The 144,179-nt window shown below is 39.2% G+C and overlaps 1 protein-coding gene across 1 annotated transcript; it reads right to left on the reverse strand.

The window, feature by feature from the left end:
- Positions 1–29,647: 29,647 nt before the first annotated feature.
- SCN2A (sodium voltage-gated channel alpha subunit 2) lies at positions 29,648–94,465 on the reverse strand. The gene is given in 27 exon segments (XM_058191508.1): positions 29,648–30,843; positions 36,966–37,236; positions 38,233–38,337; positions 40,003–40,140; positions 42,023–42,076; positions 43,523–43,804; positions 45,949–46,071; positions 49,557–49,730; positions 50,906–51,060; positions 51,637–51,757; positions 65,252–65,731; positions 66,673–67,029; positions 67,492–67,665; positions 69,010–69,248; positions 70,726–70,858; positions 73,541–73,888; positions 74,599–74,892; positions 78,400–78,606; positions 80,918–81,059; positions 81,743–81,806; positions 84,421–84,693; positions 85,649–85,831; positions 85,834–85,931; positions 86,358–86,486; positions 87,120–87,209; positions 90,375–90,493; positions 94,196–94,465. Coding segments are annotated over 27 exon segments (6,219 nt in total).
- Between the last annotated feature and the right edge of the window lie 49,714 nt (positions 94,466–144,179).

Below are 144,179 nucleotides of genomic sequence, written 5' to 3' on the forward strand. Positions count from 1 at the left end.
TACTTCCTAAGCCACTGTGGTTCGGAAGTTTTCGACACCGCAGAGTCGCTTTCGGAGCCAACGCCGGTACAGTCGGTACCGTGGCAAACCCTGCAGACCGCCCTTCGGGCTCACTACGCACCGACGCCCTCAAAATTTGTTCAAAGGTTCGAATTGCGGCAACGGATGCAACGAGAGGGCGAATCGATTCGCGAATACATGGCAGCACTGAGAAAAGCCGCTAACCATTGCGAATATCGAGACTTGGAAGACGCATTACTCGACCAACTCATCTGCGGGGTCAGAGACATCCATTTGCGACGGCGGCTGCTGTCCAGAAGCAACCTAACACTGGCCGTCGCCTTGGACGAGGCCAGGGCTCACGAGATGTCCACCCAAGCGGCAGAAACCTTGCAAACACCGATCGCGATGGGGACTGGGGCGAAAACAACCCCGGTCCACAATGAGGAAGTCCAGGCCGAGGAGGACGGCGAGGAAGAGGAAGAAGTCTTCCACACCGGGAGGCCAGGGAAAGAAGACAGGGACGAATGCGCGAGTTGCGGGGGACAACACAAACGACAAGACTGCAAATTTAAGGATGCGACTTGTCGGCGGTGCGAAAGGAAGGGGCACATAGCACAGGCCTGTCGAGCGCCCCAACCTTCCCGCCAAAAATTCAAACCGACCAATCAGAGCGCGGGAACGACGAAGAGGCCCGTGATTGGTCGATTCAAAAAAGGCGCGAAACTTAATCAGACTGCCGTGAGAGTAGGCCAAGCAGCCACGCGCCTTGAAATTTTTTTTTTTACTAAAACGCACATTGAAGGGGTGCCGTGCCGAATGGAAGTGGACACCGGTTCATCGATCACGATCATGTCCTGGGACACTCTCATGAAACGTTTGCCAGCCGTCGCGAAGCGCAAGCTGCAACCACAGAAATTAAGGGTACAAGATTACCAAGGAAATCGCATCCCCGTCCGAGGGGTAACGTCCGTCCAAGTCAAGTATGGACAACACAACAAGACCCTGCCCATCACCGTGGTCGACGGAACCTTGCCGAGCTTGTTGGGACTGGACTGGTTCCGGGCATTGGGCATGGGAGTGACCGGAGTCTTCCGAAACGACGTCGACCTAAAAGACGCACTAATGAAGGAGTTCGGGGACGTCTTCAAAGACTGTTTGGGCAAATACGAGGGGACCCCGATCTCCTTTAACCTTGACCCACAGGTTGCCCCTATCCGGTTAAAGGCTAGGAGGGTCCCGTTCGCCCTGAAGCCCAAAATTGACCGGGAGCTGGACAAACTAGTAAGCCAGGGAATACTAGTGCCAGTTGACCATGCAAAGTGGGAGACACCCATAGTCACCCCGATCAAATCGGACGGGTCGGTCCGAATTTGTGCCGACTACAAGGCAACGCTTAATAAAGCGTTGCAGAAGAGTGCCTACCCCGTCCCAGTAGTACAACACTTACTGCACTCTCTGGGGCAAGGCCAGGTCTTCGCCAAGCTAGATTTGGCCCAAGCCTATCAGCAGTTACCCGTAGATAGCAACACGGCCGAAGCACAAACGATCGTAACGCACAGAGGTGCTTTTAAATGCACCCGGTTACAGTTTGGGGTTAGTGTGGCTCCAGGGTTATTTCAGAACCTAATGGAGCGGCTATTGCAGGGACTCCCCGGGGTGGTACCGTACTTTGATGACGTACTGGTATCCGCCGAAAATCTAGAAGAATTAGGGGTACGGTTGAGAAAAGTTCTGGGCATTTTCCGGTCCGCCGGTCTCAAAGTCAAACTGAATAAATGCCAGATAGGGGTAGGATCCGTGGAATTCCTGGGCTATCGGATAGACAAGGAAGGAATCCACCCCACTGAGAGCAAGGTTAGGGCAATCAGGAAGGCCCCAGCTCCCCAAAACAAAACGGAGTTACAGGCGTTCTTAGGTCTGGTCAATTTTTACGCGGTATTTTTAAAAAATAAGGCGACCATAGCCGAACCGCTCCACAAATTACTAACGAAGACAGCTGTGTGGTCTTGGGGAAAGGCGGAAGCTAGGGCATTCGAAGCAGTAAAAAACCTTCTGTCTAGCGATAGTTTACTGATTCAATACAATGGCACGCTGCCATTGGTGTTAGTTTGTGATGCGTCTCCCTACGGGGTGGGGGCTGTGCTCAGCCACAGGTTGCCAAATGGCACAGAAGCCCCTATAGCATTTTACTCCCGAACAATGTCATCGGCTGAAAGAAACTATAGTCAGCTAGATAGAGAAGCCTTGGCCATAGTTTCCGGGGTAAAGAAGTTCCATGAATATGTATTTGGCCGTGATTTCGAAATAGTCACAGATCATAGACCCCTACTCGGCCTGTTGGCAGGCGACCGCCCAACACCCGTGGCACTTTCGCCTAGACTGACCCGATGGACTATTTTTCTGGCTGCGTATTCGTACAAATTGTTGCACCGGCCAGGAAAGGAATTGGGGCATGCAGACGCTTTGAGCAGATGCCCACTACCAGAGACTATCGAAGACCCCACTCCGGGCACACCCGTCCTGCTAATTGACTCTTTGGACTCGGGTCCAGTCACTTCCAAGGAGGTGGCTCGGGCTTCTTACAAGGACATTACAATAAGAACTGTAATGGGTTGGGTGCAAAGAGGATGGCCGCTACCGGGTGAGCGGTTTAAGGAATATGTAAAGAAACGCGGGGAGTTGTCGGCTCAAGGAGGGTGTCTGCTCTGGGGGGATAGAGTGGTGATCCCGGAGAAATTGCGGAAAAAAGTTTTGGAACTCCTGCACGAGGGCCACCCTGGGATAGTGAGAATGAAGGGTTTAGCAAGGAGCTATGTGTGGTGGCCTTTGATGGACAAGGAGATTAGTGACAGGGTAGGAAAATGCCAAGCCTGCCAGGAGTCCAGACCACTACCACCAACGGCCCCAACTCGGGAGTGGGAGAGACCCCAGGGCCCATGGTCTAGGATCCACATCGATTTTGCCGGCCCCTTCCATGGGCAAACATTCCTAGTGGTAGTCGATGCCTATTCCAAATGGCTGGAAATCATTCTTATGAGATCCATGACAGCCGAGGCCGTAATCCCAGTCCTGCGGCGCCTATTTGTAACCCACGGGTTACCAGACACCCTAGTCTCCGACAACGGCCCTCAATTCACAGCGACCCTGTTTGAAGGGTACTTGGCAGAAGAGGGCATCCGGCATGTCCTCTCGGCGCCGTTCCACCCTGCGACGAACGGCCTTGCAGAACGTTTCGTACGGAGTGCAAAGGAAGCATTGTCCAGAATCAGGCCAGGCGATTGGCAATTAAAAATTGACACCTTCCTAGCAGTGCAACACAGAACCCCCTGTGTAGCAACTGGCCGCAGCCCAGCAGAACTACTGATGGGCAGGAAGCTGAGGTGCCCATTAGACCGGTTAAACCCAAACTACACCCCAGACGGGTACAAAGGGACAAACGGTAAAACAAGAGAAATGACAGTGGGAAGTCCAGTATGGGCACACAATTACGGAGAAGGCCCAAATTGGGTAAAGGGGACAATCCTTGAAACAACCGGACCCAAATCGTATCGGGTAGAGATAGAGGATGGCCGGGTTTGGAAGCGCCACATAGATCAATTAAGAAAAAGAACAACCAAAAGTCCAGAAACAGGCCCTGACTATCCAATGTTTGAATCCACAGCTGACTCAAACCCGGGGCAAACGCGGGACTTATCTGAGTTCGATGAGGTCCAGCGACACCAACCGGTCCCTCCTGAAGAGAGCAGGAACGATTCTGCAAATAATCCAGGGCCGGATGGCCTAGAGGAGGAGCTGAGAGGAACAAACAGTCCCTCCGGCCAGCTCGACTCACTCCCAGAGAATGAATTGCGCAGGTCCGAAAGAGTTAGGAGACGCCCAGTCTACTTGCGTGACTACGTAGAGAAATAAGATGCTAATTTCATGTAAATAGGGGTAAAATGTTTTCTGGGAGGGAAGGAGTGTAATGTATCTTTAAGAGTTTTGGAGGGAAAATAGAGCGGGAAATAGCACGTTGCTGATTGGCTGTTGCCTCCGACTGAACTGTATATAAGGAGGGGTTTTTCTGTTGTTCGCTGCTGGGTTCACTATAAACTAAAGAGCTGTTGTCACTCATCTGGTCTCCTGCCTCGTTATTGCCCGAATCCAACAACTTCTGTTGCTAGATGGATATGAGGCCATGTCTTAATCCCATCACTCTGGAGCTGAAGTGGGGGTGGGGGAGTTGCAGGGAGTTGCTTTGTCTTTAAAACATGTTTCTCCTTTTCTCATCCAGGGAAATATAATATTCTGCCTTTTTAATATTTCCTAAAATATTTCATTCTTCTAGGAGAGACGTGGGTGCTAATTTTCTACATTTCTATCTCTTCTTCTTCCTTTCCTCTTCCTCTTCCCATTCTCCTTCTCCTTCATCACCATCATCAAATTTTAGTCAGTGATCAACAAATTTTCCATTCAAGTCTAAAGTTAAAGCCATCCTATTGTGCCTATAATTTAATCTACAGGTATAATCCAATATGCACAGAACCTATCACCAGTTCAATCTATTGCCAAGCCAGGTTTAAGTTACTTATGGTGCAGTCGCAGCATGACACCTACTTTTGAGATTTTAATCGTCTTTCCCCATTTTCTTTGATGTACACTGAGAGCGTATGCACCAAGACAAATTCCTTGTGTGTGTCCAATCACATTTGGCCAATAAAAATTCTATTCTATTCCAAATTATAACTGCTAATGAAGGGTTCTGGTCCTGGAGAAGATGACAGTTTGCAATGCAATTATGGATTTTGGATAATTATTGGAAGTTGCTAATCAAAAACATCTCCATAAAACCAAACTATTGTCTTTGTTGGAGACACCGTCCCTTTCTTCCAAACGTCATTTCCTCCATGACGCTGATTAGAACAGGGCTGTCAAACTCCCGGCCCACAGGCCTGATGCATCACGCACTGGCCACACCCACATCCGGTTTAGCGAAGGGGAAAAAAAAATCCCGCTACATCACATGATGCCGCTGTGACATATGTTTGACACCCCTGAATTAGAAGAAGGATCACTTCGTGTCCTCTGTTCTGCTAATTACTGTATGTATATAAAGTTTAAAACTGGAACAACCAAAGACTACTCCTCTTGGAACTGTCTTTGCTAATTGTATTGTTTATGGTAGAGTATTGTACCTTAACAATACTGTACCATAAACAATAGTACAGTTTATTGGAAAATATTGTGTGCGTTTGATTTATAGATAGTATAAATTTTTACCTATTCATTTGTCTCTTTCTCTCCACTATATATAATTTTGATAGCTGACCTGAGTGGCATGCATGCTCATAGGGATTGACTGAGAGTGCGCATGGGACAAATTAAATTGGAAATAGCCCACAATAGTTTCCAAACATTTTCATTGAAGTCTTTATAAAAAAAGATTAAAGTGAGTGATATACAGATATGTAAACATCTGCCCAATAGCAAATCAAACTGATATAAAAATTAGAAAATTTGTGCATATTGATCACTAACACACAGTCCATCATGCCAAAGAGTGGTGGGTTTCAATTTTTTTAAATAACCATTTCTGTGGGTATGGCTTGGTGGGTGTGGCATGGCTTGATGGGCGTGGCAGGGGAAGGATACTGTAAAATCTCCATTCCCACCCTACTCCAGGGGAAGGTTACTGCAAAATCCCCATTTCCTCCCAATCAGCTGGGAATTGGGAGGCAGAGAATAGATGGGACCGGGGCCAGTCAGAATTTTTACTATCGGTTCTCCAGAACTGGTCAGAACCTGCTGAAACCCACCTCTGATGCCAAATAAATTAATTCCCTCTATGCAAAAACACCTACATTTTTTTTTAAAAAAAGCTCTTCACCTAGTATACATTTGAAAGTTATATCAGTCATTCTGAAATTAGCAGCAATTGTTATCTAATCTGAATTGGTACTGTGTTTTCAGTCTTCAGTCTTTTGGGGTAATGGTTCAAGATTCAATAGATTTTTCACAAGGGAAGACCACTGCTAGATCTTCTTTAATGGTGGAAGACTCAGTCAAACCAAGGGGCTTCCAGAGTTTCTACTATTATTTCTACTCAAATGTAGATCGAAGCAATAATCCTCTCTGCCCCTGACCTGAAAACATGCAGGTCAGCAAAGAAGATGTGATCTATCCACCCACTAACATTTTGCTTCTTTGTGCATGCATTTGTAGGGCGATCTGCAAAAGGACCAGAATAGTTACTCAGAGGCAAAACTGCACAGCTGCCAAGGCCTGTTTGTCTGCATCATTTAAAAGACCTACAAGAGGATCTTACGAAAACTGGATTTCTACAAAAAGGAAGAAAGGCTGTTTTTTGAACCGAGTAAGCCAGGAGTTCCTGCCAATGCACAAATATCTTGCTCACAAGCTCAATAGATCTTCAGTGTTTCAAACAGGAAGATCATCGTGGTGTGATTTCAAGCACACGGCTGCCAAACAAATGAGTTCAGCTGCCAAACACAGCTGACAACACAAAATCACACAGGTCTAGGGGTAATCCCAAACCAGAACAAAGGCTCCACTCAAGTATAAATTTCTTAAAACAGCAAACCAAAACCACTAGTAGATAAGATGAAAGGCTTGCTAAGAAAGCTTTCCAACTGAGAATAAGCAGAGCCCTATGTAGCAAATTGCAGCCGAAGATGACTTGCAGCCTCTGCATTGGACTAGCTGCATTCCGAATGGAAAGGGAACCTGCCAGAGATGCTGAAGTTAGAGAAATATTTTCTTCATCGCTGTCTCGCTTTCTATTGCTGTATAGTTGTAAAGCTGTGGTACTCCTGTTCAGATTGAGATTCAGGATTGGAGCTTTAGGGCCAGGGTAATCCAGATCCAGACTGAATATGAACTGTATGGCTCTTCCATCGTCAAAGTTCCCCAAAGATCTGTCCGAATACCCTTCTTCATTTATTTATTTATTTATTTATTTATTTATTTATTTATTTTTCATATTTATATACCGCCCTATCTCCCTAAGGACTCAGGGCGGTTCACAGGCAGTTAAAATACATATAAATACAGATTAAAACGACAATTAAAAAACTTATTCTATAGCCCAATCATTAAAACCAGTATAAATAGTAAAAACCCCTTAAAACCAGTTACTTTAAAATCTAATCCAGTCCCGCGCAGATGAATAAGTGTGTTTTAAGCTCGCGACGAAAGGTTCGGAGGTCCGGAAGTTGACGAAGTCCTGGAGGGAGTTCGTTCCAGAGGGTGGGAGCCCCCACAGAGAAGGCCCTTCCCCTGGGTGTCGCCAGACGGCACTGCCTAGCTGACGGCACCCTGAGGAGTCCCTCTCTGTGAGAGCGCACGGGTCGGTGAGAGGTATTTGGTAGCAGTAGGCGGTCCCGTAAATAGCCCGGCCCTATGCCATGGAGCGCTTTAAAGATTGTCACCAGCACCTTGAAGCGCACCCGGAAGGCCACAGGTAGCCAGTGCAGTCTGCGCAGGATAGGTGTCACACGGGAGCCACGAGGGGCTCCCTCTATCACCCGCGCAGCCGCATTCTGGACTAACTGAAGCCTCCGGATGCCCCTCAAGGGGAGCCCCATGTAGAGAGCATTGCAGTAATCCAGTAATCATTCCCTGATTCCCAGAATCCTCTATACATAATGCTCCCCCCAAGGACTGAGCTGTTCATTTTTCTTTATCCTTTATCCATCTTCCTAGCTGTATTAGAACAATCCAAGTGGCAGCTGGCAACCTGAAACTGTTAAAACACATGTTCCTTCCTCCTGCACTGCTTCTTGAGATTTTGGTCATGAAAACTTGATGATTTAAACATCATTAGTGTATCTTTTTTTCCCCTTCTCCCTCCCCTCATCTCCAGCAAGCTTTCTGTAGCTGCTATTTTGTACCTTTTGAGCTATTAGAGCCGGGCTGCAAAACCTGGATGCCCATTAGGTGACATCAAGGGTTGGGTTTCTGGCATCTCTTCAGTAGTGCACTAATGCAAAGTTTTGATCTTCTGGATAAAGCATGGTGAGATGCTTTTCATTTCTCTTAATTTTCAAGGACATTCAACAGGCTTTTCTGTGAGAAGTGCCCTAGACTTCTTAAAATACTTCTAAACTGAGAATACATTGGTTTCAGAGGTGGGTTTCAGCAGGTTCTGACCAGTTCTGGAGAACTGGTAGCGGAAATTTTGAATAATTCGGAGAACCAGTAGTAAAAATTCTGACTGGCCCCGCCCCCATCTATTCTCTGCCTCCCGAGTCCCAGCTGATCGGGAGGAAATGGGGATTTTGCAGTATCCTTCCCCTGGAGTGGGGACGGAATGGAGATTTTGCAGTATCCTTCCCCTGCCACACCCACCAAGTCACACCCACCAAGCCATGCCACGCCCACCAAGCCGGACCCACAGAACCGGTAGTAAAAAAATTTGAAACCCACCAGTGATTGGTTTTATAGCTCTTGTGGAATTGGGAAGCTTTGAAAGGTGCTTATGTGAGAGATTTTAGATTCCCTGCATTGCTGTGAACCTGCCCCTAAGCACATGTCTTTGTCCTCCATCTGTATCTCTCAGCCCACTGAACATGGCTTGTATTAGCTGTGGTGGCGCACTGGTTAGATTGCCATACTGCAGGCTACTTCTGCCGGCTGCCAGCAATTTGGCAGTTCGAATCTCACTGGCTCAAGATTGATTCAGCCTTCCAACCTTCCAAGGTGGGTAAAATGAGGACCCAGATTGTTGGGGACAATAAGCTGACTCTGTAAACGGCTTAGAGAGGGCTGTAAAAGCACTATGAAGCGGTATATAAGTCTAAGTTCTATTGCTATTGTGGCACTCTACACTAGAAGTGCATTAACCTGCTTCAAGACTCTGTATGGGTCCAATATAGGTACAGTAACCAAGCTTCCTTTATTATAAAGAACAGTCCTTTATTCAGACAGCTGGCCTTTAGATTTATTTAATTGTTAATTATTATTATTTTTTTTGCTTTTGCTCTTGAATTTTCCTTTGTAAAGCAAAGTTCTAAACCTAGAGAATTAATTTTAAAAAATTGTTACAAACTTGTTTCAGCTTTTCCACTTTTTCAGCTACCCTCCCCCACCCCCAAATAGAGTCACTGTTAAACACGTTGATGCACGATAGGGAGTTTGTGCAAAATGGTGCTTTTCCTGTCAGGTTCAATTGGATCAGCTAATTTCCTGTGGGATTGCTTCTTCCCAAAAGATTCTTCTCCTCGGTCCTCAAAGGCAACCAGATCCCCCATTGGTCCTCAGCCACTTTTCTTTCTCCTTTAATGAATGCGTGAAGAACCACACAATTGATCTCCCCAGAGATGCCTTGTTGAACGGAATGCTCAACTATTTACCTACTTGATCTAGTCAAAAGGAAACCTGACCTACAGCTTGGTGATTGGCAGCCTTGCATGCCCTGGCTTTTGTCAGCCGCCAATCACAGACGTTGGGCTCAGGCAGATCAATTCAGGGTGTACCATTAGGGTACATTTGGTGGTGGTGGGGGGTGTCACTTGATTTTAGGCCTCCTGGTTTCCTGCTGGCACTAGTCTGGGATGAAAGCACGGCTGTGTGAATGTGTAGCTATCGTGTGTTCAAATATCTCTGTACTGAAGATGCAAGAGCTGCTTTCAGAGCACACACCTAAGGACAGAATTTTGCTCATGCTGGAAGGAAGAGCCCACTTTATTTGGGGGGGGGGGTAGAGGAGGAAGAGGGGGAAACCATTGCATTCTACAAAATGCTGCAATGTATTTTTTTTTTCCTCCCGTCACCATCAGCTCCGGGAGCTATTAGTAGCTTTTTATCTCTTGTCTTCTCACATATATAGTTAATACATAAATACATAAAGACTGATGAAAGCGCTCCAAAAGCACTGAAAGTTAATGGTGGATAAGAAACTCCAGGTCTGCTATTCACACAGGCGACCTTTGTTCCTATAGTAGGAGGGAGGGAGGGAGGGAGGGAGAGGGAGAAAGAGAGAGGCACAAGGCTTCTCCCAACTGCCTTCTCCATTTCTCCATTCGTTGTTATTCTAAGAGGGGCCAGTTAGATATTTTTAGCCACAGAGAGGCAAATCCATCTGCAGCACGGGGTTTCCAAGGAAACAGAATAATTGAAATATGTGTTGAACTAAGATCTGTTCCTACCAATTTCTCTTGATTAGTGGAGCTGCCAGGCACAGTCTACCTTGGACTGTGCCCACACTGCGCTTATTAATTGCGACTGGGCTTGCCGGGGAACTGAGTTTGATAGTTGACTGGAGATGAGTAGCGAGTCAGGCAAAATGTTCACCCTGCAGTAGCTAGACACCAGGCTGTGTATCTCTAAAGCCATTCTAGCTGCAAGGAACCATTCTCAGCATGCGAGAGTAGAGGAGAGAATGATATGAAAACCCTCTCCTGAATCACAAGAGCCTGCTGGGTGAGCTAAGATCGATGCCAAGTAGCGACAGTGTTGTTGCTGTACAAACACAGTCATCTGTAGGGCGGGGTCAAAATCTACCAGGTGAGGACTCTGGCATACAATAGAAGCCCTGCCCTTTGGGTACATGGGTGCGATGTCAGTGCACGTATTGAGATAAATCAGGACAGGATTAAGGAAAATAATGGCAAGGAGATGGACTCCGGGTGGGCTGCTGGGGGTTCGCAGGGGTTTGGGAGAAGCTCTAGTTAAGATTCTGTGCAGTTCAGAGAACCCCCAAATCCCACTCCTGGCTGGCCCCGCCCACCCTGCCCTGCTCCTCCCAGGAATCCCCACGTGGCCCGTTTTGGATGCAGGTAAGTGCAGGCTGTGCCTGGAGACTCGGGGAGGGCGAAAAACAGGCCTACTGGAAGTTCTGAAAGGCTAGAAATGGGCCCATTTCTGGCATTGGGAGGGCCTTTGGAGCCTGGGGAGGCTGTTTTCGCCCTCCCAGAGGCTTGAGGAAACCCACTGGAGCCAAGGGAGGGCAAAAATGCTCCCCCCACCACGGTGCAGGAGGCCAGCTAGGCCATGCTAATGATGGCCACGCCCACCCAGCAATCGGGCAGAGAATCCCTTGCTAAAATTTTTGAAGCCCACCCCTGGATGGACTCCCCTGTGATTTTATTTCAAAGTTGTTTTTCTAAAGTTATTGATAACACTGATGTGCCAGGCTTTCCCCTGAAAAGGTTTGCCAATGTGATATCTATATAGGAGAATGAGGGGTCGGTCCTTGGTGCTCTCTGAGCTTAGTTGTTTTCTTGCAGATGTTTCATTACCCAAAATAATGAGTAATGATGATTTCACCTAGTTTGGGTAATGAAACGAAATGAAATGTCTTCAAGACAATTTCTTCAAGAAAATGACCAGGTTCAGAGAGCACCAAGGATCTCCCCCCCCCACCAATGTCTTATCTGCTGCCTGCCTTTCTGTGTAGCTATGTAAATATGACTTGAGTTGGGAGAAAAAAATCCAGATTTGGCACAGGTGTATCCTACTGATAGCTTATTTATCCAGGCTTGGAAATCTGTGCCGATTCCAAAAGCTTAGAAAAGGTATTTGCCTGAATGAAAATTGGGATTACTGAGTTTGAGACCTGTTATCATTCAGAATGCATCCACTAATCCATATACACTGAGATATTTACAGCAGATTAAAGAGTACAGTACTATAAGGCAATGTATTTAATTTATTTTATTATAAGCTACATCAGATGCACAACAATTTAAAATACAGTAGTGACATCCCTGAGAAATAGGAAAAGTGTGGTGCCACTAAACGGAAACTTAACAAAATTCTTGCCCAGTGCCAGCAACCCAGATGTGTTGTGACTACAATGACCTGAATCCCCAGCCAGAATGGGGCTTTTATGTTCAGTATATCAGGCTGGTTGAAAAGAAGTTGGTTTTCTCTTACGTTAAACGAAAGCATGGAAAAGCAACCTCAGAACCTACAGATGTGCTTACTAGAGGAAAGACACACAGCAGACTGTTGAATGTTATCCATCTTTTGCAGCCCAGAACTGGTCACTCTGATTCTGTTCTCCATATAATAAATATTCATGAAAAATAATTAAAAATGGTAAAATGAAGACCATGTCACCTTGTACTGGCCTTCCTCAAATTCCTGTTTACAGCTGGGCTTTTTTGCTGTAAATTTTGAGGTTATTTGTGGCTTAAGAGCCACAAAATTTAGAAAACTCTAAATTTTCAATTGTTGGAGGATCATCTTATCCAAACTGGTCCTTTATAGGATCAGCTACATATATATATTTACATATATATATGTAAAGCTATGTATAAGATTTTACACAATGGGAGGAGGGAAAGCTGTGGACCAAAAAGCAGATACATACATACATACATACATACATACATACATACATACATACATACATACACACACACACACACACACAGAGAGAGAGATGATAGAATTTTTAGATTCTGGAAGGCACTGAAAATGCATCTTTTAAAGAGGGCCTTTGATCCTTGATTCCGATAATGACTAGTAGTGACTTTTGGTTTTGTGCCCATTCTGTTTTTATGCTAGATGTGATGATGGGTTGGCTTTGTAAGAAGGGCTTTTGATCTTTAAGAGATAGATGTTTTATAGCTTCATGTTCATTAGACTGTATACATACCCAGAGTTGTTTGGAGAAGATAGTATGAAATGTTTGTAAAATAAATACTTAAAATAAAATTGGATGACGCAAAATGCTATGATTGCTCTTGGGCTGAGCCTATGTGAATAAGTGTAGTTTATTCCATAAGAAGGATTTGTTCATCTCCTTAAGCCAGAGGTCTTCAAACTGGGCAATTTTAAGACTTGTGGACTTTAACTCCTAGAATTCTCCAGCCAGCTAGGAATTCTGGGAGAATTCTGGGAGTTGAAGTCCACAAGTCTTAAAGCTGCTCAGTTTGAAGACCTCTACCCTAAGCCAACCTTCCCTTCCCCACAATCACATGATACTTAGGTGTTATTGTGGGAACCAGCCATCGATCTTATGTGTAGTAGAGAAAAATCACACTGACCATTGTCAAAACTATTTAAACTTAATCCAAGATGACATTTCAGATCTTGTAGCTGAATGTTACCTCACATAAACAACCAATAGGGTTTTAATTATTTTGAAAAATATTGAAAAATATGAAGTTAGTTTTTATTAAGAGAATGGACAAAGGAATTGTACCAATATATGGGAATAACCTTGAGAGGCAAGAGGAAGACCCACAGACTGAACAACTGGTATCTCAGTCCACAGAAGAAGAGATGTGAAAAATGTTTCAAAAGGGACGCTATCTATAAATCATTACCCATATTTTTCAGAGTATAAGACGCACCGGAGTATAAGACGCACCTTAGTTTTTGGGGAGGTAAAGAAGAAAAAGACTGATTGGCAGGTGGATAGGCCTCCTGGAATACCCCCAATCAGCCTTTCCCAGAGGTGAATTTTAGCATCAAGTTCCTTGGTTGTGAGCTCTGTGCCTTGCTTTTTTTTTTCTTTTTTTTTCTGCCTCTGAAACTCTGTTTCAGAAAAAAAAAATTCTGCCTCTGAAAGCCTCCAAAACGGAACTTCAAAAAAAAAAGCCACTGAAGCTCTGTTTGGGGGCTTCTTTTCTGAAGCTTCTTTCAGCCTATGAAACTTCCATTTGAGAAGCTGGGTGGGGCTACATTCGGAGTATAAGATGCACCCAGATTTTCACCCTCTTTTTTGGGGGGGAAAGGTGCGTCTTATACTCCAAAAAATATGGTATTTGCATTTCCTGAGTGAAATGTCTTGATTCAATCTCATTCTACTATTTTCACCCATTTGTGTACCTGAATAAGGTCAATTTGAATTTTATTTTTGTTTTCTAGAGTATGACACTATTCCACTGAATCTTAACTCCTCTGCAAATTTGTTAATCCTTCTCCCTACCTCATTATGATGTTGAAGATCAGAGGTCCTGAGACTGATCCTCTTGGCACACATTTGATGCCTCTGTCCAGTTTAATATTGGATGATGGATGAATAAGTAAGTAAAGCAATTTATTGTAACTGGAAGTCATAATGTATAGTATACCCTAAACAGTGGGATTCTACCGGTTCGGACCGGTTCAGGATAACCGTTAGCTCTGATGATCAGCTGTGAGCAAATCGGTTCACTCTGCCACCCACCCACCCACCCCTGCACTTTACTTACCTTTATCTTCTCAGCTGATTGGTTTGGCAGAGCGGATTGCCGCACCTCAGCTGTGTTACTCCCTAGTGGCAACACAGAAGGTTAGTATTTGTAAAACTGCGCACGCGCGCACAGCTTTACAAAGCGCGCAATCATCAAACCGGTTGAAAACTGGCAGCATCCTACCTTAAAATACCATAAATATTAATAAATAACAGTAGAATTAGATTATGAAATGAAATAATAAGCATAAGAATATTAGATATAAGAAAGTCAAAACAAGATAAAGCCAGAGCTCCTACTTGTATATGAAAGCCACCACAGCATCTAGTTTTGTGATTCTGCATTTCCTACTTTCTCCAGCATGAGGATGGACCACCTAACATTTTGGAAGGGCAAGACCAGATCTCATTATTGTAACCCCTACCCTAAACTGCTGAGAAGATGGCCACTTCCTGAGTTTTCTTGTTCTATGTCCAAATTAACATTTCCTCTTTTCACTGGTGCAAGCAGGACAATGAAGGATAAACACTTCCATTCCTATTGGCTGGCGTGTGTTTTGATGAGCATTTTGTGATGGGTTGCTTTCCCTCAAAGGATAGAACTTAAGAAATAATAATATCCTATTATTACTGTGAATATTACTGTGAAGAGGGCTGTGAAAATATTTGCAGATCCTTCGCATCCTGGACATAAACTGTTTCAACTCCTACCCTCAAAACGACACTATAGAGCACTGCACACCAGAACAACTAGACACAAGAACAGTTTTTCCCCCGAAGGCCATCACTCTGCTAAACAAATAATTCCCTCAACACTGTCAGACTATTTACTGAATCTGCACTACTATTAATCGTTTCATAGTTCCCATCACCAATCTCTTTCCACTTATGACTGTATGACTATAACTTGTTGCTGGCAATCCTTATGATTTATATTGATATATTGATCATCAATTGTGTTGTAAATGTTGTACCTTGATGAACGTATCTTTTCTTTTATGTACACTGAGAGCATATGCACCAAGACAAATTCCTTGTGTGTCCAATCACACTTGGCCAATAAAAAAAATAAAAAAAAATAATATCCTATGATAAATGCACAGAGCCAGTTTGGTGTAAGTGTTAAGGCACTAGGCTAGAAACTGGGAGACTGTGAATTTCAGTCCTGCAGTAGGCACAAAGCCAGCTAGGTGACCTTGGGCCAGTCACTTTCTCTTAGCCCTAGGAAGGGAGGCAATGGCAAACCACTTCTGAAAAATCTTGGCAGGAAAACTGCATGGGTTTCCCCAGGCAATCACCTGGAATCAATACTGTTTCAAAGACACATACATACATATATACATACATATATATATATATATACATACGTAGTATTTCCAGTGATGGCCAAATTATATGGATGAACAACATCACAATTTGTAAAATGTTCCATACGTCGAGAAGATCAACGTGAAAAATAATTACACTGCTTAAAATATTTCCTGTGTTGAAACATCAAGTTTCAACTATTGCCTTTTATCTTGTTTACAATTGTTCTGTTAGGCTATTTGTCAGAGTCCTTCCTGAACAATTTTTGATTGAAGCGATAAACATATTTTGTAAAACAAATAAATGAGTAAGTCCGAGAGATAAATAAAAGATCCAGGTGTAGAAAATATTTTTAAAAAATCTTCAGATTGCAGGCTTATACATATATGTAGCATCTGACACGGTGGAAGAAGGACATCTAGTGGTTAGTTTAAGCAGGATTGAGTAGAATAGTTGTAATAGTTGCAAAGCACTGGAAAACAGTACAGGTAACCCTCAACTTACATAACATAACATAACATAACATAACATCAGAGTTGGAAGGGACCTTGGAGGCCTTCTAGTCCAACCCCCTGCCCAGGCAGGAAACCCTACACCATCTCAGTCAGATGGTTATCCAACATTTTCTTAAAAATTTCCAGTGTTGGAGCATTCACAACTTCTGAAGACAAGTCGTTCCACTTATTAATTGTTCCGACTGTCAGGAAATTTCTCCTTAGTTCTAAGTTGCTTCTTTCTTTGATCAGTTTCCACCCATTGCTTCTTGTTCTACCCTCAGGTGCTTAGAGAATAGTTTGACTCCCTCTTCTTTGTGGCAACCCCTGAGATATTGGAACACAGCTATCATGTCTCCCCTAGTCCTTCTTTTCATTAAACTAGACATACCCAGTTCCTGCAACCGTTCTTCATATGTTTTATCCTCCAGATCACAATTCAGCCCAAATTTTTTGTTGCTAACTGAATCATTTATTAAGTGAGCTTTGCCCCATTTTACGACCTTTCTTGCCACAGTTGTTAAGTGAATCACTGTAGCTGTTCAATTAGCAACACTGGTCTTAAGCGAATCCGGCTTCCCCATTGACTTTACTTGAAAGAAAGTCACAAAAGGTGATCACATGACCCCGGGACATTGCAACGGTCATAAATATGAGTCAGTTGCCAAGCAGCCAAATTTTGATCGTGTGACTATGGGGATACTGCAACAGCCGTAAGTGTGAAAAATAGTCATAAGTCACTTTTTTCAGTGCCGTTGTAACTTTGAACGGTCACTAAATGAACTGTTGTAAGTTGAGGACTACTTGTAGTTTGAAAAACAGTAGAAAACCAAAGTGAGGAATCTGCTAAATGTCTAGAAATTGAAACAAGCTGTCTAACTTTATTGGAATTGTCCTGAGTTCAAAAGGTCCCATTTCAATCTGAGAAGATCTGGGATGGAAGCAGAACATCAAGATACTGTTGAAATGGAAATAGCCTACTTCAGATTCAAGACAGTCACTAATAAAGAAGAATATTTGTAGCTCAGGGTTGAAATGAGGGGTCCCTGGTGCTTTCTCAGCTTAGTTTTTTTCTTGCAGACGTTTCATTACCCAAACTAGGTAACATCATCAGTGCTAGTTTGAGGCACTGATGATGTTACCCAGTTTGGGTAATGAAACATCTGCAAAAAAAAAACCTCAACCACCCTCAGAGAGCATCAAGGACCCCTCAAGGCAGTCAATCTCAGCTGAACTGTTTTTGCATACCTCCAGGGAAACTATTTAGCTTGTTCTATTTTTTTTTCCTCCACAAGCTAAAATATATCAAAAATGAAACAAATCAGCGAAGTTTTTGCAGGATTCAATCTGAGTCGATTACAGGGATCAAAGGTTTTGTCTTCCGAGCTTTCATATTCATGCTGGAGCCCATCTTCAGGGAACTTCCCTCTTGTTGTGCCTCGTCCTCCTCAGCCGGGCCCCTCCCGTCTCCTCCCGGGCCTGTTATCAGACTCCAAATGCTCTAACCCCCAACTCATGCCTCCAGCCCCCGGCCCTGACTCCTCTCCATGCCCGGAGAGGAGTCAAGGAGTCAAGGAGTGAAAACAGAAATCCAATACAGCTCGCTCATACAGTGTGTGTTCCTTCGACGCAGCCGTCAGAGCAGGAAGTCAGCCAAGTGGTGCAATTACCCGGACCTGCTCCCTCTGACCCCTCCCTTTCCCAGATGCCGACAGTAGAGACAGCTGAAGACAACTCAGAGTGGGAGGATCCTCGCTTCCGGAGATCTGAGAGGTGACGCCAGCAGAAGGAAGGGTGGGGCAAGCCTGGATAAATGCTGAGTCATGGAGCCACACCCCACAGCCTATATAAAGGACCTGCTTTTGGCATTCCAACCTTGAGTCAAACAAAGTCTCATCTAGTTTGCTGAAGTCACAACTTGGACTCCTGCCTGCCCTGAGAAACCTTGAAAGAATTTGGCAAAGCTGCAGAGGCTTTGTTGCCACGTTTGATACGGACTTCATTGACCCGGTCATCGGAGGGGGAGGGGGACATGACATCTCTAGATAGCTAGAAGAGAGAAGGGTAGAAAGAAGTTCCCTGAAGACGGGGTCCAGCAAAAGTCTGAAAGCTCAGAAGACTAAACCTCTGGTCCCGGTGACTGACCCAGATTGGATCCTGCAACATTATCCTGAGACCTGTATGTTCGCTTCCATCTGAAAAAGTTTTTGATTCCTAAAGAGGGGAGGGGACCTTTTATGGGGGACATGTGATAAAGCAAAAATTTTGGAGTATGATTCATATTTTAATACAAAAAAAAATCTTGGAAATGGAGATAAAAACGAAACCAGAACTTTTCCTTTTGGGTTTAATGGAAAAAGAACGAGAGAGAAAAATGGGAACTTTGTTATTATATATGTTGACAGCAGCAAGACTATTGTACGCACAAAAATGGAAGGACACTTCGATTCCTACTACGGACGAATGTTTGCAGAAGTTGATGGAGTTGGCCGAAATGGCAAAACTGACCACTTTGATTAAAGAAAAGAACATAAATACCTTTGTTTTCACATGGAGACCGCTTCTGAACTTTGTGCTTGATGCAGAGAAGAATGAAACTCTGACTTTGGAATTTATCTATTAGATTGATAGATCTTTATAGAAATGGCTTGTTCATAATTATTATGAAAAAGCAAAAAGCTGCGATTTGATGTTAAGGCCTTATTTTCCTGTAACCGAGAGAGTTGGAAATCAGTGCTTCTTTTTCTTTCTTTTTTTCTTACCTTTCCTCACGTCTCCTTCCCCCCACTCCCCACTACTCTCCTATTAACTTTGTCTTTTACTTTACTTTATCATTCAATAAAAATGTTAGTGGAAAAGGTTTTTGATTCCATCTTTGGTATGAATATCAAAATTCATCTCTGTGTGCAGTCTGTGTTTGTTTGTTTGTTTGTTTGTGCGTGGGTAGGTGGCTGGGTGGCTGGGTAGGATTTACCTTTGCAAAGAAGGACAGTTTTGTTCTGTTGCCAATTTTTTTCTCAGGGTAAAGCGATAGCCGGAGTGTGTGCGTGGTCACTAACCTGATGGTGTTCCTTAAAAGGGAACAATAACGTGGCAACCCCCGGGATCGCTTTTGGTGATGAATGCCACCGCCCAGAGTTGCTCTGTGAGTGAGATGGGCGGTTTCTAAACTTGATATATAAATAAAGTGGGTCGCTGGGTGGAAACCAAAGCTTCAATTTACAGAAGCGAAAGGGTTTTGTTTTTTTCCCCACTCTCCAATCTGAAAGGCAGGGTTGCGGAGAGCGGTGACGGGGTGGGGAGAGAGAACATTTTGTGCACGCTTATTAAAAGCGATGCCTTTCCCTTCTCCCACACATGAAGAGGGTTTACGTTTTATATTCCTCCCCCCCCCCGCAAGGGTTCATGATTTGCACATGTTGTGAGAGGAAGAATAATGCCACAAAACATCTGGTTGTAGATGTAGGTCCAACGGGATTTTTCAGAATTTTGACTGAAAAAGAATTGCTTTTCAAAACAATGTAGTGTTCCGTCTCCTGCCTGCCTGCTTACCTGCATATAGTTTTGAATATATTCTATGTGTGTGTTTGCCTCCTAACCCTTCATTGAATTTATGATAGGTTCACCGTATGAAGAGGGCTGGATCCAGGGGTGAAATCCAGCAGGTTCTGACAGGTTCTGGAGAACCGGCAGCGGGAATTTTGAGTAGTTTGGAGAATTAGCAAATACCACCTCTGGCTGGCCCCAGAGTGGGGTGGGAATGGGGATTTTGCAATATCCTTCTTCCAGTAGTGGGGAGGGAACGGGGATTTTACAGTATCCTTCCCCTGGAGTGAGGTGGGAATGGAGATTTTGCAGTATCCTTCCCCTGCCATGCCCACCAAGTCACGCCCACCAAGCCACACCACACTTACCAAGCCACGCCAACAGAACCGGTAGTAAAAAAAATTGGATTTCACCACTGGCTGGATCCAAAACGGTCCAAAGGAGGTAAATTCCTGCATTAGCATTGTCACCTGTCCTGCATCTCCTCCAACACATGGCAAGATCTTGTTTGGTGCTCGGCCAGGTTCCCTGCCCCATGAAGACCTCCTGCAAAGCCACGAGCCAGTTTGTTGTTCTATCTTAAAAGGTAGTCCTCAACTTACGATAGTTTACATTTAGTTTGACGTTACAATGGCACTGGAAAAAGTGCCTTATGACCATTTTTTTCCCACTTAACGACTGTTGCAGCATCCTCATGGTCAGATGATCAAAATTCAGTCGCTTGGCCACTGACTCATATTTATGCCGCTTGCAGTGTCCTGGTGATCACCTTTTGCGACCTTCTAACAAGCAAAGTCAATGAGGAAGCCAGATTCCTGTAACAATTGCTACTAATTGAACAACTGCAGTGATTCACTTGACAACGATGGCCAAAAAAAAGGTTGTAAAATGGGGCAAAATTCATTTTAACTACTGTCTCACTTATCAATGGAAATTTTGGGCTCAATTGTGGTCGTAACTTGAGGACTACCTATATCTACAATAACTCTCCTGTGTTAAGTTCAGAGATGGTTATACAAAATAAAATCAGTAGAAGATGCAACCTAGTGTTTATATCCGTTCTCAAAAGTTGTGGTGGCCACCAGCATTGAAAGCTTTAAAGCAGTGGGGAAACCCAAATTTTTTTACTACCGGTTCTGTGGGTATGGCTTGGTGGGCGTGGTGTGGCGTAGTGGCCGTGGCTTGGTGGGCGTGGCAAGGGAAGGATACTGCAAAATCCCCATTCCCTCCCCACTCCTGGGGGAAGGTTATTGCAAAATTCCCATTCCCTCCCCACTCTGGGGCCAGCCAGAGGTGGTATTTGCCAGTTCTCTGAACTACTCAAAATTTCTACTACTGGTTCTCCGAACTGCTCAAAATTTCCGCTACTGGTTCTCTGAACTGCTCAAAATTTCCGCTATGGGTTCTCCGAACTGCTCAAAATTTCCGCTACTGGTTCTCCGAACGGCTCAAAATTTCCACTGCCGGTTCTCTGAACTGCTCAAAATTTCCGCTACTGGTTCTCCGAACTGCTCAAAATTTCCGCTACTGGTTCTCTGAACTGCTCAAAATTTCCACTACCGGTTCTCCAGAACCTGCTGGATTTCACCTCTGCTTTAAAGGTTATTAAAGGCTGCTAGCCATGGTAGTTATATCTTATGTATCTTATGTAGCTTCTCCACAATAAATGCGAGGTGTTATTTTAGTTTTGCAGTAGATGGTGAGCTACCTTGAATCATTTGAAATGCCTGTATGAGAAGAGAAGCCATGATGGAATGGAGTTTTGGCCTAATCCAATAAAGCTCTTCCAGTAGTCTTCTGTCTTGGAAATTTTCTGGAAATTGTTGTTTGGGACTGAAATTAAGATCCTTAAAATAAGTTAGACCAAGACTGATTTCATAGTCAGGCTCTTGTCCAAATGTATTTTAGACTTCGCCTGTAAATGTTTATTTATATCTTAGCGTATTATTGTAATGTGAGCGCTAAAATAATTAATGGCTCTAAAGGATATAAAAGTAATTGCTGTGTGCCAACATTTATTAGAGTGGCTGACAATAGACAATCCTATTAGTAAAATACTTTTATTTAAATTTTTTTTTAAAAGGAGAAAGAAAATTAACACAGTTTTAAGTAATATCAATGCAGCAGTACAAATAAAACCGATAAAACTTATGTTTCCTAAAGACTAATCGCCGTCTAAAATTGAAGCTCTCTGCCAAAACATGAAATGTTGCCTCGAAGCAAAGAAGCCACAATTTAGCTTTGATCACCAAGAAGGCCCTCTCTCTTATTTTAATCAATTGGGCCATCACAACTGGGTCGTAGGGAAGAGCTCTTCAATAGCTTATAGAATTTGTACAGGATTTTTGTGGGAGAAGGATCTCAGATCTGCTATCATCATTATCACCGCTCTATCCCAGGAAACAAACTGAAAGGGAGGGAGCAGCATAAGTGCCCATTATGGCCTGTATAAGCATGATTGGGTGGAGATGGAGTAGTCCAAAGCTTTGATGCCATTGGACATTGAACCCCGAAGAATTGATCTGAGTCATAAACCATAATAGAGCAATAAAAGCCAGCAAGCAGAGCTGATCAGGGATACTTTCAGATCTTCCCTGATCACCCTGTTAAAGAACTTGGAATTTTCATGTCAAATGATCTAAGTGCCAAAGCCCACTGCAACTACATTGCAAAAAAGGCTTTAAGAGTTGTAAACCTAATCTTACGTAGCTTCTTCTCCAGAAACACTACAGTACTAACCAGAGCTTATAAAACATTTGCTAGACCAATTCTTGAATACAGCTCGCCTGTCTGGAACCCATACTACATTTCAGACATCAATACAATTGAATGTGTCCAGAAATATTTTATAAATATAAAAATCTTGTAAATATTTTACAAGAAGAGTTCTCCACTGCTATACAATAAAATACCTTATGCCACCAGACTTGAAATCTTGAATTTAGAAAACTTAGAACTCTGCCGCCTTCGTCAGGACCTATGTTTAACTCATAGAATCATCTATTGCAATGTCCTTCCTGTTAAAGACTACTTCAGCTTCAATCACAACAATACAAGAGCACACAATAGATTTAAACTTAATATTAACCACTTCAATCTTGATTGCAGAAAATATGACTTCTGTAACAGAGTTATTAATACTTGGAACACACTACCTGACTCTGTGTTCTCTTCTCAAAATCCCCAAAGCTTTAACCAAAAACTGTCTACTATTGACCTCACCCCATTCCTAAGAGGTCTATAAGGGGCATGCATAAGAGCACAAGCGTGCCTACCGTTCCTGTCCTATTGTTTCCTTTCATTATGTCCAATTAATATAGTTATTACATACTTATGCTTATATATATGCTTATATATTATATAGTTATTTTCATGCTTATGCTTATATATACTGTTGTGACAAAATAAATAAATAAATAAATAAATAATTGGTCAATGATCCCTTGAAAAGTAACACAGGCTTGATAATGTAATAGACATAGTCATATCCGATGCATCACTTGCGACAGACACCTTCAAGTGATGACTTGAGCCAAAACGGATATTAAAGATGACTTCATCAGACCTTCACTCATCTTCATAGTGCCACAATACTCTATTTCATTTTAGCTTCAACACAAATGAATACATGGATCCTTTTAGTAGTGTTTGACCTGAATTTTTGAATTGCACTAAAATACAGGGGGGAAATTTGGGAATAGTTAAGTGTCAGCTGTATTGCAGTTGAATTTGGATATATCATCATCACATTATTTCTGAATTGTTTGAAGGTTTGAGTAACTAACTGAAACCCTTAGTTGAAATATTCTGTGGTACTCGTGTACCTGTTTGGAAAAAGAAAGATAGCTCAATATTTAAATTGCTGTAATTAATAATAAAAAGAAAACTGCAGTCTCTTTCCTAATTTTCCTATCAACCGACATTTTTTTTTTGCTCGTTGCAAAGAAAAGAATATTACATGTGACCTTATTCGTAGTTGATCAGAAATTATGGTTACCATAGGAACTGCAAAAAGTCAGTGATCATATCCCAGTGTTACAATGCATGGGGTTTGCTATTAATGTTGTCTATATTTCTCAGAACATAAATGTTTGGCTAATTTTTGCAAAGCAGTTTCTCAGGGAGGAAACTGAGTAGGGAATGTGTTTAGATTAATTCCTACATGAGAAATGCAACATTTCTCTCAGGGTTTTACTAGTGGTGGCAAAAAACCAACATATAACTTCTAATGGTATGGCTGAAAAATCAAATTCTATCACAGATAAAGCCTGAGAAAAAAAGTCTTTATTGCTCATTGCTGTAACAACATATACAAGTAGGAAGCAGTTAATGCATTCCAGCTAAATATGGAGTAAACTATATACATTTTTAAAAGAGTCAGAGGAGGTGGCCTGTCAAAAAACCCTATCATTTGGAAACTAACTCAGAAAAATGATAGACTAGCATTTGGGCATGCTATTTTTACACCACCAGCCAGATATTTTAGTCCTCGCATTGTGGATAATGGTAGCCAGATAATGATTTACTTCAAACAGCAGCACCTGACCAACCATGTTTGGGAAACTAAGCAAGGTCACACCTGATTAGTACTTGGCTGCAAGGGTGGGTTCTAATTTTTTTTACTACCGGTTCTGTGGGCGTGGCTTATTTTGTGGGCATGGTTTGATGGTCATGTGACACTGGGCATGGCTTGGCGGTCATGTGACTGGGTGAGAGAGAGTGGCTTGGCCGTCATGTGACTGGGTGGACGTGGCCAATAACAATAAATAATAAAAATAATAAACGAAGTATACAAAACAATAAGAGGTACCAAAAACCAACTTTCACACTTTACACACACACAACACAACACAACTGACTCACACACAATGTAAAAGCAGCTGCACTTCACCCAAAATGGCCTCTGCAACAAACAGGAACCTCACACAGTCACAGAAAGCTCAAAAATCAACTTTTATACTTTACACACACACCACAACACAACGGATACACACAATGTAAAAGCAGCTGGCTGAGGAACTCTGGGAGTTTAAATCCACAAGCCTTAAAGTTACTAAGGTTGGAATGGAGATCCCTGCTTTAGATAAAAGCAACTAAATTTAAAACTTCCTTAACTTTAAATTGCAGGCAGGCAGATTCAATTGCTAGCTGATGCAACCGATTGCAGTAGCCATGGCTTTGCGAGCCCGAAAGGAGCAGCAATTATAGGTAAGTGGGGGAGGGGGTTTGGGTGGTCATGGGTGGGGGCTGTTGTAAGAGGTTGTAAAAAAGTGATTTTAAAAGTCTGTGATGATCAGGAAACTCATCTGGGATCGCCAGAGGAAAAAATTTTTTTTAAAAGGCTCCTCTGACGATCCCAGCTGAAGTTGCCTCATCGCAGCCCAGAACCTCTTAAAAGAATTGTTTTAACAACCTCTTTGGCTGAAGAGCTTGTAGAAAACATGTTTTTTAAAGGTTCTGGTGATCAGGCAATTCAGCTGGGATCGCCAGAGGAACCTTTTGTTTTTACAACCTCTTCGGCCAAGGGAACTGGTTCGTGGACATGGCTAGTTGGGCATTTTGGGAGTTGAAGTCCACAAGTCTTAAAGTTGCCAAGTTTGGACACTTCTGCCTTCAGGGAACTGTTAACATTTTTATGGATGTCTATGGAGATTCTAAAGTCATCCAGTTGATGGTTTTCCCTAAGGTGTTTTTTCAAAAGGCAACTTGACTTCGTTTTTCCTTGAAGAAGTTTTGTTTCTCATCCAAGAAGCTTCTTCAGTTCTCTTCTTCTGAGGAGCAAAACATCTTGAAGGAAAAACAGAAAGTCCAGTTGCCTTTTGAAAATGCACCTTTGGGTTTTTATGGGTGTTTAGATAATATAGGAAACCTTGCTACCTGACAGAATGGTTAAGGGAATGTGCAATGTCAAGTATTTTTATTTAAATTATGATATTTGACACCTATGGATATTAAATATAAGTTGCAAACTTGATGCCACTTTGCATTAATCATTCTTCTATAATGCACATTTATTTTAGTTTACTAAATAAAACCCTTTGGAATACTCTCCCCTACATTTCATTACTATTTTTCTAACCTTTCAAGATTCCCTCCCCCCCCCCCCCCGTTTATCCCATCCACTTTTTTATCCATTGCAGACTTGCTAAACATTCCCTCCATTTCTTTATCCAAATAATTAATGATGCCCACAGCCAAGAGTTCGATTCTGACCGGCTCAAAGTTGACTCAACCTTCTATCCTTCTAAGGTTGGTAAAATGAGGACCCAGATTGTTGGGGGCAATATGCTGACAAACTTGATACAAACGTGATTAAATAAATAAATTTGTAAACCGCTCAGTGAGTGCTGTAAAGCACTAAGGAGAGGTATCTGTGCTATGGCTATTAATAATCGGTAGAGGATCCACAACTGATATTTGTTGGACCATGTCTTGAGATCCTTTTCATCTTGAATGCTGATGACCATCCAAATATGACTTTCAAGGAATTAACCTCTTAGTTGTCATGCCATCCCACCTATATTAACTAGATTGCTATTCAGTATGCTCCCGGGTAGCTGTGAAATGCTTTGCTGAAGTCAGAATAGTCCATATCTATAGCAATTTCAGAATCTACTAAGGAAGATACCCAATCAAAAAATGTCTTGAAAAATTTGTTTTAACTAATTAATGTTAAATTAATCAAGATACTAACTGGAATAAGAAAATATGAATGCGGTCTCTATACATAAAAAATAATTACTGTCATGTGCAAGACTTTTGCCCACCATTATTTCACATAGAATAATAATTAAAGTACTTAAAAGTATAAATGCTTGTGCGCACACACATACACATATTTTTACATTTCTGGGTTCCTTTTCATATGCATGTGTTATCAGTTTGTCTTTGCGAGTTGAAGTTCTTTTTTTGTTCTTTTTGCCCAATTGGGCCGTCATGCCTCAAACATTTCCCAGCCAAATTTAGAGTTGTCAGCAGGGCTATTCTATAGGTTGCTTTGCAGAGGAAGACTGGCAAAAGCAATTTTGATTGTCTTTCTGAAATATTGTTCACTTATTGTTGATCCTTATGAATATTGCAACTTTTAAGAATTGCGGTGTGATATATGTTGCTCTTCCTTCCTGACCTTTCTTTCCCGCTTTAGTTGACTGCTGGCAGGAATTTTGTTCTTCTTTATTCAGCTTATGGCTTGGATAGCTTTTCAGCTGAAGTGGTCAATAATGTAATAACATACAGATAAATCAACAAATTACGTGGCTAGGACTTCCATACTACTGCAGACACAGTCCATCCAATGAAATCAATTCATGAATTCCTTCCAAAGTAATCAAGTCAAGTGATGAAACATTAGAATGTGGTCTATGTGTATGATCCAACCTGGAGAGAAACATGAGGATCCGATTTTTCAAAAGTGAAACTAACCTGTTCTCAAAGGTATTATGTCTTTGGAATTGATGTCAATATGGTAAGTTATTCTATGCTTTATGACTGAAAAATGGATTCATGTTCAGGGTCAATCCAGTGACAAATATGCTACAAGCCCCCGGAAATGTATTTACGATTGAAACATCAATTTGTTTTTATTTTTATTAAGTTTATGAGCACATATTTAAGGCCAGAAAGCACATAAAAAATGACAGAATCATGAAATAAAATAAAATAAAAAAAGAAGTCTTTATTCTTTTGGCTCAACTGTAGTGTGGCTTACCGTTCTTTATGGTAATAGCATTTTCCCTGCATGCAGTTCACCAAGACACAAAGTCAACAGTTTCAGTAAAAGGAGGAATTAACATTTAATTTTTCTTTGTGGATGGAATACAAAAAAAAATGTCCTGATGGGATCAGATATACAAGTTATCTACTTAATTTTGTGTGTGGGGGAAATAATAATTGTGAAATCGCATATAATATTTAAAAGACTTCTAGTGCAGCATGAATCAATAAGAAGAATAATAGTCTATGTAAACAAACACTGGAAAAGATTAAGGATGTTGAATAATAAGACTAACTGCTGATGCAGGCAGTGCTAGAATTTCAAACAAATCTTTCCCACCACATTTCAATTACAAGTTATAGCTATTTGGAAGCAAGTGCATTTTGGACTCAGTCTGGAAAAAATCACATTAAGATGTGTGCAAAAATACAGTACTAATTAAAAAAAAAAAAGCAACCCAGAAACCTAACATTCTCCCCATACCCTTCTTTCGGTATTTTTCCACTTTGTGAAATTCTTCAATTAAAAAGTGCTATGAATAAAAGGACCTTCTGTGACATCGACCTGGAAATCAGTTTTGTCGTTTATGTACAAAATGCTGAAAAATAAAACTGAATGAAATTTGTACACTATTTATATTTTTTCCTTAAAAAAATGTTTAACCAGTTATTCTGAACAGATTATGCTGTTTGCAATATGAAGTGTACAGCTGGCTACGCACTGTATTATACTCACATAAAATTCCAGAGAAGAATAAAAGAAGTCAGGGCAGAGCAAGAAGCTTCCCTCCCTCCCTCCTTCCCACCCCCTACCCCCCACCCCCACTAGCTGCAAACTATTGCTTGATGAAATGAGGAATGACGTCTGATTGAACAATTTTGTTTCACTTTTACCACCAACATATGGCTTCCCATATTAGATTTCTGAACAAATCCAAGAAAAATACAGTAGCGAAGGCAAGATAAACAACATGCATCAGTGATAGCCTCCAAACTACTTATAATGGTACAGAATACATCATATTTTCCTGTTCAAGGTTTGCGAACTACACTTATTGTGGTACATATTTGATGCAATAAATATTGTGCACAGGTCATTATTCCTTTGCTCAAACATGCACCACAGGGTTAAAGTAACTATTTACATAGACAGCTTTATCTCATTGACACATACAATGTCAACCTTGCTGAGAGCAGAAGATGGCTAAACAATACTGCAGGAGAAAGTAAAAACTAACTTACAGATGTCCGACTTCCCCCGTCCCCTTTTTGGACAGTACAGTGCTCCAGATTAATGTAAGGGATGCTCCAGGATTCTTAAGAAGATTCTTCCCAATTTTACAATTAAGAGTACAATTTATATATGCTCTTCCTCTAAAGTATGGCCCCTGTACTCAGTGGGAATGATGATCAAGTATCTATGCATGGATGTACACTATAGTCAATGTTCATGTCACCTTCATAATGGAATCGTTGGGAGGAGGAGGTGAGGGGAAGGAGTGGGGAGGAAAAACATCTGAGTTGAACAACTGTTGATTTTATGAGACTTACAGGCACATAAGAATTATCAGGATGAGACATAAAGATCTATATTATTTTTAAGCACCTTGGAATCTGGAGCCATCCTGAAACACAGAAGTCTTTGAAACTCTTGTGCAAAGAAGTCCTATTTGTTTCCATGCGTGGTCTACAAGTGCAGCATGCCTTCATGCAAATCACTTCTGCCTATACATTACAAGAGAATCAGACCGGACAGCTGGGTCCTCCTATCCCTCTTTGATCCTAGAATCCCCCTCCCCACCCCCGCAACATAAAACCCATTTACAAAAATAGTCACATATAATAGTAAACAACCTGTGGATTAAAAAAACGACAACTTCACCAACATGGGTTTTTGTAAAAATATGGCAAACGTGTGGCAGTTGGAATGCAAACAGCGGATACAATTATTGTTTCTGAGTGTTTTATGATCAACACAGGTCAATTCTAGGTTTGCACCTCTTTTACTGATCCCTACAGTCTGGATAGCCATTTTTCTTTCCTCTTCAGCAGTGTCAGCTGGGAATGCCAACAGGAGACACCTGTCAAAAGTGCCATCCTGTTTTACAGAGCAGCATTTGAATTGACAAGGGGTCACTATCTTGTTAATAGGCACTGACCTTAAGTATATAGCTAACGTTTGTATGTATATATATATATATATATATATATATATATATATATATATATATATATATATATATATAAATATATATATATATATATATATATATATATATATATATATATACATACATATATATATATATATTTATAGATATTTTTATGTGTGTGTATGTCTGTTTAAGTGTGCAAAAACAGTCAGTTTGGCATAAACCTCCTACAGGAGTCCTTTTGAAATAATACTTTACTTTCTCAAGCTGTAAACAATTTGTCATACAGGAATAATTCATTTTGCTCATTTTTTATAGTCCCTGACATCTTTACCTCTGTCTTCTTTTTCTGATTTGTCTTTCTCGTATTTATCTTTGTCGGGCTTTGTAACGCTATCGTAGGAAGGTGGAGAGGCGGTGGAGGGGGTCATATCGTTTTTTTCAGGGGTAGAATTCTCATTTAGCTTATCAATGATCATGTCTTCTTTGATAACTGTGTCATTGCCTTCTTTAATTCTATCTTTATTAAACAGGCAGGAAACTTTTTTAACTTTTTGCCTTAAGAGGTAGCGCCTAAAGGCTCGCTGAATAATAACAGCGGATACTTCCTCTTGTTTTCGTTTCAATGTGGTGGTGATTGGTTCATAAGAGGCTTTTGAAGGGTTGGCAGCCATAAACCGGTCTTCCATTTGAATACGGAGGGCGTCCATTTCATCACTTTCACCCAAGACACGTTTGGTGAAAGCAAATAAGATGTCAAGGCAGTGAATTCTATCACCACTCACCATGGGCAGGTCCATCGCAATAAGCTGAACTTTGTTTGGTTTTGGTATTAGAAGAGGAGGATCCAAACAGGCTGCAAATTCAGAGAGTTTGGCGAACTCTATGAATTGAGTTGCATCTGGATCGAATTTTTCCCAGACTTCATAGAACATCTCAAAGTCATCCTCGCTTAAAGGTTCAGCACTTTCTTCGGTAGCGACGCTGAAGTTCTCCAAAATGACAGCAATGTACATATTTACTACAACTAAAAATGAGATGATAATGTAGCTGACAAAGAAGAAAATCCCAACTGAAGGATTGCCACAGTCTCCCTTGACTGAGCTACCCGGATGGTCTATCTCAGGGTCACAATCTGGAGGCCCACTGTTTAGGATGGGTGCTAGCAAGCCATCCCAGCCAGCAGAGGTGGTAATTTGGAAAAGGCAGATCATGCTGTTGCCAAAAGTTTCAAAGTTGAACATGTCATCAATGCCAACTTCTCTTTTCACGTAGGCAAAGTTGGACATTCCAAATATGGCATAGATGAACATGACCAGGAAAAGGAGGAGACCGATGTTGAACAAGGCAGGGAGAGACATCATCAAGGCAAAAAGCAGAGTGCGGATCCCCTTTGCTCCCTTGATTAGACGCAGGATTCGACCTATCCTGGCAAGTCGAATTACTCGGAACAAGGTGGGGGACACAAAATATTTCTCAATAATCTCTGCGAGGAACATACCTATAAACAAACATTAAATGCCTGTTAATCTGAAATGCAGATTTAAAACTTTAATTAGAATGTAATTACAATCTTTTATGAAAACGTAAAGAATGGAACCTATTTTAAATATTAAAATCATCTGTTAATTTCTCAAAGTTTTCATTTATAATATGTTACATCTTTTATTACAATTAAAATTTTCTTACCTACAATAGATAAGATGACAACCACAAAATCAAAAATATTCCAGCCTATTGTAAAATAATAATAGCGGAGTGAAATCAGTTTCAAGACACATTCTCCAGTGAAAAGGACGATGAAGATAAAATTAATTCGATACAAAATAGTTTCCATTGCATCAGTTTGGTCATCAGTTTCTACCATCATGGTAACCATGTTAAGGCAGATAAGAATCATGATGCTGATGTCAAAGGCTTGTTTTGTTACAAAATCAAAGACCATGCCTTGAAATTTGTTCTGTAGTTAAAAAAAATAAGGATTATTCATGTATCTCAGGATCAGTTATAGACGATTATAATCTATATAATTATCATTTATGATCTGAAACTTCTATAAACTCATTGTACAGTATACTAGTCAAACTGCATAGACAGAAGGTACAACAAGAAAAGAATACCACTATGTTCCCGGGAAGTCAGTTAACACTCCATAAGTGTGAAGTTATGAAATATGAAGCATTAGGAAGCATATCCATTTATAGCTTTCCTGTGGGATTTCACAGTCTCACTGACTACCTGAATCACAGGAATACTGGATTTACAGTACAGTACAGGAATTTTTTATTTTCTTCTGCGCATGCCCAAGATGGCGCAGTTAAAACTCTTCGTAGGAACGGGGGAGCGGCCTTTTTCGGGGGCCTGGGACCGGGAGATGGCTATTTTTTACCTTCCGGTCCCAGCCCCGGTCGGGGGAACATCAGGAGTGGCGAACGGGGTAAGGCTGGACGAGCTAGTGGCCTGGGGACGATCGGGCCGGCTGGCGTTCTCCAGGCTCCTGCTGGGGCGGCTGCGGCTGGGCCTCCGAACTTCCGGGTTTTCGGCGGCGGCGGCGGCGGCGGCAGCGGCTTCCTCAGGGGACTGGGAGCTTTTTTGTCATCGCTCTCTGTTATTGGAGAGCCTTTGAGCTTCGGCGCTGGAGCCTTTTGACCACCAGCGCTTCTTGCCATCTTTGCTGGTGAGGCCTGAGATGAGTGGCAGGTATCAGCGTTCTCTTTGGGCCTTTGTGCTGGGGCGCTGGCCGCGGCGGTCGCGGTGTAGCTTTCGGGTTGCGGCGGCGGCGGCTGCGGCAGCGACCTCCTCATGGGACAGAATTTTTCTATCAACGCTGGAGAGGCAGAGGGTCGGACTTATGAGAGGCAGAGGGCCCGAAGAGTCATCTGGAGGGCCCAATCCCTTGAAAGGGAGTTGGAGCTGGAGGTGAGGTTGGCCCTCATTTGGACCCTCAGCAGTTTGGACTAGGATGGCCCATGGTGGCGGCGTCGGCGTCAGCTGGGAATCCTGGCTGTCGGCGACGCGATGGCCTTATCATCTGATGGGCTTGTCCTGGATTGTGTCCCTCACTAAGACTAAGACTAAGACCAAGATTAAGACTGTGATTAAGACCATATATCGTCTTCTAAACATCATTGGTTGGCTAGACTGGCTCAGAGGAGAGTGACTGATTCGATTGGGTGTCATCTGGACCTAGGACGAGTGGTGGCCGCTGGGTTTGGAGATGGAGTAGCGGCCCCATGGAGCCCTAGATGTCCGCGGTCCGTCCTGCCAGCCTGAGAGCCCGTTTTGCTGTGGTTGACATCTTGACCGGCTTTGATGGGCTGCTTACCGTACTTTTGATATGCGAAGATTTTCAACTGCGGACCTTCTTGCCTCGAGATTCCCTCTCGCAGGTTTGGCCTCCACACTACCGAGGGCCCACCTTGAGGACGGGTTTTGGAACCCCGAGAGCTGGCATGCTAAATCCAGGAGACTTAGGGATTTTAACTAATTGTTTTAATAGATTTTTAAGGGAGTTTTAATGGGGATTTTAAGGGTGAGGGATTTTAAGGGTGGGAGGGTAGGGCGGTGTTGGGGAAACCCGCGGTGGGAGTTTTAATGGAAATTTTAAGGGGAGGGAAACCGACGGGTTTGGGTTGGGGTGGGTGGGAGGGTTAGGTGGGTGATGGGGTAGCCCGTCGAGGGAAACCAGTTCCAGCGCATGCTCGTGGCGACTATCAAATCGGTTCGGAGGTTATGGGGGAGTGTGTTCCTTTGTGTGAGGGTGAGTCCATCTGCACGGTAAGTGGGAGGGGCAGATATGGCGGAAGGGGGATCGATCGTTTAGGGGTCACGCGTCGATGTATACAGGCGATTGCGTGCCCGATCCCCTGACTTCTCCTGCCTCGGATGGTCAAGACCTCAGAGCCTGGGCCTTCGCCTGATGTTATGCAACGCACGGTCCGTGGTGGCCAAGGCCCCTAATACATGATCTGATTCAGGGGTGCCGCGGATATTATAGGCGCACGGAGACCTGGCTGGGCACTGAAGGGGCGTGCCCTGGTTGAGATGTGCCCACCGGGTTTCCGTGCATTCCATCAGCCGAGGCCCAGGGTAGGGGTGGGGGTGGCGGTTGTTATTAAAGAGAGTCTAGAGCCGAGGGAGACCACTGTACCTCAGATTGCCGGGTGTGAATCCTCTTGTGAGGTGGGGTCATAGATGTCAGATGGGCTTGCTGGTCGCACCTGGCTCCTTGCTGCGTGACAGCTGCCCTGCCCGAGCTCCTGGAGGTGCTTGCCGGGTGGCAGTGGAGACCCCAGACTTTTAGTCATGGGGACTTTAACCTGCCATCTGCTGGCTCGTCATCGACAGTAGCTCGGGAGTTCATGGCCTCCATGACGGCCCTGGACCTGACTCAAGTAGTGGATGGCCCTACTCACATCGGGGGAGGCACACTGGACCTGATTTTTATCTCTGGTCAGTGGTTGAAGGATCTGGACTTGGGAGATATAGTCACAGAGCCTTTGTCATGGTCAGATCACTCTCCTTCGCCTGGACTTTCTGACCGCTACCCAACACCGCAGGGAGACGGAACCATTACGTTGGTACCGTCCCAGGCGCCTGATGGACCCAGAGAGGTTCCGGACGGAGCTTGGGCCATTTCCTGAGGGTCTGGCTCACGGCACGGCAGAGGAACTGGCCGCAGCCTGGGAACGGGCTGCGGCTGGGGCTTTAGACCGTGTCGTGCCTCTGCGGCCTCTGACCCGGCGCAGATCCCAACCGGCTCCTTGGTTCTCCGAGGAGCTGAGGGGGATGAAACGCCGGAGAAGACGCCTAGAGAGTTCTTGGAGGTCCAGCCGTTCAGAGGCTGATCGGACACTAGTTAGATCCTATACTAGGACCTACCTAGTGGCACTGAGGGAAGCGAGGCGTTGCTACGCCCCCCCCCCCATTGCGCCGGCAGATACCCGCCCAGCTGCCCTGTTTCGGGTGCCCCCCCCCCTCCTTCACCAGGGGGAGCGGGATGACCCGTTGCAGGGACGTGCTGAGGAGTTTAACGGTTATCTATACGATAAAATCGTTCAGCTTCGGGACGGTCTGGACCAAAATTGTGGCGATTCGGACGGGGCGTCTGAGGGCGGTCTTGGTGATATTGTTTGGGATGAGTTTGACCCTGTGGCTCCGAGGACATGGACAGGTTGCTGGGTAGATTGAATGCCACCACGTGTTTATTGGACCCGTGCCCTCCTGGCTGGTGCTGGCCACTCAGGAGGTGACACGAGGCTGGCTCCAGGGATTACGAGCGCTTCTTTGGTGGAGGGAGTCTTCCGCCGCCTTGAAAGAGGCGGTGGTGAGGCCCTCCTCAAGAAGCCTTCCTGGACCCGCTGTTTTAGGTAATTATCGTCTGTCTCCAACCCGCTCGCGGCGAAGGTTGTAGAGAGTATGGTGGCATATCAGTTTCCCTGCACCTGGAGGAAACTGTCTATCTAGACCTGCTCCAGTCCGGCTTCCGGCCCGGTTACAGCACTGAGACGGCTTTGGTCGCTTGGTGGATGATCTCTGGAGGGCCAGGATAGGGGTTGTTCCTCTGCCCTGGTCCTATTAGACCTCTCAGCGGCTTTCGATACCATCGACCATGGTATCCTGCTGCGCCGGCTGGAGGGATTGGGAGTGAGAGGCACCGCTTATCGGTGGTTCTCCTCCTATCTCTCCGACCGTCGCAGACGGTGTTGACGGGGGCAGAGGTCGCCCCGCGCGCCTCACTTGTGGGTGCCGCAGGGCCGATTCTCTCGCCTTCTGTTCAACATCTACATGAAGCCGCTGGGTGAGATCATCAGTGGCTTCGTGTGAGGTACCAGCTGTACGCTGATGACACCCAGCTGTACTTTTCCACACCGGCCACCCCAATGAAGCTATCAAGTGCTGTCCCGGTGTCTGGAAGCCGACGGGTCTGGATGGGGAGAAACAGGCTCAAGCTCAATCCTCCAAGACGGAGTGGCTGTGGATGCCGGCATCCCGGTACAGTCAGCTGAGTCCACGGCTGACTGTTGGGAGCGAGTCATTGGCCCCGATGGAGAGGGTGCGCAACTTGGGCGTTCTCCTGGATGAACGGCTGTCTTTTGATATTTTTATGTGTGTGTATGTCTGTTTAAGTGTGCAAAAACAGTCAGTTTGGCATAAACCTCCTACAGGAGTCCTTTTGAAATAATACTTTACTTTCTCAAGCTGTAAACAATTTGTCATACAGGAATAATTCATTTTGCTCATTTTTTATAGTCCCTGACATCTTTACCTCTGTCTTCTTTTTCTGATTTGTCTTTCTCGTATTTATCTTTGTCGGGCTTTGTAACGCTATCGTAGGAAGGTGGAGAGGCGGTGGAGGGGGTCATATCGTTTTTTTCAGGGGTAGAATTCTCATTTAGCTTATCAATGATCATGTCTTCTTTGATAACTGTGTCATTGCCTTCTTTAATTCTATCTTTATTAAACAGGCAGGAAACTTTTTTAACTTTTTGCCTTAAGAGGTAGCGCCTAAAGGCTCGCTGAATAATAACAGCGGATACTTCCTCTTGTTTTCGTTTCAATGTGGTGGTGATTGGTTCATAAGAGGCTTTTGAAGGGTTGGCAGCCATAAACCGGTCTTCCATTTGAATCTGGAGGGCGTCCATTTCATCACTTTCACCCAAGACACGTTTGGTGAAAGCAAATAAGATGTCAAGGCAGTGAATTCTATCACCACTCACCATGGGCAGGTCCATCGCAATAAGCTGAACTTTGTTTGGTTTTGGTATTAGAAGAGGAGGATCCAAACAGGCTGCAAATTCAGAGAGTTTGGCGAACTCTATGAATTGAGTTGCATCTGGATCGAATTTTTCCCAGACTTCATAGAACATCTCAAAGTCATCCTCGCTTAAAGGTTCAGCACTTTCTTCGGTAGCGACGCTGAAGTTCTCCAAAATGACAGCAATGTACATATTGACTACAACTAAAAATGAGATGATAATGTAGCTGACAAAGAAGAAAATCCCAACTGAAGGATTGCCACAGTCTCCCTTGACTGAGCTACCCGGATGGTCTATCTCAGGGTCACAATCTGGAGGCCCACTGTTTAGGATGGGTGCTAGCAAGCCATCCCAGCCAGCAGAGGTGGTAATTTGGAAAAGGCAGATCATGCTGTTGCCAAAAGTTTCAAAGTTGAACATGTCATCAATGCCAACTTCTCTTTTCACATAGGCAAAGTTGGACATTCCAAATATGGCGTAGATGAACATGACCAGGAAAAGGAGGAGACCGATGTTGAACAAGGCAGGGAGAGACATCATCAAGGCAAAAAGCAGAGTGCGGATCCCCTTTGCTCCCTTGATTAGACGCAGGATTCGACCTATCCTGGCAAGTCGAATTACTCGGAACAAGGTGGGGGACACAAAATATTTCTCAATAATCTCTGCGAGGAACATACCTATAAACAAACATTAAATGCCTGTTAATCTGAAATGCAGATTTAAAACTTTAATTAGAATGTAATTACAATCTTTTATGAAAACGTAAAGAATGGAACCTATTTTAAATATTAAAATCATCTGTTAATTTCTCAAAGTTTTCATTTATAATATGTTACATCTTTTATTACAATTAAAATTTTCTTACCTACAATAGATAAGATGACAACCACAAAATCAAAAATATTCCAGCCTATTGTAAAATAATAATAGCGGAGTGAAATCAGTTTCAAGACACATTCTCCAGTGAAAAGGACGATGAAGATAAAATTAATTCGATACAAAATAGTTTCCATTGCATCAGTTTGGTCATCAGTTTCTACCATCATGGTAACCATGTTAAGGCAGATAAGAATCATGATGCTGATGTCAAAGGCTTGTTTTGTTACAAAATCAAAGACCATGCCTTGAAATTTGTTCTGTAGTTAAAAAAAATAAGGATTATTCATGTATCTCAGGATCAGTTATAGACGATTATAATCTATATAATTATCATTTATGATCTGAAACTTCTATAAACTCATTGTACAGTATACTAGTCAAACTGCATAGACAGAAGGTACAACAAGAAAAGAATACCACTATGTTCCCGGGAAGTCAGTTAACACTCCATAAGTGTGAAGTTATGAAATATGAAGCATTAGGAAGCATATCTATTTATAGCTTTCCTGTGGGATTTCACAGTCTCACTGACTACCTGAATCACAGGAATACCATAACAATTACTGCTGTAATCCTGTTTAGATTTGTTAATGCTAGATTGGTTTGGTCAGCCCCAAACTCATTTAAATATAAGGGGCATAGCCTTCAGAGCTCTTCCAATTGTACTGCATAATTTTGGTGGCCTAATTATTGATAATCTGTAACATGTTCCAATGTTCTAAGATAGAAACCATTGAAAACTGTAAAGTAATCGAGGGGTCTCCAACCCCCAAACTGCAGCCTGCTGTTCCCAGCAGGTCATGGCCTGTTGGGAACAGGGCCACACAAGCACATAAAGCTTCATTTGTGCATGCGCGGGATTAGGTTGAGCGCGCAAACCTATCCCCTCCCCTCTGCTGCTGCTGCCGTGTGCCACCATTGCCGGTTCATGCAGCCAAAAAAGGTTGGGGACCGCTGGCATAATCCCTAAATAGGTTTAACATAGTTTAAGAAAAGAAGAAGCAACTTTCCAAAATGGAAAATAACCATATGATGTCATCCGTTGCCCATCTCAGTTACTTAACTAAAGGCTTTGTTCATAAAACATTAATTTTTTAAAGATATATTATTTTTTCTGAACCCACCCTTTCCTCAATTACTAGTTTAAAAAGATTTTGGGGGATTATAAAGTGTATATTGTTTTCCAACTCTAGCAAGCATTTTCAAAAAGAGTGAGAACAATGACAAAACAACAACCCACATATAACACTTACTGCTGGCCTGGGTATAGGTTTCTGTGGTTTCTTGGAGCCCAGCTTTTTCATTGCATTATAGTATTTTTTCTGTTCTTCTGTCATAAAGATGTCTTGACCTCCAAAGTAAAAAGGAGAAACGAAAACTAGTTACAACCAGGTATTTCCATTCTTTTTTTCTTTCTGTTTTTCTATACGTTGACTTTTATTGGGCAATCTCTTTCCTTGGGCTGCCTATCAATAAAGCAAAAGCCAAGCAAGAGTGGGAGGGGCAAATGGTGCAAGCAACCCCAAATACAAGTTCTGCTCCTTTGATGTACAAGTGTTGATGTTGTAGGCAGGGATGTACAAGTGTGCAGAGTTTCAATCTGGAAGCACACCCACTCTTTTGCCCTTCCCTTCATTAGGGGTGGCTCCCTAATGGCTAGAGAACAGTTCACCCTTCTTCCATAGTTCAGCTAGGGTCAGGAATTTAATCTCAGCAAAGTTACAGCAGACTGAAAAAAGGAGAGTTACTACAGTAGTCTCTCAGCACTGCCACCATCATTTCTGCCGCCATCATATCATCATGTATTAAATTTTTGTCTAAATTTCCTGTATCTTACGTCAAAATAAAATACCGTAAAATAAAAACATCAGTAAAACATCCGGGTTAAGAAATAAATAAATGAACAATTGAAAAAAATATTTTTCAGCTCTCATAATACAAGTATCTTCAACAGCTAAAAACCCAAACCAAACCAAAACCCAAAGCCCATATTGAAAAATGAAAAGCATGGTTAAAAAAAATAATTACGGAAAAGGATCATATCCCAGATGACTTCTAGAAGTGTTCATCTTTTGTTAGTTTCCAGAAAGTCATTACCAAGAGTAACTATTTATTATTTAGATTTATGAGATCTTTATTCATATTTATAAGAAGTAGTGCATTATCTTACAAAGTAATTGTTTATATCTCCTGCCTTTAAAACTAACTCATAGTGGAAATCTTTCATTTCATGTATTGGTTTTAACCCGGGGTGAAATGTAAAATTTGTTACTACCGGTTCTGTGGGCGTAGCTTGTTGGTGGTGGGGGTAATGTGACTGGGTGGGAGTGGCCAACTTTTTTTTAACTTTTAAAAGCATTTTTTCTACAACCTCTTCAGCTGAAGAGGTTTTTAAAAAAATGCTTTTAAAAGCCTGTGATGATCAGGCAATTCAGCTCGGATCGCCAGAGGAAAAAAAGCTTTTAAAGGGTTCTGACAATCCCAGCTGAATTGCCTGATTGCCAGAACCTTTTAAAAGCATTTTTTCTACAAGCTCTTCAGCCGAAGAGGTTGTAGAAAAAATGCTTTTAAAGGGTTCTGACGATCCCAGCTGAGCTGCGCGATCATCAGAGGCTTTTTTTTTTAACTTTTGAAAGCATTTTTTCCACCAAAGAAAAAATGCTTTTAAAAATAAAAAAAACAAAAATCTCTGATGATCGTGCGGCTCAGCTGGGGTGGAGGTGGGGGGGGGCAGGGATTTTTGCTACCAGTTCTCCGAACCACCCGCCACTATTACTACAGGATCAGGTGATCCAGTCCAAACTGGGAACATTTCATCCCTGGTTTTAACACACCATATGCTCCTTTTTTACAATGGCAATTTTAGAATTAATGTTTACAACTTATTTTAGGTTGTACACATTGGAATAATAATTGGTACTTGAAAGAAAGAAAAAAAATCAAAAGAATTACACAAAGCACCCTGTTTTTGTTCAAATAAAATCTTTGATAGTTTACTGAAATCACTGTGATAGAATACTTATCTTCTTTTTTTGCTGATTGAAGTTATCTATGATGACACCAATAAATAAATTCAAAGTGAAGAAGGATCCAAAGATAATAAAGATGACAAAATAAAGATACATATAAAGGTTATCCTCATAATGTGGCTGTTGCTCCACCTGCAAGGGAAACAAATTTAGAAATAGGAAACTGTGTGGAAAAATATATTCAATTCTATAATATGTATGGTTATTATTTTTATGAAGTATGAACCCTGGGTCAAGCCTTACCATATTTAGTCTATATGATACTGTTATTAAGAACAGGCATAGAGAAGGGTTTGACCAATTTTTATTTTAACTTTACATGTACAATTATTCAACTAAAGCATTTATCTTCTCAGTTATTACTTATTTTTCTCTATTTGCTCTCCTCTCTAAAATGCACTGATGTAGATTTCATGCTAGAGTACATGGCTTTTGCTAATAGACAATTGAGGTGTTTATATTAAAAAAATAGCTAAAAAGAAAAGACACTCAGAAGCTTAGGAGAAAGTGAGAAGAAACTGAACGGAAATGAATGAAACAGACTTTCTTGATGAGACAAAAGGCTGCCTATACAGCCTTCTAATTATGATGCTCACAATGTGCTGATGCATTTAAAAACATTAGCTTTAAGCATGTAGCTATAGTTTTTTTACTGGAGCCAATCATTGGGAAAGAGTTTTACTGTTTTCTTGGAAAAGAGTCATTTCAACAAAAGGATATCTCCTATTAAGTTGTGTAATTTGTAGCTATGGAACTGTAACTCACCTGATTTCTTGAAACTGCTTACCTGCACTTAACACATATACACAAAAGTATAATGAAACAAAAAGTATATGTTGATGTGTGTCTGTGTCTGTATGTTTTTGACATTTGATTCCTTTTTCTTTTTGCTTCTCAGAAATAGGATAGTAGAGTAAATTATTATAGAAAACCTTATCAGATAAAAGGCATCTGAAATAGATTTTTTTATTGATCTTAATAATGTGCAAAGCAAATGTTTTAGATTTTATTTCTTAATTTCTATCATATCTATATCATGTTGTATTTTAAGAATTCTTGACCTGTATTATTGTTACAGATGAATCCCGTAAATGTGCATTCATCTAGTTCCTATTCTGGGAATGTTTTGCATCAGTTACTCATTTACTGCAATGAAAAAATTAGAGTCTTCATTCTAATGGAAAAAAATGAGTATTATGTATGGCTAAGATAATCTGATTTTTTTAAACAGCAGAATATGACTGGATATTTTTTTTTACTTGCAGTGGTTGACCATCAAACTGAACTAAAAGATACAATGCTATTTTTATAAGTAGCATAGGGCAATATGTTCTCATTTCTTCCAGTCATTATCCTTTGATAGGAAAGGATTCCTGTATCTCCTCTTGGACTTTAGGCACACTGGAATATTTGAGACCCATTTTTTAAATCTTTGCTTACACTGAAGGAGTGGTGCAAGGGTTGGAAGATTCAATAGCAAAAAAATGGATGCCTTAAGCCTTTATGGCATCTATTTTACCTCTTAAAAATTTCCACCCCTGTTTTTTCTCTTTCTGGGGAGAGGTTATGACTCCATTCTTATGCCTTAAATTCTCCCCTAAGGCAAAATACACTAGGAAACAAACAATTAAACAAGCACACCGAACTATCTTCCAGCTATAACCTGCTCACTCCTATCTCTCACCCCAGCATCCTACCTGCCTTGCCTCTTTGAAAAAGAAAAGAAAGCAGATGAACATTAAGATCAATGGCAAGTTTGTTTTAATCTTACTTTACTAGCCTTAATTTGAAAAAGAATCAGAAACACTTCTAGGGAAACACTTGCTGATCTGATGAGTATCTATGGAGGATATGGATGCAAGTAACCATGTAGTAAACCCACCGCATTTGTGCTACCAGGCAATTACAAGATGGTACCAAAAAAGTAAATGTTATGTATCTCTTCTCTGCCGTCTTGTAGTCAATCATATTTTTGCAGTCCAATATTGGTTTTCCTACCCAATAGCATACTTACATTTCGTGAATCTACAGCTGCATACATGATGTCCATCCAGCCTTTGAAGGTGGCCTGCAAGCAGAAGTCAGGTGATTATATTTTAAGCAAGGAACTAAAAGCATACACTACATAGTAACTGTGAGAGGGATCTTGGAGTCCTAGTGGACAACCATTTAGATATGAGCCAGCAGTGTGCAGCAGCTGCCAAATAAGCCAACACAGTTCTGGGCTGTATAAACAGAGGGATAGAATCAAGATCACGTGAAGTGTTAGTGCCACTTTATAATGCCTTGGTAAGGCCACACTTGGAATACTGCATTCAGTTTTGGTCGCTACAATGTAAAAAAGATGTTGAGACTCTAGAAAGAGTGCAGAGAAGAGCAACAAAGATGATTAGGGGACTGGAGGCTAAAACATATGAAGAACGGTTGCAAGAACTGGGTATGTCTGGTTTAATGAGAAGAAGGACTAGGGGAGATATGATAGCAGTGTTCCAATATCTCAGGGGTTGCCACAAAGAAGAGGGAGTCAAACTATTCTCCAAAGCACCTGAGGGTAGAACAAGAAGCAATGGGTGGAAACTAATCAAGGAGAGAAGCAACTTAGAACTAAGGAGAAATTTCCTGACAGTTAGAACAATTAATCAGTGGAACAACTTGCCTGCAGAAGTTGTAAATGCTCCAACACTGGAAATTTTTAAGAAAATGTTGGATAACCATTTGTCTGAAATGGTGTAGGGTTTCCTGCCTGGGCAGGGGGTTGGACTAGAAGACCTCCAAGGTCCCTTCCAACTCTGATATTATTATTATTATTATTATTATTATTATTATTATTATTATTATTATTATTATTATTATTATTATTATTATTATATAGTTCCTAATGTTCATCTTGTGTAAATTGTAATGTCTTTTAAAAGATTCCATGCCCCCCCTGCGAATTACATTTAGTGAATCTATAGCTGCATACATGATGTCCATCCAGCCTTTCAACCCACATATATTCTATTCGGAAGAATTCTTGAGGAGTTGGTAAAAGGCAGGTAATTTCCCATCAGGCTGTGTTGAATTTCACCCAGAGTTGCATTCTGTTTCTGTTCTCATTGCTAGCTTAGTACAGCTCTGAAAAACTCTCTCTATCCAATTGTCTCTTCTCTGGTTATGGATAATTTCCTTTATTAAATAGGGATGAGTGAGATTGTTTGATAAATAGTGAAACAAACAAACAAACAACAACAGGTACATCTGCATTTTACTAATGGTCATTTTAGTTCATGTATAAGATGGCACATAAAAAGTTTACTAACAGGTGTATTTTAGAGAAGAGCTTAGAAGAAAAAGATTAAGGGAGCCACTATGATGCAAATCAATCCATTTCAAAACCTGGCAGCTGAATCATTTGTAAAGGGACTGACAGTTCACATTGATGGAATTTTCTAATAAAAGAAAAACCTGCTAAAGAGAGGAAATAAAATGGTCGTGTTGTTCAAATTTTAACATAGAAAGAATAACTACTTACTACTTGAAGCAGAGAAAGGTAGCCAAGACCCACATTATCGAAGTTGACTTTTACATTTTTCCATCTGGCTGTTTCATTTCTTTCGATGAGATTCTCACACTCAGTCTGATTATCAACTTCATCAGTGCTGAACATTTCCCCAGTTGTGGTGTTAACACAGTGGTAGAATTTGCCAGCAAACAGATTCACTCCCATAATGCTAAAGATTAACCAGAATATAAGACATACAAGAAGCACGTTCATGATGGATGGAATTGCTCCCAAAAGAGCATTCACCACTACCTGTAATACAAAGAAATGAACACATGAAGCCAAAGAAGTGAAAACATATTTGCTAAAGTGAGACATGAAAAGGGGAATTCCTAATTCACAATTTTGCTTCTTGGCCATTTTGTGCTACAATTTAATCTCAGTTGAAGGCAGTAATAGTAATAATAGATTATGAGGAAAAAAAAATCAGGACTCAGGTATAAATACTGGTTTGAACAAAGAAAATTACAAATTTAGGGAAAGATTTAAGGAAGAAAGATTTTTCAAAATTTAGCTTCACAAAATTGAAGAGGAAGGATCATAACATGTGGTAGAACATGTACTGAAGCTCCAGTGCAATACTCTATCAGTACTCTAACCCTAAAAATACTCTTTTCTTACACATTTGGAGAACCAAGTTGCAAGTCAGAGGAAAATGAATTCTAAGGAAATATTAGCATTTAAATATCAAATAACCCTCAACATTATCATCATTACACTGCTCAATCATCTCCTCCTTATCAGTGATGAAATCCAATTTTTTTTACTACTGGTTCTGTGGGCGTGGCAGGGGAAGGATACTGCAAAATCTCCATTCCCACCCCACCCCAGTGGAAGGATACTGCAAAATCCCCATTCCTTCCTCACTCCTGGGGGAAGGATATTGCAAAATCTCCATTCCCACCCCACTCTGGGGCCAGCCAGAGGTGGTATTTCCGGTTCTCCGAACTACTCAAAATTTCCACTACCGGTTCTCCGGACTGCTCAAAATTTCTACTACCGGTTCTCCAGAACCTGTCAGAACCTGCTGGATTTCACCCCTGCTCCTTATAGTCTCTGTAGCCAAGTGGAAAGGACAGTCCAGGTGCCATAATGAAGCAAAAGAGGCTTATGAAAAATAATTTTCCAGGCGGTTAATATGTTACCTTAACAACACATCAAGAAAACAAGTAGCTGCAGTTCCAAGTTAGCCTGTAAACATATGTATATGGGCCCTCCAAATATTTCAGTTATTTTCTTTAGTAGTAGCAAAAAGGGCTAGATAGATCTCTGGAACTAATCTGGAACTAATTGGTTCGTGGTTATTTCTCGCTAATATATATCCTGGCTGGGCTATGAACGTCAAGGATTTGGTGTTTTTTTTAATCAGGGCAACCTGGTCTTTCACCTTTCAGCCCCAATCCAGGAGCCTTTGCAGGCAATTGTTTTCGTGACAAACTATTTGGTGTTAAATTTAAATTTACCAACAAAGAAATAAAGGGAGACCAGTATAGATCTATTTCAAGCTATTTAGCTCTTGTCAGCTAGCCATCTCCTTCTGGGATTCAAACCCGAGCTACTTACATATTAGTGTATTAACCACGGGCTCTCCTTGCTTATACTAGTCTCTATTTCTTTGTCGATAAATATAAATTTAACACAAAAATAGTTTGTCACAAAAGTGACTGCCTGCGAAGGCTCTTGGATTGGGGCTGAAAGGCAAAAGCGGAAGCAATATGCTCCATCCCATATTTGAGTAGACCAGGTTGCCCTGATAAAAAAACAATTAATCTCTCCCGTGGTATAGCTGACAAAGTGAGGAGTGCCTGTGGCTTAGAGGTTAATACATCTACCTAATATGTAAGTAGCCCGGGTTTGAATCCCAGAAGGTGATGGCTAGCTGACGAGAGTTAAATAGCTTGAAATAGATCTATACTAGTCTCCCTTTATTTCTTTGTCAGTAAATATAAATTTAATCCAAGGATTTGGGTTGGCCATCAACCATGGAGCAGGTCTCCATGCAACCTCTTGATTTTTCCAATCAAGCAGTTTCTTTAAATGATATATTTTTTAAAAATTTGGAGCAAGGATACAACAGACAGGATTAAATGTAGCACAATTTTAGCTAGCCCTTTTTTGCTTGCTTTTTTTAAATTTGGGATATCACCATTTCAGAGCTGTGATTTAAATGGAATAAATAATCTGACAATGGGGTAAATAACTGCCTTCAGACACTGCCTATACTGGCATATGTTAGATATATCTCATGTCACCTAGAGGCTAAGGGAATAGAAGTAGCATGTTGCCGATGGCCACTCTAAATGAAATTTAAACTAGTGGCTTTGAGATACACATTTGTAGTATACCTTTAAGAAAATAATTTGCTTCAAGCATATGTTATTTCATATTTTTCTTACCCTCATTCCTTCGAACCGTGACAAGGCTCTTAGAGGTCTTAAAGCTCTTAAAGTCCTAAGAGATTTAATTGCACCAAGTTCAGAGTAGCCCAAGGCATTCGCTGTTAAGCTAACGATAGAGACCTACACATGAATAAAAAAAGAAAAGAAAGCAATTTATTATGTCAAGAAATCTCTGGTAACTCCCTGATCTGTCATAGCTGAAGCTTATCTTACAAAATCAAACTAGTTCAGAGGAGTATAATAAGCAATATCAAAGAAAGAGACAACAAGAAAACAAACTGAAGAATCTTTGCTCCTACTTATTATAAAAGTTTATAAGTATAAAAAAGTTTATAATTTTTATATTTATTTATTTGTAGCCTGCCTTTATTATTTTTACAAATAATTACGAATAATTCAAGGCAGCAAATATATCCAACACACTTTCCTCCTATTTTCCCCACAACTGCAATGCTGCAGGTGAGTAAGGCTGAGGCAAAATGACTGGCCCAAGGTGACCCAGCTGGCTTTCACGGCTAAACCAAAGACTAAAACTCACAGTCTCTGGCTTTCTAGCCTGCTAGCCTTATACAGGGGTGTCAAGCTGGTGGCCCGTAGGCCGGATGCGTCACACACAGGCCATGCCCACCCCAGCTCGGTGAAGGGAAAAAACGTCATGATGACGTGATGGCGGTGTGACACTGCAAGTTTGACCAGACCAAACTGGTTCTCTATTTACTCCAAAGTTTACTCCAAACTTAACACTTCTCATAAAGTCAGTTGGCAGAATCTGAATCAATTATAGGAAGATACAGCAATAAATATTTTTTACCAGATTTAATAATTTTCTGCTTTTCAACCTTGTGCTAGTTTATGTCTTCTATTGTCCTAAATGAGCAATTTGACCAATAACTCAATATAAAAACAAAATTCATCCTGGCCAAATTACCACAACTGAAGTTCAAATGGATTTGTGCAGAAAACAGTTACAATGGATGGGTAGAAATTATTTTTTTGTTCATCTCGCACTATTCTCTTATGGAATTATACCATGTTATGTTATTTATTTGTTTGTTTATAAAATTTAATGGCCATCCATCTTACCAGTGGTCGCTGCGGATTGGGCGAACCGATAGCAGTGGCGGAGCGAGACTCTGCCCACCTGCCCGGACGTCTCTACACGTGTGCCTAAATGTCACACACGCATGCGAGCATGAGCGCTTACAAGCGAACCAGTAGCTACGGGGTTTGAAACCCACTACTGTATCTTACCATAGGGCATCTTACAGTTACATAAAAGCTAAAACATAAAAAGTTAAAAACAAACACTAAAACCAAAGATACATGGGGAGGGCGGGGGCAGAGTTGGGTTCTGTTATTACTCAGTAAACCACCTCTTGTGGAATGATGGAGGAGTCACCAACCCCTAAGTATTTCTGGCTCACTCCTTTTAGTTTTTGACATGTTCCTGACTCCTGCTTGCAGGAACCAGAACTATTATGTCCTCACCAGGACATTTGAAATGGCAAGCACTTAATCCCTGAAGAGGTTACTTCTCTCTTCCAAATCATTTGTTTTTTATACTGCCTGGTTTGCCTATCTGCTTTACCACAGCAGCTTTATCCCTTCACTTCACCCAAGTGCGTGGGATAGATAGGAATCCCATAGTCCATACTGGTAAATCACAGAAATGAGAGAATGATTAAGGTAGCTAAAATCAATAGTGCTGCCTTCTGTAACTAATATGAGCTTGAGACATGTTCTAGAGGAAAAGCCATCTGGGAGTCGAAACAATAAATCAAGTGTTAATTATAAGTTAAACTTACTGGTATAATCATAATCATTTATACTGGTAACCGTTTATTCCTCTCAACATTTTGCAAGTCTCTCAAGACCTGGCTATGTTATTAGGCCTGGAGGTCCCAAGGGCTGAAAGAGATTTTACAATGGCTTTTGTGATAGCTCCCTTACTGCAGTTAATATTACTCCTCCCATTTTATGTGCCTTTTTGTTATTTTAATCGTGAAGTTTTTATGTGATTGTTTTTATTAATTAAGTGCTATAGGTGGCCCAGAGTCACTTTCATGTGAGATGGGCAGGTGTATAAATATGATAAATATTTTTTAAAATATAAAACCTTTTTCTTTCAGATTAATTAGCCTCCTGTGAAATGAGAGGCTGCTGGGGAAAATATTCCTAAAACATGGCTCAAGACACAGACATGATGTTAAAAATATTCTTCCTAAAAATAGTACAAAAGAAAAATAAGATTGTATGGTCTGCTCTTGCTTGGAAGCATCTTGGGCAGTGATGGCTAACCTTTTTGCCATCGCGTGCTAGGAAGGGGAGGTGGGGGGGGTCGCACGCATGCATGCCCAACCCATAATTCTATGCGCCCTGCCCCGCGCATGCGTGCGCCCCCCCCCACTCCTGGCACGTGATGGCCCGGTAGGCCCGTTTGTCTCTCTCACCTGGCTCCAGAGCATCTCTATGAGTCTGGGGAGGGTGAAAACGGCCTTCCCCATCCCCACTCCTAGAAAGGCTCTGGAGGCTGGGGACAGTAAAAAAGTCACTTCCTGTCCAACTGGAAGTTGGTAAATGGGCCGTTTCTGGCCTCCGGGTGTGGTGGAAAAGGCAGTTTTCGCCCTCCCCAGACTCATAGAGAGGCTCTGGAGCCAGGTGAGAGAGAAAAACGGGCCTTCCCCACCACCACCCAGGCCCTCTGGAGGCAGGAAACAACCTGTTTCCCTACTTCTGGTGGGCCCAGAAGGCCCGAAAATCAGCTGGCCGGCGCCAGCTCGTGTGCTCACTGATATGGCTACGTGTGCCACCTGTGGCATGCATGCCATGGGTTCGCCATCACGGATCTTGGGTTATTCAAAGATTCATGAAAAAAAGAGAATTATACAAATCAGAATCTGCACCTATGAAACTAGAGACAAAGTTACTCTGACTTTCCTTTAACTTAAGGGTGTCAAACTTGCAGCCTACGGGCCTGATGTGTCACATGTTGGCCCTGCCCCCACCCAGTTTAGTGAAGGGGGGGAAAATCCCGATACGTCATGTGACGATGCCGTGATGATGCAAGTTTGACACCCCTGCTTTAACTATTCTAGAATGTGCAGTCTTACTTTTTGTGGTTCATGGTTAAGGTCCACTTCTTTTAGACTTTCGTCCAACACTATCTTGTTCTTGTCATGCCTCTCTCCCTCTTTCTTTCTCTTTCCAAAGATAGAAATTTTGAAGCCTTAGATCTCTTGAGCTTTGTATCTTTTTTCCTTTCCAAACAGGATGGAGTAAAGTATCTCTCGGTCCTACTTGCACAAGAGTGGATTTTTTCCCCTTGCCTGCCCACCTGATCCTACCCACTGCTCATGTGCTTAGAATGAGATATCACAATTGAGATGGCTGAAATGAGCAAAGGTAGTGAAGTGGGGAGAAATGTTTGGCCATTCTTTACTTCCTTCCACGAATATTATCAAGGAAATAAGAAAGTTTTTAATTTTTGTGGATGAAAGCAGAAGTTTTCCTTTTTTGAAAGTAGTGAGTTTATTATATATCCAATGATTCTTATAAAAATTCATGCTACAATGTATTAATTGGTTAAAGAAAAAAAAAATACCTACATCAACAATGAGGAAATCCAGCCAGCACCAGGCATTTGTAAAATAGACTTGAAAGCCATAAGCCACCCACTTCAGAAGCATTTCTAAAATAAAGATGTAAGTGAAGACCTTGTCTGCGTATTCCAGCACGGTCTTGATAGTCTTGCGCTGCTCAATGTATATGTCTTCAAAAGCCTGGGGACAGAAGTTCCCCCCCCACCCCTGGTTTTAGTATAGGTTATTATTTATTGTTTGCTTTATAGTTCTAGAACTAAAAACCAGTCCTCCCCTCTTTCTATTGAAAGGCTCAAATGCTTCACTTTAATCAATATATTTATTAAATCAGAATATGATAAAAAAAATATCAAAAGCATTTGTTTTGATATTTATAGAGTCTATTTTATAGATTTTACTGGTAGAAGCCATACCTTGGTGGCTGATGACATGTTTTATATGTAGTGCATTGCAGATTCAGTCATTAATTAAATTAAGGTATCTCCTTGGGATTCTACTCCCAAATTTCACAAACTAAGCTAAATAAACCCGTTTAATCATATACAGCCCCTAATCTTTTTTCTGTTCCATTTCATAGAAAAATTAAGTTACAAAAAATTTTTTTTTAAAGGTGGGCAAAGCCAAATGTCATGCTAATTCTGACTTTAAACCCAAAATCCTAAACCTAAAAAAGTCAAACTGATCATTTCCCCCTCTAATCCCTCACAGAGAAGTAACAGTGGAGTTTAAAACATTGTTCCAGTCTGAATCCAATATATAAGTATGAATTGCTATCCCATTTGGAACAATTTAGAAATCTAATATTATTGTGACCATACTGCTTAACTGGGATTAACAAATCTCATTTTTAGAAGAAAAATCTTTACAATAAAAGCATGCATCTGTTCTCAAAAGATATTTGGGATTAAAACAGCATCAAAAATCAACCCTCTTCTGTAGGAATATTATATGGAACAATTTAAAGGGAAAATATGTATTAAAAACCACTTTGGTGCAGAAAGCCAGGTATTTAATTGGCACGGGGAAAACCCAGCTTCAAGTCTATCCTGAACTGCATACGTTCACTGTCACTGTGACTAATTGCTCTGTCAGTCAAATATAATTGTAGAGGTGTAATTGTGAGGAAAAAATGGTAAGACAGAATGCTATGGGTAGCACCTTGAGTTCCTGACTGAAAGGTGGGATATAACTCTAACAATTAAGTAATAAAATCATACTACTTTAGGGATAGCTCTGACTCATAGAAAAGATAATCCCTACTAAATATTCAGAGGTTTTCAGATAATTATGTGTCTGGGTTATTTCCTACGCTAAATCTCTATGATAATGAACGGTTTTCAAGTTCTAAAAATTACCAGAGCACCACTGCTAAGGAGAATCATGAAGACAATAAAAGTCTCAAACCAATTATGTTCTACGATTTTGTAACAAGTCTTCCGAAGATTCCACCACAGTTTTCCTTTCCCATCTTCTACACTGACTTGGCAGCACTTGAATTTCCGGATGCAGCCTGGCAAAACATGCAAAATGATATGGCAAATGAAAACAGAATAATAGTTATAGTACTACATGTCTTGAGCAGAATATACTCTTAAACCAGCAGATGGTTTTGGAGCCCTTTCTAATTCTAAAATTTTGGTCTATATCTGAAATGATGCTTTGGAAATCTTCTATATTATCAAAATCAGTTTTCATAGGACAGTTTCAATGATGCCCAAAGGAAATTATTTATCACAACTGAGACTTTGTATACATGTATTTCAGTTGATTCAAGATTCTGCCCCAATACCTGGAGGTTTAGATGGGGAGGAACTGTCTCTGACTCCATCCAATGAAGATGATATGGCTATGGGTATTTGAAATGTCTAGATCTGGAAATATTCCATCTTGAATGGGGTTCTACCTCTCCCTTCAAGGTTGGTACACAATACGGGTGTCTTCCTAGACTCACAGCTCTTGCTTGAAGAATCAGCTGTGACTAGGAAGGCCTTTGCACAAATCCTTTTGTATGCCAGTTGTGTCCTTTGCTAGATACGGGGCCCTTAAGACAGCCACTGAAAGATTTGCAATATTTTATATTATTTACCCTCTGTAAAACAGGCTTCTGGTTCAAGAGATTCTTCAGGTTCAGCTTCAGGTTGTTCGCCAACTTGGGGAAGCCCAACATCAACTGTACTACCTTCAGATGAACTAGTTGCATTTAGTTTCTGCAAATGAATAAAAAACTGTTAATGACAGATTTGTTTATTATGGCCTTGGATGCTTAGTACATTCCAGAATGCTCTCTTTTTATTTAAGAATTTTGAAATAAAAATTAAATTAGCCTACACATATATTAATACCAATTTATTTTCTGAACATGAGGCATAAGAAATTATATTCACATAGATTTTTCCATGATGCACTGTTATATTCATACTGGGAATCACAATTTGGAACCAAATTTGTTAACATCATGAGCCAAATACAGAATAAAAAAAATCAGAAATGCTTTATTAGCATGAACGATAGCTAGCTATTCAAATGAGGTAAAATAGAGAGCAGTATGAATTGTAGCATTTCCCCAAAATTATGACCAAACCAACTAAAAACTGAAAGCAGCATTTTCATGTCTGATGCAGATAGAATATGCATAAGCAGCAAACCATATTTAACCGATTACTTCCCACTGACATGAAAACACAAATTATCAGTGTGTAAGTACTTCTAAGTTTCTGTAATTCAGAAAGGAAAGCAGCATATTAATTTCAGAGCAAGAGCCATTATTTTGCATTCTCTTTTGGCAATGCACTTGCACAAATGACTGTGCATTTTAAAACTACTTTTTATTCTTGCATGGTACACATATATGTCCTTTGAGTACATAGTGAAACGTACATGTGTGTTATTTGGCATAGCATTTAAAATGCAAAGTTGACCTGTTTTGGAAGAAAAGCTTTACCCTCATGATGAGAAATGCTTTTGACTAAGCTTTCAACTGGTTTCCTGATCCTATTCAGAGAAATGAATGTTGTGCCCCATGAAGATAATATGAGTACCATTATGAATAAAAGTAGTGATCATGTCATTTTTAGCCTTGTGCAATGTTATTAACGTGTATAACATTAACAAAATGGCTGCACTGGTAAGTAACTAACTTTATGTGGGAATGATGTAAGCAGATGGTGAATTGTCACATAGTTGTATCAGTCTTTTTAAAAAAATAAGGTTAAAGCCATAGGCATTTTATTCATAGGCGTCAAGCTGGTTTTGTGAACTTTAACCAGCTTAAATATTAGTTTGATGAAGAAAGTACTTTACCATCTTTGTTCTGCTCCAGCTTGAGATGTTAATTTTATAAACAGCAGAATGATTTTGTTACCTTTAAAACTTACTGAAAATACTTTGGATGATCTAAGCAGTTTTTGCCAATAAAAGCAGGTGTTTGTAGAGTCTCTTCCCATTTGTACCTAACACAGCACAAACATCGGGCAGTCTCTTTTTTTATGCAGTGTCCCCAGAATGATGCTGGCATCTTAACCCCAGCCCACTTTAACCCCCCCCCCCCGCCCTTTATTCTGACACCATCCAAGGGGAGCCTCAAGGTGTGTAAAATCTATTCCTCTGTGGCTCTTGTGTCTTTTTAAGATGGACCAATGATTTTAAAGACAGGCAATAGATGCAGGACAGAATCATGATGAGGATGGAACATGTATAAGTCTAATTTTTTGCTACCTCAAGGATAACATGTCTATTCTGTTATGGAGGAAAATACCTGGCTTGTTTCAGCCAGTTTGTGATTAAACATTTGTTTCTGAAAAATATTTAGAATTTCATGCTGGTTACTGCAATCTATTTCCAGAAGGCTTCAAACAATTACACCCCGCAATAAACAACAGTTTATTTTTACTTGAATTTTGAAATGTTACAGTAGGAAACAAACCAGAACTAGTCTGAAGGCACCTTTCAAGCTCAGTTCTCCTAGTTGTTAAATAAACCAATATTAGGGGATTAATTTTGTATTACAAAGAAAATCAATTTCTAAAATATTTCACTATCAGTAAGCAAAATAGACATTATTGCTTAGAGAAGATGCTACTGTTTTCATAACATGTATGAATTATAGATAACTTAAAAGAATAACCTTATTAATGTCATGTAATAGAGATGTAATGGAAATACAAACAATGCATATTCATTCATTATTATATATTTTTGAGACTATGAATAATTATTCTATACTGACCGTATTCAAATTAATCATAATGAAATTTACAATTTTTGATACTTTCCATTGAGTTTTTAGTTATGAAAATCTAGAATTATGGTTTAGATACCAGTAATAGTCTAACTAAAATTAACTAGAATATAACTTCTTGATCACATGGTTCAAGCAAGCTTCTGTAATCAACTGGCATATTATCAAAACCAGTCAAAATAATAATATTTCAAAAAAACATCTTACTCCAAGAGTCAGTTTCATTATACATTTGTATTCAGGATTTTTTGATATTTTATTGTATGTCACCATTTGTGAAGTACATGGTTGTAACAATTCTGTTTCTTTTCCTTCCAATTACATCCAAAAATAGGTTTTGCATAAGAATCATTTCCACATATTATACTCATGATGGCACATAATCAATTAATGCTAATCATAAATGACATATTCTACCATGCTTAGAAATTGGTCCTGAGTGAAATTTCTATAATATAAAGTTGTACTATATTATATTGAAATCAGTGTCTGGCTTCTATGTAAAGCTATACAATTATGCGTATGCACATCTCAAGCGACTCAAAACATTCCAGTAGACAATGCACAACTTATGAAATAAGTATATACAGGAATTATAGCATTCACTACCTCATTCATTCTACTAGAAAAGTCCAATCTACTTGCATAGTAAATGCCAGATGCAATCTCTTATATAAAAACTGCAATAAATGGAGATTATTCAGATGCACTAAATTTCTCTATTTAAATGAAAACTCTTCTGCCCATGACCATCGTCGGACTGAAGCATAAATTCCAATCTGGTTTTATAATATTAGTTATGTATATTTTATCTTTAAACATCAAATCATCCTGTATTTAAAAATTTAGAACTGTATAGCAGTATGCTTGCATCATTTCATCCCTGTTTTATAGCACTATTGTTACAGCAATAGGAGCACAAAAGCCAAAATCAAAGTAAACAGGCATCTTTTTGCTTTCCAGAAAAAAAGATGGTTTATTTCACATACTCATTTCAATAAAGAGGTAAAATACTTTCTGTGTATTGTTTCATACGCAATGAGGTAAAAGAAACCACAGATCCAAATTTGACCTTTTCTTTTCTTTAATATCCTTCATCTGCAAGTCATTCATTATATTAGTATGTTGGGTATTTCATGTGCAAGCAAAAAGATCAGGGAAAAATCAGAGAAACTGATATCATGCAAGTAAGTACTCTTACATCTAGCCTAGGAATTTACAATTAATGAATTGCAAATTTAGGCTTGTAAAATTATTCTCAGTGGAAAAGATGGTGTTTTTATAATAACCACAACATCTGAATTAGATGCTGCATAGAACCCAGACCATTACGAAAATGAAAGACCCCAAGCATTTGAGCTCTGCTCATGCTACTGACCGATAGAGATGATTAAATTGGAGGGGTGCCTCCATAGCCCTGCTGTAATCTCAGAAAGAGTACAGAGGAGAAGGGTGATCAACTACCCATCTTCAAACACTTCAGCTGGAGCTATGGACCAGGACAGCTATTAAGAAAATAAGATAACCAAGTCATAGCACAGGTCAACACAGTGCTGTATATTCATACATACGTATCGCATTTTTCCTTGCAGAATGCAGAAAGGGGTTAAGAAAGAGTAAGCCAAATGAATTAAAAACATGAAGTTCGAAAAAAGAAATATATACTATTCATTCTACCTTTCCATACTCTCTAATACTTGCAACTGATCTTTGTACATCCATAGACTGATTTAAACATAGACTTTTGCTTGTTAAACTTGTCATCTCTTTCTTTTTGAAAACCGATCCAACCGCAACTCTGTTTTCACTTTTGTCTTGACTCATTCTTTCTTTCTTTATATATTGTAGTAATTAGAGCCTCATTTGTTCTGTTTACATAACCAAACCACCTCATCATGCTTCTTTCAGATTAATAGTCAACTTTCTATTCATTTTACATTCATTCACCACTGGTTCATTCTTGACCCTATCTTTTCTTTCTTTTCTTTTTTTACAACACTCACTTGTTTGCACTGCATTCAGCTGACTGTGATATTTTTCCTGACTTCTCCTTCTCTCATTTAATCCAACAAGTAGACAAGAACGTACTTCACACACCGACTCTCTTGCTTCTTCTGACCAATATTCATTGTTCGCAACAAGCCATAAACAATCCACTATCTGCTGCCAGCATTTGCACATCTTAAAACCTCTCCACTCATTTTTCTAACTTTGGTCAATATTTTACCAACAGTACATAAATTTAACAATTTGCTTTAGGTTTTGTTACAATATATAACTTGCATATATATTGTATGTGACTTTAATGTGACTACCTTGGTATTTGAGTAATTGACTGGCAGATTCATATTTCTTGATGTATTGTATAATCTCTTCCACTGCAAATCATTGGGATTCTCTGCCAACAACATGCTATCATCTGCATACAAAGGTACATTCGCAATTATGTTGCTAGGCAATACATCCTTGTTTTCACTACAAGCATTCCTTATACATTCATCCATACATGTATTAAACAACCAAAGAGACACTAGACTTCATTGTCTTTTCCCTTGTTCCAGTTTTGAACAATTCACCAAGCATTTCATTATTTTCTCATACATGTTTACTTTCCTTATTGTTGAACGTCTCTCTAGATTGGAAACAATCAAAGTAAAAGCAAGTCTTTCAGAGTGCTGATTGGTAATACTTATTAGAAGGAAAATTAAAGTTACAACATAATAATTTTAATAAATGTTCTACTTTCAAATAAGAACCCTATGAAGGCAGCCTTAAGAGGCAAAACTCTGGCTTGTTTTCTTGCATGTTTCCAGTGCAAAGTGAAGGCGGCTTGTCTCTTTTGTGATAGTGGGACAATCTGCATCTTTTGATTGCATTGATTTTCTCATACATGAAGACTCTTTTATTTCATCGAGCAGGATTAGCCTAATAGTTTTTTTAATAGTTTTAATAAGTTTTTAATGGGATTTAGCAAATTTTTACAATTTTGGCCAATTTAAAATTAGTTTTTTAAAATTGTTCTTAACTTTTGTATTGTTGTTTTTTTTACTTGGCTGTAAACCGCCCTGAGTCCTTCGGGAGAAGGGCGGTATAAAAGTTGAAATAATAAATAAATAAATAAATAAATTCTTATTCACATGAGAGATTCCTCTCACAACTGCATGCGTCCAGTCTCCAATTTCCAATTTCACATTCACACAATCATTCTATGATTTAAGCCTATTCATTTTATCATATACGTTCTCCAAATCGACACACATTTTCTCACATTTGCACATTTCAGTAATCTAATGAACAACAAAAAAATCTGTTCTATATATTCCCTTGCCCAGCAAAAAGACACAATAACCCCCAAATTTTACCCATTGTCATCTCCTTACCTTCCCAGTCACCATACCTACAACTTTGTAGACAAACAGAGCAAACTAATCCCCCTGTAGCTTTTATATTCATCAGTACTTTTTGCTACTATCCCCTTTAAAGAATAAGAATAATGGCACCCTCTCAATTATCAGGCATGGGCATACTGTATGTCTATACCTTACATTACATATGTTGCAAGTCATCCCTTAAGCAAATCAAATAATACTTTAACATTTGTCTACGAATACCATCTACATTTTAATCTTTTTTTCAACATTTTATAGGCATTATGACTTCCTTTTCATCATTTTTTTCTTGAACATTAACATTTGCACTAGTAAGAAAATAAATAGGAGATCCCAGTATAAACTGCCTTCAGTTTATTTCTTTATTAAATTTATATGCCATCCATCTTGAAGTAACTGGAAAAAATCGTTAAAAACAAAACAAGGAAATAATCATTTTCATTCTATTCCCAGCAGCCTCCACTTGCTCTTATCATACATCCAGATTCTATTTCTTTTGTTGGGAAAATATTATATTAAGTAATCTGTTTCATAGATAGGCTCTCTTCTTGCAATTTTCCTACTTCCACTGAAGGTAATTTCTTCCATTTCCATTTATTAAAGATCCAACTTGACACTACCTAATAATGGCTAATAAAATCCAACAATGACTCTAGAAAACTATTATACCAAAGTCATCAAAATCATAATGACATGTGTACTATTCATGCAAATGCCACACATTATGTAATTGCCCCCTGTCTCTGAATGATCCAATTATGGAATACTACTGTAGATTCACACTTGCCCATTTTATTATATATTAGGCTGATATGCCACCTTACACAAAGCCATCAAAGCCTACTGAGCGTATACAGTTGACCTGGCAGTTTAATCTAGAAACTTCTAAAAGACAGATTGCGAAATCCAGACAGGATTGAAATTGTTGATGTCATCCTTTCAGGTAAACTAGGGATTCAATATTATGTAGAGTTGTAGGACTACTTTTATTGTAAAGCTATGTAAAAAAACCTTGCAAATCTTAATGTGCTTCCCCCCCACTTCCTTATCTTCATGAAAACTAGAGAATGTCTCATATGAGACATTTACTCAGGTTACATTCCTGCCATAGTTCTTTTTTAGCTCATAGTTGTTTTAGTAGTAGCTCTTTGTCCTGTCCTTCAAGGCCATTTCTTCTGCTCTCTACTGCTAAGACTGTTTACTTCGGTATCCACATTCTTCAGCAAATTTAATTACCCCCAATAGTTAGAATTGCAAAAAGAATATATGATAGCTGTAAATAATTTAAGATTATATTTAGGTTTCAGTCAAAGACCATGTGTTGGTTCAGGTGCTAGACTATGAATGGGAAGACCCAAATTCTAGTCCCTTCTCATGGAAACTCATGCTCTCTCTGACCAACCCACCTGACAGAACTGGGAGAAAAATAAATTTTGTATTGTACTTAGATGTTAAGCATACACTAAATAAGTATAGTAATTATTTTTCTTTTGTGAGGAACACTCTCATTTATATGAAGACCCCAAAATACCAAGATGAAATAAATTCAGTTTCATTAAACATACTTCAGTTCAGTGGGACTTCATTAAGAATAAAAACATAGGATTGCATTGCTAACATTCCAAAGGCTGTCCTCCATACCCTCTAATTTTAAAATAATTGTTAAAAATAGAATGTCAGTCTCCACCATCCTTTATGAAACATGCCACGACTGGCATCTTACCCGAGCAATTTACTATGGGAAATAGGCCACATTAAAAATGTTATTAAAGTTCAGAGGCTATATAAATATTAACATATTCTGTTACTCTACATAATAAATGCATCAGATTATACATTGCTAATTGTGTAATGTTTGTGTAAAAATATATTCTGATATATTTTTATGGTTGCTTTAATTTTCAGAAATCTGTCATATACCAATAAAAGATACACAGATACAATCAGGAAATATTCTTGTTCAAATACACATCAACTTTGTTATCATGCTTTCATTCATTCAGCAAAATGAGATTGCAAAAGGAATCCGCTTTTCAGTTTAGAAAAGTGAAGCTAATATCAGAGTTAAGCATGATTGCCAGGGAATACTTTTAGAAAAGCAGCGAACCAGCCTAATTAGTTTCAGAAAGCAGCGAACCAGCCTAATTAAAGCATTCTGAAAGTGCCCTTTTTATATAAAAAAATAAAATCAACTACTGCTATGAGTCCCATAGTTGTATTCATATTCATCACTTTGAAAGATTTTTTAAAATAAGATTTTATGCAAAATGTTAAAAAGAACTCTTCATGTTATATTCTTTAATTATGCAAAATGTTAAAAAGAACTCTTCATGTTATATTCTTTAATTAAAATTAGAAATTAGAGTAAAGGGATTAATGGGAGAAAAGACGAAATGGGGACTATAACAGAATGATGGGAGTTAGAAGACAGCATGTAGAAACTGTTTGTTTATATTTATCATATATCTGGGGCAGAAGTGGGCAGCACATGAATTAACAACTGGTTCGCCCAGCACCAAAAATGTGAGTGCTTTGCTCGCTCATGCGCCTTCTGCGCATGCGTGCGGTCTTCCGTGCACGTGCTTTGCTCGCACGCATGGATCGCAGGCATCCGTGAGGCTTAAAAAATGCAGCTAAATAGGACGGCATAGCGCCAGGGCATAGGTTCGCCCGAACCGGTCCGAACCGGCAGCAGCCCACCACTGATCTGGGGAGAAGAATCTTAACTTAAAGGAAATCATTCTTTCTTAACCCAGCTTAGGGGAAACACTTAGCCAATTTAGAAATATGAGCGGGATCAACTCTGGATAGGAGTTGAGATAGGAATCTTCTAGGAACACGCAGAATAGGCTAGGAAGTTGGCAAAACATGAAGGCAATGTCCAGCTACTTGTATTTCACACCAAGAAAAGTCAGGACGGTCCATGTTGTGACTACTTTTTGTTGCAGTCCAAAAAAAATAAACATTATGTAAACTAGTGGAGATTTTTTCCCCCACAGCATGAAGTGGGGCTAATGATTATAACATCACAAGGGAAGGAAAAATCTTCATTTGATTTGGAGCAATGAATTGTTTATACACTATATCATGTTTGTTAACATTTGAATTATGAATTGTCAGCACGGGGGCAAGCAATATGGTCAATAGTTTTAAAGTGGTTCTATTTATAAAATAATTTAATTGCCCCCCCCCTTTTTCCATTTTAAATTATAATGATTATAAACTTTGAAGTGACATTATTTCATTACCTCTGGTGTATATAAGAAGACTTTTCTTTCAGTATAATAAAAACGATTTAACCCAATGGATCAAATTCTTAAAAATTTTGAGTATAAAGAAGCAAATTTGTGCATGCTTTTTAGTTGCAGTATATGCTTGTTATATTTCCACACATGAGAAACAGGAATGCATTCCAGTATTAAGGATAATGTCTCTGGAAGAGTATGCGTCCTTCATATGGACTGTGTGGAACCAGGTTTTCAATGAATCTCTCTAAATGAGTTCACAGTTGCCCATTAATTTTGTCTAGAACTGACAGTTTTTGGAATGGTATACAAGTCTCTGGGTCAAATTGTATTTTGCTAAATGTGACTTTTTTTTGCAGATATGTGCAGAGAAAAAAAGTGAAACGTGGGACAACGGGATGAGTCTTGGGTTCATGTCCAAATCACTATTCCTATGAACAAGGAGGTGAATGTTTACATTTGTGAATAAGTTTAAAGCTTTAAAAATCTATCAGAGGGGACCTGATGAAGGCCATCATGAAACAATATAATTTGTTAAAATTTCTCTGGCCCAAAAAACTGCCGTTTTATCACTTCCAAAATCGGTGAGAGGAACTGTCATAATTGTGGGCTTGGTTGACAGTGTTACCACCTTGTCAACATACTTTCATTGGGGGAAAAAATAGCACTGCTGAGGTGATTTCTCTTTTTTATAAATTATGTAACTGAATGTCAGAAAATTGGTAATATGTGGCTTTCAAATTTATTAAAATGATGATCCTCATTAAAAAGAAAAAGTATGAGGATAATCCAGCAATGTATAATTGTAAGTAGAATAAAATTCACTCTAGTTTGATTAAATAGTGAATACTTTAGTTTGTCCAGAATTAAGCTAAACCAATGCTTTCAAAGTTGAATACATTACATGCAGCTTGTTCGCATCACTAAAATTGTATGGTAAGGAAACACAGGTGAATTAGAGTCCGAAATCTTACAAATGTTCTAGTTGCCAGTACTGCCTGACCATGCTGTGGTGTGAGTCATGTGACTCAGTGGAGTAGCGGTGAGATTTCTATATTACTGCAATGAATGGGGAAGGGAGATGGCAGAGTAGCATGCAGGCCAGTCAGTACCCTTTTAAAAAAATATCATACAGAGGTAGAACTTGCTTAAGTAACCTGTGTAATATTGGTGCTGTTCGTTGCTGTCTGACAAAAAAGCACCAGAGTTGCATTCTTGAATGATCCAGCTTGATTTTAATCCTGTGAGAAGAATGGTAGGAAATAAATTTGCATACAGTGTCTTGGTGTTTAACTCCGGGTGGGTGGTATGATTTGACTTACCAATATGATAATTTTTCTTAAGAATATATATAAAAACAAGAAAATAACTGCTTATTTTTATATGAAGAATGGCCAGATTAGCCTTGAAGCATGCACTGCTCAGGCTTCTGAGGAACCAAGACGAAATGGAAGTGAAATTTTAAGACAGAAACTATATTGACTTGTTGAATAGGAAAGTTTACTTGAAGACTTGCAGTTTGTTGAAAATCATGCACAAAGCAAGAATATTCATATATACTTTAAAGATCTAGCTTTACTGTTAGTATTCAACATAAAACATGAGCTAGAGTTTCACAATCAAATTCAGTAAACAAATGTCTTCTATCCATCTTATATTACCCTAAATCTGAATTGGATCCAGATTTAGATGTGTGCACTAGAGTTAATGCAAGTGGACTTCACTCTCTCCTTGCTTGCCAAAATAACTTATCCTGTGAGATGGGGAGTGGGGGGTGGGAGACTTTATAAATCATTTAAATAAACATTTTAAAAAATTAAGATCAAGAAATCAAGACAAGGGTTGACTTACGTAATGACAAATTATTTGTGGAAAATTTTGCATAACTGAGCTTTCTAACAGCAGGCCACACATTTTATTGCCAGGGCTACTTGCCAAGGCAGTTCCAATTATTTGTTATTATTAACATGGGCTACGCAAATTAGGCATAGACGAATAGCTTACAGAAGCACAAAGAGTCAGCCATGAGTCCGAAAAGTCAATTTTGATCACATTTTTACTTGCATGAAAAAAAATCAGAATTAAATCTAATTAATATATGTATGAAGGGAAAATTACATGGTTTCTCACTGATGTCTCTGTAAAATTTAAGCACAAGCTTAAGGGCTCATTGTATTTTCTGTGGATGAGGAACATAAAAGATCTTATTGTGCTTTCTCAGAGAATATTAAGATCCCACTAGACTTTTCTTTTGATAAGAAGCCTGTCACCACATAGGGTGCAATGCCAGTCGGGAGTAAAAGGAAACACAATCCTTGATGAAACTCTGCAACATCTCAAAAAGAGGAGTAATCTTATGAGCTGAGTGGTAGCCCCTTCTTTCCCAAATCTTTCCTTGTTCATAGAGAATTCCTGTAAAGAAAATGTGGCCTAAAAATCTCCTTTGGAAATCAAGGAGAGATTTACAACCAACGATCTTCAGAATGGATAATTAATATTATTAGATTTTGTTTTTTGAAAGACTCTGGAAGGAGAGACCCAGTAGGAGTAATTAAAAGAGAATGCACAGTTATTCTCATTTATAGAGGTTCTCTTAAAAAAATAATGGGAGAAATAATGAGAAAAGATGGGCAGATTGAACGGAAACTTTCTAATTTCTCAAAAAGTATTGATTGAAAGTATTTGTGTGGAAACATTATTTTCTTTTTTTCTCTGTCTCTTTCAGCCTCCCAAGTACACGAAGAAAAAAAACTGCTCCAGAAAGGTTAAGTGGAAAGAGAAACTGGGGACTCAGGATAAAAGAATCTTGAGTTGTGAGAAGTTGGGTGGTATAAAATTACTGTATTGGAATGGATGAATGAACGAATAAATAAATATTGCCTTTTTTCTCACCTCTGGAGATGGCAGCAATTTCAAAAGTTTATCTAAAAGATGTCCAGTATTTAGATGTTCAATATTTAGCAGTATTAAAATTCAATTCTTGAAGAATTGCATTTATGAAATGATGGACAATTTATTTCCAAAGTAACTTAAAACAACATCAAAATCTTAAAGAAATGCAATTATATCATATAACTATATGTTAATAAACATTAATGGAAGATGATTGATGGTGATAAAGAACTCAAGAAGTTCAAATTTAAGGAATAGTAAATGACTTTTTAAATATCATAATATAGTTAGTGAAATATTTATGGATTCTGTTGAACCATGAATAAAAATCCCTAAATAAATCAAATAAGCCATGTTTAGAATCAATTAAAGTTTTCATTGCACAAATGTATGAAAACAAATCTGATCAAATCTTTATTATCATCAGACCAGCATAAGAAACCTGGATATGGTCCTTAAAAAGTATGAAGTGTAAAAAAGTATAAACATCAAGACTAAAAATAAAAAATTAAATCTAAAGGAGAGATTTAAGTAATTATTCAATTCTTCCATGGAAATAAATGAGATTGGAAATTAAATTTCTCTGGATTACAAACTAAAATATTAAAAGTTGAAAATATTAGAAGTTGTTTGATAGGAAAAAAATCACAATTTTATATTGCCTGAAATATAATACTAGATTAAAGGAAAGAAATATAAGTCTTTTTAGCTTCAAGGACTTAGCTTTTCATCTGCAAATTACTAAGATTTCTAAAACTGTTCAAACTATTATTTTGTTGATTTTTTTCCATCTCTATTTTATTTTAATTACAATGTTCCATGGTTTTATACATTGCTCTAGAAAAATCTTTGCCAAGAAAGGTAGAATACAAGTGATATAAAATAGCTAATTAATGATCAAATTATATATCATTTGGTATTTCTAAAAACTAGGATAGTTAATCTAGCCCTTTATAAACCAATCATTAAATTATAAGTGGCTTCTGTGAGTACAAAATGGTTCAGTTTTTTCCTAGCCCAAGGAATATTTTATTTCAGTTACATCCCTCTGGAATGAAAGAGATCTCTATCCATTACCTAAACAATTAAAAAAGATTTCATAAATAACCAGGTTCTAATAATAACCAGGTCCTAATAATAACCAGGTTCTAAATCTGGCTTTAATGAAACAAGACTGAAATTTCTCTTCAAAGTAATACCACAAACGCAATTGAAACCGCAATGGCAAGGGCAGACATACTTCACCAAGAAAAATTGGGAAAAAGAAAAATGGCTTTATAGCTGATTTGGCACGATTTAAGACTTCATTTAAAAACCTTCAACCTCAAATGATTTACAAAATAATACATAGAAAACATACCAAGTAAAATAAGTGCACCCACTTTTTGTGTGAATGCTATTTAGTATGAGTGTGCAGAATACTGCAATTTTCATCAAACGTAAGTCCTCATTATCTCATTTAGAAAGTATAAAGTTAACACTGAGAACATGATTGATTTACATTTAATGCTGCAAGTTAGTTTCCATCCCATTTGAGCCAATTTCGCAATGCCGAAGAACAGAATGGCTCTTGAGTCACCTTTGAATGGACACAGTTATAATATAAGCTAAAGAGCTGTGGAGCATTTTCTAGTATTTCCTGAAATTCTGCTATGAATAACAAACATTTAATTGCAATCCTGTATTTTTTCTGTAAATTAGAAAAATAAAAATGTTAATGAAGTTGATGTTAGTCTTCTGAGAAAGGCCAACATATCTAGAATGATCTTAATGGATGATTATAATATGTTGGCATTCAATACATACTATATTAAGTAAGATACATGGAATTATTTGAAAAGGTATGAAAACAATACCTGTCAGTTTAACTTTTTAATAAGTGTAAATCATGTTTTGAAAAGAACACAATATACGTGTTGTGTATTACATAGGACTTACCTCTTTGCTTTCTTCCAGATCTGACTCACTGCTAAACTCCTCTGTATTTAAATTTTCAAAATCTGATTCTCCAACAGCAATGGGTACTGTAACAGTTACACTTGGGTTATTTATGAATGACATATAATCACTTTCATCAATGATGTATTTTTCCACGCTGCTTCCTATTCCGCTGGTAGTCCCATTGCCATCTTTCAGATAGTTGAAATCTTTGCCAATATCTACTATCACATGATTAGAAATGCAACTGTCTTTCTTATTGTTTAGATCTTCAAGGGGCTTGATTTCATCCAAAGCCTTTTGTTTTCTCACAAACGCCTTTTGTACAAATTCATGGGCTTTTCTTTTTATAAAATCTATTCCTTTCTGAATCCTAGACACTGCAATTTGGAGGTTGTTCATTTCATTATCATCATCTGTAGCAGCAAGATTGTCTGAACTGAAGGAGCTCAGGAGCAAGGCCAGAAAAAGATTCAAAACCTATTAGAAGAAAAAGAGGGTCGCTTAGTTTATCATGTTATTGGTCACAATGTTTGATGTACGTGTTGCTTCTTCTTGATTACTCTTATGCCTATGTTCTGCTTACTAATCTGATATCTTTTTTGAACATAAGGAACCAACACTGAAATAGATCAGCATTCTTATTAACCCACTTCTGTGTTAGGTTATATTCTCTAGCAGATGATGTATTCATTTGATCATTTAAGGTTCTCTAACACTGTTACTGACTAAACATAATAATTCAGATTTCCTAATCATAATTTGCACTTGCATCTAATATAAGCATCCTTCAGAGCCAAAAAGATGTTCTCTACCTGTAAGCATAGACATCATAGAGTTAATTAGATCAGTGATCTGACTTCATATAAAGTAAGTCCCTGTGTTTCCCTGATAAAAATGGATAATAAGTCCATGACAGTTATAACAGAAGTACCCTTAAAAAGTATTCTCCTGCCCACTTAACAGTTTAAAAGCATGCAAAGGTGAGTAGATTAATAGGTACCACTTCGGTGGAAAGGTAACAGTGTTTTATGTTCCTCTGGCGTATAGTCATGCTGACCATATGACCATAGAAAATGTCTTTGGACAATGTTGCCATCCTTGGCCAAGAAATAGAGATGAGTACCACAATCTCAAGTAGGATACAACTGGAGAGAAAATCTTTACCTTTTACTCTTAAAAAAAAACACCCTACTATTTCTGAATGTTGAAATAGAAAGATTTTTCTACACGTACAGAAAGGCAGGGATATCTTATATATATTTTGTATTTGCATGACCTTCTGACTAGAATAGAAAAGTAAAAAAAAATATCAAAACTGGTTTAAATTTTAAATTTATGCCAATTGTTCAATGTCATTATTTAAAGAATCCAGTTGTAATGCTCTACTTGCCTTAAGTGGACATTTGTTTGATACGTACCACTAAATTGCCAATCACCATGACCATCATGAAGACAGTAAGGCACATGGGTTGTCCAGCAACCTCCATACAATCCCACATAGTCTCTATCCATTCTCCACAAAGAACTCGAAAGACAATCAAGAAAGAATGAAAAAAATCATTCATGTGCCAGCGTGGGAGTTCACAGTCATTGGAAATCTTGCAGACACATTCCTTGTAGTTTTTGCCAAACAATTGCATTCCAACCACAGCAAAAATGAAGACAATGATAGCCAAAACCAAAGTCAAATTTCCCAAGGCACCGACTGAATTGCCAATAATCTTTATCAACATATTTAATGTTGGCCAAGATTTTGCCAGTTTGAAAACTCGAAGCTGAAAAAATAAAAGCACACCAGACATCAGTATCAGTGTGAATTACTTTTGATTTTAATTACTTTTAATTCATAATAAAAAAGAATTATCTGGTGCTCCTGAAAATTGACACGGGATTTAGAAATCCATGTGAAGGTTCGCTTGAGTATGTAAAGTCAATATATATTGGTAGCTTTAAGTAATAGTGTTTGAGACTCAAGATGCATACAAACCTATTTTGGAAAAGATCTTATTGGTCTTAATAAATTTAATACCTAAGAAAATATTGATCAATATTTTATATTCTGCTGTTATATTCTTCATGCTATTAGCTGCTGACTTATTTTATTTGTTATAACATAACATATGTTATGTTTTGTGTAACATTCAGGTATCAGAATATAGTATGTATATTCACAAGTTGATTACTCTAAATACATAATATGATCAAAATGTTTCTTGAAACCTCCAATGGATATTTACCAATCTGAAGGATCTTAGAACTGATAATCCTTCCACATTTGCAAGACCCAACTCCATCAAACTCAGGCTGACTATGATGCCATCAAAAATATTCCAGCCTTCTTGGAAATAATAATAAGGATCCATGGCAATTATTTTGAGAAACATTTCTGCTGTGAAGATGCCAGTGAAAACCTACATACAAAATATATATATATATATCATTTGTCGTCAGTCCTAAATAACAGCGAATAGTCTATTCATAAAAATATTGTTGAGAAAGATAAAGGAAAATATAAAAAAGTATCTCCAAATGAACAGTTTGCTATTTGGAGAAATGGAAATGTGTATTTTGATATGTGCATACCACTATTTTTGTATATCCTTACCACTAGGCATAAGATTGTCTCACACACTTCCTATTCATAAGGAAGCTATCCCACAAGTTTTTTTCCAGTGTTCTTCATCTAATAGAAGACAGATCAGGATCTATAGGTAAATCTCTGGGCATCTATAATAAATTAGCTTACATTTCTGATTGACTTTCCAACCACTAGCAATATTACTATTAGAAAGGTCTATCAAAAAGTAGGGAAAAAATGGGAATGAATATTTTTGCAAAGAGAACTTTTGGATTTAGTTCTGATATTAATCACAAATTCCTGGACTAGATATATATAAAGTACTCAGATTTATTATGTACTTTATTCTTTTAACTATCTTTCTATGCCATTATTTTGCTTCTGAATTCTTTGCTGGAACTTCTAGATTCCGATCTCTGCCTTCCCACCAAAGACACCAATCATAAAGTATGTCCATTTCTTGTCTATTTTATATGGTTGTGCATCTCTAGAATTACTCACTACTTTTTCTTTTAAACAGGTGATTCCCTGATTGAATATAAGCATGCAAAGCAAGTTCTTTACAAACTTCTTATGAAGAAGTGATTGTGAGCATTTATATTTCTAAAGAAGTTATAGTTTTACAACCCCAACTCACCACAATGTATTCAGTAATAAAAGAGTTAAAATCAAATTATGGGTTCACCTCCTTTACATTTTACCAATTGTAAAACTGGCAATAGAAATACTATGTCTGTCTGTTTGTCTGGGTGATTTACAATTAAAAAATAAGTTGCTTCATTAGTAGGGTTTTTTTCAGCATTTTGCCTCAAGACAGGATTTCTGATGGGCAGCTAAATGTTCATTGGATCTAGTTCCTCTTATTCTGCAGTGTTCATCATTTGTCCTCCTGACTCCCCTGTGGCTGCTGCTGGGAACAGCAGTGAAGGAAACATTTGATACCAATCCCTCTAGAAATTGCCAGATTTGTAAGCAGCAGATCTCATGCACTTCAGCTTCATATGTAGAATTCAAAATATTACTAGTATTAAAATCAGTTGGATTTCAGTCATGGCATGTTGATTTGAATGGAACCCTGGAGAATGACTTAAGCTAGATCTAAGCAGAGTCCAAAAATTCAGCAATCTGTCCAATAAATATAATTCTTTGCTCTCTTATGGGACTGCGGAAGACTTACCAAATTTCCAACGGACAGTACATTATTAAACTGTTGAGTCATTGGGTAATGTTCCATTGCCATAAACAAAGTATTTAAAACAATGCAGATGGTAATAGCAAGGTCAACAAATGGATCCATCACAATCAAATTAACAATATGCTTTATTTTCAGCCAAGGAGTCCAGCAATCCCAGATTAAGCACATGTTAGCAAATTTGTACCAGCAGGGAGGGCACTTCTGCCTGGATTCCTCAAGTTCTAGAAAGAATGAAAAGAAAGCATTTGGAAAGAGAACATTCAAAAAGCTTACTCAATTTATCCATTCAACACATATGTTGAGAAACCAGCACGACGGGGATTCTAGGAATAACTTCCCTCTGGAACAGGGGCGCATCTTATTTTTTTACAAATGGCCAGAAAAAGGCAAACAACTATTCTCTACTAAACATCAGGGGTGGGTTTCAGCAGGTTCTGACCAGTTCGGGAGAATCGGTAGTGGAAATTCTGACTGGCCCCGCCCCCATCTATTCTCTGCCTCCCAAATTCCAGCTGATCGGGAGGAAATGGAGATTTTGCAGTATCCTTCCTCTGCCACGCCCACCAAGCCATGCCCACAGTAAAAAAAAAATTGAAACCCACCACTACTAAACATGGATTGAAAGAAGAGGCACATTGGCAATATTTTTCTTTTGTGTGCAGTGGGGACAAGGGATCTTCCTCTGTCTTCCTCTCTGGTAGCCACATATCAGTGACTTCCCTGACTATAATTTAGGGCTGGGCAAGTCTCCCTAGAGATGCCCTGTTTTGACAAAGTTCTGAGCAGAGAATACATCCAAAGTTGCTTCACGAAACAGCTCCACATTATTTGTATCAGTGCAGCAAAATGGCTGCATTACTTCTATAAAGTCCACAAGAAGATTTTTCTTCCTCCAGGACTCCTGCAACCTTCTCTGGCACTTTCAGAATATGAAAGAGGATTCTGTACATGGAAGTGTCAGAGGAGCTTCTGTATACCTGTGCAATCTATTGTATCCTGACCCCGCTTCTAGTTTTTGCAAGTGCAGGATGAGGCAAAGAGGAGGAAGAAGCAAAAGATTACATTGAAGTGATGAGGCAACAGGAACCCCCTTATCAAGGTAAATTGCATTGCATCTTTGTTGAAACAAGACACATAATTTCTGGCAAAAGGCCTACTGTAGTTTCAATTGGCATTTACGGTAGGAAATAGGACTACCCTCTGATCTGATACCACACACCCAATCCATGGTTGGTGTTATGCCTGAATCTGTGCCAAATTACAGGAATATTGAAGCTGCTTTGCAAATCATATTTATATTCATGTTAACCGTGCTTTGCTGCTATGTTTGCATTTGAACATTATGAAAAACTGGAGTAGGCAAGATCTAATTAGAACCCTGTTTTAGCTGAAGAAATTGTTGCAGCATGAAAACCAGAATAAACAGAGAAAACTGAAAGCAGAAAAGAAGCACTGTTCTGCTCCAGATTGATTGGCTCTTGGAACTAAATCGGGTGTCTTTATTAGATTTTTTTTTAGGTCTTAACGTTATACTGTACTGGTAATAAAGAAAAAGTTTATATTGGGGGAAAAAAATCAACAGCCACCAACAAATTAATAAATTTTAAATTAATGAATATGAAGATGTTTGGTTTTGAAATGGAAATTAAATCTTTTGCCCTCTGGATTTTAGAAGCGTTGTTTACATGGGATGCTTACCTTCCATGGTGTTGGTAAGTATGCTAGCTATACTCATTGCTCTTTGCCTTGCAGTAGGATCAGAGAGAAAATCCATTGACATGTGGTAGGAACTGGAGCGTCTTTTTCTTAGTTCTGTTTCTGTAGTGGTACCCTGAAAGTATAGGATTTATGAATTGGAAGAATATGGTTATTTTTTGACTTGTAGAAACAGACTACGCATGGACAGAATACTAAAGGTGGCAATATTAAATTCTTTGATATATTTTCCGCATATAAAAAGTGAGTCAGAGTGATAATTTGGCTTGAACAATCATTTCTATTATCAAGCTTAGTGCATCTTGGCTCAATCCTTGTTTGCAAAAGTTTTCCCAGAAGTAGTTACGGAAAACATTAGCTCTCTGTAGCCATCTGTCATCTGGATTTCTGCAGCTCAAATATTCCTAATTAAGGAAGCAATCCATTTAAAGATGCCTTAAGGATTTATCTAAGGAGTTAAAGAGTTTAGTTAACTATATTTGCATACAAATAAAAAGTTACATCAACTGCAATTTATAATGCTCAAATTTATTGTGAACCTTTTTCATTTCTCCATCCTAATTGTATAGTATGAAAATGAGGAGAGGCTTTTTAAGAGCAGAGAAACAGAAGTCTGGTATGAAGCTCATTGGGCAGCATCATTATCCCTTCTAGCAACTGTCGCTAATGACTAAAGCTACTACCAGGTAGATCTACTTCGTATAAATCTGCACAATCTGGACATGGCAGCAAAGGGTCCCTTTTCTGTATTTTTACTGCCATTTAGTGGCCATTTGAATTTGTGCAACCTGGATTTTCACTTTTTTTTAATCAGAAGCAGTTGGAATCATATTATATGAGGAAGCAGCATTGCTCTGACACTGCCCTTGAGTTAAATACAGTATTGTCAGCCTAATTTTCTGTCTTTAGCAACATTTTTTTAAAAAAATGAGAACATTCCCATCAGAGCAGTGCATCGTCATCAACAGTGTTGTTCTTCTGGAGTAAAAAGAAAGATGGCTACTGACTGGTATCCTTTAGGGACAAATACTGAATCTCTTAATCTCACTTCAAGAGAGTTCTCTGTTGCCAAGAGAGTTCTCTGTTCCCAGTTCTCTGTTGCCCTTTAATGTTAATGTTTCTTTGATTTAAACTGCTGAAGCACTGCTCATGTTAACACAGTGTTCCAAGTTGTGCTTACAACCATTGAAAAATTAAACAGGAACACAATGAAACAAAATTCCTTTATTTAAACTACATTTTGCAGAAAATATGACTTCTGTAACAGAGTTATTAATACTTGGAACACACTACCTGACTCTGTGGTCTCTTCCCAAAATCCCCAAAGCTTCAACCAAAAACTGTCTACTATTAACCTCACCCCATTTCTAAGAGGTCTGTAAGGGGCATGCATAAGAGCATCAGTGTGCCTACCGTTCCTGTCCTATTGTTTCCTTTCATTATATCCAATTAATATAGTTATTACATACTTATGCTTATATATTATATAGTTATTTTTATGCTTATGCTTATATATACTGTTGTGACAAATAAAAAATAAAAATGATATTTTTCAGTCTCCTCAGTCTATATGCCCAGTCAGGTGGCCACATTAAGGAGCTAACCACTGGCCTCTGAGTTTCCAGAAAAGTTATGCCTGAATAAAATTTGCTGTCTCAATTGTCAACTCTATTTTGCCAAAGTAATATGGCTGGGTGATAAATGCTGCTCTTACTGTTTTGATGAAAGGTAGATTAGGAAAGCAACCGGTCAATTTCCCTAACTTCATTTCCCATCCTACCAAAGACTGCTTTCCAGTATGGAAGCTATCAGCAACCGTTCCCCCTAAAGTGGAGCAGGGCAGGATTGAGCAGGGGCCTAGAATAGGACACTGAGCCACCAATCAAATTGCCTAATAGTTTGCACCTGCTCTGGGTTTGGCTTTGTCAATTAGGCTATTTCTGAATGTGAATCTAGCAGTCTTCTGAAAAAGCATTAAATCCTGAGTGTAGGGTGAACTTGGAAGCAGAGATTGATAACAATTTCCAGGTCAGCTAGAGCTGCAAGAAAATAGCAGTAATAACAAGTCCAGTCCTGTCCTAAGAGATGGCAACACCTAGAATGAAAGAGGAGGTGGAATGAAATAGGCAACGGTATTCCCTTTTCCCAAAATAATAGAAACAGTAGAAGTAGTATGTCCAGACAAAACCTCATTGGCAGAAGCATAAAACCTATAACCACCTAGTGTTGACAGGGCACAGTTGGAATAACCTGGGATGGTATGACTCTTTTCCAAAAGCTGAAAGGAAATTCTCTTAATTCACCCTATGATCAAGGATATTTCTTATGCAAGATTCCTTATTATAGGAAAGCTCTGAAATTTAGCTTAACAGGATATGCTCCTGTATCCTTCTGAAAGCCTACTTTGAGGTGCTTTTTTAAAGTTTATTTTCATTTACAAGCTAAGATAGTAGCCAAGCGCATTTCTAGTTTAAACTGCTATGATGCCCAAGTGCACGTATATCTGAATTTAAGTTTCAAATCAATGCTGTTTTGTCCATTGCAGAAATCTACCACCAACCCTTTTGGGATTTCTGATCCCTTTTTTTTTTTTTTTTGCTGTTTTGTGGGCTTGGGGGAATTTAACAGACCAAATGAATGCTTAAGCATTGCAGGTGCATAAAGAACCCATTCTATCCCTTAACATTCCCGAAAGCAATTCCCTCTCAAAATTGGTCTCCCCATTTTCTTCACATGTTAAACAAAGTTTGGTACAGTCCCTGAGCCAATGATAGTTGCTGTTCTGATATCTTATTACCTCAGGAAGAAGCTGCCCAGTGGGTGACATAAGAGAAGGAGGCCCGCCAACTAAGGAAACCACCCCATTGCAGTCCACAGTGCTGTGCATCTTCCCATTTGCTGGAAGGATAGGCATCACCCTAGATGATCGGCTGGCCTGACTGATGGTACTGTTGCGACGCTCACTGTGCCGGTGAGGAACAAAGAGGGAATCTCTCCTACTCTCATTGTCTTCAAAAGTGCTGTGCTCATCGTCAGCAAAATCATTCTCCGATCCAAGATCTTTTGCTCGGCCTCTGAAGCTGAAGAGACTCGTTTTGCTGCTGCGCCTGGGAGAAAACAGCGATCCACGGATGCTCAGCAAAGACTGTAAGGGAATGCAAGATCAGAAACATCCATAAACAGATTGAAAGGCGATGGAAAAGTTAAAGATCCGTCTTAAGTCTAAGGAAACAAATGAACACAGATATTTTTTGGTCTCTTAAAGTACAGGAACTACCTCCATTATTATTATTATTTTAAATATTAAATAAATATTTATTAAATAATTTCTAAATTAGTGCCACTATTTCTCTTGGCTTTACATTCTATATGTAATAAATCATAAAGGATCCTTCTTTGAGGGAGATGGGCAGTTCAGAAATGCGAAAAATAAATTAGTAAAACCCCGACTTATCCCTCCTTGCATCATCTTGGCATTTGCTTTATTGTGCAAACCAAATGTTGATATTTTGTGAGACCACCCAAGCCCCCCACCCCCTTTTAAGAGGCCACTGGTCATTTTTGGAGCTCTCTAAGCACTCACTGTACCTTCTCTTTGCTATTCTCTTCTTCTAAGCAATCAGGAAAGAAAGCTAGAAGAACACGAACAAAAATGGCAAAAATTGCCTGGCGATTGAGGCATTTCTTCTCATTTAAGGTATACCTCAAATAATTGCTTTATAATTTACTCAGTAAGTTTTTCCTTGAGGCTTACACAGAAATTGATATAAAACATAGAAATGAATTCCAATTCTGCACAATTACATACCAAAAAGTAACCCACTAAGATGACTCATGAGAGTTGTTGGTCCATACCTGGTGTGGGGAAGAAAATCTTTTTTCATAGGTTAATCTGTTCCCTTCAATAGAGAATCGAAAGCCTTTTCTGCGAATGCTGTCCTCTGATTCTGATTTGTGAAATTCATCCTCATCTTTTTCATCTCCTTCAGACTGTTCCCTCTGTTTTCTCTTTTTCCGCCTGTTCTTCCTCTCCTTAGCACTCTTGGAACTCAACTTTGATGTTGCTGAAGAACTCTCTGAGAACCCACCTACACCACCAACTTCACTAAATTCTCTTGATTCACCTGCTGCGGCGGCTAAAGCTGCTGCCTGAAAGTTAAGTACATTTAAGATACATCATACCAATATGTTAATTAATAGGGGGCTTTTTATATAAAACAGGTTATTTTGATGCTCATTATAGTAAGCCTACATTTCAAGGAAAAAGGAACTTGCCAAATAACATGGCAAGTTTAAATGAATATGAAGCATACCCTGATCTCATTAAATTTACCTCAGTATGTCAGGCTCAATCTTTTTTCAGCAAGCGCACTGCTCTGAACCCTCAGGAGATCTATAATTTAGAAAGCCTTATGGCAATCTTGAAATGGAAGTCTTTGCTTTCATCCACTACCTCTCAATTGTGTAAAAAGAGAGGTAGTAATTCAGTTTACTGTATAGCAGTGTTGAAATCCAATTTTTTTTACTATTGGTTCTGTGGGCGTGGCTTGGCGGGCTTGGAAGGGGAAGGATACTGCAAAATCCCCATTTCCTCCCCACTCCTGAGGGAAGGATATTGCAAAATCTCCATTCCCACCCCACTCTGGGGCCAGCCAGAAGTGGCATTTGCCGGTTCTCCAAACTACTCAAAATTTCCGCTACTGGTTCTCCAGAACCTGTCAGAACCTGCTGGATTTCACCCCTGCTGAATAGCTTTTGCTATAGTGAGAAGTACAGTATTGAGCACAAAGATCAAGCAACAAAAAGGGTTAAAGAACTAGGAATCACTAAAAATACAGTCTTCCTGGGTAAAGAACTAGGAATCACTAAAAATACAGTCTTCCTGGGCAAAGAGGTCAATAAAAAGCATGGGTGAATAACTTTTAGCTGAGGAAATGCATGCAATTGTCTTGTTCCAAGATTTCTGTGCATTCAAGCTTCCTCCCTAGTTGTAGCTAAATTTCATCAACTATGTTAAAATTAAACAACGTGGTTTAAAGACTAGTAAGAGGCAAAGGATAAAGGCCTGTATGTAAGGATGGGAGTGGGTGGGATAGAATGCAATTATTACTCTGGGCATGACTATTAATTGTTTGGATTGTAGCTACCCCTCTTCCCTACTAAATGCTATCCTCAATTTTAAAATAACTCACGGACAGGACATTTTCCTTTTATGGTGGTCAAAGCAGCCTTATTAAAAATGTAAGTTTCAGGAGAACCGGAAGTGTTGCGGCGAGACTGGCTGGAAAATAGCAGGCTCTGACAAGCCTCGTGAAAATCCAGCCAGAGAAACTGTTGTCAGTGGATATTCGGACCAAAACCATCTAAAATTTAAAATTTAAAAAAATTGAATTGACAATATGGAGCAATGGGAATATGAGGAACTAATGGAGATGTTTAAAAATGTGCATGAAGCATTTAAGGATAATAAAAAAAGCAGAAGGAAAAAGAGAATAAAAATGAGAAGCAAGAATACAATGTTGAAGGGAAAATAAATGAAGATAAAAAGATAGATAATTACACTGGGATTGACAGTGACAAATATCCCCCCAAAAAGAAGGGGAGAGAAGGAAATGGGAAAAGACTGGATAAAAACAGGGGGAGAATTATGGGGTAACAGTCTTAAAAGTTAGAGAAAGGATCCAGGGGAAAAGATACAATAAATACAAAAAGAAAAAGAAGATAAGAGAATAGGATAAAAGATATTAAGAAGTGAAATTTTGGAGAAACCCAAAGGAAATGGTTAAAAGGGAAAGAATAATGGAGAGAAGGGAGGGAAATAAAACATGTATTAGTTGATTTAAGGGAATTGTATTAATAGTAGAATTTGTATGTAAGAAGCAAACAAGATGAAGTATATTGTTAATTGTAAAATGGATCAGCAGATGTAATATGAAATGTAATTTGGTTTAACTATGGAAATAACTGAAATTAAGATACCAAATGGAAATGTTAGTAAATGATGAAATAAAATAATTAATTGATGTTAGAATAAGAAAGTAGGAATTAAGGAAAATAAGAGTTGGAAGATTAACTAAGTTAAAAGGTTTCAATGTAAAAATAAAATAAGATGAAATATATTGTTAATAATAAAAAAATGTGATGAGGATATCGAGAAACATATTTAGTAAATGGAGAAAAAATCAGGGTCGCTCGGATACCATTTTGGAAAATATTGAATTGAAAATGAATACAACAATGGAGAGAGAATGGAAAGAGGAGTAGAGGCATAGAAGGAGGGGAGAAGAGAGGAAGGAGCGAGAGGAACAGAACAAAAATAAAAGGAAAGGAAGAAAGGGAGGGGAAATAAGAGTAGGAGAGAAGGTCAGAAAGGAAGGAAGGGAGGAGTGGGAGAAAGGAAGGGGAAGTAGAGAAGAGAAAGAGGAAAGTAAAAAGGAAGAAGGGAGGGAAGGGAAAGAGAGGAGAAGGAGAAGAAGGATTGGTGTAAAGTAAGGGAGATGGAATGGTATAAGAGCAACCCCAAGTATATTCAAACTTATTAGGATGAAGAATAATCTAATATGTAAATTAAAAGAGAACATATATGATTAACAATGGATAAGATAAATCAACTGAAATAATGTTAAGAAATTAGGATTTGAGGGCGGATGGTGATACTGTTTATATAATAAGTATATAATAAATATTAAGACAAGATAAAAAAGTAGGGAAAAAGAATATTTTGGCAGAAATTGAAACTATGTAAAATGTATTTGGATATGATAAGTTGTATAAGATATGATTCGGTCAATACTCTGTTCATAAAATATGTATGTGAATGAAAAAAATCAATAAAACTTGTTTCAAAAAAACAAAACAAAACGTAAGTTTCAGGCATAAAAGGGAAGGAAGGGAATACTGGGAGGGAGAAAGATGCACATCTCCTTGCCTCTTTCATTAGGTAGTATCAAAAGAAAAGTACCTTGTCCACTTCTTTTTAGCAAATAGGACTCATTGATTCTTTTTTAGTACAGGTCAAAATGAAACAAAATCTTATTAAGTTTTTTAATGGTATGTAGAAAATATATATTTAATATCTAAATATCTTAATATCTACCTTAATTTTATTTTATTTCTGATAGAGGGATATTTAATTCATTCTGTAGGAAGAACAGAGTTTCATTTAGCACTATTAGTTGAAATTTTGCTTCAAGACAGAAGTGCCTTTATTTTTTAAAAATGGATTGAACAAGTGGCATAATGACAAAAGGAGTAGGCAGAAGTGATATTTAGGGTCCAATGCTTCCTTTTGTTTCTTTTTTGGGAGAACAATTTTTAAGGACAAGGAGTTTTAATTTTTTACAGGTACATTTCTATTAGAGACTTAATGAACCAAGTTTTTAGTTTCCTGTCCTCAAATGGTTCAATATTGCTGGACACAAAAGAAGGAAGATGTGGTAATTTTCTTTACTCCAATGATTATCAGTACATATGTTTGAATATATGTATACTCATGCCCACTAGATGTTGCCATCTTGAAATGTTCTAGTTCCCCATGACCCTAGAGTTAACCAGCTGGAAGTCACAAAATTTGATATAATAAACCCATGACTTTACATAACATCTTTTGTAAGGACAGGGCAAAACATAAAAGTTGTGTTCCACTCATTAAGTAACCTGAGCCTCTTCTTGCTGTTTTTTCAGCTGTTCCAGCATCTGCTGGAACTCTGCCTCTTTCTGCTCAGCTTCTTCCATGGTGGCTTGATTCTGCTCTTCATAAGCCATGGCAACAACAGCCAGGATCAAGTTGATCAGGTAGAAAGAACCCAAGAAAATCACCAGGACAAAAAAGATCATGTATGTTTTGCCAGCAGCACGCAGAGTCTATAAAAGAAAATAAAGAATAAATAATTTTAAAACAGTCCTCCAAAATATATTAGCCTCCTTTTTTCTTATAGTCTAGGGAGTGAACATAAGAAAAACACTGTTCTAATCTTATGAGATGGTTTGACTTTATTGAGTAAATGTGTGAATTTATGTACAAGGTTGCATGTTAATCTACAAATAAACCTACAGTTGCTGTAACTATCATAGATAGGAGACATTTGGGCTACTGAGCTAGTACAGCTGGAACTCACCTCCCTTCCTCCCTGAGACAGAGGTACTTCCACTATCTTAAACATAAAGAAGACATTAAGGAAAACTGGGACATTCCACTTGAGGCTTTTCAATTCTGTCAACACGCACAATAAGACAGCAGGGAAGGATGTATGGCCCTACAGGCATTAATTAATTCCAACTCTTACCATCAGTAGCTAGGGTGACCAATGATGGGAACAATAAAAAAATGAAGTTCAGTAATATCTGGAATGAAAGTATAGATTACCAACCTTTGCTTCATTCAGCTGTGTTTCAAGCTAACATCAAAAAAATACTGGCTAGGGACCAAATTAGGAAGGGTGTATTAAGGTTAACTTGTTTAAATTTATAACCAAATTGCTAAGCCACAATGAAAATTAACATTAACCAAACTTAGCATGTCACTCAAGCAAATGCATTTGCTACCTGAGCCTGCCAAGGATATTGCATAAATACAGCCCATCTGTTATTTCTGTACTTGTGCAATATTATGGTTGCTTCTAATGTACCCATTTGGCATTTTACTGATTACACCGAGCAGTATGGTGAGTTGGAGCATAAGCAATACATTGAAACTATCAGCAAAACTTTGTTTTGTAGAGAGCAATGGGATGCTGGTCAATGTTCTCTATTTCACTTCCTCTTACTCACTTTCTTCCCATTTCCTTTAAAAAAGCTATCCATAAGATGCTGTTTGAGGATTATGGAGTTCATCTGGAGCATGTTTAACTGGGCAGAGAATACTGTCCTACCCCTTCACTTTTATCTGATTTGTGAAATGAATTTTTTATAGGGCCAATGTCAATGTCAGAATAGATGACATGGTGCCCTGCAGATAGTCAAGATTACCTTGCTCTTATAAGAGCTATAAGAATTATGAAAGCTATTAGAGTTTATGAGAACATTGGAAGTTTTCAAGTTGCTGACCCTGAAAGTAATGTTTGTCTTTTGGGGGGGAAAAACCAACAGTAAATATAACAATGCATTATAACATGATCCATTGAGCATATGCAAAACACTGTGCCTGGGCATTTTATCCATAATCTACAGGGCTATAGGGAAGGCTCCCACAATCCAGTAATAGCTCCTGGTATCAGGGAAGGGATTGCAGCACTCCATGACATTGTGGGTTCATTTCCTTAGTATCGCCTGGTAAGAGAATCCCTATCTCAGCAATCTCTATGGCTATAAGGGTTAATAGCAGGAAAGAGTCTAATACAGTTCCATGAGCCATGGTGGTGCAGTGGTTAGACTGCAGTACTGCAGGCTATTTCTGCTGACTGCTGGCTGCCTGCAATTTGGCAGTTCAAATCTCACTAGGCTCAAAGTTGATTCAACCTTCCATCCTTCCGAGATGGGTAAAATGAAAACTCAGATTGTTAGGGGGCAATATGCTGACTCTGTAAACTGCTTAGAGAGGGCTGTAAAGTGATATATAAGTCTAAGTGCCTTTGCTATTGCTATTCCTTTGAGAAAGGGAAGTTGGAATGGTTCTCTGTTGCCCAAGAGCTCCAACGTTCATGCCAAAATGGTTACCAAAATGGGATACCAGTGATTCAAAAAGTGCTGGCTGTATGTAGTCTATCATTATTCCTTTTCTGACCAGCAAGTCACTCACAGAGGATAGGGACAAGTATTGGGTACTTGTTTACATTGTGGAGAATTTGGACATCAAAAGGGAAAAATGCCTCAAGATTACAGACCCCTATTTGTCTCCCATACTCTGCAACCTCTCAAAAGGATCACCTATTCTGTCCCACTTAATATTAGAGTCCCACCTATTTTGGAACGCAGGCCTCAGTATGCCAAGTAAATCCTAGAGTGGCTCTCATGTGATGAAAATTAAGACTTTGTTGTATACATTTAACTCTCAATGAAATAAGGAGACTTTGAAGTTCTTTATTTGAGCATTTGAGTACTACAACTGTTATGCTTCAGAAACATAACAGTTGTAAACTTTTGTTTGCAATTCATTCAGGTGATCATATTAAAATGCTGCTTTACACAGTCAGCCTTGGTGCTACTACTGGTACTTCCTGCTTACAAAGACCCTCACCAGTTGGTAAAGATTTTCCCAGTAGTCCTGAGTCATCAGCCGAAAGAGTGACAAGAAGGCCCAGCTGAAGGTATCAAAACTTGTATAGCCATAGTTGGGGTTTCTACCAGCTTTTACACACATATATCCTTCTGGACATTGACTAGAAAAAGGAAAAAATTGCCATTTTTAAAGATTATCCTAATCAATGTATGCTTTACTACAAGACTGAGGCTTGAGCAAGCAGCCTGTCAATTTTCAATAGAATGAAAATTATACTCACTTGTAAATGTATTATGAAATCATCCAAGAATACCAATTACACACAAAGACTGACCACAATTTGATGCCCCTTCAAAATGATGGGTTTTAATTTGGCAATGTGGGATGAAGGATTAAACCAGTTAAAATGCAAAACATTGGAAGGCCCCAAGTTGAGAAAGGCTGGTCTGTTTTTAATATTAACTAGGGAAAATTATTGATTGGCTAAACTACATCCTTAAGGCAGTATCATAAGATGCAGTCCTACCAGATCATTCTCTCTTTAAATAACAGTTCAAGACCAGAAACAAAGAAAGAGGCTTATTTTGACTTTAGAAATGTTTCCAACTTTCAAGATAAATAAAGTTAGACTGATAAAGAGAAGTGGAGAAATGTTCCTAGCTCCTTCCATCTCCAATATTTACGGCTTAAAGTTAGCTGCAAATATTTAACCAGCAAACATCTGTCCCACCGCCATTTTATCAAATTTGAAACGCTTCAGATAGTTAAAAAAAAAAGTTAAACTGTTTACCCTTAACCATCATTTCAGCAGCAATTTCCAAACAAATATATATATCCTCTTACCCTGCATCTGAACCATTGCCACACAGCAAAGCATCATTTTGTCCTTCCAAGAAGTAAAAGTGACCTATTTGGAAAGAGAATTGGCTATATTTACTTACACTAAAAGTCACTGTTAGCGCAAATAAGCTACCGGTAAGTAGACTTGTGGAATCCTAAAGACTAATAAATATATTACAAAAATGCTATAGAAGAAATACTGTGCAAATCTATGGTAATTAAAAAAACAGAGTCTGGCAGCCCTGTTTCAAGCTAATACATTTTATTAAAAGACACAAGTTTTTCTGAGCTACAACTCTCTCCTTTGTGAGATGCGTAGGGTGATTAAACTGATGTAAGATTGGAATAAGCATGAAGTACGGGAGAGGAAAAAGAGTGGTTATACAGATGCAGATTGTAGGTGAAAGAGATTACAATTAAGAATTGTAATGCATTAAACACTCATTTGTTTGTAAAGACTTTGTGCAACAGCCTGACATCTGGGGAATTCAGCAGCCTCTCATTCTATGAAGTATCATTTCTTTGCTCCAAAATAGCAACCTTGAGATCGGTAATCTATATCCTGGGAGTTTAGAATGCTCTGATATTACTTTGTCCTTGTTTTGAGTCCTGTTGTCAAACCTGTGTCCATTAATTTTTTGGTGCATAAAGTCTGATCTGTTTGTTCAATGTAGCACCCAGAGGGACATCGCTCTCCCACTAATGCAGTAGATGCTACAACTGCCAGCAATGTCTAAAAAGGTCACACCGGAGCCCTTTTGATTTTTGCATCTGCTGGACTTGGTGTCCATCTACATGTCAGAACAAATCTGTAAATCTTTAGATATTTTTTCAATTGCATTTAATTATGGGAATTTTTTTTCCCTGGCAACCTTCCCCCCTCCCAACCCTGTGTATGATGTTGCCTTCAAGACATTGCTAGCCGATGAGTGCTTGCAATATATCTTTAGCTGTATAAATGCTTTCCTGTATTCTGATGTCATCTAAGGATAACCTTAAAGTGCACAAAAACCATTAGGCTTTGCCACCATTAATTTTCAGGGAAAGGAACAGACTGGAAGTGGCCTCCCACATGCCCTCCTCATCCTCATATCAAAGTGGCCTACTCATTATTTGTTGAGGAGAAAGTAAGCCTTCAGTTCAGTGCTAGACTGTCACAGAGGCCAACTAAAGACAGATCAAATTTGTTTTCATCATTGGAAAAATGGAACAAGCCCTCGTCTGAAGAAACATCCTGGGTCTTAAGGGAGGCCGGTGACCTTCAATTGGCTCATTGAAGGATGTCCTCCTCACCCCACATCTCCAATCTCAACATTTCGCTTTTGGCTGGATGTCAGAGTGATTAGAATTTTTCTAGCAATTAGGGTTTTTTCCCCTTGGAGACAGTGGTTTCCCAACTCACGTGCTTTCTTCCCATTTTGGGTGGAAGATCCAAGTGACTGGGAGCAGAAGCAAGAGAAGCACAATAGTCACGGTGGCAGGAATATCATGTTGGTATTACTTTTGATTGAAGAATGGCTGGATAGTATTTCAGCAAAATCAGCAAAAAGGAAAGGCCTTTTAAAGGCTCCCAAATCACACTTTTTGGTTTGTGCTTTACTAAACTGACACGGCAATCTTTCTGGAATGTGTCACTATTTATTTATTTTTTTCAAAAAAAGTCATCCACCATATAAGATGGTACAAAATGCAATTTGTCACCATTTAAACCACAATTTAACATGTTTTCTTAATGTTTATACTAGTAAAGGTAGTCCTCAACGTAAAACAGTTCGTTTAGTGACTGCCTGAAGTTACAACGGCACTGAAAAAAGTGACTTGTGACCGTTTTCACATGTATGACAGTTGCAGCATCTCCATGGTGATATGATCGAAATTCAGACACTTGGCAACTCATATTTATGATGGTTGCAGTGCTCTGGGGTCATAGGATCACCTTTTGCAACTTTCTGACAAGCCATCTATTTATTCAAGCGGGACTGGCCTAATTAAATTTTAATAATTATTTATATTTTAGGGTTTTTAAACTATTTTAAATGTTTTAAATGTTTTAAATTTTTGGCCATTTTGTAATATGTTTGTTTTAGTCTTGTTTTAATGTATATATTGCGCTTTTTTATTTGGCTGTACATCGCCCTGAGTCCTTCAGGAGAAGGGCGGTATAAAAATCGAATAAATAAAAATCAAATAAATAATAAATAATAAATAATGGAGCCAAGCAATGGAGCCAAGCCAAGCAATGGAGAAGCCAGATTTACTTAACAACTATTTACTAACTTAACAGCTGCAGTGATTCACCTAACAAGTGTGCCAAGAAAGGTCGCAAAATGGGGCAGAATCCATTTAACAAATGTCTCACTTAGCAACAGAAATTTTGAGCTCAATGGTGGTCATAAGTCAAGGGCTACTTGTAGTAGAAAAGAGCAATGCCGATATTCCTTGGGTTGGAAACAGAATGAACTAGCAAACTAACTATAGCATTTGCTTACAATGCACCATTTCTGTTAAAGAAAACCTTTGGAAGAAAGGTTAAAACATAAAGAATATGTAAATTTTAAGGTTTGGTTTTAACATTCTATGTTTTAACTAAGATGTAACTGTAAGCCGCCCAGCGTTACCCTATGGTAAGATGGGCGGCCAATAAATTTTATAAATAAATAAAAGAAATCACTAGTTCTTACTGTCATCACTGACATAATCTTCCCAGTTAAAAGTGGTCACTGTCGTATTTACAAAGGTACCATTTTCTCCCATTGTGCTATTGAAATAGGAAGTGATGTTTATTTCAAAAGTAGAATTGTCCGGTGGCCAAATCAGGCATTTATGCCTCAGGTTCCCCATGAAAAGTTGGAGCCCTATTAATGCAAATACACTCAGACAAAACACGGTCAAGATCATGACATCTGAGAGCTTCTTCACAGATTGAATGAGGGCTCCTACAATCGTCTTCAGGCCTGCAAGCCAAGAAAAAAAAGAAGAAAGAAAGCAGTTTTGATATAGTGTTCAAGACTTCTTAAGAATGTATTGATTCAAGTAATTTTTCATGCAGTATGGCAATGAAATGAATTGTCTTTGTGACAGTTTCATGAAAAGCCTGATTGCCTATGAACATGAATGAGAAGCTGTTAAGTATATGCTGATCTCAAATTTTATATACAAATAAAATAGATCTATATTTATAGATAAATATACATTGTATGTAATCAGAGGAACACTTGGCCTAAGCAAAAAATGTGATTTTGCTATCCATGCTATATATCTCTATGGAAAAGCACACTATTTTCATTTGCTGTGTTTCTTGCCCAAACCATTATTGTGAGATCACTTGGTAAAGTATTCAACAATGTGCCTCAGTTTATGTTTATTAATAAGTGTATATGATATAAGCTATTTGAATGATACTGGATTAAATCTTATGGTATAAAACAGGTGGTGGTTTGGAAAAGACAGACAACTTCTAGGAAATCCCCATGCACGGCCCATGCTATATTTCATGTTCTGCATATTTAACACATTGCATTTTTTAAAAAAGCATATAAAGAACAGATTGCAAATTTGTCTGAAGTGCCTGCAAAAAATGATAAAATTTGCATCAACATGAAAGCCTCACTATATTGGCCTTTAATTTAAAAGTGGAAAGCTTGATGCCATAAGATGCAAATTGTATAGCCACCTACTGCAAATGTCTCATGCAAGAATGTGTTAAACACAAAGGCTGGACTGGAAACAAAACTTAAGCTGTAATATTTAAAAAGCAAAGAATCACATTAGACAAAGTAATGTTTTCGATTCTTGCTTTTTATTTTTGCTTCTACTGTGCAGTGAGCAACATGGCTTATGCTTAAAAAGGTGATTTCATCTTCCATGGAGTTCTAAAAAGTCAGCCTCTGGGTTTAACCTAGCTCTCACCTGGAATGACTGATATTGTTTTCAATGCCCGGAGAACTCTGAATGTTCTCAACGCTGAGACATTGCCCAGGTCCACAAACTCTGTCACATATCTGTAATAGGGGAGTTCACACACAAACACAATGACAGCACACAAAAAACAGCTGGAAATACCAGGGTCCTGGCACTTCGTCAAGCCACTCACTTCTTACCTGGGATTACAGAAATAGTTTTCAAAGCTCTCAATACTCTGAAAGTTCGAAGAGCTGAAACATTGCCTAGGTTTACAAATTCTGTTACATACCTGTAGAATTAAACCACAGTTATTCAGAATTGAGGCAGAGCTTAGGCTACTTGCTGGGGGGGTCTTTAATTAACACCTTGTCTCTCTTTGCTGCAATTGCTTTGTATTTACTAAAATGCTTTCCTGACCTTCAAATTAAATAAGTCAATGCACAAATCACATTGTTTTTTTATTACTGAAAATTAATTTGGGAATTTGAGAAGAGTATTAATTTATTATAAGCAAGTGGCCAAACACACTACTTTGCCTCTATAGCCCAGCCTGCTTCTGACATGCTAAAAAAAACAACATGAATAAATGAGATTAGATTTATTGTTATAGAAACCTTTCAAATACTTTTCCTTCTTGAATAAGCTTTTCTCCTGAGATCACTCCCTATTAAATTCTTCAAAAGAGAAAAAATCAGAACACAATGATAACACTTACGCGAATGTTATAACTGTGAAATCCAACCAATTCCAGGGATCCCGAAGGAATGTGAAATCTTCTAAACAGAAGCCCCTTGCAAGAATTTTTATTAATGATTCAAAGGTATAAATTCCAGTGAACGTGTATCTGAGGAAAATTTCAGCACAAGAATTAAAGGAAAAAAATTGTTAATCATAACAATTATAAATACAATACTTTCAAAGTCACCAATAAAAAATTAAAATCAAGAAAATGCCAGAAATTTAAAATAGAAAATGATTTTGTTCCAGTGAATAAAAAAAAATGACCCGGTGATAATTCAAAAGGACAAAAAGCAGATAGGAGCAACAGTTCGATTTTATGCTACATTTCACAGGTGAAGTTTTTGGAGGTACACCAAACCAGAAGGAAGCTATGAGGAATTAAAATCCAATATGCAAGAATAAAAGCTACAGGCAAGTAAAAATCAGCTTGCAGATTATAGAAAATACATATATCTCCACTGGTGAGAATCATGCCAATGGAAGTACTTGAAATGAAGGTAGTGCACTGTAACTCACTGTATAGAACAGGGGTGTCAAATTGGCGGGCCATGGGCCGGATACGTCACACGTAGGTCATACCCACCCCAGCTCCATGAAGGGAAAAAACATCGCAAAACATCACGTGGCGCTACATGATGCGGCGAGTTTGACATCCGTGGTTTAGAACAGGAGTGTCAAACTCAAGGCCTGTTTCTTGCTTTGTTAACATGTTGCATGGAAACAAAATTTGACTTACTCTACATTCTTCGTCCATTCTGGAGGATTACTCATGGTCATAAATACACAGTTGGTTAAAATAGTGCACATAATAAGCATGCTGAATAATGTATTAATAGTTAAGGAAAACATACTGGAAAACACTTCTTGAAAATTATCACATCAACAATGTATTTTGGCATATTTCCAGAATCAGTAACCTTTTCTCTATTTAGATAATACTCAAAGAGAATTCCCAAAGTTTTCTACATTGCTTCAGTTTTTTTTTAAAGTAAACATTTAAATAAGCTGAAAGAAAGAAAGAAATAATAATAGTAATATGGATTTTTACAGAAATGAAGGATGTAAACAAGTTGTTACCTCTTTATTAAAAGTAAAATCAGGTAGTTGCAGCAAGATGTTGGTGGCCAGGATAACCAGAAAGCAAATAAGTTGACCAGGCACAAAGAAAAAGGACAGGCAACCAGGGAAGAACATTTTGACATGGAGGAAAAACAATATTCAGCTCAATATCCACTGGATTTTTATACAGCTAGCCTATACTCATTGATTAGTGAGCGCTAATCATTCTGAACCATTAATATTTCAAGGCTCAAATACAGTCTGATATTTTATCTTCTATAAACTGATTTAAAGTTATACTTTTTATAGCATAAAGTTATACTGGTTTTATATTTTCCAAAGGCAAGTTCATACTAGCCCCACCCCTTTAAGGTAGTCCTGGTGGAATAATCAGATCAATTTTTTATTTTTTTTTATTTTTTTTTGCTTTTAGGGACATTTGATCAAACATTTGACTGGCTTCAAAACAGCTGTATGCTTATTAACGGAAGGCCTTAAGAAAGTGGTGCTGTGGCCATAAGGGCTGCCTGCCTGAAAGACTTGCTCAAAGGGAAAGTAGGAAGAACAGCAATTCCGGGAGTGTCTGCAAAGGATCAAAAAAAGTAAAAAAAAAAAGTGGCCAGAGACAGGTGATTAAAAGCCCTACTTTCTTCTTTTTTATTGTGTGTTGTGACACGTGTAAAAAAAAAAAGGTTAGGACACCGATGGTGTGGCCATCATCTTGACTTTTTTTTGCTTTCCTTCCAATGGCTGAGTCATGCAAAGAATAATTCAAGGTTTGTGTTAGAATTCTCCCCCATCACCATCTTACTAGAAATGTTCTCTTATATATGAGGCATTAAATGGCCACATGATGGCAGCATAAAATAAAACATGTTGAGAGCTGCTTTATTTGAAGGGTTGGGTATTACATGTGCATTTCACCTTCCTAGTGGGGTGCTCAGAACAGTATACAAGGGATTATTGGGATGAACTGCCGAATGAGCTTGCACAATTTCTATTCAGATTTTGGTAAAGGTTTTCAGCGTGAGGATTCTTAGGATAAAAGGAGGCTTCTGCCAAAGAGTACTGGTTCAAGGACCAGAGGCCTTTCCTGACAATTCATGGGGATGTAAAGAGTGGAACTGGGGCCCTCCTTCTTTTAATAATAGAGAATCTTAACATTTATTTTTTTATAGGATGTTTCCCTTTTGAGTCTGTTTCATTCCCCATACAGCTACAACCAAGTTGTTCATTAAGAATTTTCTAGAATGTAGCCATCAAGGACCAGAATGTGGCTGTAAGGCTCAAAAGAATATTTGTGAAAAAGAGCTCTCAAAACCATAAAAATATGAATTCATCTGGAATTGTATACACATTTTTTTATAAACTGAGAATAAGTAACATGGAATACATGAGACATTTTAAAAGAGGTATGTGTTTGATTGTGCTGAAACAATCGAATCTACTTACTCACTCTCTGGAGCTGGCCCAGTATATTTACATGTTCAAATAGCAAAAAAAAAAAAAACATATATAAATCAATAAAACTATATGGATCTGATATGCACAGGATTCCACTGTAAGGTGGTGAGATTAGATGTATAGAAACTGCAAAAACTGAAGGCCATGTTGCTTGACATAAACATTTGCTGTTCATTAATATTTTGTGTGCCCTGAAATTGGAAAGAAACTGCCTTGTACAGCATCTTGCAAACTTCACAGAAGAATGGAATAGTATAATTTTATTCTCCACATCACATTTGTTGTAATTTATCTAAAAACCAGTATTCAGAATTCTCTCACAATTTTCTAGATCAATTGAAATATAGTTTCAGAGTAATTATACCATATTAAAATTACATGAAAACATACCAGTGCTTTCTACCTGAAAAAGAATATTTTTAATTCTGTATAAAAAGGAAAACATAAAGACTTACTATTTGGACTTAAGTTTGTACTGAATGCTCGTACAACTTTTGTGCACACACATATATATATACATAAAGAAAACTTCAACTATATTTTTTTTCATAGAAAAGGTCAAGGTGTAGTTGATAGCCTTGAGTCAGAATGCAGTGTTTTGAGGGCTTTTAGAATATACAGAACAAAACACACGGAGCATCTTAGAACATCTATTGAGCGTTCGTCATTTATGCAGTCGATAACAAGGAGACATCCTCATGATTTATTGAATGAATACAGAACACAGCATCTTACAAGTTATAGATGAGTTTCAGCAGGCATAACTCCTAGACTGCTCCAAATTTATATTTTTAACTGTCTGAAAATAACTGTGAAATATCTAATAAATCAATTTATATATAGCATGGATCCTGAGAATTTAGGAGAAAACGCAGGGATATTTTTCAAGAGGCACACTCACGTGGAAATTTGACTTGTCTTGATATGCCTAATTAGAGCCCCAGGAATTGGAAATGGCTCTTCCAATATAAGCCAAATCTCCCATTTATCTCACTGCAGGGAAAGAACGATTGGCAGATGAATTCATTTAAAGAAAACGTGCATATCCTTATTCATTTTATTGAGGAGCTCCTGATAACCATCTAAAAATCATAGGGTCAAGAGTCCAAATCACTGGTGTTTGGTCTAATAAAGCAAAATTCAAAAGCAGGATAAGAGAAATAAAGGCTGCAGAGAAGAAATCATGGGGAAAAGCAGAAGGGAAAAAAAGGAACTCTTTTTAACGTCTATTTTTTTAAGGCTCTGTACTTCATGAATGGGTAGAGGGCAACATTGGCAGAAATGGGAAAATAAATAAAATAAAAAATAAAGAAATGGCTAAGAGGCAAAAAGAGAAGATGAACAAGGCAAAATAGGAATTAAATAAACCCCCTTCCCCCAAAAAACCCCATGGTTTAAATAGACAACTTACTGAAAACAGAAATAGCATTATTTCAATCATTGTGAGCTAAGAACTCAAAAAGGATATGAATGTACCAAAATCTTGATAGCTATTTTTCTAAGAGGGTTGAAAGGAGTTAACAGGTACACAGCAGATGTGGCACTGAATCGGAATATTGCCTTCCCTCTATTCAATACTATAAATGTCTAGAAAAAAAGCAACAGAATTAATGGAGAAAATTGGATTCAGAACCTGCAAAATGGGTTCTGCGTTGGTCTATCTATCATATATACAAAAGACTTTATTAAAGTAGCAGTTACAAATATAGAAGGTGATCTCTCTGTCCCCCTATCTAATTTTGTTCAGTCATATCTATTTATGATTCAAAGTGGGCTCATCAACTAAGCAGATACTTTCTTTAACATGGAACCAGACTTACGCAACCAGATAAAAATCTAAATATTGTACACTAAATTCAGGAACAAAACCTAGATTTTGACAGCCTGAGAAAAACTCTTTCCTTCTATGGCTTTAATTGTAGACTAGTTTCTCAACAGCTTCAGCATCAGTAACCCAGCAGTTTCCTCCCCCACCCCCAACATCTTAATCTATTGAGATCAATGAATTAGACAAGTCCAGTAATGCTGCAGAGTTCTTCACTGCCAAATAAGGAGAGCTCATTAAAAACTTATTTTTTTATCAGGACATGAAACTCAACAACTAATATGTGTTCTTGTGAAGCTGCACTTGGTCACTTTGTATATCTGAGGAAATTCCAAAAAGAAAAGATGATATATATGGTGCACCATGTTTATACTTCACCTTGTAAGTTGTGGTTATACTTTTAAAAAATTGTTATGCTTCCAAAAAATCTCTGTAAAAATGTACCTATGCAATATATGGAGTGTTCTGCAAATCCAATAAATACAGATAGGCGCTATAATGTTACTAGAGTTTGGGGAAAAATGTAGTGAACATGTTCTGCTTTCCATTTCAGGTTCCCACCAAATTCCAGCAATTTCAGGACATTCTCTATATTTTGTTAGCATATGATAGGGGAACTGCGATTGCATTCCCCATTGAAAGAAGTGAAGAAAAACTATATAACCTATGCAGAGATGTATTATTTGTTGTGTAGATTTGATAAGTTGGGGCATGTAGCAGATATTGCGTTTTCTTAATCTTCAGGAAGTCTCCTGGTAGGTCTCATCCATGAACTAGAACCTATCGGTATGAATTTAAAGTTATAATTATTCTACTAAGATGTAATTAGATGTTAAGTTTGGTATCATCTGCATATTGATAATATCTCACTCCCAATGAATCAATCACAGTCTCCTGTATATAATGAACAGCAGCAGAGGAAGGCTATCCACAAGTGACTACCTGATGGGCTGATTTCTATTCCCCATCCATCACAGACTGGATCTGCTCCCTCAGAGAATAAAAGGCAGCACATTTAACTCCCAGTCCTCTAGACAGCCTAGCAGGATAACCTGGCTAATAGTATTAAATACCCCTGAGAGATATAAAAATACCAGAATGGATGCATTCCCTCAAAGTGTTGAAGGTCATCCACCAGAATAAAATGCATTTTCATTCCATAACTGAATCCAGACTGAGGATATGAGTACCCTATTCACTTCATCAGAGCTCACAGATCAAAAGGAGTCCTAGATAATATTGCTGGTGACGCTTCAGGCACACGCTTCTGATTGAATAATCAAGATTACAGAGAACGTGAGCAATGTTAATAGCAAAATCTTGTACTAGTAAGTCACAAGACTTTCTCCACCACCTAGTTCTCTATTAGGAAACAGTGAAATTTAAACAAGTTCCTCGCCACACTTAAAGTCACAGGTGGCAGGCTTGACTATATAGGTATTCCTTGATGTACGATCATTCATTTAATGACAATTCAAAGTTAGGACAGTACTTAAAAAGTGTAAAAACTGATTCTTGCATTTATGACTGCCACAGCATCCCTCTGGTCATGTGATCAGAATTGGCAACTGACATGTATTTAGAATGGTTGCAATGTCCTAGAATCGTGTGATCACCATTTGTGACCTACCCAAGGGGCTTCCAACAAGTAAAGGTAATGAGGGAAGCAGATTTGTTTAACAACTGTGATGATTCATTTAACAACCATGGCAAAACGATAATAAAATTGGGCATGACTCAATAATCACATCACTTAGAGACAGAAGTTTTGGGTTCAATTATGGTGAGAACTACCTATAGTTCATACTCAAGCTCAGTCATGTTACATTTTAGTCTATTTTCCTTTCACTGGCACTTCAACTGTTGCACGTCTTGTCCCATAAATCCTATTAAAACAAAGAACACCCCCAACTCCAATCCCAGTATCAACCAGTATAGAAAGAGGCTGCTTGGGAAGAATCATACCAAGCATACCAATTACCACCTCATTCCAGAAGTCCACCAGGGACTCAGTGGAACAGCCTAACAGATGATATGAAACTCACCAGGAACCTTCCAGAATCAATCAAGATCCATTAGATCTTCAGGAAGACCACTTTCATAGGCCCATTTACCGTGTAGCAGGTATGAGCAGTGAAAATGTCATCTGGACCAGGAAGGGATTTGACCATGTTAAAGGACTCAGTCTAATGTCATCCATATCCAGATCACATACTAATTATTCTAAGTTAAAGATGGGATCAAAAATATGTCTGCCGGGGTGATTATGTGCCTGGTTATATGCTAAAAAACTCCCTCTACTTGTTCTATTCAGTGGAGTTAAAAAGATTAACTACAATCTTTTGGAGTTAAAAAAAAATCATCCTGCTAATTAAGTTGTATAAACAGGAAGTTTATTTAACTTTTACTTTTTGTTTAGCCATTAGCAAAAGGGCTCTACTCAGAATAAAGAAGTGGAATGAAGTTTTGGAAACTACCCATTGAGCAAGATTTGATATGCATCTTCTGAGGGCATAAAAACATCTATCTTACTGTTCTAATATATTTTCTTACAGAAGAAATTACAAAGAAAAATAACGTTCGGCTCTTAAGGTTTACGGTGGCCTTTTCCAAATGCTGTGTTAACATACAGAATTTCCAAAAAGCTTGATCTTCCCCTTTGTGGCTATGAACTCTGGAAGATGAGAATGTGAAGAATATAAACTGGAGATGACCAGGCCAAAGAATTATTTTAATTTTAGTTAAATTGAAATCAGAATTTTCTGCCTGCAAGAATATCTTTTCTTTTTTACAGCAGAGTCAGAATCAGGTGGTTCTAAGGCTACAGATCTAAGAGCAACTCAGATAGCTATAGGATAGTACAGAAATTAAATCAAACATTTACATCCACACTGCAATGAAAAGAAGAACTAGACCAGCGGGCAATTGCTAAACAGATTCAATCATTTAAAAACACTGACTCTGTAAAGTGAAGATTTGTTGCAAATGTCATGTAATTTTTGTTAAATATCTTTTTTGTAATCATTTTCTTGATGTGCGAATACGAAAGATATAATAAACTGCTTCACAATTTGTCTGAGGTGGTGTAGGGTTTCCTGCCTAAGCAGGGGGTTGGACTAGAAGACCTCCAAAGTCCCTTCCAACTCTGTTTTTCTATTCTATTCTATTTGTAATAATGGGGCGGGGGTGTGGAATATAGTACTGTAATACTATATTACAATATAATACTATATAGTACTATAATATAAAATATTATAGTACTGTAAATATAGTATTTACAGTACTATAATATTTTCCCCAAGTAATGCTTTAGTTGTGAGCATAAATGAACAAAAGTAGCAATCCATATCTAGGCGATAATAATCTGAAGTATAGAAGTTGTCCTCCAATCTACTGATTAAAGAGGACTCTGCAGAATTTCCCTCCTCCCAAATTCTGTGTTAAATTCCCAGCTGAGGACTCACTTTTTTGTTAAGGTAATATGGGTCCAGGTCCTCCAATGGCTCGGACACCATCCCCGGAGGTATGTCTCCATATATAAAGGGCAGGGATTTGCCAGCCTCCAAATCACTATTCGGTTTTGGTCCATTTTCATCATCATCGACGTCTTTGCGCTCTTGCTTGGACTTCTTCGCCTTTTCCTCGGCAATGCGTTGTTCAATAGCTGCCAGTGACTCTTTCGTAAAAAAGTGGAAGCTGTCAGGTCCTGGTGGTACCAGCACTGACTGTGCCATCTTTTCATCCTGCAGCTCTTAATTACAGTTGTGCCCCATGCATAAAAAAATGCTAGGATACAGAAAAACATATAAAAAAATTAGTTTCATGCTCTCTGGGTCAACACAGAAATGCTTGCTTATTATTTTCTTCAGGGATGGCTAGGGTACAAATGGAAGAATAGGGCTTTCTTGTCAATTTATTTATTGATTTTCTTAGCAATCAGTTTTCCTCCTCTTTCTTGTATCTTTTAAACAAATCAAATCCATTGTCAAGAAAATTAGCTTTCTTATGAACAGCAATGCATTGGCAATGATGTAAGGAATGTTCCGCGCCGAACACATTATTTTCCTATTTTTTTAAAATAATAGTGTATAGCAGCTTTGTTTGCAATCCACAGCACAAGTGAGCAACCATATTTTAGTTTACAATGTTGTGTAAGTACAGCCAGAGTATTTTATTAGGACACTTCTAAATGCCAGCATTTCTGTCTGTCTGAATTCAATATAAAATGCTGATCTATTTGGTGATTAGAACATGACAAGCACAGACATATTTATATATCTGTAACTGCCAGAGTACAGCCAACCAATATCTGATCACAATAATTCCAAGATATTAAATGAGTACCTTACTTTACGCCTTCTAGCCTAAGTCGAAAGATATTTTCTGTACCCTTATAATAAATTGCTGGTATTCCTTGGTTTTTACAGCCCTCTCCCCATGGCAAACCTCTGTCGTCTTCAACATTTCTAATGCTGACATACCAGCAATTCTGCATATTCCTTTGCTAACCACCATGCTACTATGACCAGATCCTAGAAGGTGGGAAATGGGGTGGATAAAAATCTCTCCAATTAGAACTCAGATAATTGTTATAGAAGTAAAGCAGTAATACCATGGAATTTTTCAATAGATGTAATTTTTCCATGGTTAGAACGCCAGTATCATTGCCGTTGCTCAACAATCTTGCATGGGAATTGACATTGTGCCCTTATCTAGCTCTCAGCTAATGACAGGGCACTAACCTGGAAAACTTTCTGCCTAATTTCAGTCAGTGAAAGTTAAGAGTAAAAGGCAACACGTGGTGGAAAAGTGAAATGTAATAAAATATATGATTAATTGGATATATCTGGATGATACCATAAATAGAAAACATTTAAGTTGGATCTAGTAGATCCACTGATTCCAAATGGTCTGCTCAGCAAATATTTAAGTTAGATTCAATATTCTGTTTATTCCCTTTTCTCCTTTGTATAACATATCACTCTATACACGTATCTTGTTATGATAAAAATATGATTTTTTCAGGTTTACCCAACTGAGTTACAAACTGTTAAAATTCAAACACAGAACTCTATATTCACTCAATATCCTTAACTGGGATGCTCGGATCTGGGACGGGCTGGACGCTGATTGGGTGGTTCAGGGTGAGATGATGGAGGTGGTTCTTGAGAATGTTGTTTGGGATGAGTTCGATTCTGTGACTCCCAAGGACATGGACAGGTTGCTGGGGAGGCTGAATGCGACCACATGTTTACTGGACCCGTGTCCCTCCTGGTTGGTACTGGCCACACAGGAGGTCACACGAGGCTGGCTTCAGGGAATTATCAACACTTTTTTAGTGGCGGGTGTCTTCCCAGCCGCCTTGAAGGAGGCGGTGGTGAGGCCCCTGCTTAAGAAGCCCTCCCTGGATCCAGCTGTGTTAGCTAATTATCGTCCTGTCTCCAACCTTCGTTTTGTGGCAAAGGTTGTCGAGAGTGTGGTGGCATGGCAGCTTCCCCGGTACCTGGAGGAAACTGTCTATCTAGATCCGTGCCAGTCCGGCTTCTGGCCTGGGTACAGTACGGAGACGACTTTGGTCGCGTTGGTTGATGATCTCTGGAGGGCTCAGGACAGGGGTTGTTCCTCTGTCCTGGTCCTATTAGATCTGTCAGCAGCTTTTGATACCATCGACCATGGTATCCTGCTGCGGCGGTTGGGGGGTTTGGGAGTGGGGGGCACCATTTTTCGGTGGTTCTCCTCCTACGTCTCCGACCGCTCGCAGACTGTGTTGGCAGGAGGGCAGAGATCGACTGCGAGGCACCTCACTTGTGGGGTGCTGCAGGGATCGGTTCTCTCGCCGCTCCTGTTCAACATTTATATGAAGCCGCTGGGGGAGATCATCCATAGTTTCGGGGTGAGTTGTCATCTATATGCTGATGATACTCAGCTGTATATCTCCACCCCGAACCACCCCAACGAAGTCGTCGAAGTAATGTCCCGGTGCCTTGAGGCCGTACGGGTCTGTATGGGGAAGAACAGACTTCGACTCAACCCATACAAGACTGAGTGGCTGTGGATGCCAGCATCCCGGCACAGTCAGTTAGGTCCATTGCTGACTGTGGGGGGGCGAGGCGTTGGCCCCCAGGGAGTTGGTACGCAACTTAGGCGTTCTCCTGGATGTACGGCTGTCGCTAGAAGAGCATCTGACGGCCGTTGCCAGGGGAACTTTTTATCAGGTGCACCTGATACGCCAGTTGCATCCCTTCCTGGATTGGGATTCGTTATGCACAGTCACTCACGCCCTTGTCACCTCTCACCTGGACTACTGCAATGCTCTCTACATGGGGCTCCCCTTGAAGAGCACCAGGAGGCTCCAACTGGTCCAGAATGCGGCTGCGTGGGGGATAGAGAGAGCAGCTTGTAGCTCCCATATAACAGCTCTCCTGCGCAGACTGCACTGGTTACCGGTGGTCTTCCGGGTGCAATTCAAGGTGCTGGTTCTCACCTTTAAAGTGCTCCATGGCTTGGGACTGGGTTACTTACGGGACCGCCTACTGCCACTGATAGCCTCCCATCGACCTGTGCGCTCCCATAGGAAGGGCCTCCTCAGGGTGCTGTCGGCCAAACAATGCCGACTGGGCGGCTCCCAGGGGGAGGGCCTTCTCTGTGGGGGCTCCTGCCCTGTGGAATGAGTTACCTCTGGAGCTATGCCAACTCCCCGACCTCCGGACCTTTAAGTGCGAGCTTAAGACTCTTTTATTCCAACAGGCAGGGTTGGCCTAATTTTAACAGGGGTGGTTTTATTAGGGTCTATTTTATATTTTATTAGTTTTAAATTATGGGGCCAATTTTTAGAATCAGATTTTTAAATAATGTTCTTAATTTGTTTCTTTTTGTACAATTTTTATTTTGGCTGTAAACCGCCCTGAGTCTTCGGAGAAGGGCAGTATAAAAGTATGATTAATAAATAATAAATAAATAAATAAATAAAATAAATAAATAAATGGATTCATATATTGGTCTGAATAGTACACTGAACAATAACCCAACCAAATTAGCTAGATTTGCGTAATATAAGCAATAAAAAGACTAAATATATTTATCATGACAAGCGAAGGTAGCTGTTAGCTCTCTTTAACCTAGTTGTGTGTGTTCTGATATCACAACTACTGTCAGTAATCTTTCTGAATTACTGGGCAGTTGGCGAAAGGAGAACATTTTTTGCACATAAGCAGATAAATCAATATTCAACTTGTATCCCTCTCACTTTAAAACAAAGTCTCATAATTTTAAGGCAGTAATATTACACCCCAAATACATCAGTTAATATGTCCACAGATCACAACCAATTAAACTTTTCTGTATGTAGCATGAGCTAATCTTAGTTGTTATTTAGGCTATCTGGCCAGGTTTTAACTAGTATTAAAAGCTTCCTGACATAAACACGCTGAATGCTTAGTGTCAGTGTTGTGTTCACGAAATAAGGAAGCAGGAGACAGGACTTCAATAACAACAGTTCTTAAGTCTATTGTGAGAACCCAGCAACTGGAATAGGAGAAAAGTCCTCCTTATATAGCATTTGGGCTGAGGCACCAGCAAATTAGAAACATGCTTTTTCCCGCCCAAATTCCCCTCCAAGAATTCAAATACATAACACCCCTCCCTTCCCAGAACACATTCAGTTAAAATTTACAAACTATTTACATACGTAGTCACGCAGGTAACCAGGGCATCCCCTGTGCCTGGTTGACCTGCGCAACTCATTTCTAGGCAGGGAGTCGAGCTGGTCGGAGGGACTCTCTGTTCCTCCCAGCTCCTCCGATTGGCCTTCCTGGCCTGGATTATGGCAGACTTTTCTTCAGTGACTTCTAGTAGGACTGGAGGGCATTGCTGGACCTCACAACTTTCAGATAAATCCCCCGACCAATCTCGGCTTGAGTTAGCAGATGGTGTAAACAGCAGGTAGTCAGGGCCTGGTTGCTTTGTTTGTTGGAACTCTGTTTTGGCTGCCAATCTGTTTCAAATCTGGTCAACATGCCTTCTCCAGACTCTCCCATCGCCCATGTCAATTTTGTATGACTTCGGGCCTGTAATGTCAAGAATTGTCCCTGCCAACCACAAAGGTTCCTCCCCATAGTTTCTTGCGAATACTGGGGAGCCTATTGAGAATTCCCTGGTCCTATTTTCTAGTGTCCCATAATTATCGGGGGAATAGTTTGGATTTAAATGGTCTACAGGGCATCGTAGCCTCCTTCCCATTAGCAATTCCGCAGGGCTGCGGCCAGTGGCTGTACACGGGATCCCATGTTGGACTATCAAGAATGTGTTAATTTTGGCTTGCCAATCCCCTGGGCTTATCCGGGATAGTGCCTCCTTGGCACTCCTAATAAAACGTTCTGCAAGGCCATTGCTAGCCGGATGGAAAGGTGCCGAGAGGGCATGACGGATGCCCAGCTCGGCGAGGTAGCTCTCGAATTGGGTGGCTGTAAATTGTGGACCATTGTCCTAGACAATAGTATCGGGTAACCCGTGTGTCACAAATAGTCATTTTAAAACACGGATCACTGCCTCAGCCATCGTGGATCGCATTAGGATTAGTTCCAACCATTTGGAAAATGCGTCCACTAAGATCAAAAATGTTTCGCTGTGGAAAGGACTGGCAAAATCTATGTGAAGCCTAGACCATGGTCCCTGGGGCTTTTCCCACTCTCTTACGGAGGCTGTTGGGGGCAGTGGTCTGGAGTTCTGGCAGGGACTGCATCGCCCCACCCAATCACCAATGTCCTTGTCAAGCTGGGGCCACCAAACCTAACTCTGCGCCAATCCCTTCATGCGCACAATACCAGGGTGCCCCACATGCAATAAATTCAAGACATTTTCCCAAAGGCTTGATGGAACAACCACCCTATCTCCCCACAACAAACACCCCCTTTGCGTAGACAGTTCCAATCGCTTTTTTACAAATTGCTTGAACTCTTTGCCAGTAGAACTGGGCTACCCCCTTTGCCCCCCAGCCAATAACAATTCTGATAATAATGTCCTTGGCAGAGGCCCTGGCAACTTCAGCAGAAGTAATTGGGCCAGTGTCCAGAGAGTCAATAAGAAGAACAGGGGTGCCCGGAGTGGGGTCCTTGATGAGTTCTGGCAATGGGCACCTGCTCAAAGTGTCCGTGTGTCCCAAATCTTTGCCCAGTCGGTGATTTAAACGGTAGGAATAAGCGGCCAAGAAAATGGCCCATCGAGTCAATCTGGGGGAAAGGGCAATAGGCGTGGGACGGTCCCCTGCCAATAGTCCCAAAAGGGGGTGATGGTCCATAACAATGTCAAAGTGTCTGCCAAATAAATATTCATGAAATTTTTTCACCCCGAGACAAATGCTAGGGCCTCTCGATCTAACTGACTATAGTTCCATTCCGCTCCTAATAGAGTTTGTGAGAAATAAGCAATAGGAGCTTCAGCTCCATTGGGTAGTTTGTGGCTCAAAACAGCCCCCACTCCAAAAGAGGATGCATCGCACACAAGAACTAATGGCAAGGTCCTATTGTATTGGATCAGCAGACTGTCCCCCAACAACAGTTGCTTTACAGCTCGGAATGCAGCTGCCTTGGATTTTCTCCATGTCCAAAGGGTCTTTTTGGCGAGCTGCCTGTGTAAAGGTTCTGCTACAGTAGCTTTGTCTTTTAAAAAAACTGAGTAAAAATTCAAAAGCCCTAAAAAGGCCTGCAGTTCTGTCTTATTTCGGGGGGGGAGGGGGTTTCTGAATGGCTCGAACCTTGCTTTCTGTTGGATGAATTCCTGCTGCATTGATCTGATATCCTAAAAACTCGACTGAGAGCACCCCAATCTGGCACTTGTTGAGTTTAATTCGTAGCACAGCAGTTCGGAAAATGGTCAACACCTTTCGTAGTTTCTCTCTTAATTCTTCTAGGTCATTTGCTGACACTAAAACATCATCAAAATAGGGTACTATCCCTGGTAGATCCTGCAACAGTCGCTCCATCGGATTTTGAAATAGCCCTGGAGCTACACTGACCCCAAATTGGAGTCTGGTGCACTTGAATGCACCCCTGTGCGTGACAATTGTTTGTGCTTCCACTGTGGCAGTGTCCACAGGCAATTGCTGGTATGCTTGTGCTAAGTCCAGCTTTGCAAAAATTTGACTGGGTCCCAATGAATGCAAAAGGTGTTGAACTATCGGGACAGGGTATGTGCTTTTTTGTAAGGCTTTATTTAACGTTGCCTTATAATCAGCGCAGATTCGGACAGAGTCGTTTGGTTTGACAGGAGTCACAATGGGTGTCTCCCACTTTGCGTGGTCGACTGGAATTAGTATGCCCTGTTGCACTAATTTATCAAGTTTTTTGTTGATTTTCAGTTTAAGGGCAAATGGGATCCTCCTAGCCTTTAGTCGTATTGGGGCAATCGCAGGATCTAAGTTAAACGAAATAGGGGTCCCCACATACTTGCCCAGACTGTCTTTAAACACGTTGTGGAACTCCTGCAGTAGCTCCTCCTTCAAATCGCACCCGGAGACTCCCTTGCCCAGGGCCCAGAACGAATTAAGACCCAGGAGGCTGGGAAGGTGTCCTTTCACAATGGTGATCAGTAGAGTCTTTTTGTGCTGATCATAGGTGACCCAAACTGTTGCGATTCCTATTACGGGAATTCGGTTTCCCTGATAATCTTGGATTCACAGTCTTTGAGGTTTGAGCTGACTCCTTCCGATGTGCAGGATGGCTGTGATCAAATTATCCCAGGACATGATGGTGATTGATGTCCCAGTGTTGACTTCCATTTTACATGGAACGCCTTCAATGTACGCACTCGTGAAGATTTTCCTGGGTTTTTTTAAAAGAAAAAAGGGAATGCACCTCCGAGCTACTTTAGCACCACAACGACCGTCACTGAAGGCATCTGAAAAGCCTCATTAATTTAGTGAGCTAAAGGCTGCTACTGTCACCTAATAACTCAGTTGTGTGCTCTTCCCCAAGGAGGTGCAATAACATATAGTAACTGGAAATCTGGCCTGGATCCTTGAGATTCCCTGCTTTAATACATGACATCATTTTTTAAAAAATAATCCTTTATGAAATTAGGAGGTTGACTGGAGGGGGATAACCAAATCCTTTCTTATGACTAATGCTTTTTTGCTTACAAAGGTATACATTTTATTTTTCCAGATTGGAAAAGAGAATGTTTTCATGCTTCTTCATGCCCTAGCTGGTTGATTTTTGTTTTTTACTCTAATGCAAAAGATGTGTTAATCTTTGTCATGTTGCTTTATTAGAAATTAGAATAAGCAAAATAATTGTAAGCAATGAAACAGTTGCAAGGACAATGACAAAAATGAAAAGAAAACAAATTCTAGGACATTATTTGAAGGGACTAAAAGTTAAGATTGATAAAAGTGAAAAGAAGAATATAAAGTTAGTTTATTTGATCAAGATTAAAATAGATATGTTGCTGTCTCTAGTAACCCTTAACAGATTTTTGCTGACCAGGACGGAACAATGAGGCTTTAAGGATTTGTTTTTAGATAAGAGATGGCATATGGAAAGAAAAGACCATTTGTTATTGTTTAACAGAAACTTTATAAGTTACTAAAATTGTTTATACTTGTTATGAGGAAAGAGAAAGACATTTCTTTATAAATTTATTTCTTTTTATTTACTATATTTTATCTTTTCTTCCTTTTCTTTTTTCTTTTCTGGACTTTCTATTTTTTCTTTTATTAGTATGTATTAGTTTTTATCCTTTAATTGTAATATTTAATAAAATTAACATAAAAAATAATCTTATCTGAGCATGGTATGTGGTCACCAGCTCTTGCTAACACACCACCATTGTGTGATATGAAATATACTGAGGGGGTCCTCATGGACCACCAACCCCTTCTGTTCTGAGATAACCACATTTATGGATGATCAATGAGTAACAGATGAGATCTCCTTGATGCCATTCCCACTCCCCACCATTATAAATTGATTTCTCCCATCACACTAGCATTCTGGGGGATGGAAGGGAAATCTTCAGCCCACACAAGTTTGGCTAATTATAGAAAGGAAACCAAATAAAAAAGTCAGGTCATTAGTTCAGCCTAGCTGAGATGGGAGATAGACGGGGCAACTGGCCAATTGAAACAAAAATCAACTTTATGAAATGCACCAAAAGAAACTTCTTCAGCTGAAGAAGCTTTTTGGATGAGAAGCAAAATGTCTTCAAAGAAAAAACAGACAGTCCAGTTATCTCCTGAAAAAGCATTTTTGGGACAACCATGACCTGGATGATTGAGAATCTCCATAGACACCAAAATAAAGTTTCCAGTCATGTAACAGTTTAAATACAAAACAATAACAACAACAACAACAACACTAACATACTTCTAATTAAGCTAACTTTCCACCTGGCCAGAGATCACCCCTTTCTCAACACATACAAAACTCTTCCTGCACCAAACTTGACAGAACCCTCTTCTTTTCTTCTATTAGCTCTCTGGGCATATCAAGTTGGCTTGTTCTTCAAAGGGCCAGCCATACCCCACCATAGGTAAGGAAGAAACTGCTGTGCAGCATCTCTTTAGCACAGTGGTTCTCAACCTGTGGGTCGCGACCCTGTTGAGGATCGAATGACGATTTGCCAGGGGTCGCCTAAGACCATCGGAAATATGGGAAGTATACTTGCGAGTCAAAGAATCGCGCTCCAATGGTTGATTCCACAAGCCAGCTGCAGGCTCTTCAAATCGCTAGCCGAATTCGGCTTCAGGCGCGATGAATTAAAAAAGAGAGAAATCTTTGCTCTGATGTCTCCCTCTCAAGCCAGCTGCAATCACTCCCAATCGCTAGCCTAATCTGGCTTCAGGCGCGATAACTTAATAGGGGAGGAGTCTCCGCTTTAATGCCTCCATCCTCAAGGCAATCGCAAGCAGTTCAGATCACTAGCCAATACGGCTTCAGGCGCGATAAATTAAAAAAAAACAGTTTGCCGCTTTTTTCCCCCTTCTGCGGTTGGGGTCGCCACATCATGGGGAATTGTGTTAAAGGGGCCGCAGCATTATAAAGGTTGAGAACCACTGCTTTAGCATGTCCCTGCAAAGGTGCATCAGTCTTTGCAACTGTATCGCTGGGGGCTTGATAGTGCAGAGCAGACAAAGAATGTGGGGCACAACCAATACTGAAAACTTTCCTTAACAAAGTTTTCTTGCTACACCAGCCAGGATTGTTGTGGGTCTAAATAACACCAACATATGTTAACTGTGTAAGAACAGGAGCCAAGATTGCCACACACTCACAGCTGCTGAAATTAGCTCCCACCTTTCAACAGGCCTTATCACTTCTGGCTTAACCCGATGCCCCCAAAATGGCACCCAGAGACAAGAAAAGAACACGGACCAGCCCTAACAATGTTATTGGGAACCATAAGTCTAACCCAGCAGAAAAACAAATGAGGAATGACTCTTATCACCAGGACCGGATGGATTACACCCCAAGGTTCTGAAGGAACTGGCAGACGTGATCTCAGAACCACTGAACTATATCTTTCAAAGATCCTGGAGCACAGGGGAGCTGCCAGAGGACTGGAAAAGAGCTGATGTAGTTCCCATCTTCAAAAAAGGAAAAAAAACAGATCCAGGAAACTACAGACCTATCAGTCTGACCTCAATACCGGGGAAGATTCTGGAAAAGATAATCAAGCAACGAATCACCGAACACCTAGAAGCAAACAAAGTAATAACCAAAAGCCAACATGGGTTTGTCAAAAACAGATCATGCCAGACTAATCTTATCACATTCTTTGACAAAATGACAAAATTAGTAGACCAGAGGAATGCTGTCGATATAATTTACTTGGACTTCAGTAAAGCATTTGATAAAGTAGACCATAACCTACTACTAGATAAAGTAGAAAAATGTGGGTTAGACAGCACCACCACCAGATGGATTCGTAACTGGCTGACCAACCGCACTCAACGTGTAGTCCTCAACGGAACTACATCCACATGGAGGAAGTATGCAGTGGAGTACCCCAAGGCTCTGTTTTAGGCCCAGTACTCTTCAACATCTTCATCAATGACTTGGACGAGGGATAGATGGGGAACTCATCAAATTTGCAGATGACACCAAGCTGGCAGGAATAGCCAACACTCCAGAAGATAGGCTCAAGTTACAGAAAGATCTTGACAGACTTGAACATTGGCGCTATCTAACAAAATGAAATTCAACAGTGAAAAAGTAAGGTTCTACATTTAGGCCAAAAACAAAATGCACCAGTACCGTATATGTGGTACCTTGCTCAATAGTAGTACCTGTGAGAGGGATCTTGGAGTCCTAGTGGATAACCATTTAGATATGAGCCAGCAGTGTGCAGCAGCTGTTAAAAAGCCAACACAGTTCTGGGCTGCATAAACAGAGGATAGAATCAAGATCACGTGAAGTGTTAATACCACTTTATAATGCCTTGGTAAGGCCACACTTGGAATATTGCATCCAGTTTTGGTCGCCACGATGTAAAAAAGATGTTGAGACTCTAGAAAGAGTGCAGAGAAGAGCAACAAAGATGATTAGGGACTGGAGGATAAAACATATGAAGAACGGTTGCAGGAACTGGGTATGTCTAGTTTAACAAAAAGAAGGACTAGGGGAGACATGATAGCTGTGTTCCAATATCTTAGGGGCTGCCACAAAGAAGAGGGAGTCAGACTGTTCACCAAAGCACCTGAGGGTAGAACAAGAAGCAATGGGTGGAAACTGATCAAAGAAAGAAGCAACTTAGAACTAAGGAGAAATTTCCTGACAGTTAGAACAATTAATAAGTGGAACGACTTGCCTGCAGAAGTTGTGAATGCTCCAACACTGGAAATTTTTAAGAAAATGTTGGATAACCATCTGACTGAGATGGTATAGGGTTTCCTGCCTGGGCAGGGGGTTGGACTAGAAGGCCTCCAAGGTCCCTTCCAACTCTGATGTTATGTTATGTTATGTTATGTTATCTCCTCATTGCAGAGGCAACTAAAAGTGTAAGTAATGGATCCATAGCTCCAGAACACCCTTCACCTTCAAAGACTGTAAATAATGCAGGACCCAACCAGAAAAATTGGCTATCTCATCACCTCTCCAAACCATCCCCTTGGGCAAGGAGATTAACTGTGGGGTTAATTCCCCATTGAATCTAGGGCTTCTCCTTAAAAGTACGCTAGCCCACATTTTAAAGTAGAAATATGAACAAGGAAAGAAATATTAGTTACTTAGTTAGATTCCCCCCAACCTTTTGTTACTTTATAAGTAACTCAAGGTGGCAAATATACCTAATATTCCTTCTTCCTTCTATTTCCCCCACAATAATCATCCTGTGGGGTAAGGTGAACTGAGATAGAGATACTGGCCCAAAATCACCCTGCTGGCTTTCATACCTAAGGCAGGACTAGATCTCACACTCTCCCAGTTTCAGGGAATAGCACCTTAACCACTACACCAAACTGGTCAAGAGGCAAAAATCTGTTTTTAGGTAATTCTTGGTTATCATTCTTCTTTATGGTAGAGATAATATGTTACTATTTGAGATTATAAAGGATGACTGGAACTTGTTCAACAACAGGAGAGTTTTCAACCTCTCCTCAGCCACATGGCTGGCTGAAAAAAAATATGAGAATATGGATAATATAATAATATAATATAATATAATATAATATAATATAATATAATATAATATAATATAATATAATATAATATAATATAATATTTAATTTGTGCTATTTTCTAAAAAAGCTGGCATTCACTTTTTATTTGTTAATTAATAATGTGAGGAATACAGTGGCTGTATTTGGTGACTATATGAAGTTATTTAGAATATTTAGGACATAAAAGCAAAGAAAGCAAAAGGGTGGGTATTAAAATAATAAATATTTTTATTATTAATCTAACAATGGTTCACTAATAAATATGGGAGCATGAAAAGCTTCCTGCTCGTTTCATAATATTAAAAGCTAGGGCCATCCAATAAAATTCAAAAAAGCAATAAAGTAGTCAAAATTGCTTTCCAAGCTTATCACGATAGTGAACAACTTTGATAGCTTTGTAACTCAGATGAATAGGAGATAAAACTTAACTAGTTCAGCTCAGAGTAATCCCTGTTACCTCCATGCCATGGTGCACTTACAAACAGACTTTCAATCCAAGATCCAGCCCAAGACCTCTCTAAGTGATCACTTGAAGCTAGTTGGTGATGGAGTGCATAGGCCCAATTTTAGCACTTATTAACATTGATAAATTATTTTAAAAAGAGCCAAAAGCTAGCTGGCCAGCTGAGAGCATGATGATAGGAGCTCCATTTGTTATTTCAGATCAGAAATATATTAACTTTTCTACAATAAAATTGTGTTCTGTTGTAGGATCACATTACAATGCAAGCAACTCAGTTTTACTTCTCACAGCCATACAGATACTAGGATATAAAACACAGAAGTGTGCAAACTTACAACCTTTTTTCTCATTGGAGTTAGAAAACATATCCCTCCGAATACCAGAGGATGAGAAACATGAACATACTTTGGGGTTTTTCTAGAGGAATGAGATTGATGCTTAGGAATAATCCAGCAACGCTGTAATGTTCCTTTGTTTATTTCCTGTTGTATATATGCTATTTTCTTGATACTGGTGGTTTTTTTTCACATCTATATGGGAATTAAATAGGATTTTGGACAGTGGTAGGTTGCCCCTGGTTCGGACCGGTTCTTGTGAACCAGTAGTAAAACCGGGGTGGGTGGGTGCGTAGGAGGCTCCGTCCACCGATCCCGACATCATCAGGAAGCTTCTATGCACGATCCTGCTGCGAACCGGTAGTAAAGGTAAGTAGAACCCACCCCTGATTTTGGACCAGTTAAGTTATTATGAAGCAGTTCATAATATGGTATGTCTCCAGACTGGAGAAATGTGTGTTACCAAACTGGATGCAGTCCATTGTGTACATATAGCAACGGGTAAATAGCTTTTTAAAAAAGTAAATGGCAAGTTTCAAAGGATTTACAGACCTTGGGAGAGGAAGACTTCAATACCTTGCATCCTGCTAGGTTTCTGATCAAGTTTGAAGGCACTACACCCTGCTATTGCAATTGAGGGCAGAGAGCATGTGTATTCTCAGACCCATGTCTTCTTTTCTGAATACAAATAATGGGTCTAGCCAAAAAGACTGATCTGTAATAGATCACAACAAGGGATAAATACCACCATGTCAAGGTGGCAGACTAGATTGGTCCCCTTTGCTTACAATTTATACATTAAAGAAACATTCACACATTTAGTATTGATATAAATGGCATACTTCCTAGTTCAGGGATTCCAGAATTTTTAAAAAGTGCAGAAACAAAACACTGATAGCTGAACAAGTAGTTTTGCAGAATGTTCCCCACTGAATCCTTAGCATCTTCACTTGGATCTAGGAAAAATCTACTTTAGACCTGGAGAAAGAATGCTAGCTAGATCACCTTAAATTAAATCGATCAGGGACTAGACTCAGTTATAAGGCAAAAATCACTTTCCTACAGAAGTGCAATACCTGCAAGATTTAAAATCAGCATGGAGCCTGAAGTTCATTTTGAAGTCATCACTGTTAGATCCAGGAAGTAGATGTGATGCCACAACATGCCTCTGGAGTATATCATTTAACAAAACAGCTTATTGATTTTTATCTGCACTTCCTTCAGCTTCTGGTTGGTTAGGGAACAAACTAGCATGCTTGTGTGCATCTGTATAGCTCTGTTTCCTGTTGCTTTGACAACAAAGCACGGCAAGGGCAGAAGAAGGATAAGGATAAAGTGAGGCGACAAATGATGGCTTCCATAGCAGATCAGAAATGGAATTTTATAGATCACAGTCAAAGGGGACAGGAAACTACACCGCCCTTGAAAAGAGGCTTCAATATTCTGCCTAAGTCCTTCTCGGAGCTATCCAATTAGCATTCCAGGCTACAGAGCTGTTTTTCTCCATGGTAATCAATTTTCAAGAATTACATAGGAACGGCCAAGTAATTATTAATGTATGGACTGGTGCTTCTATGGGAGTTGTGGTTGAGTCTTTTCATATGTGCTTATTTCTGCATGGATAATTTTAAAAGTGTTGGACAACAATGTATTTGCATATCAGCATACTCTCTCCTAGTAAGGGAGAAAAATTGCCTGTATTTTTGTGTGAGCAAACACATGTCCTGCTTTTTGATCAGTGGTCAAAGAAAGTAGAAGCCCAGCAGTAGTAAGGATGCTTTGGAAAATGAGAAACAATGAGGACTGGAGATGCTGCTGAACTACAACTTGCAGGCGGTCTAGCCAGTATGGCCACAAATGAGGGTGCTTTCTAATTATCCAGCAATAGCTGGAAAGTCACCGGTTCCCCAATCTGGATAAAGGATGCTAATTTAAATTTATGATGGTTCCATCATTTGGCTGTAAGTTTTCATGGCTCATATTCTGAAACAATAAAATACAGGTTATGGCCTTCAGGATAATAAAATTTCAGTTACTTGAAAAATGCTATTATCCTCCCCATCTTCACATAGTCATTTTTAACATTTTATAAATATCTAGCTCCCTTAATCTTTTATTGTAGGACATTGCTTCCGGTTCCCAGATCATTTTTCTTGCCCCTCTCTGGACCTATGCGAGTCTGAATATTTTTTAACTGTGATACTCAGAATAAACAACAGTGTTCAAAGTAAGGTCTGATCAATGCAAAAAAGAATGAAACTATTCCTATACATCACAGGTGGCAAACTCATGGCGTCACATTGCCGTCACATGATGTTTCACGACATTTTTCCCATTTGCGGACCTGGGGTGGGTGTGGCCTGTAATACATCCAGCCCGCAGGCCGCTAGTTTGACACGCCTGCTATACATGATTCAGAAATTGATCAAGTGCAGATATTGTGTTTGTTTGTTTGCTATCGATGTGAATACCTACTTCTTATGGCAAAAGTTTTTCAACCACAACAGTTGATAGTTAGGGATGAGCAAGAAATACAGACCTATTATTTGTTAAGAGCACCCAAAGACTCAATGTGGGACAAATCTGCTATGTTGATACTAAAGGATATTTTCATCCTGCCTGATCAGTATCGTCAAAAAACTAAAAACCACAGTTGGGTTTGTAGACCTACTGTAGGTGCAGCATACAACACAGTTTGGAAAAACAGTTGTTATACAGACTGTGTATATTACCCCCTGCAAAAATCTCTGTCTAATTAATAACATGCTGAGTGATAGGTCCTGTCAGGTAATAATGGGGGACAACATAAGTAAGGTAATAAGATTAAACAACAGCCTCCCACAAGGCTCTGTAACTGCACCTACACCACGGGTGTTAAACTCGCTGCGTCACATTGCTGTCACGTGATGTTTTGTGATATTTTTTCCCTTCGCGGAGCTGGGGTGGGCATGGCATGCACGTGACGCATCCGACCTGTTTGACACCTCTGACCTACACTATTCAATTTATACATATCAGCTATGCTGGCAACAAGGAAATGCAAATTTGGATATGCTGATGACTTGGCCACAGCAGCACAAGAAAAACACATGGAGATGGCAGACAGTCTCCTGTCCAAAGATCTTAAATCTTGGGGAAATTCTTCACTGACTGGAGGCTTACTCCTAGCATCAGCAAAACAATATCTATGTGCTTCCACCTTAACAACAAACTAGCATATGAAATCCTAAAGATCTGCTTAAACTTACTCCCCTATAACCTCCCTCCAAAGTACCCTGGAGTAACAGTGGACCAAACTCTCTCCTATAAGATACATCCAGAGAATACGGTGGCAAAAAATCAATACGAGGAACAACATACTCCAGAAATTATGTGGAACTAAATGGGGAGGCTCAGCTGCCACCCTCAGGACATCAGCACTAGAGGTGCTCTACTTTGCAACAATGCTGTGCCCCTGTTTGGCTCAACAGCTGCCATACTAGTAAGTTATACGCCAGACTTAACAATACCACTGGGGAAGGACTGACTGAACCAAAAGTGGCTTAGCAGAGGAATGGAGCTGAAAATCCTATCCCTCTTCTTCCTGTCTTATTTACTGCCTTGAAATGGCATTTTCCTACCCAAGGAAATGAGACTCCTTAGAAGTGCTTATAGTGTTCAGCTTGCATAACTCATCATCATATGACTGATCCTGCATGACAACTCAAAACGCAAATTTGTCATGTATTCCTACCAATTCTTACTTTATTTTCCACAGGTATTCCTCGATTTACAATAGTTCATTTAGTGACCATTCAAAGTTACAACGGCACCGAAAAAAAAAGTGAGTCATAACTATAAGCATCCTCACGGTCATGTGAGCAAAATTTGGATGCTTGGGCAACTTGTTCATATTGATGACGGTTACACTGCCCCGGGGTCACGTGATCACATTTTATGACATTCTGGCAAGCCAAGTCAATGGGAAAACCAGATTCACTTAACAACCGTTTCATTAACTTAACAACTACAGTGATTCACATAACTGGCAAGAAAGGTGGTAAAATGAGTCAAAATTCACTTAAACAATGTTTTGCTTAGCAACAGAAATTTTGGGCTCAATTGCGGTCGTGAGTCGACGATTACCTGTATTCTATTATCATTTGCCAAGAAGCACAAACAACACATTAAGTCCAACAATGCAGACTGTGAATATTAGGAACAAGAGAAGCCTTCTATCTCAGAAATAGGTCAAAGAAACTATGCAAATTTTCATACTGGGTTTGAATCTGGAACTTCTGTCCAAACCCTCTGTTGTGTCTTGCCCGCCCTCAGAGCAGCCGGGGCCTTCTTACCTGCTCCCCAACACTGAGGAATGTATGCCTTCCGGCCCAAGTCCTGGCTCCATGCCCACACAAACTGCAGAAGAAGGAGCATCTCCCTGCCCCAGCCCTGACTCCATGCCCAGGCAAACGGAGCAGCTAGACCCCTCCCCCTCATCCACAGCAGGTGAGCCTGAGGAGGGTTTACTCCCAACAACAGCTGATTGGAGTGACCCTCGCATCAGAAGATTGGAGAGGCGGAGGCAACAGAGGGAAGGAAGGGGCAGGCCTTAATGAGTGCTGAGTCATGGAGCCACACCCCATGGCCTATATAAAGGAGCTACTTTCTAGCAGTCTCTGAGTCAGGCAAAAGTCAAACTTATCTTGCTGAAGTCACTTACTGGTCTCCTGCCTGCTCTGAGGACTTTGCTAGGACTTTGGGCAGAGCTGCAGAGGCAAGCCTGATTCGGATTTCCCGGACCCAGCCGTCAGCGGAGGAGTGGGACACGACACCCTCTCTCCTGATGATGTGGGGAAGTGAGGGGCAAGGTGAGAATAGGTATTCGGCTATTTCATTGGATTTCACTGGATTCTGGTACAAAACAAAATGAAGAATCAATGGTGTGGCAGGCAAATATATCTTGAAAACAATATTTAAAATATTGCTTGACATTGATACTGTACATTAAGTATTATTATTTGAATGCCTCAAATGTTTTTTCCCATTAACCAAAAGTAGTTGAAGTTAAATCTTTGATGGGAAATCAATAAAATCCTGGGTATGCTTTAAATGTTACACCCAAATCCATTTACAATATTAATAAGACAATAATTCATTGGATGTCTGCACATTTTAAAATATACAGCTATTCACTAATGTATAAATCTTAAAATGCCTTAAAGTGCCAAAATAAATAAAATAAAAAGCACTCAAATGCCATCCCCTATCACATAATGCAATTTTTTTGCATTATTACTTGTATCTTAATAAAAGCTAGTGTACGGGACAACTAGTAGTTTTTGCATAGTGATTTGCAATATAAACTATGCATCTTTGCTCAGTAAATATATCCCATTAAGTGCTCTGGAGTTTATACTCAGGTGATTCTATAAAAGAGAATAGTTTTAGTAAGGCCAACCTAAATGACCCAAGAAAAATTTTTTTTTAGTAAAAATATGAAAAAAAGATTTCTGACTCTCCTGACAATGCAGTTTTTGCAATGCTTATGTCAACAAACTGTGAAACAGGAGGAGAATTAAAAAAGAGGGGAAAGACCATCTGTGCCTAAGGCCTCCAGGTTGCTGTGTTAGCAATCGATTCATATTTATTCACGACTAGCAATTTCCATATAATTTAGCACCAATTTCTGTGAAAAATAAAAACACATGCAAAAACTGTGGGATGCTTCAAATGAATAGCTCACCACTTAAAAGGCATCAATTTGAACTTTTTGTCCTTAAAGGAATGTTGGTGAAATTCTAAATAGGCTTACAGAGGAGATGGGAAAGTTTTATGAGGAATATTGAACTGTTTGGGAGTGTCTCTCTCCAAATAAAGCAGGATGGTTTTGCAACAAAAATTGATCTATAATATCCAGACTAGCCCTTTGTCTTCCATACAGCAGAGATGGCCTTTCTCCTGCTTTAGGGATGGTTAAGTTTTGGGCCAAGTCTGACCACTTTTTTTTTTTAATGGACACAATGACTCAGCACCTTTCCTTATGCAGTTTTCCACAAACACCAGCCTCACTTTTCTGGGAAATTGCCATTCTTCCCCACATTCCTCAGCAGCCTCAGCTAATGGTTCAGCTCCCAGGGAGGATTTATTTCCAGGGAGAAGGTACTTATTACGGATTCTGAAATACCCAACATTAGCTTAGTTCATTTACAATAGCTAAATGAACATTAGTGCTAGTTCTAAATGACTTTCAGTTGCCTGAATCATTGCTTTATTCACCTTCAGTTCTCCATCAGGCTCAGCCAAACATACCTTTCCTGCACCTATTATCTGACTAGTGATATTTCATTACAGAAGAAGCTTTTCCAGTATAATAGCCAGACTGTCTGACTGCTAAGAAACAACATTATCAGGAAATGACTGGCAGGTTTTCTTATAGAGTACTCAGGTATCCTAGAATGATTACTGGTCTTTTCTGGAGCTCATCAGCTGAGTAAAAGAGCACAAGATGGACTCCATGTCACCATTTCCCCCAAATCGATATCCATGTATATGTAATGCCTCTACTATAGGACCTTGCAACAAAAGATTTTCTATTTCTGCTTTGAACTGCAAGCAGACCATAGTGGCTTCCAATTAATTCACTAAAATTCCTGTAATGTTTTTGGCATATTCCAGGTCCCGTCAGCTAGAGAGTATTGTGTGATGGGGCCGAGTAAGAGACCCATTTCTGTTGTGTCTTCCATTTTATGGGACAACAACCCTCTGGAGATCAGATTGGCCCTTACCCTGCTGGCTTTCTGTAAGGCCTTAAAGATGTATTTTACCATTCTGCATGGGAACCCAGGAGTGTGGTACAGCCAGCACAATGGCTGTGTTGAGAGATATAAGAATACTTGGTTAATAGATTCTGCAATATCCAGCTATATAAATTGAAATATATAATATCTGCAAGGGTACTTAGCAGAATATGAAATGCTGCTTGAGGAATATAATTTATGTCCTGTTTTTTCGCATGTGCCTTTTAGGTATAGGTTGAAGAAGAATATGTTGCTAGTGTTCAGAGTAGATAACATAAGGAAATACTTTGTGGTGTGTTTGTGTGCGTATTGGGAATGGGGTTATTATTTTTTTTTTAAAAAAATTATTTACATACATGTCTTCCCCATCCATGGACTTATATCTAGTGGTGGGATTCAGCCAGTTCGCACCACTTCGGGAGAACCGGTTGTTAATTTTCTGAGCAGTTTGGCGAACTGGTTGTTGGAAGAAAACATTAGGGCAGAGAACCAGTTGTTAAATTATTTGAATCCCACCACTGCTTATATCTATAGTTTCCCCCTCATTTTGTCGCCAGTGCATATGCATGAAACTTTTAATGGACAAGGAATTTTGTCAGCTTATCACTACCTCTTATTTGATACATTGCAGGTTGAAATTCAGCAGCTGCAATTTCTGACAAAGGATGTAGTCACTCAGTATGTGCAACCTTTTCACATTACGGGTTAAGGTGCACCTGCTAAATTTCTGCCTGTAGTTCAATTGATAAAAACACAAGAATCTAAATCATGAAGATATGGTAAGTCAAAACAAGAGTGGAAAGGGTGGTCTTTTCACAGAATCACCTTCAACGCTTAGTGGTTGCATTTTAGCTGTAGGGGAAATATTCCAAGAATTTTTTCAGCAAGAGCAGCACAATACCCTATCATTCTTTTAGGTTAAAAATCAAAAGCAGCATACAGGTTATCCTCAACTCACAACAGTTCATTTTAGTGACCATTCAAAGTTACAACATATGTGAAAAAAGTGACTTATGACCATTTTTCACACTTACAACCGTTGCAGCATCCCCATGGTCACGTGATCAAAATTCAGATGCTTGGCAACTGACTCATATTTATGACGGTTGCAGTGTTCCAGGGTCATGTGATCAGCTTTTGCAACCTTCTGACAAGCAAAGTCAATGGGGAAGCCAGATTCACTTAACAACTGTGAGAAGAAAGGTCGTAAAATATGGCAAAACTCACTTAAGTGTCACTTAGCAACATAAATTTTGGGCTCAAATGAGTGAAATTTAAAATTCAAATGAAATTCAACAGTGAAAAAAAGTAAGGTTCTACATTTAGGCAAAAAAAACCAAAATTCACAGGTACCGTATATGTGGTACCTTGCTCAATAGTAGTAACTGTGAAAGGGATCTTGGAGTCCTAGTGGATAACCATTTAGATATGAGCCAGCAGTGTGCAGCAACTGCCAAAAAAGCCAACATAGTTCTGGGCTGCATAAATAGTTCTGGGCTGCATAAACAGAGGGATAGAGTCAAGATCACATGAAGTGTTTATAATGCCTTGGTAAGGCCTTGGTAAGGCCTTATAATGCCTTGGTAAGGCCTTATAATGCCTTGGTAAGGCCACACTTGGAATATTGCATTCAGTTTTGGTTGCCACAATGTAAAAAAGATGTTGAGACTCTAGAAAGAGTGCAGAGAAGAGCAACAAAGATGATTAGGGGACTGGAGGCTAAAACATATGAAGAACGGTTGCAGGAACTCGGTATGCCTAGTTTAATGAAAAGAAGGACTAGGGGAGACATGATAGCAGTGTTCCAATATCTCAGGGGTTACCACAAAGAAGAGGGAATTAAACTATTCTCCAAAGCACCTGAGGATGGAACAAGAAGCAATAGGTGGAAACTAATCAAGGAGAGAAGCAACTTAGAACTAAGGAGAAATTTCCTGACAGTTAGAACAATTAATAAATGGAACAACTTGCCTGTAGAAGTTGTGAATGCTGCAACACTGGAAATTTTTAAGAAGATGTTGGATAACCATTTGTCGGAAGTGATGTAGGGTTTCCTGCCTGGGCAGGGGGTTGGACTAGAAGACTTCCAAGGTCCCTTCCAATTCGTTATTGTTGTTGTTGTTGTTATTAAATGCATTGAGGACTACCTGTATTTCTAATTGTGCATTTCTACTTGCAAGAAGTTGAACTTCAAAGCACAGAGACATTAACAGTGCTTAAAAAATAGCATGCCTAGTTTGAATACCCAATAGAAAGCAATGGATGACAAGCAATATTGAATTGTTGCTCACTGATGCCATAAACTCTATTCTGGAGGTATCTGAGTGATCTGCAGTGGTTGCCGAAAAACACAATTTCTTAGGGACAAAACATAGTGCTTTGTTCTTAAAAGCAGGATATCTGGAAGAAGTGCAAGCTGCTCTGGAAATAATCCTGTGTGGAGTCAGAAACCAAACGTGAAAAAAAGGAAAAGTTTTTTTTCTGAGCAGAGTAAACCTTGCTAAATTTTGCCGGTTAGCTCTTGTTCTTTGGCCACCTACTTAAGATTCGCTTGCAGCCATCTAATTTAGGAGCTGCAGTGTGAAGAAAATCATTGCTGAATCCTCTCTGGTGGTCTTTGTGCTGTGCCACCTGAGAATTTTAAACCACAGCTCCAGATGGAATTACTCATCCAGCATTGCTAAAAATGCTGAGGAACAAATGTTTAGTACTAATGGTGCTGGAATTCCAAGTGAGGTGTTACAGAGGGCTGGTGAGGCAAGGGAGAGAGCATTGTTTTTTCATAGACTCCAATCCTATCCCTTGTGGCATAATCTAAAGACGCCGCTCAAGATGATGACTTCTTATGATACGACTGAATCCTGGTTAGAATGTACCCAGATGTCACATTACCCGAAAAGAGACAAGAATCTCTGGCTTCCTAAAATACCAAATCTGGCTTTACTTATCAGAAGGTCTCAAAAGGAAATCACATGATCCTGGGACACTTCAACCGTCATAACTATGAGTCAGTTGCCGAGCATCTAAATTTTGATCACGTGACTATGGGACTGCTGCAATAGTTGTTAGTGTGAAGAACAGTCATAAGTCACTCTTTTTAGTGCCGTTACTTCAAACAGTCACTAAATGAACTATTGTAAGTCGAGGACTACCTGTACTATATTTCCAAAATGATTACTCACCTCTACCCATAACTTAAAATACTTTTTTTCTTCTAAATGGCAGAGGTTATAAATAAAATTTTAATATTGGTTCCTGCAGATAGAAGTGTCTGTCTGTTTTTTTCTGAGCTAGGAAACTGAACAGGCTTGGATCCAGTTAGCACTTGGCCAGGAAACCAGAAGTAAATGCCAGAGCTGGAGGCAACAGACAAAGCAAAAGTACTAAGGTATCTTGGAAAAGATCAACAGCAAACTTCTTAGATGTCTTTGTCAAGTCAGGTCATTTCAAATTAAGTTTGACTCAGGTTTATGTTTATCCATTACAATTAATGATTATTTGAAGGACCTTCTCTCTCAGTTGTTTCTACCTGTTTGATCTGGTCAGGATCCACATGTTTCCGATCCCATTGGCCAAAGAATGCCTGTTGATGACACCTAGAAGACATAGCTTTTCTGATGAAGCACTTGCCGTATGGAACATTCAGCCTCTGAAGGTCAGGATGGCTCCAACGCTGATGACCTTTAGTATGACCCTAAAGACCTAGTTCTGTGCCCATATTTGGGATTCTGACTGTCCATAGGAACTGGTTTCTCTGTTAATTTAGTAATTATGAAGTGTGATTTATTCTCAGCTGTTGCGTATGTTGTATTATTGTAATTGCTTTTATTTTTTTTAGATGTTGCTTGGCACTCACAGTAACTTGGTAAGATGGGCAGCTATACAAATGGAATAAATAACATAAAACAATATTGATTAAATGTAAATCTACATGAAATAAACTCATGAAACGTCTCTGCTATGTAATTGGATGCCAGTCTGCTTCTGAATTCAATTGGAGGTATTGGTTATCTCCTTTAAAGCTCTTCATGGCATGGGACTAGACCAGGGGTCAGCAACCTGCAGCTCTGGGCCCTCTGCTGTGGCTCCCTGTCAGGTGATCCCACCACTGGCTGGCCCCGCCCCTCAACCTCCCCTCCCAGTCACTCCTCGTCTGGCTTGAGAAGGTAAGGGTGACGGTGGGATATGGAGAAGCACCAGGGCAGAGACAGAGAGATACAGAGAGAGGGAAAGAGAGAGAGACACAGAGAGATGCAGAGAGAGAGGGGGGACGGAGAGAGGGAGGGGAGAGAGAGATATGTCAAAAGGGTTTTGTGGTTTCTGGTGTTTTTTAACAACTGGTTCTCTGCCCTAATGACTGGCTGGGTAGCGTGGCTAGGGAGTCATGTGACTGTCAGGTGGAAGTGAGTGACATTGAGTTGGCCACACCCACCCAGGTTTTGTGGCTCCTGGTGTTTTCTTTTCTATGGGAAATGGGTCCAAATGGTTCTTTGAGTATTTAAGGTTGCAGACCCCTGGACTAGACTATCTGATGAATTGTCTTATCCCTAACGCATCATCCCTTCCTCCCTGGTCAAGAAGGGAGGGTATGTTGCACAACTCATTAGTTAAAGAATTACAGTTGGTGTGATCCAGGAAGAGAATCTCCTTTGCTGTTTCTCCTGCCCTTTGGAATCTTATCCCCAGAAGTGAGAAAGAGCCCCCCACTCATCCTTCTGAAAGAGTATTAAGACCTGGCTCTGTCAATTGGCATGGGCGTTGAAGAGTGATATTCAATGCCACTCTGTGGGTGGCTGGTAAGGTGAGGATGCTCCCTTCACCTTTTTAAAATTTATTTTAACTTTGTTCTTAACTCTCTTTTAACTTCGTTTTATTTAAGCTTTTGCACCACTTTTTATATTTTGATTGTACTTAGGTGAGATGGCTAGTGTAGAAATGTGATCAATGAAGTACAGTACAGTTTGGTCCACCATTTTTTTGACTGTAGCCCAGAAAAAGCCACCTATCCTTGGGTTGGATATGGGAACATGGATACAAGTCAGTGAAAAACCAGATGCCATGGTTTCATTCCTAGCATTATTAGCTAGATATATTAGTATGGACCAGAATCCTGTCTCGACAGAGGTAGTGCTCAATTTACAACTACACTTGGGACTATAACTTTTATAACCAAGCAATACAGTTAAGTGAATTGCATCCAATTTTAAGACCTTTTTTTTTGCTATAATTGTTAAGTGAATAGTGCAGTCATTAAGAGAATCACACAGTTGTTAAGTAAATCCAACTTCCCTCATTGACTTTGTTTGTTGGAATTCCCCTGGGAAGATTAGAAATGATGATTATGTGATCCCAGGATGTTGTAACCATTGTAAATACATACCAGTTACCAAGCACTCAAATTTTGATCATGTAACCATGGGGAACATTGAGACGGTCATAAGTGGGAGGCTGGTTGTCACTTTTTTCAGGACCATCATAACTTCGAACGATTATGTAAGATGAGGACTACATAAGTACTACTGTATCAGTACTCTTGTTATCATCTCATCTTTCCAACCTGTCTTTTGCACCTAAGACTTAAGTATATTGCCACTAAGTAGAAATTTTGGTTGTTGTGGAATATTGCCACACCTTATGACAGTGCATTCTATAAGTTAAATACAAATATCAACCACAATAGATAAATTACGTAAAATACTAAACATTTAACTTTACAAGCTTTTCTTATTCATAGGCCGCTGTTGCTCCAGGCATCCCTTACCTTGCTTACTATGGCGGTTTAAATAAATCTACTGCTTACAGAGGGATAGCCTCTATTAATCTACTTGCCAAAGAAGCATCAGTGAATTTTATGGCGCTTTAAAGACATAAATGTGTTAAGGCTTATTTTTGTGCAGACTTCTGCCTGCTTCATCAGCAGTATGAAGTGTTGCTGTGATTTATGAATGTATACATACAAAGGTTGGGTGGAGATAGGGCAGAAGAGTGGTCAAAGGAAAATTAACTGCAGAAGATGCATACGTTAATAACATTAATAAGAACTGCTATAAATATTATTATTAACCTCTTTTTCATTATGTAACTGCGTGAGTCAAGATCTCTCGGGCTCTGAAAGAGTTTAAATATCTGTTGAGTGCCTTTTCAGTGCAGAATTGATTCATAAACAATCCTCACAAAATAGGCTCCTAGCATATTATCATTCTCCAAGCTTGGTTTTGGAGATGCAGATATGATATTATTCTGCTACATAACACCTTCACCAAAGGAGCTTTGTAGAAGTGAGGTTCATTGGTTGTCAGAGATTGTACTTTCTGCTTTGCCTGCTTGTTGTGCATACTTGGATAGGATGGCATCTAAGCACACACCAAACCAATAATTTATTTATTTATTTATTATTCAAATTTTTATACCGCCCTTCTCCGAGGAGTCAGGGCGGTGTACATCACAAATAAAACATAAATACCAAAAAAGTTAAAATACAATATTAGTTAAAAAACTGATTCAATGCACTAAGTAATTAAAATAGAGATGTAAAATTCTAAAAGCCCCACTAAAAAACAGAAGAATGAAGAAGAATCCTGCCAAGATTCCCCCAGAAATGCTCCACTGATGCCATTATCAATGGGAAGGATCATGAAAATGTGCGCAACTCAAAAATCAAACTTGGAGAATTTCAGCGCTACAACAAAGTGACCCTGAGCTACTGGTGTTTGCTATTACATTGCAAGAGCATTAGAATAAATCTCAAGGCAAAACTAAATCCAAATTGCCATTTAGCCATAAACCTCACTAGCCTTGTGAGACGGATGCTTCCCTCTCAGCTTCTCCTGCCCTACAAAGTTTTTGCCCCTCCATAATTGGAGAAAGGATGGGGGGCATCAATCTAAACATCTGTCTGGAAATGTCTTATTCGGAAAATTAAGCATATATGTAGGTTAAGGAGTACATTTATTTTATTTTATTTGCAAATGAAACCGAAACGGATCTTAAAGGAAAAACAATCCTATCAGATATTGCAAGGAGGCTGAACAGATCATAGAGCAGACGCTGCACATCAATAACCTGAGCAGCAAGAAATGCTTTTCATCACATTTTCTTCCACTGCGCTCTCGTCTCTCCATCTGGAGAATTAAAAAAACAACAATCTCGTGATAAACGGAGGCAACAGACGAGCAAATTAAAGAAAGGCTGTCTGGAATGAAAGGGGCTGGAGAGATAAGACTAAGGTAGCCTACTCCTTCATATAAGTAGGGAACCATGTTTTTCTGCCTGCTCTCTGTAAAGGGGCCCAGTAGCAGTCATGCTGCACAGCAAAGGGAGTGGGGAAGGTTGCCTAGCAACTGGTCCTGGAAGCTGCAGCAGGGAATTGTGACCTGGCAGCTAGATGAACACTGTGGGGAGAAGGAGGAATGCAAGGGAGGGAGGGGGTTTCCCCCCTCCCCAGTCGCTGCTACAGCATATTAAGCAAATTAGCAGTTTTTAAGAAAGTCTTTATCATGCAAAGTATTGTTATTTATCCCTACCTCAAGTATCTGCGTACTGTAAGTGAAGCTCCCAGGAGTTAAGGGATGGAAAAAGTAGCTGCACCACCGCAGTGAGGGGTGGGGGGGATTGAGTGTGCAGGCAAGAAAAGGGAGGAGGGATACCCCTGTCGTGTTGTGGGTAGGAAGATTCCCTTTGCTGGTGAAAGAGAAGCAATGCTATTTATATATACACGGAGGGATGCAGAACAACGAGGTGCGATCAAATGGAGAGGCAGAAAGAATCCGCATTTTCTGTGCTGAACAGGGAAGCGTCAGCGATGGGAACGGGAGCATTTTGAGAAGTGGGATTGCCCCCCTCGCTGGCCTGATTGGCCCTGACAGCTAGACTCTGAGCGATTCTGCAGAATAACTATTACAGGTGGTCAGAAGGAACCTGGAAGGGTTGACTTGATTCTCCTGGGCACCATCTGCCAGGTTTTGACAAGAGTTTCTGTTGGAAGCAAGATTCAACTAGACACCTGTGATGACCAAACAGGGAAGAGGGGAAAAAAGAGAATACTGATAACTGTCAGAGGAAAAAAAATCTATTTTAGGTTTCCTCCTTTGACACTGTATATGGAAGATGGATCCTGTGAACCAATGCATTTGGAACTAAAGGTGGTCCTTGAGAATTGCCTTGCTGGATGAGACCAACATGTTCAAAAAGTATTTGCTTTCCAAAAGTAATCAGTCAGGTGCCTCTAGGAAGCAGGAAATCAAGAAAAAGGAAAATAGAGATATCAGCATTTCTCAACTTCAGCAACTCCAATGAAGGTTGGGGAATTCTGGACGTTAAAGTCCAGACATCTTGAATTACTGAGGTTGAGAAACACTGAAAATTCTATATTCAGGTGTGCTAAATGGAAAAACTTGCAAAGTTTTTAATGGTCTTGTTCCAATGGTCTTCTCTTTTATTTATGAATCTGATAATTGCTACCCCAGGTGATTCCGAAGTTATTCATACTGTGTTCAATATGGCTAACATTTTAGCAAGATGATTTTGGATTGTATCTTGAAAATTGCAACTATTATACTTTAAAGGTTATGTAAAAAAGCATTTCCTTTTTCTGCCCTAAACCTACCTTTACTCATACTTCATTTAACTCGCTTCAGATACTAAATTATCTGAGAGGGCATGGATCAAAATAAACATAGCCTTTAATAGTGTTTGCAGTTTTAGAAAGATGATTTATTTATTTTTTGCAGAAAATGTGGACAGGGATTTGAGAGGAAAACAGTATCTGTTGATTTTTATAAAATGCACTGGGCCATTTAGAATCTTGGATTGTAATGAATAGTTTTATAACGGATGCTTTCTAGTTATATTCCCATAATCCCTAGCCACTGACAACGTTGAATATTGGAGCTTGTAGTTCCAATACATCTGAAGAATAGCAGTGTGGGGAAACATGTTGCATAAAACATAGTGTAAGGGCTGCTGAAAAATTAAAAGGCAAACCACTGGGGTATTTTAAAAGCATGGGATTATCTCTGCTGGATTGGACAATGCTCCAGCTACTCCTTCCCATATATTTATGACAAGCTATAAACAACATGATGGGTTAACTGCACTTTCTCCTACCACTAATCCTCGATTTATGATGACAATTGGGACCAGAATTTCCACTACTAAACAAAGCTGTTTTTAAGGGGGTTGCATTCGAATCTATGACCATTTTTTGCCACAGTTAAGCGAATCATTGCAGTTGTTAAGTGAATCATATGGTCATTAAGTGAATTCTGGTTCCTCCATTGACTGTCTTTGTCATAAGTTGGCTGGGAAGGTGGCAAATGGCGATCACATGTGCCCAGGATGCGGCAACCATTGTATATAAATGCTGGTTGCCAAGCCCCCAAATTTTGATCATGTGACTGTAGGGATGCTACAACTGTTGTAAGTGTGAGAACCAGTCATAAGTCACTTTTTTCCAGTGCTGTTGTAACTTTGAATGGTCACTAAATGAATGGTTGTAAATCAAGGGCAACCTGTAATTGATTTCCAGCAAGATTTCAACAATATATTCCCTCTGTGGCTTATTAGGAGGCCATTTCTGTACAGCCATCAGTTTGCTTTGTACTGCTAAATGTGAGCCAAGCAGCATATCTACATGTGTGTTATCAGCTTTTTTCATCAGCAGTTTTCTTATACCAAAACTACACTATAGATTTAGAAAATTTAAACAGACCTAAAATGTGGGGTTTATGAAGGATAGGACTGGAGATTGCTTAACATGATATCATTCTAAAGAATCACATCACACAACTCAGACAGACTCTCTTGCACTTGACATATCAGATAACATAATAAATTTGTTTATGAAATCATGTACTCCATCATTTTTTCCCGTATTTCAGACTTTAAAAGGCCACACAAACACACTTGTCATTTTTATATATTGCACCAAATGAACAGTTGGGCAAAACAAAAAACAAAAAACAAAAACCTCCCCAGAGACACTTTGCATGAACAGAAGCATATAAATATTTTAAATGCATAAATAACAAAAGTGCACACATACAAAGAAAAAAGCTACAAAATAATTAAATCAGACTATATATGTTATTGTAATTAATGACTGTCCTGATTTTACACGTCTAAGTATAATACACTCTAAGATGTAAAATATAAATACTGCAAGCAGGATTTCAAAATATTTGTGCAGCGCAAGTACAACTGGATTTGCTACTGCTGTCTGTTAAAAATATTCAGTGGCAAAGCTCGGTTTGTTGCTTTTTAATGTATAAATCAACCCTGATAGCACATGAGCCGATTTTGCTCTGTTTGGCCCTTTTAAGCATGGTTTGCAGTTAGGTACATATGCATAGCATGTGCATATATTCCAGTAGGAAATTAAGTGTCTGCTTTTTTATATCATCCCAGTGAGTTATTTTAATGAAGCATAAGGAGAATAAACATTTTTGAAGAGAGACATATGTCACTGCCAGTAAATTACATGAGAGGAAAGGTCTCGGTCTCAGTGTACTTCTGTATCTATGGAATGACTTACAGAGAAAGATGCCAGATCTGCAACTAGCTGCTTGTTCAAATACTTTGTGAAGGCTAGGATTACATGGGAAAGGAAGCAGTGAACAAAAGAGGAATTACTGTATCTTGTTTAGTGTATTTTATTTATGTCTTTGCTTTGATTTCTTAATAGGAATGAGCATGAAAGATAAGTACATATCTTAGTAGGCTTAAATCTAAAATAATAATAATAATAATTTATTCAATTTGATGTCACCCAATTCCAAGCAATTCTGTCCGTTTGGCTCACAATGCACTAAGCAAGATAAAAACAATATCACAATTTTAAAGCCTTAAAACCAGAAAAGATAAAAGGAACAAGATGGGGAATCCAGCAGATAAAACATTCCAGTAACATCCAACATCCAGTGAATAGGCCTCAAACACTCCTAGCGCAAGGCCTTAGAGCAGGAGTGGGGAACTATGGACCTTTTATGACATGTAGTAGACTTCAATTATCAGAATTCTTGGTGATAATTCTTCAACTATCAGAATTCTTGGTGACTGAGGAATTCTGGGAGTTGAAGTTTACAATACATAAAAGGGACATAGTTCCCCACCTCTGCATTACAGAATATGGGTTGATAGGAGAGAAAAATAAAAAGGCTTTATATGTCACTAGAATATTTTGACTAAAGTTGGAAAGAGGAGAATCTAGGAAGGGTGAAATGTGTACATTTACCAAATAGAAGTGTTTGTTGTAAATATATGGAGAGCATACTATTATTTAGGGGCCACTAATATATTAATGGTTATTATATGAAAACATTCTCTTGGAAACCAGCTGCCTGTGACAGTTCTTTGCAGCTGTGCAGTCCCAGCTGTTGTTGATTGAATTCTGCCTAGGGCAGAATCAGCTGAACTCCTTCACAGGGAAAAACTGAGACCCAGAAGGCCTGCTTCTTCCCTTTCTTCACCTGCTGTAGACATGCTGTGGATTGATTTCATCCATTTATAACCAAGAGAGCTTTAGCAGGTTATACACTAAATACTCATGGTTCCAAACCAAAACCTGCAACTCATTTTTTTTAGGATTAGATTCCCAGACCGTCCTATTCAAGTTTTAAGAACTTGCTATGTTGTCATCGCTGCCTTAATTCTAACATGATTGCTTAACACCACCATGTACAGTATTTCTTTTCTAATCTAGGCATTTTTTAAAATTAAAATACTACCCTTAATAACTATTGGGCAGGACATTTTTAGCATCTTTACAATGTTTCAGGGGAAATAAAATTCAGACCATGGCTTGTTTTCCTCGGTGTTAGAATCAGTGGTGAGAGCTAATATTTATCTGTTTATTATATTTTTGTATCACAGCAATTAAAAAACAGAGTCCTGGCAGGTTACAATATAGCATAAAAGCCTTACGAACAAGTATTACAATTACATAAACAGCAACAACAAAAACAACAAAACCCTCTCCAACCATCAGTACCGTGACAGCTGACTCTAATCTCACTTATATCTCAGAGACCAGTTATATTGACCAACTACTACCCAGTCAACTCCCTCACTTCCTAGGAAAGACTTCTGAGAAGTTGATAAGTTATGTGGAGCTGGCCTGTTGCATATGGTCATCTCCAGTGGGAATTCTCAAGTTTCCCTACATATTTTAGAAATGTCTCTTACAGGACAGCCTATCTCCAGAGATTTGATTGGCACTTACCGTGATATTCTTTTTGGAAAACTCCGTACTGTAAAGAGAACTTTTCCTTAGGTCTTTTGAGGTTTACCTTGTCTCTGTTCTTGAGACTAGGGTTAGGTACTGAAAACTGAGGGTGGCTTTTGTGGTTGTTGTTCATAAGACAGATTTCTTATTGGTTGAATATGCATGTTATGTACAGATTGACAGATGAACTACTGGTAGTTACTACTGTATGACTTTACTTTTGATGTAGTTTGCCTTTTATTTGGAGAAATTGGCTATAGTGGTTGAAAGAGGAGTTTATAGAAGATATTAAGTGAGAGCTGAACCGATTTGTATAATATTAAAAGGCAGACTGTAATTATCCATTGAAAAGAAGGTCTGAAATCATTCATATATTTCTTAGCTTTAGGATCCCCCCCCATCATTTCAAGGGTCCTTGAGTGGCTCAGTCTGCTAAGACAGTCTGTTATTAACAGCAGCTGCTTGCAATTACTGCAGGTTCAAGCCCCATCAGGCCCAAGGTTGACTCAGCCTTTCATCCTTTATAAGGTAGGTAAAATGAGGACCCAGATTGTTGGGGGCAATAAGTTGACTTTGTAAATAATATACAAATAGATGAAGACTATTGCTTGACATAGTGTAAGCCGCCCTGAGTCTTCGGAGAATTCTGTTCTTTGCACTTTTCTATTTTTTTTTGAGTTGTCTTTTATTATATTAAAAAAACTTAATAAATCTAAATTAAAAAAGAAGAAAAGCTAATGTTCTAGTAAAACTAGACATCTGCTTTGGAGTATTTAGGCTAATTTGGATTCCTGTGTAAGTCATAAAATGGTTTGTGTCACATTTGCTTTAGATTTATGACTAAAGTTATTAAAATATAATTTTGATTTTATATTGTTTAAAAAAGAGCAGGATAGTGATTTTGACCAACGTCATCAGGTTCATGGCTGAAGGGAGATTCGAATTGTTGGTGAATAATTTAGTGAATTCCAACCACTATGTTATACTGTGTGTATTTCAAAGGGTTTTTGCAGAGTAAAATAAAATTATAGATGTTTTTCCAAGTTTTTTTTCTTTTTGGCAAAACTTAAAACTAAAACAAAACAACACAATAAATGAAGTAACTTTAAATCTGTATGAGTAAAGTTTTGAATTGGAACTAATAGACTGCAAAATTGGTGAGAGTCAAATATGAATGACAAAGCTCTTCCACAGATAGGATATCAAGGAGAATGTTTTTTTCCCCCTAGATGCCTCATGATGTATCTTGATCTCCCTACAAGGAAGATGCTTTGAGAAGAGCTCCTACAGATTCTCAAGACATGGGGACAGTCACATAAAGAGAACCAATCCTAATACTTATCTCAAGGAATTAGTATCAACTTTGTGAATTGGGCTAAGGAGTAAATTGGTAGGAAGTGCAACTCCTCCAGAATCTGTATGATACTCAGTGTTCCCCAGATGTTTTGGCCTACAAATTCCATAATTCCAGGCCATTGTCTGTGTTGGCTGGGGTTTACTCCAAAATATCTGGAAGGTTATGCCTATTGCCTATCTCCAGTGGAACATGATTCCATCAAGCAGCTTCATTTAATGACAGTAGCCACACACTCTACAAACTGAAATTTCTGGGTCATCCTCGAAGGCAGACCCATGTATTGAGCTTTACCTCACTTAATTCATTAAGTTATCCTGAGCAGGGACGTCTGGGTCAAACAGTTTCTACTGAAAAAAAGATACATACAAATCAGCTGAAACCAACACATAGGTTCTTTATTGGCAAAGCTGGATCTTGTAGTATCCCCAAAGTCATTCATTGATAGAGTGCTCCCAGATAGACTGCACACCCATTTTGAGGACATGCCAATGTATTCTTTCCAGGATACAAGGTCATTGGTCTTGCCAGAATTCAGCTACAATATTTTGTGTCTCATCTCTCTCACTACGGAAGGCAGAACTCCCTTGGAATTTGAACTGGGAATCATATTAACACATGTGGGAAATGCATATATTTCAGAGGCATACAACAATATTGAGAATTTCTAGAACACTTTCTCAGAAGAGTTTAGTGGACATGGTGCATCTCTTCTAACCTGAACACCTGAAGCTACATTGCAAAGACTATTGTAGAACAGGTTGGAATGAATCTTTAAGATCATCTGGTCTACCCTGCTGCCTAGTACAGAAATCCATGACTTTTAGATAGTCAGTCACACCCTGGCTACCTCATGGCTTGAGTACTATTGAACACTATTATGTTCTACATATAGTGCTGCCTTGAACACCACCCAGAAACTTCAACTGGTCCAAAATTCAGTGGCATGGGCAGTGTTGTGCCCATCTATCAGATTAAATTGTAGTCAGATTACATGATCAAATTATGAGATAGCAGGATCTCTCTATCATACAACCAATGACTCTACATTGCAAGCCCCATTACACTACCTTGTCTCCCACCTGATGGAGAACATTTTCTTTTCCCAGTCTTGATTTCCATCTAGAAAAATATCCATCACATTAATTCCATTGACCTGTGCAAAATTATGCCCTGACTCCTGAGGTACATTTAGGGTTATTGTTCCAAGCAGAAACCAAGGGGCATAGTCAAAGTAAGGTACAAAAGAGGAGAACAAGAAGTGAAGGAGCAAGAAAGGAACAAGTGTGACTGTTACTGGCATCCAGCAACATACTGGGAAGTAGTTCTGCAGAAATGATTCATTAGTAAATCATCCTGAAAATTAGTGACTCCTGCTCACAAGGAATTGTATTTGAATTGCTGTAGATTAATAAAAATAAGTAGGTATTTTGCAGAAGCCACTTCTCCATTTCTCCCCTTTTTTTCCTGCAATGTGGCAGGTAAGACATCATATGCAAGCTCGTTTAGCATTGTTTCTTTGATGTAACTAAAATGGCTGCTTGCTACCCAAAAATTAATCCATGTTCTTCCAGCTCTTTGCAGTCATTCTGGCGCAGCTAGATTAATCAATATTTTAACAACAACAACAAAACCACAGCTGTGAAGTTTGTCCTGAAAATATATATTTCCTAAAATGCCATGTTCCAGTAGGTTCAGAATGACAATTATCAATTCATATAAAGGAGAACCTAATAAAAGTTTCATCTTGGTCAGAAAATGTGACCACTTCACTTACGAATACTATGTCATATTAACAACAATCACAATTGCCTTTGTGCTGATCTATAAATGGCATGAAGATGATGAAATACATGATGATCCAGGGCAGCCAGAGCATGTGTCTATAGACTGAAGGATCAGAGACAGTTCATAATACAGTACATCATAGACTCAAAAACCCAATGTAACCAACTGGTTTTATATAACAGCCACTTAAAAGTAGGGGTTATGTTGATCAATCAGCAAGCCAGAATAAATAACTCTTATATTTCTTTCAGTCTGATTCTTTATTTATTACTTTATTTATTTATTACACTTTGTCTTCAGGAGTTTGAAGTAGCATTGAGTATGTAGGACTAAATCCATCCCCCCCTCTCCCAACATTCCATCTCCTAGGAAAAAAGGAGAAGGAAGGGGTATTAAGTATGTTCATCATCCTGAGTTACTTATAAAGTAATAAAGGCAGGATATAGATCTAATAAATAAAAGGCTCCTTCAAAGGTGCTCCTTCAAAGGACAGATGATATGGGATACCTATTGGAGATAAATAGAATCCCATATAACAGCAGAACCCGGATTTTCAGGTGGCTTTGGATGCCAACAAAATACTTAGTGTCTCTCACCTTTTCCAAACTGAAGGACTTATTTGAGGCTCAGCATAACGTGCTTCCATCAACAACTTTTGGGATTGATATTTCAGAACGTCCTTTCACAAATGTACTTGTCCTTGTGGTTAAAAAAAAAATGGATCCATGCCCCTATGCAGCTCAATTGGAATGTCTATAGAGACATAAAGAATTGGCTTTGGAGAGTGCTGGCTCAATGGCCTTGAAATGGAGATGAGCACCACTCCCTAGAGTTGGCAACAACTAGCAACAGACAGACAGATATCTTCATGTCTTTCTGTTCTATTCTGGAACACTACTTGCAATAAAGACTTAGATGTAATACATCATATTTATATAAACTTCACTAATTTTTTCCTTATTTCTTAGGCATACTCTAAGACAGGGGTGAAATCTAAAATTTTTCCCTACCAGTTCTGTGGGTGTGGCTTAATTGTTCAGATGACTAGGTAGGCATGGCCAATAACAATAAATAATAAAAATAATTAACGAAGTATAAAAAACAATAAGAGGTATCAAAAACCAACTTTACACACACACAACACAACTGACTCACACACACACACAAAATGCCACATACAGCTTTCTGAGATTTTGTGTGTTTGTGTAGTTAGAGTGAAACACTACAGAAACACACCAAATCTCAGAAAGCTGCACAAATATTTTACTTTACTTTACTTTACTTTACTTTACTTATTTTATTTTATTTTATTGTGGACTTCAAATCCCAGAGTTCCTCAGCCAGCAAAGCAGGAAGTCAAAGCAAGGTGTTTTTTTTTTCTTCAGTAGCTGAACAAAGCATGGCATTGCCAGCCGGAAAGAGCAGTAATTATAGGTAAGTGAGGAGGGGGACTTGGCTGGGCATGGGTGGGGGCTCTTGTAAGTGGGGGCTGTTAAAAAGTGAGTTTAAAAGCCTGCTAGGATCAGGAAACTCCTCTGGGATTGCCAGAGGGAAAAAAGTTTTAAAGTCAGCTCCTCTGACGATCTCAGCTGAAGTTCCCTCATAGCAGCCCAGAACCTCTTAAAATAATTGTTTTAACATGTAGAAAACATGTTTTTTAAGGTTCTGGTGATGAGGAACTCAGCTGGGATGGCCAGAGGAGCCTTTTAAAGCCCCCCCTTTTCCTTTTTTCCCCCTTCGGCTGAAGGTTTTTTTAAAAAAAAACTTTTAAAGTGTTCTGATGATCTCTGCTCAGCCCCGCGATCATCAGAGGGTTGTTTTTTTTAACTTTTAAAGGTATGTTTTCGGCTGAAGAAAAACTTGTAAAAGTAAAAAAAAAACCTCTGCTGATGGATTTTTGCTACCGGTCCTCTGAACCAGCAGCTGCCATCGCTACCTAATCGGGCAAGCCCGTGAGAACCGGGAGCGTTTCACCCCTGCTCTAAGAGCCATTTAGAAACAGGGAAGGAGTTTTGTGCTTCCACTCAAAATGAATACAATTTGGCAACCGTTTGATGATTGGAAGTGACCGAATTAAGCCAAGAAGTTTAAACAGATAGTTCACAGAAGCAAAAAGTTCAAGCCTATCTCCCATGTGTCAAATGCTGGATTCTCTTCCATTCCCATTTTCACCCCATTTTTTAAAAAAAGCAACAAATGGTTCCTCCAACTGCTAGCCATTCAGCAGTATGGCTGAAGCATTGTGTATGTTATAGGCATAACATAAAGGGAGGAAGAAAGGAGTCAGGTGGGTCAGTGATGTCAGGACATAGGCACTGAAGGGCAGTTAAATCAAGATATCACATCTGCATATCTCATGATTTTTGATAGATTCCTACTATGTAATACAGGTTGCTACTCTTTCTTAACTCCAGTTGAAGTTTGACATTCTGTGGAAAGAGAATTTCCTCCAAAAATTCAAAAAGTCTGACTCTTATTGTCCCTCAGGCCCAGATGGGAACAGTACATCTAGGAACTAAAAGAAATAAGATATTGAAAGCCACCTTAACAAAGACAGGGGTCTTTTGCTCCCTCACCCTCAAACTTATCTTTGAGATTTACTGTTAAGGATCACTAAAGCTCTTCCCTTATAACCTGTTAAGACTTTCTCGGTTATTGTGGGGAAAAAGCAAGCAAACAAGCCAATAATAGCTGGAGGGCTTGTCTATTTTATCCCTTTTCTCATGGTTGCATCACACCCAAATTTCTAAATGCACCTGTGGATGCATCAGAATCTTTTGCTTTTCCACAGAGACATTTTTTAACTACAGTTTTTAAACCCTTTTGTGATATATTTATTATCCTAGCTAATGGAAAGCTCAGGCAGTACAAAACAGTATTAGGAAACATTAAGCTGGTCTTTATTGAGTTTGTCATTTTTTATCTGAAGGAAAATTGACTGGCTAATTGGCTTGCAATTCAATAAAAAATACTGCATTTAAAACATTTGAACTGTTGGCTAGGCTTTATTTTCTTCATGCCATACCCATTGCTTGGAACTTGAATTTCATGAGACAAATGTATTAATTAGGAATTTATTAGGTGAATTCTTATAAAGTACCCTTTGGGAGGGAGAAAAAGAGAAGAAAGGGCAGTTTATTTAATTAAAATGAGCTGGGAAAAAGACCAATTTCTTGTACCAGAATTATCACTTGTAGGATGAAATGCTGCCATGCACCTACTCACTGAAACCTTTTAAAATGGAAACACATGTTTAGAATCTAAGAAGTAGTAAAATAAGCCAAATAAATTTATCTGAGCTATCCTTAGATTTAAATATATATGAGCAAAGTTGGGATCTTCAAACTTTATGGTACTGTGATTCTCTAACATGAAAAATGAAACTCCTGGAATAAAATTGATTCCCTAGAGTTGGAATACATATACTTTAACACCTAAATTTAGTAATTAAACTTTATCGCAAGGGCTTTCAAAATGTTGGCATTGTAACTTGAATGCAACTCTGTCCAACTTGAAATGGGCAAAACAGGGATAAATGCTTGAGGTGAATTTGACAGCAGTCATTTTTACCTGTGGAAACCTGATACTTGTTAAAACATTTAGTGACTCCTATAAATTGCTCACAACCTCCTCAAAGAGATTATGTTAGAGAACTCTCTATTAATATATTTCAATAATTAATATTAATATATTCCAAAGCAGATTTTTTTTCTCAGAAATAAACTCCAGGACTGGGCTTTTCAGCAAGATAATATCTTCCTGTGGGATGCATATACATTGCTAAAGGCTTAAAAGGACTAAATCAATTCTTGGCTATGCTTTAGCTGTTCCTAAACTGGATTTCTTGGCTCATGAAGACTTAAAGCACAACGTATATTCTTACTCATCAACCTGAATTCAGCTCACTCATTCCACTCTGGTTGAGCTGCCTCACATTCAAAAACCTTTTCAGTTGCCTTGGTTTCTATAAAACTAGGCAAAGGAAATAATTCAGATATAAAGCAGGTTTTACATAGCTTACTCTGCCACGGTAAAAAGTAATTTCCTAAAATACCAGTCATTCTGACTAAAAATTAAATTTGCACATTAAATATAATTTTAGTGCTATAAACCAACACAACTGTTTCTCACAATGTGTTATTATCTGGATTCTTTTACTGGGTCTGAAGACAAACACAAGAGTGTGTGATCAACAAAAAGAACCAGATTTAAACTTAGCTGCAGCTGCGGTAATTCCAAAAGTGTAAATTACTGTAGGATGTGACTGTAAATATTTTTCAGCATTCTCAAATGATTCTGTATCCCAGGAGTTGTTTTTTTTTTTAAATGTTGATACCTGAAGGACCAGTTGTCATGTTTCAGCTTTTAAAAAAAGGAGAGGGTCTGGAGAAGAGGTTAAGATATATGTTATACATTATGTATTTATAGTGAAATGTCCAATGGTTCATGAAATCCATTATGGCTCCAATCCCAGACATTTTAGAGTAATTTTTGATTCTGGACTGATGGAACATGATTAGGCAAAAAATGAAGATATCTCTTGAGAAATCTGAATGTATATAAATCTACTGTTATCACTATTTGTTTGCTTGTTTGTTTATTTGGCTTTCCATTAAGACCGTTACAAACAGACCCAAAAACATGTGGTAATTTACTTCATCATTAAACATATGGCAGTGTGGAATAAACTATTGCTAAAGAATTTTGGTATACCAAGTGAAAAGGTATTTTTTATCCGATCCCCTTGCCCTAAGATTAAAGTTTACAATTTACATATTACATTGAGCATATCTGCAAATTTATGGATACTAGAATTGACTTATCTGGAAATGAATATTTTCTTGTACATGATTAACATTATTGGCATGACCTAGACTTGTTTATAGAGCCAAGGCATTTCCACAGATCATCAGGGACTGACTAATTCACATAAGGGACACACTTGGCAGATATTCCAAGTCACAAAGTTGTGATGTCCTTGGAGTCCTTTTGTATTAAAACTAGAAGATACTCTTGGGGGAGGAAGCATTAAAAATTGTAAAATCTTTAAAAGCACAAACAATTGAAACAGTTTTGATTTTCAATGGGATTTAAATTGATAAAATGGGATAATAATACTTTGCTTGTTTATTCTTCCTAAAGAGAGCTTTGGAGAGAATTTGATACAATCTAAGACTGCTATAGCTACCTAATCTGTGCTCTAAAAATCTGGGTAAGCGCCAAACCCGATCCATAGCTCGGTACCAGGTCATGGCCTTTTGGGAACTGGGCTGTGCAAGCGGTGTACACATGCATGTGCACACCACTTTCTTGATCCCCTCTCCCTTCCTGCTGCCACCGAGCCAGACAGGTTGGGGACTGCTGCTATGTAACGCTTTGTAAATTAACCTTTGTAATTGAACAGATGTGATTCAATCTCCAAATGCAAGATGGCAATTCAAAGCAGGCTCGGATGTGTATTTAAAACTATTTTTCCTGACTTTTAGAAGGCATGTGATACTTGGGGAAGGGAGGGAGGGAGGGAGGGAAGGAAGAAGGAAAGAAAAGCCATATGGCACATGTGATGATGACCGAGGATACAAAAGGATATTTGACTGCCACTGCTAATTTTACAAATTGTTTCATTATCTGCATTGCTTTTGCCTCTTGAACCAACTTTGGAGGAAGATAAATTTATTTCTTTACTCCCCTTCCTATAGTTTTTTTAATCTCCATTTTTAGATACGTTAACTGATAAGACATTGTGGACCTCTGCTGGAAAAATTCAACCTGAATGACTCCTGTGGCCATCTTTGCAAGCATGTACAGACCCCTCATTTGATGTTCTTTGACTAGTAAAGTTTCTTCATGACTAACACTATTTGTTCTTGCTCCCATAACGATGGATTCATCACGACACTGGGGACATATTTCTTTGAACATATTTTTGTATACCTTATATGGAAGGAAAGTTATTATTTGCTTTCTCTCTACTGCTTACTACTTTGTTCCTTTGCCAGATTTATGGTGTCTATCTATTCAGTCCTTCTCCTTTCTCCTCTCCCAAATGTTGCAGCTGAGCTATTGTTCTTGATTCAACCGCCTTTTTATCTCTTTCTTTACATACTTCTCCATCTTGGGAAAAATCTTCGTAAGTTTACTTTGCAAATGATCTTCTAGGATACTGCCTTCAAAAATTAGCCTTAAAAAAAGAAGAATTCTCGTTTCATCTCTGTTACCCTGAACAACAGGCTACCAAGATGAAAAGAAAATTTTAAAGGCTAAAGAAATCTTACATTTCTAAAGTTATACTTGCTATGTTTTTGTCCATTCTGGTAAAACCTGTTACTTTTTGGACAAACTCTATTGCGCCAATAATAGGTTGTCCTTGGCTGAACAAAACCAGGAACAGATATGAGGAAATTTTTTCTCTGCTATGGAATTATTTTTTAAAAAAAATTAAGTTTAATATAGGAGTCCGACTCCAATGGACCCTGAGCAGCAACAATAAAATGAAATAATAAATTTTCCCCAGTCTTTCATATCAAACATTTTCTGTGGACATTTTGGAGTCGGCCGATATTAGCCTGCTAAATTAAGCTATGCAAAAAAGAGATATTTTATTTAAGCAGCTTCTTGATTTGTTTGCAGAGCTTTTCAGTAGTGCTAAGCATCACCTTCAACTGTAGGGTCTTAAATCCTTTTACGGTATTGGCCAAAACTGTGGAAACCTTTTGGGAAAAGTGTATTTTCTACTAATAACACCACTTTTTTGGGAGTAGTACCATAAAATTAAATATCAATGGAAAGATAATTTAATCAAGAATATAATGCAATAATTTTTATGAAGGATTTGCTATTACATTAGCAGTTACAGTATAAAGAAGAAAAGTGAAACACATAGAAAAAAATGAGACATACAAAAATTATCATCATAGAAAAAATGAGATATGCAAAATGTTAACTCCCAAAGCATCCAGTCAGAACCCTGACACAAAAATTATCATGTTAGTTAATACTTAGTTGGGTAACCTTTAGCATGAATTATGGCCTTGCAACATCTTCTCATGGAGTGAACTAAGTCTTTTAGTTCTGCATAATGTTATAATGTGAAACCAAGATTGAATGATTGCTTCTATTAACTGGGTTTTATTGCTGGGTCGCTTCTGACTAACAAGTTTTTTTAATTGGTTCCATAGATTTTCAATTGGGTTAAGGTCTGGGCTATTCCTGGACCATTCCAGCAGTGGAATATGATTATTTTGAAACTCCAAAAAGTAATGTTGTTATTAGCCATAAAACCTCAAAAATATACTTTTCCCAAAAGGTTTCCACAATTTTGGCCACTACTGTATATAGTCTTAATGGAAGACAATACTGTACATTCTCCCACATTCTTTTCTTCATTTACTATAAATCACTAAAGTCTTAGTATTTTCAGTGGTCTGCTTGGATGTGATCATCTCTTTAGCTTGATAGTTACCTTTTCATTGTAAAAACTTACCCCCCCTCCTTTTTTTTTGGTTTTTTTGCTCTACATTACTATTTAATCAATGAATTTTACAATTTCTTGGAAACTATCAGTATTCCTCCCCCGCCCCTATATTTATACTGTACAGGGTAAGTGCCTGGATGGATTTACCCTGTATTATGGTAGATAATGTACAAGCATAACTCTAGTTAATATATAACCTTTCATCTCTGCCATGTTTGCAGATATCGTTACTGAGATAAGATGATGAGTTAGCACAATTTGCTTCAATACTTTAGAAACATCGGGATTGCATGGAAGATAAATGCATTGCTGCCGCCTGAGCATTGCACAGTCAGCGTATCTCCTTCTTTTTATTTAAATTTGCCTTGTGCAGCCTTCTGATGTTAAATATTCCTGGAAGGATAGGGGTCACAGAAGCATGTTCTTCTCCTGAATGCCAACTTCCGTCCTAGAATGCACCATATGCAGCTATTTATTAATCTCCGCTGAAAGAAAGCCATACTGTGCTTGCTGGAATACCTCTATATCATCCAATCACAACCTAGAAAAAAAAAAACCCACTCTTCACTATGAACAGGGAAGAGCAACTTTGAAAACAGAAGTACAAGTAGTCCTCAACTTACAACCGTTCATTCAGTGACCGTTCGAAATTACAACAGCACTAAAAAAAGGGGGTCTTATGACTGTTTTCACACTTACGACCGTTGCAGCATCCCCATGGTCACGTGGTCAAAATCCAGACGCTTGGCAATGGATTCATATTTATGACGGTTGCAGTGTCCCAGGGTCATGTGATCCCCTTTTGTGACCTTCCAACAAGCAAAGTCAATGGGGAACCCCGATTCACTTAACAACCGTGTTACAAACTTGACAACTGGAGTGATTCACTTAACAACTGTGGCAAAAAAGGTCCTAAAATGGGGCAAAACTCACTGAACAAATGTCTCACTTAGCAACAGAAATTTTGGGCTCAATTGCGGTCATAAAGCGAGGACAACCTGTTATTAGATTTATCTATTAGGCTCATAGTTCTCTGTTCCAATGGCAGGTTGGTATTGTAATACTCAGCTCACTGCACCTTTCTGCTTAGTGTCAGAGGAGAATAATCCTTATGCTTTTGGATTCCTTTTGTTACACTAACTTAATTCTTTCCTTCTATCCCAGCACAGCGGATGAGATCAGCAGATGAAGCTTTGGAAAAGGAAAACAATACCTTTCAGCAAAAGCCCTCCGTTTAGGTTATCCATTTCTCCTTGTATGAATGACTAAGCAGGGAAGCATCATGCTAATCAGCAGCAAGGAAAGTTCAATTCGGCCAGCCATCCAGATGTAAACTTTGCTTTATTCCAGCAGTGTTAAATTTATCTCCCTCATCTCCCTTTCCCTTCTGCTTCCTTTCCCTCTACAGCATGCCTGTTAGTTTGTAAGCCTGAATTGATTCTGCTTCTTGTTGGGTTTTGTTTTGTTTTTATTTAAACATAGCATTTACCAATGGTATAGCGAATTATGATAACCGAGCATTCCTGTGGGAAGCCATTTTTACCTGAAAAGCATGATAAAATCTTGCCATAGCCTTTACAAGCAGAACCCAAGGAAGGGGATAAGTTACATGTCCCTGAAAAACTGTTCCAAAATATGGAGAGATCTTTTGGGAAAGAGAGTTTATGGGGAAGAGAGATTTAGCATGATCACCTACAATTTCTGCGGGTGGAAATCTTCACTGGCTCACAGAAGCATTTGCATATTTTGAAGGGGCATTAAAGAATCTGTCATTATAATAAATGCTGAATAAGCTACTTGATTGATCATTATCTATTAAATGGCCTGTCCTTATTAGGACAAAATCCAACCAGATTTGTGTGTGTGTGTGTGTGTGTGTGTGTGTGTGTGTGTGTGTGTGTGAGAATGCATGCCCACAAATGTGCTCTGGGATGTTAACAGATCTACAAATACAGGGGGGAAAACATACCCTTAATTAGGGTTTCCAGTCCTTCTCCTCATCTTTTCCATTCCTTTCCTATAGGCCCAGATGTAAAGATGCACAGTTGCAGCTCTACATTGCAGAGTCCCCAAACTCTTAAGAGTTAAGAAAAAAAATAGCAAGTTTGGATTGGAACATAGTGAATGGGGGGGAGACAGCTTGAGTAATAACACAGGAAGAGGAGAATGATATGCGGGGAGCTGAGCTTCCATTAGGAAAGTGGGCTGACAACAATCTAAACCTTACTATACATAAGATGTTATTTGTGTAAAAACTGTGTAGAATGTAATGGTTAATCTTATAGTAAAGCCCTTTTATAAATCATATGTATGTCACTTTTGATACTGGCTAAATAGGGATGAATTGGCTGATTTCCAAGTGAATACCAATATTGTACCTATATGATCTCCTTCATAGATTACTGCCTTGTTGTGGCAAAGGGCTTGCGTAGCTCAATGAAGCTATGAGCTATGCTGTGCAGGGCCACTCAAGACGGACAACAGGTCATAGCAGAGAGCTCTGACAAAAAGTGATCCACTGGAGAAGGAAATGACAACCCACTCCAGTATCTTTACCATGAAAACCCCATGGATGGTACAAAAAGGAAAAAAGATATGACGCCGGAAGATGAGCCACTCAGGTCAGAAGGTGTCCAATATGCTACTGGGGAAGAGCAGAGGGCTAGTACTTGTAATGCCAGAAAGAATGAAGTGACTGGGCCAAAGCCAAAAGGACGCTCAGCTGTGGATGCATCTGGTGGTGAAAGGAAAGTCCGATGCTGTAAAGATTTTTTCTCCATAGGAACCTGGAATGTAAGATCCATGAATCAAGGCAAGCTGGACATGGTCAAACAAGAGATGACAAGACTGAACATCGACATCATAGGAATCAGCAAACTAAAATGGACAGGAATGGGTGAATTTAATTCAGATGACCATCAGGTATACTATTGCAGGCAAGAATCCCTCAGAAGAAATGGAGCAGCCTTCATAATAAATAAAAAAGTAGGAAAAGCAATACTGGGATACAATCCCCAAAATGACAGAATGTTCTCAGTTCGAATCCAACGCAAACCATTCAACATCACAATAATTCAAGTCTATGCCCCAACCACTGGTACTGAAGAGGATGAAATTGACCGGTTCTATGAAGTCCTATAGCACCTTATAGAATTAACACCAAAAAATTATGTCCTTATCATCATGGGGGATTGGAATGCTAAAGTAGGAAGCCAAAAGATAACCGGAATAACATGCAAGTTTGGCCTTGGAGTACAAAATGAAGCAGGGCACAGGCTTACAGAATTCTGTCAAGATAATACAATGGTCATAGCAAACACTCTTTTCCAACAACCCAAGAGACAACTCTACATATGGACATCACCAGACAGTTAACATAGAAATCAAATTGACTATGTGCTCTGCAGCCAAAGATGGAAAAGCTCTATACCAGGGGTAGTCAACCTTTTTATACCTACTTTTGTATCTCTATTAGTAGTAAAATTTTCTAACCGCCCACCGGTTCCACAGTAATGCGTTGTGTATTGTTGTCTGCGCATGCCTCTCGTGCATCGTGGATTGGGTTGGGGGGGGCGCCGGCTACCAGCTCTACTTGTCTGTTACAACTGAGTGGTGGGGGAAGATGTGCGAGCTATTCTGGGACGAGGCTCTTTTGTTTGTGGTTGCACTATAGCGCCATTTAGTTTCACTTATGTAACGTGAACTAAACTTATGTGCGGGCGATACAAATAATATATTTTCAGAAATTTAAATTGTCACGGGGAATTTTATGAAAACCTAATGAAAATGTTTTTAAATTGTGCTAAGAAATTTTTTTAAAAAGTCAATTAAATTAAAAAAAAAGGAAAGTGCTTCAGTATTGGACAAAACCCCTACCGCCCACCATGAAAGTTGGAATGCTTAGTTCCAGCTTAGTGGGCGGTAGGGACTAGGTTGATTACCACTGGTCTATACAGTCAGTAAAAACAAGACCTGGAGCTGACTGTGGCTCAAATCATGAGCTTCTTGTTGCGAAATTTAGACATAAATTGAAGAAAGTAGGGAAAAGCACTAAGCCACTCAGGTATGAACTAAAACATATCCCTGATGAATATACAGTAGAGGTGACAAATAGGTTTAAGGAATTAGATCTGATAGACAGAGTGCCTGAAGAACTATGGACGGAGGTTCGCAACATTGTACAAGAGGTAGCAACTAAAACCATCCCAAAGAAAAAGAAAGGCAAGAAAGCAAAATGGCTGTCTGAGGAAGCTGTGCAAATAGCTGAGAAAAGAAGGGAAGTGAAAGGCAAGGGAGAAAGAGAAAGATACACCCACTTGAATGCAGAATTCCAGGGAAAAGCTAGAAGAGATAAGAATGCCTTCTTAAATGAACAGTGCAAAGAAATAGAAAAAAACAATAGAATAGGGAGGACCAGAGATTTCTTCAAGAAAATTGGAGATATGAAGGGAATGTTTCATGCAAAATGGGCATCATAAAGGACCAAAATGGCAGGGACCTAACAGAGGCAGAAGAGATTAAGAAGAGGTGGCAAAATTACACAGAAGAACTATACAAGAACAAACTTAATATCCCTACTAACCACGATGCGGTGGTCACTGACCTCGAGCCAGACATCCTAGAATGTGAAGTCAAATGGGCCTTAGGAAATCTGAGCAATAACAAAGCTAGTGGAGGAGACAGTATTCCAGCTGAGCTATTCAAAATCTTAAAAGACGGTGCAGTAAAAGTGCTACACTCAATTTGCCAGCAAATTTAAAAAACTCAACAGTGGCCACAGGATTGGAAAAGGTCAGTTTACATTCCAATTCCAAAGAAAGGCAATGTCAAAGAATGTTCAAACTATTGCACCATTGCACTCATTTCACATGCTAGTAAGGTTATGCTTAAAATCCTACAAGCTAGGCTCCAGCAGTATGTGGATTGAGAACTACCAGAAGTACAGGCAGGATTTCAAAGAGGCAGAGGAAGTAGATATTAAATTGCCAACATAAGCTGGATCATGGAGAAAGCTAGGAAGTTCCAGGAAAACATTTACTTCTGCTTCATTATCTATGGTAAAACCTTTGATTGTGTCAATCACAACAAATTGTGGCAAGTTCTTAAAGAGATGGGAGTATCAGACAATCTTATTTGTCTCTTGAGAAACCTATATGCGGGTCAAGAAGCAACAGTGAGAACTGGACACGGAACCACTGATTAGTTCAAAATTGGGAAAGAAGTCCGGGAAGGCTGTATACTATCACCCTGCTTATTTAACTTATATGCAGAGCACATCATGAGAAAGGCGGGGCTAGATGAATCAAAAGTTGGAGTTAAGATTGCCAAGAGAAATATCAACAACCTCAGATATGCAGATGATACCACTCTAATGGTGGAAAGTGAAGAGGAACTAAAGAGCCTCTTGATGCAGGTGAAAAAGGAGAGTGCAAAAGTTGGCTTGAAACTCAACATTAAGAAAACTAAGATCATGGCATCCGGCCCCCTCAATTCCTGGCAAATAGATGGGGAAGAAAAGGAGGTAGTGACAAATTTTATTTTCCTGGGCTCCAAGATCATCCCAGATGGGGACTGCAGCCAAGAAATTACGTTTCTTGGACGTTTGCTCCTGGGGAGGAAAGCTATGGCAAATCTAGACAGTGTACTAAAAAGCAGAGACATCACCCTACCAACAAAAGTGTGTATAGTCAAGGCTATTGTTGTGTCTGCATCCCCCGAGCCAGGCCCCCTGCCAGAAAGTGACTTGGAAAGTGAGGGGAAGGGCCATCAGGACTTACCTCGGGAGCACCTGAGCTCCTGGCTCAGCTCCAGGAGCCAGAGGCAGGCCAGGTGGAGGAGATAACGAGGCCTCCGTCCCCTGACTCTTTCCCACTTCCAGGCCATGCCTCCAGACCCAGCTGATGGCAATCAGGCCTGGCTGGACCCTAGATTTCGTAGGCAGGAGAGGCGGGAACAACAGAAGCAGGCGTGGGGCAGGCCTAGGAAGTGCTGAGTCATGGAGCCACACTCCACAGGATATAAAAGCAGCAAGAACTGCTATGCCTCTTCGTAGCAAGCAAATCAACTGCTTGACTAGAGCTGAAGTACTGTTTGTTGACTCATCGGCATCAAGGGAGATAACAGAGACACTTGACATACGCTCGCTAGTTTGCTGCCAGAGCTGATAGTGCCGGCTAATTAAGCCATCACTCGGACTGAGGCGAGGGGAACAGAACAGCTATGGTTTTCCCAGTTGCAATGTATGGCTGTGAAAGTTGGATCATAAGGAAGGCTGACTGCCAAAGAATTGAGGCCTTTGAACTATGGTGCTGGAGAAGACTCCTGCGAGTCCCTTGAACTGCAAGGCGATCAAACCGGTCAGTCCTAGAGGAGATCAACCTTGACTGCTCTTTAGAAGGCCAGACCCTGAAGATGAAACTGAAATACTTTGGCCACCTAATGAGAAGGAAGGACTCACTGGAGAAGAGCCTAATACTGGGAAAGATTGAGGGCAAAAGAAGAAGGGGACGACAGAGAACGAGGTGGCTGGATGGAGTCACTGAAGCAGTAGGCATGAGCTTCAATGGACTCCAAAGGACGGTAGAGGACAGGAAGGACTGGAAGAACGTTGTCCATAGGGTCACGATGGGTCGGACATGACTTCACAACTAACAACAACAACACCTATATGATGTTTAGTGCCAGCCTTAATTTTGTATATATGCAACAGGGTCCTGAATAGCAAGCACCATCCCCAATCACAATTGTGCAGAGGCTAATTGTGGTAATAGCCCAAAGAGGGTTATATGCTTTGGGCATAATTGACCCTGTTTAGCTATTTATTAGACACCGTGGCTGAAGTCCCAGTGTTCAGAACAGTTTCTTGGGCTTAGCCTTGCCCAGAACTATTCCAAATAAATATTTAATTTATTTTGGAATTAAAAGATATATTTTGAAAACATATTTTTAAAATTACTAGTATGTACTTCCAAGCTATCAAATTTAAGACAATAATGGCTGCAGGGAGATATTTGGGGGACTAAGCTTTTGAAAAAAGTAGGTTTAATATCTAAGGTAAAACATGTATAATGTGTGATGGAACAGTTTGGGAGATTGTCTAAAGTAATATCAACTTATATTATTGATATTTTAATTCTGTCAAACAACACTGTCAAAGTATACATGAAGCAATCATTCAGAAAGACAGTAATAAAGTGTTATGAGTGAGGAAAACAGAACTTGGACGCAGTAAGTGTCATCCATTTGCCACAATGCTGTCAAATGCTTCCGTTTGTTACATGTTTTTTCAGAAAACAACACAGCATGAAGCTGGCCTGGGAACAGCACCATGTTGGGCTAATCTAAAGCTGAGTTTGGATGTATGAAAACAACCTTTGTCTTTAG

This window comes from Ahaetulla prasina, chromosome 1 (genome assembly GCF_028640845.1).
Source record: "Ahaetulla prasina isolate Xishuangbanna chromosome 1, ASM2864084v1, whole genome shotgun sequence".
In the NCBI taxonomy this organism is placed as follows: domain Eukaryota; kingdom Metazoa; phylum Chordata; class Lepidosauria; order Squamata; family Colubridae; genus Ahaetulla; species Ahaetulla prasina.